The sequence below is a fragment of the Notamacropus eugenii genome, chromosome 2 (assembly GCF_028372415.1).
Source record: "Notamacropus eugenii isolate mMacEug1 chromosome 2, mMacEug1.pri_v2, whole genome shotgun sequence".
In the NCBI taxonomy this organism is placed as follows: domain Eukaryota; kingdom Metazoa; phylum Chordata; class Mammalia; order Diprotodontia; family Macropodidae; genus Notamacropus; species Notamacropus eugenii.
Window position 1 is genome coordinate 162,775,878 of NC_092873.1, and position 116,628 is coordinate 162,892,505.

Here is a 116,628-nt window from a genome sequence, read left to right on the forward strand (position 1 = left end):
AGCTAGGCATTTTATCCACATATAGACAGGCATTGTGCTAGCACTAGAGATACAATTAAGAAAAGGTAGTACCTGCCCTCAAGGAGTTTACAATCCAATGGGGAAGAAGCAGAAAAGGAAACTAAAAGCTTTGGGAAAGGCAATGTGTCTATAAAACTAAAGCACAGTTTCTGGTATTTTATAATTTACACAGTTCTTTCATATATCTCCATATCTTGATATTATTATGACTTACTAGGTAGGTGGGACTGGGAATATGACTCAGTTTTTCCTACATTCATAGTGTATTTAATTCACTGGATCATAGGATCAAAGAGCTAGAGGTGGAAGGGACTTCAAGAAGCCATCTAATCAAAACTTTTTATTTTATAGATGAAGAAACTGAGGTGAAAGGAGGTTACATAACCTGAACAACATCACATAAGTAATATACGTATCAGAAGTGAGATTTGAATCTACATCCTCTGACTGCATGACCAGTGCTCTTTCCCCAAAACTCCTCTTCCTAATTTCATATCTGGCTTCAGATACTTACTGTGTGACCCTGACAAGTCATTTAACTCTGTTTGCCTGAGTTTTCTTATTTATAAAATGAGCTGGAGAAGGAAATGGCAAACCACTCCAGTGTCTTTGCTAAGAAAACACCAAATGGGGTCAGGAAGAGTCAGGCACAACTGAGACAACTGAACAATGACAACACTCTGGCTCCAGCATACTTGTCTAGCCTTATCACATACTATTCCCCTTTAGGTACTCTGTTTTGTAGCCCAGCACTTCTCAGACTGTAGGTCATGACCCCATATGTGGTCACAAAAAATTTGGCAACAGTAAAAGGTTTCTGAATTCACAATAACTAAAATTTAATTCAAAATCAAATGTGTAATGAATCACCTGCTGAAACTTGAAAAGGGGTCTTTAGTGGAAAAAGTTTAAGAAGCCCTCTTCTAGCCAACTGTACTATAATGCATATATGCTACACCCCAAAGCTTAAAATAGACTTCTTCCATTGCCATTTTTGAGTTATCCATTAGAAGTCAAACTCATATGCTACTTTCTCCATGGAATCAACCCTCCCTTCTACCTCCCCAATTCCTCCAGAGTGAAATTACATCTTCTGCCTCAAATTTCTCATAGCACTTCTTCTGGACTTGTCTTTTGGCTCTATGATGGTTTATATTATATCATATATATTTGTATCTATGTGATATTTCCCACTTATTGACTTTTTGCTGTCCTGAACTATATTGTTTTTCTTTGTCTTCAGTCTTTACATCTAATAAGTAATAAATATTTATTAAATTGACCTAAAAATCACCAGGGACAATTGCCTTGAGTCATATGTTTCCCTTCACTGAAGCTTTGCAGGTAGATGTTGAGGAAAAATCCAGGTAAACCCCATATTTCTTTAGAAGACCGTTGTTCTGCCCCTCTTCCCCCAATCTATGTTCAGCTTGAACTGGTGACCCTCCGTTTAACAACCAAATTGTTATGGGATAATTTTCTCAACCACTAATGGATACCACATATAAGACCAAGAGATCTGGCAGTCACCTCTTTTCCAAGCTGAAAAAATGACAGAAACTAGAGAACTTAACAGTTTCCAACATGATAGTTCCTACTTCTTAGGCAGTAGCCAGAATCTCAGAGGAGAGTCTCTAAATCAGGTTCTTAATCTGATTATTGTGTCTTGGACCCCTATGACACTTGGATGAAGATCTTCTCTTAAAAAATATTACCTTTTATCTTATTTTCACCAAGACCTTCTTTTCCCCTCAACCCTCCTTCCCCCATTAAGAAAGCAAGAAAAACAATATGGTATAAATCTGTATGGTTAAATAAAACAAATGCCTGCATTGGTTATGCCCAAAACATCTTTCAATTCCCACCGAATTATTCATTAGATTGTAAGCTCCTATGACTATAGATAGCTTTAATATCTTCCTCTGAAAACTGCCTGTTCATATCCTTTAACCATTTATCAACTGGGGAATGATTTGTATTCTTGTAAATTTGACTCAGTTCTCTATATATTTTAGAAATGAAGCCTTTATCCCAGACACTAGTTGCAAACATTATTTCCCAGTTTTTTGCTTCCCTCCTAATCTTGGTTGCAAAAAATGCTTTAAGTCACTATTGATTAGAGAAATGCAAATCAAAACAACTCTGAGGTACCACATCATATCCATCAGACTGGCTAACATGACAAAACAGGAAGATGATAAATGTTGGAGGAGATATGAGAGAGTTGGAACACTAAGTCATTTTTAGTGGAGCTGTGAGCTGATCCAGTCATTCTGGAGAGCAATTTGGAACTATACCCAAAGGGCTACAAAAATGTACATACCCTCTGACCCAGAAATATTGCTTCTGGGACTGTATACCAAAGAGATCATAAAAATGAGAAAAGGTCCCACAAAAATATTTATAGCAGCTCTCTTTGTAGTGGCCAAGAAGTGGAAATCAAGGGGACGCCTGTCCATTGGGGAATGGCTGAACAAGTTGTGGTATATGAATGTAATGGAATAGTAGGTATATGAATGTAATGGAATACTATTGTGCTATAAGAAATGATGAACAGGAGGACTTCAGAAAGGCCTGGAAGGACTTATATGAACTGATGCTGAGTAAAATGAGCAGAACCAGGAGATCATTGTACACAGTAACAGCCACAATGTGCAAGGACTGTTTCTGGTAGACCTAGTCCTTCACAGCAATGCAAGACGTAAAACATTCCCAAAAGACTCTTTCTTGATGCAAAATGCCATCCACATCCAGAGAAAGAACGATGGAATTTGAACACAGAATGAAGCAGAATATTTTCACTTGTGTTATATTTTATTTTGATTTGTTTTTTTCTCATGGTTTCTCCCATTCATTTTAATTCTTCTATGCAACATGACTAATGTGAAAATGTGGTTAATAAGAAAGTATGTGTAGAACCCATATAAGATTGCATGCCATCTTGGGGAAGAAGGAGGTAGAAAATCTAAAACTTATGGAAGTGATTGCAGAAATCTGAAAACAAATTAACTTTAAAAAAAGATCAAATTAGTTGGAAAAAAAATTATAATTTTCTTAAGGATAGGGACTGCTTTTTGCCTCTTTTTTTTTTTTTTTTTTGGTATCCTCAGCGCTTAGTAGATTGCCAGGCAAATTGTAGACATGTAATCATCATTTATTGATATTGAATCTATCACCTTTCTTTCAAGAGGCTGTTAGACAATTTTATTGGGGCAGCTAGGTGGTGCAGTGGATAGAGCACCAGTGCAGGAGTTAAGAGGACCTGAGTTCAAATGTCACCTCAGACACTTGACACTCACTAGCTGGGTGACCTTGGGCAAGTCACAACCCCAATTGCCTCCTCCTGGGTCATCTCCAGTCATCCTGATGAATATCTGGTCACTGGATTCAGATGGCTCTGGAGGAGAAGTGAGGCTGGTGACCCGCACAGTCCTCCCTCACTCAAAACAAAAGTCAAGTGCAAGTCATGTCATCATTTTTCTGATGGCAGAGTCTTCGGCAAGGAAGGTCGAACACACTGTTAAGACAATTTTATTATGAGTGTTTGGACTCCTCAGAATCACGTTTTTAAACAATTGAAGGGAACGCTAAATTTCACTTATAGGCTAGTGAAAAAAAAGATGTAATATTTTCCCCCATTCAAGTTCACAGACCCTTGAAATCTACCCGTGGACGCCTGGGTGCCTGTTGGTGGATCCAAATTATGTACCTTCTATGTACCTTCACTGCCCAATTGCGGATACCCTAGCTGCCTTTCGTATCTGCTCCCAACAAGCCTGGATACTTTGTATTCGAATACTGGAGTATTTTTCTGCACTCAGAATCCACATTCCTATGGGGAGACTAAAAGAAAGACAAGAGGTGAGCTTTATAAACATGACTCAGTTTCAAGCTCTAGGAAAGAGAGAGAAAGCACCTGACTACATTTCCCAGCAGGCCGATCGGGAGGGCTAACGTAAGAAAGGGGGGGAAGAAGGGGTGTAATTGGACGTGAGGAAGCGTGGGGGTGGAGAAGAGGCGGGGCTCACTGGCTCTTGAAGAGGAAGCTGGCGCGATCTCCCGGGGAGATCCGCAGGCTGTGGAGGGTAGGTTATCTCCTAACTTGTCTCCGAATCCTTTCCTCCACCCGGTTGGGAGGTGCTGGCAGTCATGAGATCCGGCGAGGGGCTGCCTGGAGAGGGCGGTGGGACCCTTCCGGAGCTGGAGCTGCTGAAGCGCCGCGCCGCTGAGTGCATCGACGAGGCCGCTGAGCGCCTGGGGGCCCTGAGCCGAGAGATCTGGAGCGAGCCAGAGCTTGCCTACCGGGAGTACCGGGCCCACGGCGCAATGACCCGCTTCTTCGAGCAGGAGCCGGCAGCCACCTCGTGGACCGTGCAGCCGCACTACAAGCTGGACACGGCCTTCAGGGCAGATTGGGAGGCTCCAGCCTCGGGCTCCGGGGGCCCCGCGCCTCTGCAGCTGGGCTTTCTCTGCGAGTACGACGCGCTGCCTGGCATCGGGCATGCCTGCGGTCACAACCTGATAGCCGAGGTGGGCGCAGCGGCCGCCCTGGGCCTGAAGGGGGCGCTGGAGAGCCACCCTAGCTGTCCGCTGGTGAAGGTGAGACCTGGGCTGGGCACCTGGCCCCGAACACACGCCCCGTGATCTCCCTGGAGAGAGTAGGGGAAGAGCTGGACGCCCACCTCCCTCCTCGCCCCTAGATGGGGGTCTGACGGTTCCCTGCATCCCGGAACTGACTGTGTATTGTTGCCCTTAGACTTGTCTCCGTCAGATATTTCTAAATCTTAGAAGGCAGATCCCGTACCAGATACGTAGATAGAGAGATCTAAGATTTAATTAAGATTCAATTGTTTTGGACAGATTGCACCTGAATACGCCCTGTATCTATACTTGAGGGCTTTGAGCAGATCTGTAACTAGGACTGGGCGCTCCAAGCTTTATCCCAGGGTGGAAAATTTAGAGGGTGTTGGCAGCACTTGCAGCCTTTCAGTAACATAGAAACAGCAAAGCTTAACACCCAGTTAGCCGGAATAATAAGTTTCAATGGGGAACTTTGAGGTGATGGGCTGGGGGTGAGCTGCTAGTGAGAGCTTCTGTCTTTCTATCCTTCAGGTTGGTGGTATCCTTCCTGACTCCCCCGACTGAAGGCTTCATGCCCCTTGACTTAGGCTTGGTTTGTGGGACTCTTTCCCCCTGGAATGAATTCTTAGTTCTGGTTTGTCTTTGGTCCTGAAAACTGTGTCATTTAGTATTTTGAGTAACTGAGGGTGGGGGATAGGGGACTCTAAATGTCTAAAGACATTGTTTTGTGTCTGTATTTGTTTCCTTTGGTAAGGGTGGGGAGTGAGGGGTGGTAGTTCATAACAAGGGCTGTAGAGGGGAGGAAAGTAAAGGAGAATAAACAGACAGGGATGCTGTATTTTGAAAAGAGATCTACAGTGGCTACAAAACCACTCGGGGCAACCCTCTGTGGCGGCTGCTGCTGATCTTTCTGGACATCTCTTATAATATAATACTGGAGAGATTTTTTTTTCCCTTATACTTTATAATCTTCATAGAACTATTGTTTCTGTAAAAATAGGGAAGCATTTTAAATGTGGTTTGGTTCAAGCTTTAAGTTTTTAAAAATTTTTGTTTTCATAAACATTTTAAACTGAAAATTTGTAGTTGGGTTTGAGAAAATTTCATTAAAAGAGTCTGTTATTTTATTTAGCATATGTGAATAATTCTCACTTTAGGATTAAAAATTGAATTCAGCCTTGTTTTACCTAAAGAGAATGTGTGAAAGTATTTTATTTTACTTTTTAAGGCCATTCTCAATTATCTTTTTCCTTTTTCCTCCTCCTTTTTTAAAAAATTATCTTTATCCACTTAGGAAAGGGTTAGCAGTTTCTGAAAGTGGACAAGCCCTTTCTCTTCTCTATTTATCGATATAAGAAAAAAAAACACTAGACTGTCAAACCAAGCAAATGAGAAGTTCTGAGATTAGCAGGAAGCATGTAACAAACATTTATTAAGCTTTTACCATGTGCCAAGTGCTAAATGTTGGGAATACAAAGAATGCAAAAACATTGCCCTTCCTTGCAAGGAGATCCCATTCTAAGAGGGAAGACTATACAAATACTGTGTCTGTACAAGATGTAAATGGAAGATAATCTCTAAGGGAAAACTCTGGGGAGCAGGGTCCTGGTTGACTAGAAAAGGCATCCTACAGAAGATGAGATTTGAAGTCTTTAAAAGGAAGCCAAGGATTCATAAGAGGAGGAAGGAGAAAAGAGTATTCCAGGCATGAGGGATAACCAATACAAATGCATTGGGAAAAGAGAAGGGGGTAGGAGTTCAGGAAGACTATGAGCTCAGTTTTGGATGTGGTTGAGCAGTGGGACCTCAAACCCAGATAATGTTCAAAGGACAGTTGGTAAGGTGGGCCTGGAGTTCAGGAGAAGAGTGTAGGATTTGTAGGTCTGCATAAATGCGATAGTTGAACCCAAGGGAGCTGATGGTCCTTGGAGGGCTAAGAGGTAATAATGATGATTATAAAGAGGAGGCATACAATCCTATTTGCATAATTTATAGGAACCATAATAGTCCTCAAACAGTAATAATTGTCGGTTTTAGAAAAGTTAATGTCATTTTTCTTAACACGGTAATGTCTCTACATGTATTTCAACTTATTCATTGCATTTCCTTTTTGAGGGTAGTAATCTTGTCAATTTTCATCTTTGTATCCCTAGGTACCTAACAAATGTTTGTTGAATTGAATGATTATAAGACTTAAGGAACCCCATTTTTCAATGACATTTTTTCTGACTGTTTAAAATTGTATGTTTTGAAGAAAGTATTAAATATTAAAGTAAAATGTTTATTCTGTAAAGTTCTTTTCTGTTTAATTAGGTGTTTGGTGACCAATAAATCTGCCTGATTGAACTGGTGGAAACGAATTAGTAAGTTTGTGTAATTGGTCATTTCTAACTGTGGTATTTAAAATTGTTTAATGCACTTCTAAAAATAATCTTTCTTGAAACTTCTAAATGAAGTAGCAGCATAAGAGTAGAAGTTATGAGATTTGACTTTTAGTCCCAACATTGCCTTAGCCTTTCTGTGTCATTTTAGGCAAGTCATTCTACTTCCTGGGCCTCTTTTTCTTTCCCTATGAAACGGTACTTGTCACCTACCTCACAGGGTTGTTGTGAGGATTAACTAATAAGTGTAAAGGTCTTTGCAGATAATTTGCTTATTAATGCTAAACTACAAAATGCCTCTGACATATCCTGCCTGCGTGACCCTGGACAAGTCAGTTAACTTGTTATTGCTCTAGGCCAGAGGTGCCAAACTCTATGGCTGCAAAACCAAGTGAGCCCAGTCAGATTAAAATGTAATTAGGAAATGTTTTAACAAAATAAATGAAAATACAACACAACATAGGCTAATCTGCAGTTTTCTAAGTCAATATGCAGCCCTCAGGGATTGATACCACTGCTCTAGGTAGCTTGTCAAGACTATTAAGTTGTCCAGAAGGCACTGACCTGCATTTAGGAAGAGTTTTCCTCATGCAAGAATTCTCTATACCTATGAAATCACAGGTCCAGTCCTTGTCCCTACATATCTAACAAGAAAAAGTTGCAATAAAGACTTTAAGACTACCTGAATTGTAAAGTACCTCAAACAACCATATAGTTTTAGTTCTCTTTTCACCATAAGCATTTCAGACAGAAAATTTCTAATATCTCTCATCAAATATCTCTCAGGTATTGATGTGAGCTCATTTGTATTTCACTGTAAACTGTGAATTTCTAAGTATAAAAGGTCACTCACATTAGCTGTATGTTAGGAGCTGAAGATATAAACATTTAAATAGATTCTGAATGAATGCATACTAGGATCCTGTATGCTATTTGGTGGGTAGATGTTAGGGCTTTTCTGACCCCTGTGTCTTTTCTAGATCACTGTCCTGGGCACTCCCGCAGAAGAAGAGGGAGGTGGCAAAATTGACTTAATTGAAGCTGGAGCTTTTAAAAATCTGGATGTTGTTTTTATGGCTCATCCATCACAAGAAAATGCTGCTTACCTACCTGATGTGGCTGAGCATGAGTAAGTAAGGAAGCCGAGGGAAAGAGATGTTTCTTACTTGAAACTAGAATTTAGAATGTTTTTGGTCGAGCACTTGAATTTTAAAATGTTTATATTACCTCTGTTTTATATTGGTCTCCCCTGGAGAGGCTGTGTGAGTGTGTGTTTACTGTATGTTATACAGAAATGATTTCATTTTTTATATCCTCATCCCCTTACACATACTTTAACAGATCCATTATCTCATTGGTGACGGACATCCCCTCTAGTGATCAGGTCTTGCCTCACCTTATATAGCTTTTATTCATATCCTCCCATTAAATTTGCTGAAAGAGGGCCATCCATTGAGCTGGGAGCCTTTCTGGTTTGTGGCATAGAGTAAAGCATACAGGCTGATTCCTCACATGTGCTAATTGCCCTCCCCTTCTGTTTTGAGCACACATTTCTCTGATATCATTTTTTACTCCAGCTTTTCTTTGAGGCTTCATGTTATTTGTATGAGCCTACTCACACCCACCATGCATCTCTCAATGTGCAGCCTGCTGTGGAATTAAGTAGGTCAAGTATTTAACAAAGGTGCTTTTTAGCTCCTTTTGGTCCCCTTTTGGCCAGCCCCTTTAATTTCTTCTCCAAGGACAGTGACTCATCTTTCCATTTAACTCCAACTTCTTTTTTTATAGTTTTACTTATTCATACAATTCAGTTACTTGAGCAGCATGTCCACTTGATGGTTATTTGATAAGGATCTCATCTTTCAAATCCCAGTAATTAAATTAAAGTGTATGGTCAGTATAAGAACTGGGTTCATAGCATCTCATATACCATTTTCTGCTATCGTCACTGCAATATTGAGCTACATTATACAGTTTGTATTTTATCTTTGTTTCGTGGGTTGTTGTAGCCAGAGTCCATCAAGAAACCAGCCTGTTGGTGGTGAGCCTCTGTATTCAGACAGGTTGGGCCTTTGACAGCAGACTGTGTGTTGTTGGGGCCATATTTAAATGAAACGACCAGAGCTTTTATTTTTCTGGTAGAGCATTTAGGAAGCCAGGATGACCTCCATGCCACAAAGAGTCATCAGAGGAGAGGACTCTATGGAGAGGCTTTATAAATAGGAGGCATTTTATGTCAAAGGAATAGTTCAGCATGTATTTAGCAATGGAAGATTTTCTGAGTCTACATTTAATACTTTCCATTGTGTATTTGACAATGAAATTTGGTTTGCCTTTTATTTTAAACTAAACTTCTTTCATAAGCTTTAAGATGCTAGGGTATAAAACTACTCCATAGGAACTCTGAGACAGAATGTTTTTATTGGTATTGTACCTTTAAAGTACATAATGAGTAGCATATTGGTTTTCCGGAAAACAATCCAGTCTTGTTAAAAACACCTTAAAAATCATTCATTTGAATTTCTCTGTGTAATATTGTAGAAAAGATGAACTCTTTACATAGCATAGTATTGCATATAGGTAGGGAGCTCAGAGGTCATTTAATCCAACTTTGTCATTCTACAGAGAATGGACTTGGCAAGGTCACACAGGTAGTGAATTGGAGAGCTAGATTAAAAAGCATGTCCCTTGACCCCAAATCAGTGCATTTTCCAGTGAAGCAGAATGGTTCTAAGCCATCTAGATTGGAGTGTTCAGAAGTAAAAAGTGAAATTGAAAAAGATTATTCTGGGCAAGTTTCTGTCCAAGAAGATGCGCTAATTCCTATCATTAGTAAGGATTAACCTTGAAAGATTATAATGATTAGCTTTTATTTATTAATGTCATTTTCCTATGTCCTTTGTAATTACAAAATTGGCATTGATGTATTAATAAAAGACTGAGCTTTGGCATTTGATACATTCATATAGGAGAGCTCCTTCCTGGTCTCACTCTGGCATGAGCCCTTCACAAGCTTAAAGATGATTAAATGCTTTTTAATTTTAAATGTTACTGCTGAAATAAGATAATCATTAATATAGTTTTTTCTCAATTTATATTTGTGGTGTTTTTATTAATGGTTTTGAGAGATAATCTGTAGGACTGGTATTAGAATGTTTTACATAGAAGGTTGAGTGTGTGTGTGTGTTTTAAACACCCTTCCAAATAAATGTCTTGACAAGTGTTTTTCAGTTTCGGGGGAGAATAGGGGAGAATAGAGAATTCAGGAGAGAATAGACCTATTCTGTTATTCAGCCAGCATTCATCAAAGGCCTACTGTGTGAACATTGTGCTAGCATTGGAGGAGATAGAAAGAATCAACTATACACAGCCTTACTAGTCACTACTTCATACTACCGTAATAAAATTAGGTACCTAGAGGCTTTTTTGCTAAGAGAATGTTCGGAAACAATCCAGAAATGATACGAAATTTCTAGGGACTCAAACATTTAGTCAGTTTCATTTGTTAAATCTAATACTTTCCAAAAATTTGATACCACTTTTGAAATATCCTGAGATTGTTTACATGGATGCTTAAAGATTTTCAGCTATGTCATCTTTAGGGCATTTTGGAGGAAAATAATGATAAATCAGAATGGGTTAGTTACGTAATTGGACATATTTGGTCAACTGTTTGAAAATAGTTTCCTCTACAAATTTGTAAAAAACAAGCTTAAGTACTTTAGATTATCTACTGAGCATGCAGGCAGCTTAATTACATTTTCTTGCCAAAACCTTTTTTTTCTGATAGTAACTAAGCAACTAATCTTGGAAAGAGAACCATTTGGAAGCGGGATATGTAATTTATAATGTTTCAAGGTATTATTACTAAAAAAAATTTTTTTGTTTTCAATATGCGTAGGTGAAAAAAATTTCATCAAAATATGAGGTAAAGTAGGGTTTTTTTCATAATTATGTTAGTGTTAAAAACAGAAAAGGAGTGAGAAGTTCATGGCAAAGGTTAGTATAAGTTATGAATTTTAGGAGCAATTTTAATTGATTAGATTTATAAAAATACACTCTTAAACATCAGCTGTTGATTGACAACCATTTTAGCATGGAAAATGGAAAGAAAAAATGTTCTTAACAACTAATCTTTTAGAATGCATAAGTGATGTGTTTACTTTTTAAATTTCATTTTTTATTCAGAACTTAAAACACCACAAAGAGGATTCCATATGAAACTATGAGTTTCCATTTGACACAACTTGCATTATAAGAAGTATATTATAAATCCCACATATTACTTTTTAAACTATTCTGCTTGTTTCTGCTTCCTTCTGAACTTCCTTTTGTTCTCTTTGTGCATTAAAAAAAAAATGTTTCAATGGCCCTTTTTATTTTTTGGCATCTCTATTGCTACCTCCTCCCTTCCCCTAATTAACTGAGAAAAAGACAGGAAATCCTTGTAACAAATAAAGGCAACCAAACAAAACAAACTCACATCATGGTGTTGTCTAAGAGCATCTGCCTAAGAACCTCTGCCCATACCCTCTCTCTGGTACCTATGTCAGAGCTCAGTGAGGTGCTTCATCCTGGGTTTTAGTCATTACTTTGATCAGAGTTCTCAAGTGTTTTCATAGTTGTTTTTCTTTATGAGGCTGTTGCTGTGCTTGTATAAATTATTTTCATCTTTTTACTTACTTAACTGCCTCAATTCTTGTGACTCAGGATTCTCTGAAATCATCTCTTTTATCATTTCTTAAGGTGAAAAAAATATCCCTCACATTAAATACCACAATATGTTCAGCCATTCTTCAATCATCCCAGAAGTAATGTAAGGCACCCACTTTAGATTCTAGTTCTTTTCTCTTTCCCAACCCTACTTTGATCCCCCTTCAGTTTCAGTTCTGGGGTCCACTTCACCAACCCTCCATTTTTATAGATTGTTATCACAGAGTGTATGCACTTCTTGATTATACATCACAAATTTGCACCTCCACTTAACATATTTATGGTTCCCTCCATTAACCTGTTCCTGGCCTTCCACAGCGAAAGCTGTATAATTTATGTGTAATATTCTAGATGTTTATAGGAATAGGGATGGGACTTGTGACTTCACTGAGATAAGAAAATCTCAGGCAAGGAAACTCCCTGTATTCTACACTGTAATAGTGTAGGTTGGTATTTCCTCTGTAACTTATATTCATAGAGAATTGCAGTATTTATGCATTTGTTAATTTATTTATTGTTGTTTCCCCAAATAACTGCTTTGGACTTTTTTTTTTACTTCATTACAAATAAAGAAAATAAGTAAGTGGTACTTATTTTCCAGTGTGACTGTGAAATACTATGGAAAAGCTTCTCATGCTGCTGCTTATCCTTGGGAAGGTCTGAATGCATTAGATGCTGCTGTTCTTGCATACAACAATCTGTCAGTTTTAAGACAGCAAATGAAACCTTCTTGGAGAGTACATGGTGAGTATGTGAATACTTTTTTTTATGCAGGGAGTAGTACTTATACTTAGTTGAAATTTAGTAGAATTTTAATAAGAATGATTTTTCCAAATGCTTATTAACTTAAGCACTGGTAAAATGAACTGCTTTTAAGCATGAACTATTTTCAGAAATGCATCCAATGAGAGACTGACATGGTTTGGCTTTAAATATTTTTTTAAAAGATCATTGTTTCTGAGTTCAACTACAGTTTTAGACACTTACTAGCAGTGTAACCCTTGGCAAGTCATTTAACTTCTGTCTATCTCAGGTTCCTTAGCTGTAAAATGGGTATAATAATGGCACCTCTCTCCCAGGGTGGTTGTGAGGATAAAATTCAATATTTGTAAAGTACTTTGCAAACTATAAAGTACTTTGCAAACTATAAAGTGATATGTAAATTCTAGTTATTATTATTAGTAGTAGTAATAGTAGTTTGGATATTATTGTTTCTTTCATATTATTTACCTATTGAATGGCTCAATTTTTACCTGTATACAGTAATGTTAAAGGGAAATAATATATTTGTAAGTCAAGACTTCACTATATAAGTTGCCATCGCAACTTTTTGTTTGCCAGTTATGAGATTCCCTGTCTTAGTTTTCCCAATTTAAAAAATAGATAATAGTTGCTTCCTATGTATCACAGAAGTGTATTGCATGATGGCTCAGGGTGAAAGGGAAGAAAAAGGTGTCAGGTGGAATATTAATTCTGGAGTCAGAGGACCTGGCTTTAAATTCCATTTCTGACTCTTGCTTCCTTTGTGATTTTAGACAAGTCACAACCTCCCTTGACCCATTTCCTCATCTATAAAATGAGATAGTTGAAGTAGATGAACTATAGGTTCATATTCTATGAAGTCCTTCTCTAATCTGAGTTATGATCCTATGTTGTAGAGATCTAGGTCAGTGGAAGAGATGAGCAAAGAGAGGAGATAATAGGTATGTAGTGGTAAAAAGTTAAATTTCTCCTTAAACACCTTCTTTTGGAAGGGCTATATCTTTTCTTTGCCTTAGAGTTTTAGCTGTAATCTGCTAACTTTGGGTCAAAAGCCAAAGAAGTTCAGTGTCCCAGACAGCTCTCTAAATCTGTAAGTTGTGCAGATGTGCACTTGTGGAAGAAGTTGTATGAGAACCTCTTACACTAATGAAATTCTAGAACTGGTCACTAAAGAGTCCTGTCTGTCACTGGAGAAAGCTAAATTTTCAGTTGTGTCTTACTCTTTGTGAGCCCATTTGGGGTTTTCTTGGCAAAGATACTGGAGTGGTTTGCCATTTCCTTCTCCAGCTCATTTTACAGATGAGGAAACTAAGGTAAGCAGGGTTAAGTGGTAAGTTGTCTGAGGCCAGATTTGAACTCAGATCTTCTTGACTTCAGCCCCAGTGCTTTATCCGCTGAACCACGTAGAGAAAGTTTGAAAGAGCAGAAGAAGCCCTTATCCTGGAACCTCTGGCAGAGCTGGGCAAACATGCAAACACTGAAAAGCCTAAAAATCAATTGTTTTGCTCCATACGAAATTTTGTTGTGAGCTACAGAGACTCTGCTTTACGTTTGTGTTTCTGCCAGTGCCAAGTCTAAGTTAAGGCTATGCAAAATTCCATTTGGCCTCCTTGTTAGAAGAAGTAAAAGGGCTGGAGGAACACTTTTTCCCATCTCCCAGTTAGCAGAGGGAATCAGATTTTTCTTGGAAAAGAATGAAATAAAAAAAACCCATCACATGACGGTAGATGGCTAATACATGAACCACGGATAGTACTTAAGGTGAGGCAAAAGAGGAAAATCAAATCTGAAGGAGGCAGAGGGGAACTCTCACCTATGCTAGATTGGAGTGTATCCAAATGTGAGGAGAACAGGGAAGAAACATTGGAGCACTGTATACTAGGCTAGGGAATTTTCCCATAGGGGATAGAGCTAGATCCTTTGAGGAAGCACTGTTAAGATTTTTAGAAGTTTGAGCAATAAGTTGAAGACTCCAGAGATAGAATTAGGGTTTTTTTAGTTTTTTTTTTTCTTTAAATCAGTATGGCTGATTGATATAAGGGGCCTTAGAAGAAGGCTGAGGCAGTTTGGGGAGGGGGAGGAGTGGGTGAACAGATGATTTAGAAGATGGTTTCTGAGAAAAGAATTTGGATTCCTGACCCAGGGAGGTAGAGTGGTCAAAGACAGAGTGAACCTAATAAATGTGGTTGTAGTCTTGCAGAGATTTAAACTGAAAATAGAGAAAGGGAGATAGGAATAACGATTTTTAAGCCCCTAGTTCTTGCTCGGAACTTGCTAGGTGCTAAGGATACAAAGACAAAAATGAAACAGGCCCTGCCCTCGAGAAGCTTAGTCTTTATCAGGGGAGATAGTATGTGAATACATGCAAATGTGTGCAGGGAAAGCAACATATAAATATATGCAACCATCAAAGCATTAGCAAGGGGGGCAGGGAGGGGGGCACTCAGGAAAGGCCTGATGGAGGAAGGACTGAGATTTGAGGGTAACTAGAGATTTTTAGCATTTGAGCTGAGAAGAGAATGTATCCAAGGCCCAGGACACAGTCTGTGCAGAGGCACAGGGGTAACTGGTGGGATGTCATGTGTGCGGAGCAGCAAGAAGGCCAGCATCACTAGATCATAGAGAATGTGAAGAGGAATTGTGAATATTGGCAAAGGGTGTGTGGGAAACAGCTCGTGAAGGGCTTTAAGTTACCATTAGTAGAGGGAAAACTTCCTATCTGTATCCAGTAAGCCACATATCACACAGAATAATAGTTAGAGTATAAGAAAGATCAACAAAGAGGGCCCGAAATTCAAAGGAAACTAAGACATCCAGCAAGAAAGTCTGTGGCCTCAGATGTCTATACAAGTGCCCAGAATCTATGTAATAAGTAAAATGAGCTTATTTAACAGGCAAATCTGACTTTATAAATGGATCACTGAAAACTGGGAGGGCGGGATATTGTCAGAAGAGTAGAATAACTACCACGCTTGGAGTCAGAAGAAATTTACAATCAGTAGTTGTACGTGGTCATAACCAAGTCACTTAGCCTTTATGAGTCTTGGTTCCCTCATCTGTCAAATGGAAAAATCCCCATGGTGCCTTTCCTCATAGAGTTGTGAGACTAAAGTGAGAACTCATTTAAGGTACTTTGCAAACTTTAAATTTCAGCTGTCATTGGATTTAACTGGAATATTCCCATTAAACAGAAAACACTGAGTACAACAACAGTATGGCTGGAGCAGAGGGTTTGAATAATGGGCCAAAGACTGGTAGTATAGCCAGGGGCAAGATTTTGGAGGGTCTCGTATTCCTGACTAAGGAATGTGACCTTTATTCTGTAGGTAAGATTTTTAGCTTGGAATTGACTATAATAAAAATATTTTTGTTTAATTGTTATTGATATCTTTGTTTTTATATCACCTTCATTTCCAAATAGATCCTTTCTCTTGAGAGCATAGCATAATTTTTTTTAAAAAGGCAGGGGTGGGGATGGAGAGCAGTTCAAATAACGAATATCAGTTTTATCTGGGTGATGATGTTCTGCACCCACAATCCCCCACCTCTACAGTGGAGGGAGGGACATCCATTTTCTCTTCTTTTCTTCTGATCAAGCTTGATTTTTCTGATTACACAACATTCAGTTTCATGTTTGTTGTTCTTTCATTTACTTGGAACAGAAATCTTTGTATCCTTAAGTCCTTAGCATAGTGACTGGCACATAGTAAGTGCTTAATAATTGCATGTTGTCTGACTAATTATGGTTATTGAATACATGATATTTCTTTGTCTTGCTAACTTTCAGTGCTTTGGTGATCTTTCCATTATAATGACTTGTTTTTTGTTGTGAAGAGTCTTCTAAGTGATCAGTATCTGCCATTTCACATGGTCTGGTAATCCGAGGTACTAAAATAGTATCTTTTCACATATTCATTAGAGTGCTATTGCTTTTAAAGACTTTAGAGCACAGAACTTGGGACTAGAAAAACTGGATTCATGCGCCAGCTCTGTCATGGAGACATCTGTGACCTTGGACAAGTCCCTCTGCTTCTCTAGGTTTTAGTTTCTTCATTGATACAGTGAAGGGCTTAGACTAGATGACCTAAACTATTTTCCATTTCCAACATTCTGACTGTAGATCTAGTTCCATTGATGTATCTGGTTTTGCTGCCAAAAATACTGATTTAAACATTTCAACTGCAGTAAAATTTTGCTAAATACAGAGTAAATAGTACAAAATTTCCTGGGTCAAGTTGTTTTCACCAACCTCACATATAGACTTGTAATAAATTACATTTAATTATATTGCCAGGGCTCCTTTAGAATTAGAGAGGAAATGATTTTTAAAGTTGAGGGTACCCTGTGTTATATAAACTCTTTCCTATATTTATGGAAATACTTGGACATAATTATACTCAGCTATTGAAGTTCCTTTCTGCTTGGCTGGAAAATATCACAATTAAAGTAACAGTACATATAACAGTATATATAACTTTCTAAATCCTTTGCAGTTGGGGTTCCTGTGTCGCTAGTAACCTTAAATCTTTCTTTTTTTTGATAGAAAAACTTAATGCTCTTGTCACAACTTAAGTCATTGCTTTTAGCAGCTTCTTATTTTGCTTTATTCTAATAACTTGACTTCTTTTTTAGGCATAATTAAACATGGTGGTGTGAAACCTAATATTATTCCCTCATACTCTGAATTAATCTATTATCTGCGTACACCCACAATGAAAGAGCTTCCAATTTTGACAAAAAAAGCAGAAGATTGCTTTAAAGCTGCTGCTTTGGCTACAGGATGCACAGTAAGAAGTATTAAGAGCTAATCCATTTGTTAATCAAAAGTGTTTGGAGGGGAAGAACCTTGATTTGTTTCTTTTTACATTTTAAACAAAAAAAATTTGAAACACAAATGGAGAGAAGAATCGGGTTATCTGATTCCATTAACATAATTATGTAATTATTTTCATTTTGATTTATACTTATGAATTTTTTTCCCTTTTAAATTTCAAAGATTATTATAACTAAGGAATATTTTCTCAGTTAACTGAATAGCTTATATTTCAAAAGGCCTAAAGTCTCTCATATTGGTTGACTCTGGCCTCATTTGCCATGCTTAAAAAAAAAAGTATTGTAAGTGATAGGGAAGACTTCAGTTGTTGGGAGGTACTTTGGGGGCAGTTATATACATCTATGATAGCTACAAAAATTAGTACTATTTATTGGTTTTTATTATCCTTGGCAAACATGTAATATACCTTTTTGAATTGTTGTGTCATAAAATCCTCATTAAAGGAAACAAGTCATTGGCAAAAGCTGATTTTTTTTTTTAAAACCATTTAGGATAAAAAATTATGTATATGGTACATAATAGTAAACATCAGGACCTTGGAATAAAATGAGGGGGCTGCCTTTTTATTGTACTGAAGGGGATTTTATTTCTGACATCAATCAGATCAACCAGTATTTATTGAACACCTATCATATGTTGTACGAGTACTGTGCCAGGTGTTACAGGAATCCTGAATTTGCAGCCTATTTGGGAGAGGAACAAGGTAGATTTCCTTGAACTGTTACATGGATTATAATAAGTGCTAAGAAATAATAGACCCATTAAGTGCTATAGATCTGAGGATGAGTACAGCTCCAGGAGGCCACGATTGTTACTTAATATTTCTTGGAGGATGTTAGGCTTCAAATCTTTGAAGGAAGAATAGGAGTCAGCAGGGCAGAGTAGAGTGGTGAGGGAATTCTGAGCAAGGGAACAGAAAACACAAGCTAAAAGGTTATATTTCTTCTGGTAGATAGACAATAGGAAATAGGGAGGGACAAGTAGGTTAAATTACCTTTCTTGAGAACTGGTAAGAAGAATGAGAGAATTAAGTGGTTTCACCCATAAAGTTGTATGCATGATCTGAACCCTAAGAGGGTTCATGAGGCAGTGTGTGTATATATATATACATATATATATATGTATATATATGTACACATATATGTCTATATATCTATATGCACTAAGATATGTATATATTTTTTGAATGTTCTCAAGGCAGGAGACAAAACCTTAGGTGCCAGTTACATGGTGCAATTAAGATAACTGCTTCCCTTAAAGGCTTACAGTTCAGTGGAAATGGAGGTGCTTTTATAACTTCATTGATTTGAAAAAAATTACCTCAATTCTATTTTTCTCTTTTTTTTCAAATTGTGCTTAATAACCATTTTTTTATTAGGTGGAATTAAAAGGTGGAGTACATGACTACTATAATGTTCTTCCTAACAAGAGCCTCTGGAAAACTTACATAGAAAATGGAAAAAAGCTGGGAATAGAATTTATTTCAGAAGATTCTGTGTCAAGTTGTTCATCAGGTAATTCTAAGGGTGCTTACATTATTTCTTTAGCTATTGACAAAGGTTTCTTTACCTCCTCTCCCTCTCTTTTAGTATGGGCCTGTCATTTAATCTCTGTACTGTGCTACCTTTGAGGAAACTTCTCTACAAATGCAGATGGGCAGCTGTTTTGCAACCCATCTTAACAGCTCAGTTCACTGATTAACTTTTAAAATGTTTCTAAGTGACTTGCTCAGAGTTAAAGGTCCCTCTGGACCCCAGGTTAAAGGACACCTCTGTGCCAGAGGTGGGACCTGAACCCAGGTGTTCCTGACTTTTAAGGCCAGCTCTCTATCCACTTTACCAGAGCTACTTCCTGTATGTTAAGGAATAGAAAGGCATGGAAGGAAATGTTTCCTCTCAGGTATTTGAGAAATTGAAGTTAAGGACAGAGGGAAACAAATAGACCCATGTGGAAATACAGAATGCCAGATGAGTTCATTTTATTTTTAGAAGTAACCATATACTTGACTTTTTAAAAAAATTCAGATATTTACATTGGTGACATTTGATTTAGCTAATTTTCAAGTGACAAGACTGAATTAGATGATCTATCTTCTTTCTCTAATTCCTATGATTGTGAACTACTTAAAAAAGGAAAGGAAAACTCTTAATAAGTTGTTCTTAATCCTATTTATAAACAAGCAGGGTCATTGCCAGGCCAAAGCTCCCTTAGCTGTATAGGGAGTTAGTGATGTTTGTGTTGGTTTGTTGCTAGGGAATAAAGAACACTGAGCACAGGTTTTCAGAAATGTAAAGATACCTTGAAGTTGCTTTTAGGTTTTTCCACTGTAATCAACATGCCATTATTAAGAAGAAAAAGTCTCTTAAAACATAGTGTGACATAAGCCTAAAACTAAATTTAATTTTCATGATTTAGTTATAAAGATACAGTGTTAGGAAACACCTTAAAACCTAAGTGGTAAAGTGACCTTAGCTGTTATCTTTGTGCAGAAGTTATTTGGGTATTTTTTATTTGCTAAGTTATTTTTTTAAATTATTCTTTCTGAGGATCACTTCTTACCCATTTTACTTAGTACCACTTTACATTTATATAGCAACTTTACTTGTAATAACTATGAACATGAATTTGTTAGAATTTTGAACTTTTCCCAAAGTAATTTTTTGTCCATCCCATCTTCTCTCTTTTTGATTAACTTGCCAAAAATTCTCAGGGTAGCTCTTGGGAAAGTGCTAACACTAGAAGAAAAATAAATACAATGCAAAAAATGTGTACAACTCGTTGTCTTCCTCACCTCTCCCCAGTTTTTTATTCTGGAGAGAAAAAAAACTAGATATCATTGGAACCTGATATTTTTATGGTGCTTTATGGCTTAACAATCCAATAAAAACAAAAGCCCTTACTTCAAACAAAGTTTTGCAATAAATCTGGTTTTGTGTCTAGAGGTTTGGCTTCTAGTGACAGGACTTTGTCAATGAAGTTCTTTGTTATATATGGTAAACTATTTTTACTGGTTCCTAACCTACAGTAGTCAGTCTGTATAATAAATTTTGATTATGAGTTATTTGACTAATGGAGAAAGACCTTAGGCTTAGTTTTTTAGATGCCTGTCTCAATCAGCCTTCCATTTATTTTATCCCTATATAACTGGTTTATGGTCATTGGATTAGTTAATAAGAAAAGTGGAACTGGAACCCACTGTCCTTATTCCAAGTACTTGATATCCTTCTCTGCCAAGTTCAAACCTTATCTCACTGAAACTTCTCACTGTAAGCCTTGTGCTTCTTTCCTTAGCCCTTATCCATGTTTATTTTAATCGTCTGAGCTGTCTCTTCCACAAACTTGTCCTTTCCTCCCCATATACTGCTCCTTACCCTTTTTCCTGCCCTAGCCTTCACTCCATTGGAATCCCAACCCCAAAAGCCATGAATAGATGTTTATCCCAGGGGGAGTCCACATTCTTGGTCATTTGGATCATGATGTTCTTGGCATCGCAAATTAGAGCTCTCAATGCATTTTCCCATAGAACATTGGTACTATGTTATTCAATATCTATTTAATCCAATAGATGTTTATTTTAAAACAAGGTGCTGTTTTAGGTATTCAGGGTACAAGGATGAAAGGAAACCTCAAGGAACTTGTATTCTACTGAAGGGATACAACATGTACACATGGAAATACTACATACATACATATATACGTGCATACACACAAGGCAATTTCCATAGAAATCAAGTCCTAGCAGCTAGGGAGCATTAGAAAAAGCTTCATGTAGTAGGTGTAACCTGAACAGTGCTTTAAAAGAAGTTTTGGTCCTGAGAGGTAGAGGTAAAAGAAGATTCCATTTCAGACATAGGGAATGAACTGTATAGAGGAGGCATTAGATCCAGGAGATGAAGTAGCATGTATGAGGAATGGCTATTTGGCCATTTTTACTGGTAGATAGAGTGCAGAATAAAAATGACTGACCCAGAAATATAAGAAGCATCATCTGGTAGCCATGCACTCGTGCCTCACTGTGTTTTGCCTATTAACTATACCTTGCATTGTGTTACAGAAGTGGAATTGACTTTTCTGGCTCTGAGGACCAGCCCTTCAGAACATCTAGGGCAAGCAATAATACATTTCCATCCCATATTTCAGTATACTTTATTCTTCCCACCACTAATTCTTGGACAGTCTGACTTGTCTTTTTGAGAAATGTGCTTTCACCAAAAATGTATTTTCATGTCCGAACTTGGAAAGTGAGTTTTTGATTACAGTTTAATAATTCAAACACTTAACTAAATACATCTCTTATTTTGTATGCTCCAAGGTTCCACTGACTTTGGGAATGTCACTTTTGTGGTTCCTGGAATTCACCCATATTTTTATATTGGTTCTGATGCACTGAATCATACTGAGCAATATACTGCAGCTGCAGGTAAGGGTTTCTGAGGGGAATAGACTTTGGAATGCATCACCTTGGGAGGTGGAGTGAGGGGGGACAATTGACAGCTAGTATCTATATAGCACTTGATAATTTGCATAGTCTTTTATAGATGTTATTTCATTTGCTCCTCACCACAATCCTGGGAGGTGGCTGCTATTATTATCCCCATTTTACAGATGAGGAAACTGAGGCAGGCAGAGTGACTTGCCCAGCATCACACAGCTGGTGAAATGTGAGGCCAGCTTTGAATCAGGTCTTTCTGACTTTCTGGACTACATAGTTGAAAGAAGCAAATTTGCCTTTGTGGTATAATTAAAATTATCCAGAATTATCTCTGTGTGTGTGTGTGTGTGTGTGTGTGTGTGTGTGTGTGTGTGTGTGTGTAAGGGGAACGGGGGAGTGACTGAGTATTAACTGTCAAAATTAATGAAGTATTTTTTCATTGTCAAGTTGGTTTTAGTTTAATTTTCCGTGAGTTTTTAATTTTCCTCGTTTATTCTGCCTATATTTGGATCTGTACATGTTGACCTCCCAGTAAAGTGTAAATTCCTTGAACGTAGATACTGCCCCATTTTTGTTTTTATGTTTCCAGTGCCTGGCACACAGGTGCCAATTCAGTGTTTGTTGGTTGAGTTTTTTTTCTTCTGCCCTCTAGGATCCCAAGAAGCGCAATTCTACACTTTGCGCACTGCTAAGGCTCTGGTGATGACAGCCCTAGATGTGATTTTCAAGCCAGGTTTGCTGGAAAGAGTCAGAGAGGACTTTAGACTTAGTCTTCAAGAAGAGAAGTTTTTGAATGCTACAGTACAAAATCAAGACCTTAGCACAACTTGTGAATCACCTTAAGAATCAGTTCTTCCATTAATGTGAGGTAGGACAGGATTGCTTTTTTTTCCTCTAGGAGCAAATTTCTGGTATTTTGAAATTGTGTGACACAGAGGGAAAATTACTTTACGTAATCTAAAATAAATTTTCACAGATCTGAAGTTCATGAGAGTTTAAATGTACTGGGAATTGATGTAGTTGAAATGTAGTTGTCTCAGCACTTTAACACAATTTTAAAACACAGGTATGTTATGTACACCGCTGCAGATATATATATGTAGTATTGCAAAGGTTAACGTTGAAAAAATAAGGTTTAGAAATCTAATGTTCAATAGAATTAACACACTTTTGGCACTTGTAGGTGCAAGGTAGTAAAGATACACTGTGAACATATTTTTTAAAATATGTGAATAGCTTTTTGTAGGCTTATTTATTAGAGATAGTGGATATACATTAATTCTGTGTGAATATTTTAAAAAGAAGTGAGAGGGAAAGGAGCCAGACAAACTTGTTTGTGCTGGAATTTCATGAATTGTTAGTCTTGGTGATCTAGTGTCATGGTAGTATATGTAATGTGCATAGCCAATATACAATAGTACACAGCCAATGTATTTAGAGGGAAGCCTTCACTCGAAGAATAAATTACATTATTTTACATGTTCTTCAGGCACTAATGATATTCCAGAACACCTCATTCCCTTTCTGACTTGCTCCTGCCACCTTCCTTGCCAAGAAAGTTTGTCTTATGACAAATGAATTACTTGAGCCAAACCCCATGTGGAACTGAAATATGCTGTCTTTCCATGCAGTAACAAATACTACCATGAGCTTCGTGTTCTAGTTTATAGACATGACTGTAACTCATCTCTCTCACCTAATTTGAAATTAGCAGGCAGGATTCCCCATGCTGAAAGCTAATCTCTTTGGAATTTGGTTCCTGTGCCACAGTTCCTTAGTGACCTTCATTCTAAGGGACTGAGGCCAGAATCTTTGGATTTTTCAAACCAGTCTTCAACCTTGTTCTTCCTGGTTGATAGGTAGTCTTTATTTTCATGGTTTGCCATTTTTGAAGACAGAGAAAAGTAAAAATTAAATAATCTATGAGTATCATTTTTAGGCAAGAGTGAGTAGGGAGGGGAAATGGAGGATCTATTTATTTTTGGTGTGCTGATCTTTTATTTTTCCTTTGGCTTTTTGGGTATATAGTATATGCATTTTTTTTCTTTGAAGAGGGAAAATTAAGTACCTTTTTAAGATTAGTTTGAACAGTGACATGACTTGAAGAAGAATCTTATTCCTAATAAATTTAGAGGACATTTCTTACGTGCCCTATTTTATATGCTCTAACGACTTCACGTTACTATGTTTATGTCCTCCCTCTAACAACAGCTTTGTTGCCAAAGCCACAAGTCACTTAGCTTCTTCATCTGTAAAGTGGTAGATGAAAATTACTGTTGTGCCAGAGGATCGAAAAATAATATATATAAAAGAATTTTGCAAATATATTCCCTCTCTTATTAGCCTGTAAGCTCTTTGAAGCCAGGACTGTGAGTTACTCATTTTTGTCTCTATATCACAGGGCCTGTGCATGGGTGTTTGGTAGGTACTTACTGAAAAAAGAAATAGAATCTCAGAATTGGATTTTAAAAGGACTGCAAGTTGTCATCTAGTGCAAGTATACACATGAGAAGGATCCTCCTTTTAATATTCCCAAGGGGTGGTTGTGTAGCATTTTCTTAAAAACTTCTAAGGGAAGGCAGCCCATTCCACTTTTGGACTGCTCTGTTAGGTAGTTTTCCCTAACATCAAGCCTAATTTGGCTTTTTGCAATTCCATCTTTTGTAACTTCCTTCTTTTTAACCCAAGGGACTGAAATAACCTTGGAGATTACAAGGGAAATTATTAGGTTCTGATGACAAATTTTGTGGTTATAGCAATGTAGACTTCTTGGGAAAGAGAAATAGTAGCTTATATATGGAGTACTATCTCTAGGGTGAGTGGGTGAAGAAAAATTCTTAACAGTTAATTTTCATCCTATGTGAGTAACAGTAAAATTGTAGGGGGAAAATTAGGTGAATTAGTGATAAATTTTGAATTACATAATTTAAAAAGAAATTCAGTTTTATTAACTGCCCTCTTCCCCCAATTTCAGAAACTGGGTAATTCCATTTCAGTGAGTAGAATTCCTTTAATTAGCTACACTTAAGTCAATTCAGTAAACATTTATTGCAAGTCTATGTACAAAGTATGACAGGCTGAAACTTTTTCCACAGTAGTTTGTTAGTTAAGCATGATTTTGTACATTATTTTCTTTATTATTTGCTTAATGTTCTTTTTTTCAAGGAATTACATATGTAAACTTTTATTTAGCATGAATTTTGAGTTAGCTTGAATTATTTAGACCTAATATAATTGCAGACTCAAGTTCTTTTTGGAGAAACACAAAAAAATAACAAAGATACGTGGTGGGATTATTGATTGAAAGCAAGTCCTATGGCTCTGTGCGGAACCTGTAATGCAAAGTGTGTTTGTGTTGCTTCAACAATTGGAACTGCTTCTCTCCTCACCCCTTCTTATTTCTGTAGCATTTATTTGTACAAAACAAGATGGATATGAATCATTAATCATTATGGTATTTCCATGTTCCTCAGAATATAACAACGAATTCAAGCCATGGTATTTATATACAATCCACAAAAAGAATGTTAATTTTTGACAATCTTTTTTTGTATTTTAACAATGATAAATCCTTATTGTGTATTTCTACTAATTTTGGAAATTTTAAATAAAATTCTAATGAAATAAAAAAGTGTTAAAGTGTATGAGTTGTTTTAATGTGCTTGACAGGAAAATTTTGTATTTTTAGAATTATTGTCCTGTCTCAATGTATAAACTCTCGATGATAACATTTTTGCACAGGACCATGTGGAAGGGAATTCTTGCAAAAATGTGAATCTATTACCCTACAATAACTAGTCAGTCTACATAAGGCTAACAAAGTAGAATAAAAATCATTAAAGGTTCTCCTACCTTTTGAGGGGGACATAGTTCTCTGGCCTTGGTAGTTAAATGGGTGAGGTATATTCAAAAGTGTATTACTTTTCAGGTAAATATTTATCATACCAGATGCCTTTCTTTTCATTAGGGTGTTGTTCTTTGTAATGGTACTCCAAACAAATGAATACAAAAGGTAAGTACATGTATATATTGTGATAGGAAATGCAGTTTATATCGATTTTAGATTTCAATGGCATATGATGGCTTGTTTCTAAACCATCATTCAGAGAACATGCTTTCAGAAAAGAGAGAAAAAAAATTTAATAATGCTTTTCTTTCACTTTTTTTCATTAACAAATTCTTTCATTTTCAAAGTAAATTATTCTTTCTAATGGCAGTGCATTTTTTAAAAATTTATTTATTTAACTTTTAACATTCATTTTCACAAAATTTTGGGTTCCAAATTTTCTCCCCATTTGTCCCGTCCCCCCACCCCAAAACACCGAGCATTCTGATTGCCCCTATCACCAATCTGCCGTCTCTTCTGTCATCCCTCCCTTCCCTTGTCCCCATCTTTTCTTTTGTCCTGTAGGGCCAGATAACTTTCTATACCCCATTACCTGTATTTCTTATTTCCTAGTAGCAAGAACAGAACTCGACAGTTGTTCCTAAAACTTTGAGTTCCAACTTCTCTTCATCCCTCCCTCCCCACCCATTCCCTTTGGGGAGGCAAGCAATTCAATATAGGCCATATCTGTGTAATTTTGAAATGACTTGCATGATAGTCGTGTTGTGTAAGACTAACTATATTTCCTTCCATCCTATCCTGCCCCCCCCATTGCTTCTATTCTCTCTTTTGATCCTGTCTGTCCCCAAGAGTGTTGACTTCAAATTGCTCCCTCCTCCCATTGCCCTCCCTTCCATCATCCCCCCCCCTCCCACTTATCCCCTTCTCCTCCACTTTCCTGTATTGTAAGATAGGTTTTCATACCAAAATGAGTGTGCATGTTATTCCTTCCTTTAGTCGAATGTGATGAGAGTAAACTTCATGTTTTTCTCTCACTTACCCTCTTTTTCCCTCCACTACAAAGTCTTTTGCCTGCCTCTTTTATGAGAGATAATTTGCTCCATTCCATTTCTCCCTTTCTCCTCCCATATATTTCTCTCTCACTGCTTAATTTCATTTTTTTAAAGATATGATCCCATCCTATTCAATTCACTCTGTGCTCTGTGTGTGTGTGTACGTGTGTGTGCATGCGTGCGTGTATGTAATCCCACCAACTACCCAGATACTAAAGAGTTTCAAGAGTTACAAATATTGTCTTTCCATGTAGGAATGTAAACAGTTCAACTTCAGTAAAGTCCCTTATGACTTCTCTTTGCTGTTTACCTTTTCATGCTTCTCTTGATTCTTGTGTTTGAAAGTCAAATTTTCTTTTCAGCTCTGATCTTTTCATCAAGAATGCTTGAAAGTCCTCTATTTCATTGAAAGACCATTTTTTCCCCTGAAGTATTATACTCAGTTTTGCTGGGTAGGTGATTCTTGGTTTTAGTCCTAGTTTCTTTGATTTCTGGAATATGATATTCCACGCCCTTCGATCCCTTAATGTAGAAGATGCTAGATCTTGTGTTATCCTGATTGTATTTCCACGATACTTGAATTGTTGCTTTCTAGCTGCTTGCAATATTTTCTCCTTGACCTGGGAACTCTGGAATTTGGCCACAATGTCCTAGGAGTTTCTCTTTTTGGATCTCTTTCTGGCAGTGATCAGTGAATTCCTTGAATACTTATTTTGCCCTCTGGTTCTAGAATCTCAGGGCAGTTTTCCTTGATAATTTCATGAAAGATGATGTCTAGGCTCTTTTTTTGATCATGGCTTTCTGGTAGTCCCATAATTTTTAAATTGTCTCTCCTGGATCTGTTTTCCAGGTCAGTTGTTTTTCCAATGAGATATTTCACATTATCTTCCATTTTTCATTCTTTTGGTTTTGTTTTGTGATTTCTTGCTTTCTCATAAAGTCATTAGCCTCCATCTGTTCCATTCTAATTTTGAAAGAACTATTTTCTTCAGTGAGCTTTTGAATCTCCTTTTCCATTTGGCTAATTATGCTTTTGAAAGCATTCTTCTCCTCATTGGCTTTTTGAACCTCTTTTGCCAATTGAGTTAGCCTATTTTTCAAGGTGTTATTTTCTTCAGCATTTTTTTGGGTCTCCTTTAGCAAGGTGTTGACCTGCTTTTCATACTTTTCTTGCATCTCTCTCATTTCTCTTCCCAGTTTTTCCTCCACCTCTCTAACTTGATTTTCAAAATCCTTTTTGAGCTCTTCCATGGCCTGAGCCTATTGAATATTTATTTTGGATGTTGTTCAGGATACAGTAGCCTTGATTTCTATGTCTTTTCCTGTTGGTAAGTATTATTCTTCCTCATCCAAAAGGAAGGGAGAAGATATCTGTTCACCAAGAAAGTAACCTTCTGTGGTCTTATTTTTTTTTTCCCCCTTTTCTGGGTATTTTCCCAGCCAGTTACTTGACTTCTGAGTGTCCTCTCCATACCTACCATGCCACCAGATGGGCCCAGCTAGCACTTGGGGTCTGAGATTCAAATGCTGCTTCCCAGCCTTAGGGTTTTGGTGGGGGCAGGGCTGCTAATCAGTGTGAGATTAAGTTCAGCTGCTCAGGTGGGGCCAGGGCCACCACATGGGGCTCAGTTCCCTCAGGGGGTTTATGCAGAGACCTTCAACAATGGATCCGAGCTCCTGCCTGCTTTGGGAGCCCCTGTCTGCTGCTGCCTCGCTGCCGCCTCCCGAGGGGTCCTGAGTTATGGGGACACCCCGCTCCCCTCTCAGCAAGCCAAAAAGACTCTCTCACTGACCTTTGCGCCTGTGGGGTAGAGGGACCTGTGCGGCCACTGGAGATTCTGTCCCTGAAGCCTGCTCGGATTCGCTCCTCTCGGTGCCTCCTGGCCAAGGCAGGGCTGGGCTCTGCTCCGGGTCTGGGGTGCGATGGACCTTTCACATTGGTCCTTCAGGGCTCTCTGGAACAGAAATCTCCTCCATTCCGTTGTTCTGTGGCTTCTGCTGCTCCAGAACTTGTTGGGAGTTCTTCCCTACAGGTACTCTATGGGCTGTGGGTTCAGAGCTAGCATATGTGTATCCCTCTACTCCGCCATCTTGGCTCCTCCCCCCAGCAGTGAATTTTTAAAGTAACAAGGTGTCATCCCAGTTTGAAGTTAGATTGAAGTCATGGTAATACAAACACACAATGCTAAATTTTTAAACGGAGGTGAGGTAGAAAAATAAAGTTTTAGGGTGACAATTCTTAGTGAGTAACTAGGTTACGAGTAGCTCAAAAAATGCTTCATAAGGGAGATGAAACTGTGTCCATGCTCCTCTGTTGAAAGCTTGTATTCTTATTCTGTTCCCTTTCTCAATCTAAGGATAAAAGCCAAGCTTGTCCTTTGACAGTTCAGTTAATCAACAGCAGCTACTTTCCTTAAAATAAACACAAACTTCAGAAACAACAAAAAACGTGAATGTTATTCTTGTGGGTTACGAAAACTGAGAAGCATTTTTTTTTTGGATGAAGAATGAATTTTATCCTTTTCTACTTTCAGGACTCAGCCAAGAGAGACTATTGAAGCGTTATCGTCTGCCAAATAAAACACAGTAGTTACTGTTATCTAGTCTTTTTGTTTTATGGGCCCAAGTATATAAATGATCTACATTTAATGCATTTTTTGTGATTATATGTATACATATGTGATCCAGGAAGAGATTTAGCATTTTATCAGCACCCTGCCTCTTACTTGATTTCAGGTATACTTAAGTAAAAGTGGAGACTGATTCTTAAGTTTGATTCCAGTGTACTCTGCCTTCAATAACACTTCAGCCTGTGGGCTTGGTAGAACCTGGATATGTGTATCCAAAATAAAAACAACATGAAAAGAAAGTGAAATTTAAGTTCAGGACAAAATCAGGATGGTGACCAATATAACTCTGGAAAGCTATGGGCAGTGCTGCACCAGGAAATTTCTTTTTATATGAAAAGCTACCAGTTGCCTGGCTATAACTGCCACATTCCACATGTAGAGGTAGATACAGATAGAACATTCTATGAATGGAACATTCTTTACTCCTGAAGAAACCAAACAACTAGAGCAAAATCTGGTTCATCTGACGTTCAGTTCACCAAAACATTTTGATAATTGTCATCTGTCCATGTATCTCCAGGTTTAATGATGTGAAGTTAATAGTTAATGTTTATATGGTGCTTACTATGTGTCAGGCGGGCACTAGGTGGCGCAGTGGATAGCTTACTTCATTTATAAATAAAATGAGCTAGAGAAGGAAATAGCAAACCATTCCAGTATCTTTGCCAAGGAAAGCCCAAATAGGGTCACAAATAGACTGAACAGAACTACAAAATGTGCCAGGCACTGTGCTAAACATTTTACAAATATCTCATTTGACCTTCACAACTACACTGGGAGACAGGTGCTATTATTATCCTCTATTTACAGATGAGGAAACTGAGGCAAATAGAGGTTAAATGACTTGCCCAGGGTCACACATATCTGAGGCTAGATTCAAACTCAGGTTTTCCTGACTACCGGTCCAGTGCTGTATCCACTGAGCCACCTAAATGCTAATTCTCAAGTGCTTTCTGAACCCTCAGGGACAAATTAAGTCATGTCCAGAAAAGCTTTTGTCCCAAGTTATATTCTATTATAATTCTTTAAATTTTGGTCATTCTTTAATCACTCCACAATTAAATATCTCAGTCTGGGGGAGTGGGGTAGAGGAAGACCCCACCTTAGTTAAAAATTGTGCTTTAGGGGTATTTAGGTCCCATATCAATGCATTTTAGATTATTTTAAAGTATATAAAAATATTTATTTGAATTAAGCAGTATTAGTAGAAATAAGCAAGGACGTAGAGTTCTAGGGTCCAAGTGAAAATGGATTGCAGAAAAAGAGTTTTAGTAGGACCAGAAATAAGAAATAAACCCACATCACAGTACTATAATTTTTTTCAGACTAATTATGTTAACTATTATCAGATGTCACTGAGTACATGTATTATTATAATAGTATAGTGTACATACAATCAATGCCTGATACATGTGATTTGACTTAATGATTACTTAATATGACATTAATGCCACATATAGGAAGTGAGTGAAAATAGAAGTGAGCTCTGAGTTCTTTTTATCCTATCCACAGCATTGAATGAAATATTTTCCCATCATTTTCTTTTTAGATTATTTATTTTATGTCATTGTTTTTGGAGCACCTACTGTGTAGAGCAGGGAAATTTTGAGAATGACTAACATTTATGAGAAAATAGACCAGTATATTAAGTTAAATAAGATGTATGCAGCTGGGAATATTATCCGGGAGTACTTATCGATGGCATGGGTGTCAATTCGCATGCTCACATAACCACGCTGGCTTTTCCTCCTAATGGCATTTCTCTCAGAACCCAAAGCCAGCTGTACCATCATCCGGTCTTGCTTATCTCCTTGGTCTGACACATAATTTCCTAGATCGTTCACCTCTCCATCACTGTAGCTGCTATCCATCATCATGGCCCTGGGCTGAGGTATACCACAAGTACAGGGAAGCTGTGAACATGGCAAAGAGACCAACAGGAAAAACTAATTCAGTGTGGCTATTGTTAGAGACAGTCCAAAATTAGTACTTCCATAATTAAATAATGTTGCATTTTCATCTACCTTAAAACACACACCACACACACACATACACACAGACACACCATACACACAGACACACACACACACACACACACACACACACACACACACACACACACACACACACACACACACACACACACACACCCCACCCCTTAAAGGATTTGTTACATTATTTAACACCAGATTAGGATAAGGAAAGCCATTGTTGACTCAGAGTCAGGACCCACTAACCATCTGCCAAATGTTTGGTTTAACCATCTTTAATAGGCAGGGTGGCACTCTGAATAAACTAGGTTACTTTTGGAACTGAGCAGTGGCACAGGAAGTGATCTCAAACATGGTGCCTACTACAGCCATGATAATATTCCCCAACCTTTAACATTGCTTTATCAACTGATTCATGAGGGAAAAACATAAGGTGGTAGACAGATATCACCATGCCAATATTGACGGTGACACAGGCCTTGTTGTGAACATCTAGGATGTCCTAGTACAATTTTCCCTTCTACATCATGATTTTCCCCATCGTATGAGTTGGCATAAAAAAATTAAATGAGAATTTTGGGGGCATTTTGTGAAAGCCACAAACACAGGAAGGACAGCAGATGACACAAAGTTTAGAAACTCAGAAATATATAAAATATATTCATGGTATTGTATAATATCAACATGTTTTATCTTTTAGTGCCATCATAATTCAGACATCTCTGGTATGAAGGGAGGGCCAAAAAATTTTGCGAAGATTTTCCAGATCACAGGGGTACCACACCCTTAACCTGAATGTGAAAGGGATAACAGTACTTCCTTTGAAATACTGATGCCATACCCCAAGGGCAGCAATTCCAAATTCTTTGTAATTCTTTTTAATTAAAAAAAAAAATTAGGAGCAAAAATGACACGTAACTATATTTTGTGAAGTATAGTACCCATCATTTCAAGTGCTTGAGAGGACACATTAAAGATTAGGTATAACTCCTACTCTCAAAGAGATTATAATAGGATACAGGAAACAACAAATGTATATCAAAAAATACAACAATTGCAAGAATATAGTAGAGGAGGAGACATGGATTTGTATTACTAAGCAGCTACTTGGGGGCAGGGAACCTGTGGCCCTCTAGGTCCTCAAGTGTGACCCTTTGAATCCCAGCTTCAGAGAACAAATCCCTGTGAATTCTCTTGTTCTGTGAAGTTTGGATTCAGTAAAAGGGCCACATTTGAGAACCCAAAGGGCTACGTGTGGCCTCAAGGCCACAGATTCCCCACTCCTGCATTAGAGAAAGCTTTCTGTAGGAGACAGACTTTGAAATGCAATTTGTAGTAACCAAAGGAGATACATTGGCAGATTGGGCAATCCAGCAGGGGAAAAATGGGAAACGTATGTGTAGATCAAATAAAAACAATGTGTGCAAAGCATTTTGAAACTTTAGAGGGCTACATAGGGTGTCCCAAAGGTCTTTTTGACGTATTAATAGCTTAAAATTTTGATAGTATAAAACTCCACGAAGACCTTTGGGACACCCTTTCTATATATTAACTATTACTCTTTTTACAGATTTTGACTTACCCAGAAAGGATCAAAGGATCCTAAATATGGAGGGGGCCTTAAAGATCACGTAGTCCAATCCCCTACTCCCCCAACATTTTTAGATTAGGAAACAGAGGCCCAGGTTAAGTAACTTGTCCAAAGATACACAGACAGTAAGACACAGAGCCAGGATGTGAAGCTACATTCTTTCATTCTTTCCAGATGCAATGTTTTTTGCACCATGTCATATTGTCCCACTGTACTAAACAGGCCAAAGCAGCAGTCCTCAAACTTTTTGGTCTCAGACTCCCCTTTACACTCCAAAAAATTCTTAAGCATCCCAAAGAACTTATGTTTATGTGGGATATATATATATGTGTGTGTATGTATATCTATGTATATGTATATAATATATACTCACATACATATTTTTACCATGTTAGACACTAAAACTGATATTTTAAAGAATAATCATTTATTTTAAAGTAACAATAATAAATTCATTACATGTTAACATAAATAACTTTTTTATGAAATTATTTTCCAAAACAAAAATAAATTAGTGAGAATGATGGTATTTTAAATATATTTTTGCAAATGTCTTTAATATCCAACTCAATCAACAACTAGATTCTCATATCTATTGCATTCAATCTGTTGTGATAGGTTGTTTTGGTGGAAGTACATGAAGAAAATTCAGCCTCATGCAGATATGTAGTTGGAAAAGGGAGAGTATTTTAGTAGGCAAATAGCATCTTAGTATTATGATGAAAATAGTTACCTTGAAAAGGTTGTTGGGGACCTTGGGGTCCTTAGATCACACTTTGAAAACCACTGGACCAAAGTTTAAGAGAAAATGTGAGATCTGATTGCCAATCACAAGCTCAAAGCTTACACAAAGACATCACCTTGTCTCGAAGTTCCCTCTCCTTCCGCTCCTGTACGGTGGTCAGGTAGTTCACTGCTGCGTACTCCAACACGGAGAGGAACACAAACACAAAACTGACCCACAGGTAGATGTCCACAGCCTTGATGTAGGAGACTCGGGGCATGGAGGCATTAACACCAGTGATGATGGTAGACATAGTGAGGACAGTAGTGATACCTAGAAACATACCATTGTACTTTAAGACTTTATATTTTAACCAAGGAAAGTTTAGTTTGCATTGTCAGAGGTTTCATTAGTTCTTTGCTGCGTCTCATCTGTCTTAAGTTTCTACTCAGTAAAGAATTCCAGGAATTTTGAAACCAGTGAATTTATTTGTGAGAAAGTAGTTGTAGCTGCTGAGCAGAGACATCATGGTGGAAAGAGCTCTGGATTTGGAGTCAGAAGACCTGGGTTTAAATCCTCCTTTGCAATTCTCTACCCATATGACCTTCAGCAAGTCACTCAATAATAGCTAGTGTTTATATAGCATGTTAAGGTTCACAAAGTGCTTTACAAATATTATGTCATTTGATCTCATAACATACCTGAGAGGTAGGTGCTCTTATTTCCCCCTTTTATAGATGAGGAAACCAAGGCTGTGATAGATTGCGATTTTCCTAGGGTTACCCTGTAAGTATCTGAGGTTACATTTGAACTCATGTCTTCCTGATTCTAGAGGTAGTGCTCTATCCACTATGCTGCCCAAACTCTCTGGACTTTATTTATAAAATTAAGAGGCTGGATTAGATGACCTCTAAGGTTCATTCCAACTCTAAACCTATGATTCTAAATTTTAAGGTACTTTATAAATGTAATAATATCCTTTTCTGCAAGGCCTGGACTGCCAGCCTTGTTTGTTCAGTAGCTTCAATCACCTGTGACTTTTCATACCTCCATTTGGGGTTTTCTTGGCAAAGATACTGGAGTGGTTTGCTATTTCCTTCTCCAGCTCATTTTATCGATGAGGAAATTGAAGCAAACAGAGTGAAGTGACTTGCCTAGGGTCACACAGCTAGTAAATATCTAAGACCGGATTTTAATTAAGTCTTCCTGCCTCCAGACCCAGTGCTCTGTCCATTGGGCCACCAAGAAGACAGGAAGTATGGAAAGAAAAGTGCTTGTTATCCACACTAACTCTATAATGACTTCTACTGGACTTCACAAATAGTTATTTCCATAAATATCCCTCCGTCAAAGCAAATGACTCCACAAGCCACATTCCCTGGATGTATGTTCCTGTCAGCTCACAGTTTTGGTATGTAGAATGAAAACATGGACCTAAATAATAGTTGACTTTAAAATTTTGCTGTTCTGTCCTTTAGCACCAAAGATATCATTGTTCTCTTGAATGTTCGTTGTTTGACTCTTTGTTGCTGCTGCTGCTGCCACCTGACCCCCAATCCTTTAACTTGAAGCTGTCACCTCTACTCCAGAGATGGCTTAGGCAGCACTGTGGATCTAGGAATTCAGCCCTAGCTTCTACCAAGGAAGTCATGAGAGCCAGACAGAAAGGAAATGGATTTGTAAACCAGAAATACTGATTTGTTTGTATTGTATCAGTTCAAGCTACAGGCAACAAATCCCCAGTGAAAATTCATCTGGAAGTGAAATTAATTTTAAAATTCATTAAATTAAGATGAGAACATCTGCTTGGCAAATATGGAATCAAGAGGAAGTGGGGTAATCCTTAGAGGTCTCTCTATCAGGATTGTTATTTGTCTTGGTGGTGTGCCCACTACCACCAATGCACCTATGCCTGTACATTTGGGTTTTGGTTTTTTTAGGGTGGATAGTTACAAGGGGTCTTGAAGTATAAATTGTTACTGGATGGCAGGCCAAAGGTCCTATCCCCACCTTCCATGTAAATAGTACTAAGACAGACTCTTTTTTATAATGAGTGGCTATTACATGAATGTAGGTAATAAGATAACATTGTCCCTTACTTAAGAGGATATGAAATGGAGGCATAGAGAGGGTTAATGATTTTTATACAATCATATGATGTATAAAATAAAATCTATAGAATTATAAAGGAAACCAATTATATTGAAATAGTTATCAAAAATCATCAGGTCCCTCGTTCTTTTTCCCTCCAAAGTTTTACTGAATGTACTTTTGTTTTTACATTACATTTACAGATTATCCTCTCTCCCTGAGATATCTATTTTAACAAAATAAAACAATTAAGTAAAACTTATAACATAAAGTACGATATGACTGAAACAACTCAACAGCAACAGCAGTAATATAGTGACCCCATCTAAAAGTGCATATAATATTCCACAGCTGTTTCATCCCCCATTAAAAAATACCAAATCTATTTTCTCTCCTTCCCAGACCACCCATTAGGAAAAAGTTTAGTTTTTTTCCCACTTTTTTTCCCCCTTTTCCTCCCGCCCTATAGATAGCTACCATTAGACATAAAGAAGTACGGGTATGTAAAACTAGTCTATGCACACTTCTATGTATCAGTTTTTTCTCTGGATTCAGATAACATCTTCCTTCTTGGGTCCTCTGTAGTTAATCTGAGTGTTTGTAATAGTCAAAATGACTTATTTCCTCGAAATCATTCTTAAAACAATATTACAGTTACTGTGTACATTTTCTCTTGGGCCTGATCATTTCAGTCTTCATTATTTCACACAAGTCTATCCATGTTTTTCTAAGATCATAGAGCTCTTTATTTCACAATAGTATTCCATCATAATCATATTCCATGACTTGCTCAGCCATTCTCCATTTGATGGGCATCCCCATGATTTCTAGCTCTTTGCCACCTCAAAGAGAGCTCCTACAAACATTTGTTTGGGGAAGCTTTTTAAGGGTTAAAACAATCCTAAAACGATTACTTATATTGTTTAATCTGGATTGTAGTTGAGATATCCTTACCTAAAGGAACTCTGGCAGGCACAGCTCTACGATCAATCCAGAAGGACACCCAGGATAGCATGACCATCAAAGTAGCAGGGAAATAGGTTTGGAGCAAGAAAAAGAAGATGTGACGTCGTAAAGTGAAGTTAATGTACAAGCGGTTGTACCACCCTACATGACAGAGGGAAGAGAAAGAGAGCATACAATATCTTAAACACTTGCCCCCCAGGTACCCCACATAAACATGACTGATGTTTTATTATACCTCTGGAAATAGAAGTGAAGAAGACTCAGGTAGAGAAAGAAATTTTATAATTAACCATGCCACACAGATGAATCCCCAGAATAACACTTAAGATCAAGTGTATCTTTTTCAACCACTGAACCCCATAAGATCCATCTTACTTTCTGAGAAAAAAAGATGCTTTAGTTAAATTGTTGAGCTACATTTAATTGCAAAGTAGACATTTGTAGGTCCATCTGTGATATATGCTTATAAATTCATCTTGTATTCATAATATTAAAGAATATGAAGAAACTAAGGGTGATTAAATACAGTGGGGAAGTGATAGGATGAATGTTACTCTGCAAGGTGGAGGAACCTCTAACTGAGCAGACTGGGAGTTTAAATCCTGCCTCAGATACTTACGAACTGTATATCCCTGGGCAACTCATTTAACCTCTGCCTGCCTCAGGTTCCTCATCTGAAAAATGGGAATAATATATAATAATAGAATTATAATAACCTGCCCCACAGAGTTGTGAGGATCAAATAAAATGTTATGCGTGTATATACATATAGAAAATGTATGTGTATATGTATATAAAATGCACATGTATATATGTATATACAATGTGTGTGTGCATACACATATACATATCACTTTACAAGCCTTAAATCTCAATCTCTGTCTCTGTCTTTTTCTCTCTGTCTCTGTCTGTCTGTCTCTCTCAGAAACTAGGTTTCTCTGTCTTGGGTTCTAAGAGCATCAGCCACTTGTAGACCTTAGCCCACTACGGATCAACACAGAAACTTTGATCTGTTCCATTTCTAACTCTGGCCAGTTCACCCTCCTTAGATGGCTTGAGAGCCTCCTGCTGCTCCTGGGGTGTTCACCATATTGGTAGGAGACCTAGCATAGACACCATTCAGCTTCAGCCCTACTGCAGCTCAGAACTCCTGTGCTCAAGTGATCCATCAGCTTTAGCTTTCTTGGTAGCAGACACTATCAATGTTAGCCAGTACTTTTTGTGGTTTCTCAGTTCTGCCATCCCAAGTTAGTAGAGTGTTTATAGTACCAAAGGCCAAACTGAGACTGCAGTTGATAAAGATCATGACAGTCTACCTGCTAGGCAAAGAAGATGTACAAATTGCCCATCTCTTTAAGATTCTCACCTTTGGCTTCAAAACCCTATAGCTGAGAACTTGGGTTCATAGCCTTTTTGCATCAGAAAGAGACCTTAGGAAGCATCATATATAGACTATTCATTTTGCTTGTGTAGAAACTAAGGGCCATAGAAGTAAAATGATTTGTCCAGGGTCACCCGGTTGACTTCACAGGGACAGAAATTAAATGCACATTTCCTGGATCCTAGCAGTAAGTATTCTTTCCACTGTGCAAGCTTCTCTTTGAGAACCATTAGATTCTTCTTGAATTTGGGTGACATAAAAAGACTGGCTAGCTGTGTAAGCCAAAAACTTTAATTATAATAAAAAGCAAAGCAAAATCTGGCCCACATCCTCAGACCTCCCTCCAACAGTCTTGCCTGTGCTGCTGTAAAAGGCAAGCTTAGTGGTGGTATGAAATTCTTGTATCAGGAACTGAGACAGGGAGATCCTCTCATCTGTCTTTAAGGAATCATTCCCTTTTTTCCAGTAGAGCATGAGGTCATCTTCTGTGTAGGCATCTAAAAAGACAGAAGGAAATCATTAGAGACAGTATACTTTGAGGAATAATGTATGAAGAACTGGGCAAGAGATTTCCGTATTAGCAGCGTCCCCGGATGCAGTTAAGGAAGACTTAAAAATGAGAGATTAAAAATGAGATGAGGGAGACAGCTGAATTTTCTGTAATAAATATTAGAGAGACCTAAGTCTGAATCCTCCCTCAGACACTTAGTTGAGTTACCTTGGGCAAAACATCTGAACTTTCTCAGCCCCAGTTTTTTCATCTGTAAAACAGAGATAATAGTACCTACTTTACAGGATTTTATCCATCTGGGTAAGGGGATAATAGGCCTTACAGGATATAGTAGGGTAAAATTGAAATGATAATAATAAAATGATAGTAATAAAAATGAAATGATATTTGATCCTAGATTCAATAGGGAGTCACTAGAATTTCTTAAATAGGGGAATGATATGAATCTGCACTTAAGGAAAATTATTTTGGGAGCTCTGTGGAGGATGAATTAGACAAAGAAGAGACTTGAGGCAGGGAAACTCATTGGAAAACCATTGCAATAGCCAGACAATGAAGTAGGGTTATAGTACCTTACTAATTGGATACTAATAATTAGTAAGTACTGATAGTAGAACCTACTATGCCTTTGTGAGGATCAAATGAGATCTTATTTGTGAAGTATTTTGCAAACTTTAAAGTACTGTATAAGTATTAGCTATTATTTCTTTCTCACCCAAAGGTAAAAAAAATAAATTAGGGATCAATTTCACCATCAAAAAACTCACTCCTATGTGATAATTTGTTTGCCTTGACTATACTTATTTGTTACAATAATTTTGTTTTTATTTTTTTCAGCTGGGTGGGAAAAGGGGGAAGAAGTCAGGAAAAGAGAAAATAAAATTTGGTTAATTAAAAAGTTTTCATTTAATTTTTAAAAACCTCATCCCTAAGTCCTGCTCCTTTCCCATTTTCTCTGGCTTCTTCAGCTCTGCCCATTTTCCCTGCCCTGTTCACTGCAGTTTGGCACACGTACTTAAGTTCATCTGCTCTCAGTTTAGTTACCCAAATTTAAAGCAGTAAAACAATGCTTTCCTTTTCTTGTCACCACTTTCCTCTTCTTTTTAGTTCAAATTCCCTTCAGACTTTTACCCCAAGATTTATAGTTTTGGTCTCTGACAAATTTCTGATTGAGTCGCAGGTTCACTGCTTTTAGATTCTGGTCCAAACTATAGTCAGTATAATAAGCCTTTTTCCTTATTCTTATGCACAGTATTTCATCTTCCCAATCTATGCCTATTCATTGGCTGTCTACTGTAGGTAAGTAGATAGATGACAGAGAGACATAGTATTTATTAAGTGCCAAGCAACATGCCATGCCAGGAATGCTCGCCCCGCTCCCCACCCCTTACCTCTATTTCTCAGAATTCTTGGCTTTCCTTCAAGGTTCAGTCAAATGCCACATTCTACATGAGACCCTTCCCAAATCTTCCAGTTGCTTGTCCTTCCTAACGACCCCCCCATTACCTCATATTATTTCATCTAAAAAGAAAATATATGTAAAGCACTTTGTGAACCTTGAAGTACTACATAAGTCATATCTGTTATTAATAACTTAGTATATATTTATATGCACACATTCTCCATCATCTTCTCCCCATTCCTAGAATGCGAATACCTTGAGAGCTAGGAATATTTTTGACTTTTTATTCCCAGTGTCTAACAAAGTTGGTTCAGTCGTTTTTCAGTTGTGTCCAATTTTTTGTGACCCCATTTGAGGTTTTCTTGGCAAAGATACAGGAATACTTTGCCATTTCCTTCTCCAGCTCATTTTACAGATGAAGAAACTGAGGCAGCTAGTAAGTATCTGAGACCTAATTAGAATTCAGGTCTCCCTACCTCTAGGCTTGATATTCTATCCATTTCACCACCCAGCTGACCCGATGTTACATTTTATGGTTGAGGAAACTGAAGAAGACAAATTAGATGGCTTTACTAGAATCACACAGTTAGGTGGTATCTGAAGCTGGATTTGAACTCAGTCTTCTTGACTCCAGGCCCAGTCTTCCATCCACTGTGCCACCTAGCTGTCTCTAGAGTTTATAATACCCATTTGCCAACTGACATCAATCCAAAGTCCCTATGGATTTTCATTAGCAATACTTTAAAAATACGTAAGACACCAAATGCATTTCTTAATCTTAGTTCACAAAAGCTGGGTCATCCTTCTTTGGGCATAGTCTTATCGGAAAGGAGGAATTTTGCCATAGGAGCAACGAGAGACTGATTCTTCAATATGAAAAAAGTCTTTTTGGAAACAAAAGACCCATGATTTCCTCATCTTTTTGATCAAACTACTCTATCGGTAAAAACATTTTGAATGTGTACCTCTAAATATATATATATATATATATATATGTCTACTTATATATAGATTACCTACAGATACTATTCTCCTAATATTTACATTGTTGCAAAACACACACATGCAAAAATAGAAATAGAAGAAGGATGAGATAAAATTGAAATGATATTTGATCCTAGATTCAATAAGGAGTCACTGGAGTTTCTTAAGTAGGGGAATGATACCACAAATCTACACTTAAGAAAAATTATTTTGGGAGATCTATGGAGGGGGAATTAGATAAAGAAGAGACTTGAAGCAGGGAAGCTAATTAGAAAACTATTGCAATGGCCAGATGATGAAGGCCAAACTAGGGTGGTGGTTATATGAATGGAGAGGAGGGATGGATATGAGAGATGTGGAAGGAGAACAAGGTTTGGCAACCTATCAGATAAGAGAGAATGAAGGGTCACCATGGAGGATCTAAGAACTGGATGATTAGAAGGATATTTGGACTAGCAGTAGAAGAGTTTGCAAGATGGGTGGTTTTAGGGGAAAGATAATATAATGAAACCTATGTTCCAAAACATAAGCCATCCATACCTGCTCACTCCATGTGACTCACTCTGTCCTGTGTGTGTTCGTCCTTCGTTGCTGAAGAAGACCATGCTATCAGAGAAATGATGATATGACTTGCACTTGACTTTGTTTTGAGTGAGGGAGAGCTGTGCAGGTCATTTCTCCTCTAGAGCCTCACTTCTCCAGAGTCATCTGAATCCAGTGACCAGATATTCATCAGGATGACTGGAGATGACCCAGGATGAGGCAATTGGGGTTAAGTGACTTGCCCAAGGTCACACAGCTAGTGAGTATCAAGTGTCTGAGGTGAGATTTGAACTCAGGTCCTCCTGACTCCTGCACTGGTGCTCTATCCACTGTACCATCTTGCTGCCCAACTCACTCTGTCCTACCCAAAATGAAAAGGAGAAGGCAGGGCTCTTTGTTACTGCTTCCAAGTATAGAACCCATCCTCTGAGGGCTATAGTCACTGGGTGATGGTAAGGTAAGGGGAAGAAGTTGATGTGGAATTTTCCAGAGGAACCAGTGAGATTCCCAACCCAGCTCAGAAGGGTTGAGGGTGGAAGTTGACATATCTAAGTGAGGGGAGAGTAAGGTTTTTAAAAGCAACAGTGGGGTGTGACCAAACTACTCTTTACTCCCTCAGGGTCATACCTCACTCCCCCTTCCCCACTACTACCACCACCATGGAGTGACAGCAGCAGGACCTCCACTTTGGAGACCACTGCACTTGAGGATAGAAAAGGCGTGTTGCAGGAATGTTGGATTTTATTCCTGAAACTCCTCTTGATTTTTAAAGTTATCTTTGAAGTAACTTTTGGGGGCCACGGTCAAATGGTCTATGTTACAATGTCTTACAATAATATCTGTGTTACAATAACATCTAAAGCAATGCAATGCAACAAACATTTACCAAGCAACTACCAGCTGCAGATTTCTGCACTTAGACATTGGGGAAAGGTATAAATATAAATAAAAAGAGAAAAAAGAGAGATTTGGCCCTAGCCATTAAGGAATTTATGATTAAATGAAGGTAGGAGGAAGATAAAACACACAGATAACTGTAATTCAAAAGTAAAAAGAGAATAAGCATTCACATAGTACCTACTGTGTGTCAGATACTGTGCTAAGTGCTTTTTACAAATATGATCTCATTTGACCCTCACAACAATCTTGTAAGGTAGGTGCTGCTATTTTCCTCATTTTATAGTTGAGGAAATGGAGGCACACAAAGGTAAAATCACTTGCCCAGTGCCATGCAGCTAGTAAATGTCTGATGCCCAATTTAAACTCAGAACTTCCTGACTCCAGGTCCAGCACTCCATCCATTTCACCACCAGCTGCCTCTGTGATAACAGAGAATGTATGAATAGCATCTGTTAGTCTGAGTAAGGCAAGTTGAAAGGGGATAAGGGATTGGAATGAAAGCATCTGTCACAGTGTGTAGCACATAGCAGTCACTTAATGTTTGTTGCATTGAATCAGATGGATCAATTTTAAGAGATATGCTTTTAATTTCTGGACCCAATTGTACTCACAACTTTCAATTTCAAGCGAACATGTTTGCGTATCCAGGGGGAAACGGCTGAAATCCATATTGCACATTGCAGTCACAGTGACCCTAGAAATAAAGTGACACAATTGAAGCTCTCAAAGACTATAAAATACACAATGAATATGAAATGATCGGTGAAAAAAAAAAAGTACCTGCTATTTTCCAGTGGGGTGAAACATTTGATCTGCAGTGTAATTAAATATGCTAGGACTTAGGGTGAAGTTGGAACACAAAATGTTTCGGGGATATAGGATTTAGAGGTGGGAGAGACTAGAGAGATCATCTGATTCTACTGCATCATGTTACAGATGAGGAAACTGAGGCCCAGACAACCATTAAGTAGAAGAGCCAGAACTCAAACCCAGGTGCTTGGATGCAGAATCCACAGCTCTTTCCCCTATACCACATTGATGTCAGGGCTAAACCATATACTTCCACTAATTTGTATCAAATGCAAATATTATGCCATTACAAAGATCTCAACATATGGCAATAAATAAGATAAAAGTATATGTGGCTTCTGAAAGAACTGTGTCTTAATAAATGTTTACACTGTCCTCTTTTCTATATTCTCCCTCTTGGCAATCTCATCAGTTCCCATGGTTTCAATTATCCTCTCTATTCAGATGACTCCAAATCATATTCAACCATCATTTTCCTTTGAGTCCCAGTTCCAGTTGCCTGGATATCTCTTCAGCATCTTAAATTCAACATGGACAAAACAGACTTCGTTATCTTTATCTCCAAAATCACCTTTCCTCCTGAATTCCCATTTCTGTTGAAAACTCCACCACTGTTCCAATCATACAAGTTTATAACCTTGGAGTCATTTTTCATTCTTACTTGCTCACTGATGTACAATGAGTTGCCAAGTTTTGTTGATTCTATCTTTATGACATCTTCTGCATCCTGTCTCCTCCTCTCCATTCACACCACAACCACACTAGTTCAAGTCTTCATTGTCTCTTGCCTGGACTATTGCAAATTGATCTCCTTACTTCAAGTCTCTTCCCTCTTGAATTCATTCTCCAAATAGCTACCAAATTTATATTCTTTTTTTCTAAATAATAGTTTTTCATTTACATATAAAGATAGTTTTTGACATTAATTTTTTAATAAGATTTTGAGTTCTAAATTTTTTTTCCTTCTGTCTCTCCCATTCCCCCTCCCCAAGATAGCAAACAATCAGATATAGGTTATACATGTGCAATCATGTAAACATATTTTCACATTAGTCATGTTATGAAAGAAGAAACAGAACAAAAAGGAAAAAACACACCAAAAAACCCCACAAAAAGGTGAAAATAGTCTGCTTTGATCTGCATTCAGACTCCATAGTTCTTTCTGGACATGGATAGCATTTTCCATCATGAGTTTTTTGGAATTGTCTTGCAATATTGCGTTGCTGAGAAGAGCTAAGTTAATCATAGCTGATCGTCATACAACGTTGCTGTTGCTGTTACAGTGTACAGTGTTCTCCTGGTTCGGCTCACTTCACTCAGCATCAGTTCATGTAAGTCTTTCCAGATTTTTCTGAAATCTGCTTCCTCACCATTTTTTTATAGCACAATAATATCCCATTACATTCATATACCACACCAAGCTGATATTCTTAGAACACAGTTTGGACCATGTTAATCCCCTCCTTAGGAGGTTTCATTGGCTCCCTGTGACCTCTAGGATAGGGGTTCTTAACCTTTTTTTGAATATGATGGAACCCTGTGGCATTCTAATGAAGCCTATGGACCCCTTCTCAGAAAAATGTTTTTCAAATGCATAAAATACTCAGGATTACAAAGAAAATTGAAATACAGTTTGAAATACATATGGAAATACACTTATCAAAATAGTAAAATAAAAATAAAACAAGGACACAGACCCCAGGTTAAGAATCCCTGCTTCAAGATAAAATATAGATGACTCTGTTTGGCCTTTAAAGTCCTTTATAATCTTACCCTGATCTATCTTTCCATGCTGATTACTCATTACTCTCACTCATACTTCCTATGTTCTAGCCAAACTACCCTATTTCCCTGTATTTGACATTCCATCTCTCACCTCCATCCCCCTGTGCAGGCTGCCCTCCAAGTTTGGAATATTTTTCTCTCTCTTCCCCCACCTCTTGGAATCCATGGATCCCTTCAAGACTCACCTCTACTCCCATCTTCTGTAGGAGGCATATCTTGATTCTTTCAGTTGTTAGAGAACCACCCCCTCCCTCAAAATCACTTTGTGTTTATTGCATATGTTAGATATTAAACTATGAGCTTCTTGACAGCAGAGACTGTTTTTTGTCTTTCTTTGTATCCCTAGTGCTCGGAACTACGTTTGGCACATAGTAGGCACTTAAATGCTATTTGACTACATAGTTGATGTTTACTTATCTATAAAAACATTGTATCTATCAATAGACTAGAAGCTCCTTAAGGGAAAGGACTGTTTAATTTTTGGCTTTGAATTCCCAGTGTATGACGCAGATCCTACTGGATCTTGGTAGGTTCTTAATAACTGCTCAGTAATTGATTGTTGAACTGAAATTAGAAGACACTTTGAGATTCTATACTGTACTACTCATTTTAGATTTCCCAGTTTTAAAATTCTTCTGTAGGTATTAAGAATTTTATATGCTATGTTTTAGATATGAAATTAATGCTAATTTAAAATTTTGGTCCAGAGGGTGCTACATTTTTTGGACAGGCTGATGATACTTTTTAGTTATACTAATTTCCACTAGAAGGCATAGATAATGCTTTTACTACCAGAGTTTCATGGAGTCTACCAGTAGTGAAAAAAATAAAAAATATTCACTTTATAAATAGGGATGAAATTTTAATAATATAATAAATATAAATAAGTATGGATTTTAAAATTTTTTAATAGTTTGAATTTAGAATAATCCCATTTTACAAAGGAAGGGATCTCTTTGCTTTCAGAACATTGGGGGTGGCAAAGAGATAAGAAAATAAAAACAACAAATGAAGTGTTCTTTCTTAAGAAAATAATATGGAAGAACAATAATGGTAATAAAAATAGCCAATATTTATTAAGCACTTTAAATTTTACAAAGTGTTTTATGTATATTATCTCACATCAACCCTGAGGAAGCAGGCACTCATTATTTACATTTTACCTGTGAAGGAACTAAAAACCACCCCTTCAACCAACATAAACTGAAGAAAATTGATTTCAAAGTACACACAGTGAGAAAATTTTATTTCTGAACATAAAAGCGTTTGGTTTTTCTCTTTTTATTTTGTTTTCTATTCTTGTTTTGTCCTTTTGCCTCCAACCCTCTAGTCTGTGTTCTGTGAAGAAATCAGGAAATTACCTGGGTAATTAATATAAATCAAATAGACCATCAAATTGACCAGGGTCAATCATTTGTAAATTTTGAACATATATGGTATTTCAGGTGGAATTTTCCAGATCTTTCCAGTAATGTATAGATTCAGTTCAATTCAGAGATCCCTAGATTCTGCTGTTTGTATTTCCCTTTCAATTGGAAAACCAGGCAAATGGAGTAGAAAAAAGAGTGGATTATGATGGAAAAGGGCTGAGAGGCTGAGAGAGAGAGAGAGAGAGAGAGAGAGAGAGAGAGAGAGGAAGGGAGAGAGGGAGGGAGAGAGGGAGGGAATGGGAGAGGGAGAGAGAGAGATGCTGTAGAAAGGTGGGCTATTTACTGACTTTGAGATATACCAGGTAAGGTTTCAATATCCACTGGTAGATTCTGAATGGAACTAATTGTAGCATTGTTAATAAGGAAGTGGCTAAAAAAAGAAGACTTTAGAGCAACACTCCTGGGACCAGCTTTGTACATCATCCACATGGGAATTTCCATGGGACTAAGCTTAGAAGAGTATCAGATTCAGAAAATTCCTTCCTGTAGTTACTTTACCCCTTGAAATAAAGTCTTACTTTAGCATAGTATAATAGTAATTTAAATGGAAAGCCTTTTTCATTAATTAATGGACCCATATGATCTGCTTAAATTGCCTGGAATCCTGGGTCACATGTGGTGGGAGGAGCTTGCAGGAAGGGTGGAGTGGAACCAGGAGGAAGTGAGTGAGTGGGGTCAGGTCAGAGGAGATTGAATGCAGGCCAATTGACACAGGCCAAGGGACACATTGTGACAGTTGATAGTGAGAAGGTCCTGGTTGAGGGAGGGAAGGTTTGAAAATGGCTTTGCCCCCTGCTGTGATCATGTTTATTAACTTCTTGGTCACCATGATGGATTTTGCTTTCTGGTTCTGGGATTTGGCTTTCTGGTGTTTAAATAAACGTTTTTCTTCTGCCTTCTATATGGTGAATCTTTTATACTTGGCAATTGAGAACTATGCTGGCATATTCATAGTCATATAGTATGCTATAGTGTGTATGTATATATACATGTATACATACACACACATACATATTGCCTTAGTGATACATTTGACATCACAAACAGGATCTCAAGGTATAAAATCTCTATTTGGAGGCAGAAAGGATTTAGAGGAAGACATTAATATCCCATGATGGGAGGGTTTAGCATATTCTTCACTGGCAAGGGAGTGGGCTAAAAGCACTGGTCCCTGTGAAAACTGGGAAGCAAGGTTACAGGAAGGGGAACCTGGAGATTTGGAAAGGTGTTTGCAAGGAATACCAATAAGAGCAAGGAAGGAGTTGGCAGGGGTTAAGTAGGAGAGGATGAATTTTACTAACAGCTTACCGTGTTATGTGTAGAAACAGAGATGAACTGCTTAAGGAAAAAATTCAGATAGAAAAAGAGTTAGCTAGTTTGCATGGGAATTCTCATCCTTCAGGCTCTACTTTACAAGAGCAGTCTGGGGGCTTCAAGCAGAAGGAAAGTCTGTTCATTTAGCTCAGAAGAAGCAGGAGTCTAACAGAAGAAATGTGCATCTGACCTTTGTAGAGACCCAGCCTGGTTGCCACAGTGACAAAGGAAGTGAAATAATATTAGAAGAAGAAGTTTCTCAGTCAGAAGCATGCCCAATAGTGAGGCAGAAACAGGAGAACCCAGGAGGTAGCTCAATATTTAGGGAAATAATTGAGGATTTTACTCAGCAGGAGGTCACAGAAATTTTGAGTCGGTTCTCCCAAAGGATGGGAGAAACGTTAATATCTCGGATGGTGAGAATCAGTGATAACAGAGGAATAGCTATAGATCCTGTCAACTGCTTGAAATTTATATATATTAGTCAGGATCCTTTTGTACAGCAAACTTTTAGAGATTACAATATGCCAGGCCTAGAGGCCTGAGGGCTACCTGAGTCTTACCTTACCTCTATCGCAGGTCTTCGGCTGGCCAAACCGGATGAACGTATGAGAGAAGAGACTTTCTGGAGTCGAACAAGGGTTAAGCTTTATTCAGGGTCCTGGTTACAAGTGCAGGGGGAATTCTTCCTTAGGAGGGAGAGAGAAAATCTCCCAAGGAGGCAAAGATCTTACAATAAGAGATTGGAAGCAGAAGTGTAAGTGGGGAGAGAGGGGGAGGGGAGAGCGAAGAGAGGGAAAACGGAGCCCTCTGTCCTGTAAGGGCCCCTCCCGAGCTAAGAGAGCCTTCAGGCTTTCCTGATCCTAATTAAGCTCTCTGGCCGCATAGTTTGCACCTGAATACCGTGCCTGTTAGATAACAATAGGTGTGCCCAGATCCGGGACAGTCTCGAGGGCGGGGAGAGCTCTCTCCCATCACGTTTCTCACGGGAAGAGGCGGAAATACACGAGATTGCTCGGTCTCACTCCTCGATTCCCTGCTGTTTTCTGGGGGGCCTCATGAGAACTCTTAAGATTTAGAAGTTCCCACCTTTACCCGCCCGAGACTGTCCACATGGAATTGAGCTTCCATCCCCAGCAACAATATGCAAAGAGGTAACAATAATCTGTTAGCTTTGGCTTGCAGAAGGTTGCAGTAGGCAGTACTCTACTGACTATGTGCCCTAGGGGAGACAGACCCTGGTATTCACTTAGGCACTGTATAAGAAAGTTAAAGGAAGAGATAAGGAAGACTGCCATAATGATGGGAAATGCAGATGCACACTATGATACTCCTTTTGCAGTTTACCATAGGAATATAATGGTGAAGATGACTCCTCCTACTTACAAGCACTTGATTTTGACTCTAATAATTGGGAAAATAGGGCACCCTCTTTCAGAGGTGCTGGACAAGATTTCACAGTTAGATGACTTAGGAGACTGGGGAAAGGACTAAATTACTAGAGAGGGAAGAGTAAATAGCCAGCTGATTCAAAATCAGAATAAATTGACAAGGAGAGAATTGTTTACTGTTCTACTGAGATCAGGGGTAGATTTTAGAAGCATAGATGGTATTCCAACTAATGAACTATACAGAATGTACCAAGAAAAAGGGTTTGATACTAGAAGAAATAGAGAGGAACTGTCCCTACGGGTCCTGCTGAACCCTTGTATCCAAGTTTGTTGTACCTTCAGGGAGAATAGGAAGTTGGTCAAACCCCAGCTCAGATTAGGATTAGCAGTACTGACTGGAGTGATACAATCTAATTACCAAGGAGAAATGATTGTAATATTCCAAAATTTAGGTGATGGACCCATACAGTTTTGTAAAAATGATAGAATGGTTCAAGTGATTATTATTCCTTGTGAAACAAGACCACTTGTGAAAACTTATCCTTCTTCTGAATTGACTAACAGAAGAACTGAAGGACTGGGATCTACTAGAATAAAATCAGGAGCTAAAGTACAAGTTAAAAGGAAGTCAGATAATGTTCCAAAGGCTGTGGAAATTATAGCTCATGGGAAAGATTGGAAACTTAACTGTTTAAACTGTTATATGCAACTTGTTTGTTCAGGAGAGGATGATTACCAAATTGTACCCTTAATTCATATATTCTACCATGAATGAGGCTGTGATAGTGGGTTTATGGATTCCAGAACCACGGCTGACCCTATATCTATCCTGCTTTTGGTTATTGTTTCCTTTTTGTTTGTTTGTTTTTTGGCCTTTCATCTGTTAAACTTGTTTGCTAGATTTGTTTCCTACAGACTTAGTACCCTCCACCTGCAGATGCCTGATTGCAGGATGTCACCTCCTATCCATGATGGTGATGTGTCATCTCTGGACCTGAAGCCGACCAAACTCCAGATGCCAGCTAAAGAACTGATCTCTCTAATGGGACTTCTTGGGGCAGAGACAGCTCTATGTCCAATCGCCTCACCAACCTATGTAATGAATATGAAAGATCTTGGGGCTGAATGTAATAGTAATTTAAATGAAAAGATCTTGCTTATTAATTAATAGACCCATATGATCTGCTTAAGTTGCCTGGAAGCCTGGGCCACATGTGGTAGGAGGAGTTTGCTGAAGAGGTGGAACAGGAAGGGTGGAGTGAAACTGGGAAGAAGTGAGTGGGGTCAGGTCAGAGGGGATAGAATTCAGGCCAACTGATACAGTGTGGAAGTTGATAGTGAGAAGGCCCTGGACGGGAGGTTTGAAAATGGCTTTGGCCCCTCCTGCAATTGTGTTTATTAACTTCTTGGTCACCATGAAGGATTTGGCTTTCTGGTTCTGGGATTTGGCTTTCTGGTATTTAAATAAATGTTTTTCTATGCCTTCTATATTGAGAGTCTTTTATACTTGGCAACTGAGAACTACGCTGGCATATTCATAGTCACCACCAGTGCTATGAATTTTGCCTTGGAGATACATATAGGTATGAACCTGTTTAGAGGTCACCGAATAATTTCATCATCTTGCCTCAGTGATTTGTAGAATCAATGCATTCTAAGTGTTCAATTTATGCAAACAGAAGGTATTCAATATAATGTAACTTCCTAGAAGACAAGGATCTCCTTTTCATTTTGTCTTTGTATAGTCACCTCTCCTATCATCATAGTATTTGGCATGTAGTAGGCCTTAATAAATGCCTGTCAAATTGAACACACTCCCCCCCAAAGCCTCTTGCTCTTGTTTCTAGACATAGTGTTGGGTATTGTGGCAAGGAGCAAAGTATGACTTCTCTATTCATTCTACGGCTACCCCCCAAAAAATTATTTTATATTACAGAATTCTGGAATTACTTTCTGGTTTCTTAGTGTTGCGGATGGCAAAGAGATAAGGAAATAAAGAAATAAAATCAAAAAATTAAGGAAAGTATTATTGTCTCCATGTGCCCCATATTGTTAACATGACAAGTAAATTTTAACATGCAGTGGAAATAGTAAAAATAAAAAAAATACTCAAAGAATAGGAAGTTCTGAAGACTGTTTCTGTATCATGCATAATTAAAGAACTTGAGGCAGGGAACTAAAACAAGATGAGGCATTGAATCTGAGACCTTAAATTTGACCCAACTTTCATATGGAAGTGAGTTTGATGCTGACTTTTTTACCCTTTTGTGGGTTTTCCTCTCTTTGGACAGATCCATGGACATCCTACTATGATGTTGAGAGAAAGGAGAAGAATGGTAGATTAGATCATCTTACAAGAGAAGATCGATATGTTGATGATAAATTATAAAAATTAGTGATTAGGTAACTTCCAGTAGATGTCCAACTTCTTTATATTTCTCCCTTTCCCACAGGAGTCAGAGTAGTTTCACTCAGTACTTTATGACTGTTTAATGCTTCATTTTTTCAGTCAAGTCTGACTCTTTATGATCCCATTTGGGGTTTTCTTGGCAGAGATACTGGAGTGGCTTGCCATTTCTTTTTCCAGATTATCTATAGATGAGGAGCTGAGGCAAACAGGGTTAAATGACTTGCTCAGGGTCACATAGCCAGTAAGTGTCTGAGGCTAGATTTGAATTCAGGAAGATGAATCTTCCTGATTCCAAGCCTAGTGCTTTATCCATTGCACCAAATACTTCAATGGATCTGTAACTTTATAGGCATGAGTACTCCTTAGCCCATGCCCATCTTAACCTGTTCACACCTCACATTCCTGAGCTTGCCTAGTTATAAATCCTCTGTAGGGAACCCAAGTAACACCTTAGAGACTCCCCTATGGTTTTATACTTTGTGAATATTGTGAATTTTTGTGATTATTTTGTAAATAATGGTACGAAATGCCTACTCGGATCACAGGAAGCACTTAAATGCTTGCTGAATGAACAAAAATAATTAATTACTTAGTATTTACCAAGTACTGTGATAAATGTTGGAGATATAAATAGAAAAGCAAAACACCCTATTATGGAGGAGCTCAAACTCTCAAGGAAATAGCATAAAGAAGTGGGTTTAGCTACATAGCAGATGGACAGACCTGGGGGTCCTGAGGGATAAACTGCAGAGCAGGCAACAAGATCTGGGGGGGGGGGCCTTAGGGTACATTGGCAGATCAGAGGACAATGGAGGTGGTCAATCTACTTGCTTACTACTCACTTTTACTACCTAGCTCATATTTTTATTTGAAATAATGTATAGTGCTAACACATATGTTATGATTTAATTTCCACTAAACAATTATTTAATTTAAACATTAAATTTAATTCAATTAAGTGGTTAATTAAAACACTAGTTACTTTCTACACACACACACACACACATACACACATATATTTGTGTGTGTGTGTGTATGTACATACATATATGGATATGTTTAAACTACCTCCATTCTGTAGAGTAAAATTTGCTCACTCCTGATTTGTTACTCAAAGTAAGCAGATTCCACTCCCCCTACCCCATTTTAATTTATCTCTGTCCTCAGTTCCTCATTTTATTAATTTATCCTCAGTGTTATAATTGTCTTAATCTCTGATTCTCTAGAGAATGTGACAAGGGATTGCTGTCAGGGTTTAACATTTTCTGAACATTTGGAGTAAGCAAAAAGGAAAATGGGGCACAGTTCTGGAAATAGGTATAGAAGTCCCAAAATCTGCCATAACTAAAATATCCTGCTGGCAATGCAATGAGCCCTGGGAAAACTCACATGATTTATTTGGGTAGAGAACTAAGCCGCAGAACTTCAAAGACTATAAGATTTCACAGCTCTTTGAAAAGTCTTTCCTATGGGGACACATTTCAAAACTTGGGGATGAAATTCCAATGACTGCATGCATGCAACACTGCCAGATGAACCTGATGTCAGATTGCTTAGGTTTCAAACTGGGGCAAAGACTGAAGTGAATATTTATTAATTGATACAGTGTTCCCTTCTGGGCATAAAGCCAGCTTCAAAATTGCTTGGATCTTATATGGAGTTACATTATGTCCATTACAATAACAATGTAATGTACAGGATTTTATGTACCACTGTCTATTTGACTTTGCCAAGTATGGCAATTTAATCTTTATGATTTATCAATGCTTAAACTAAAACCAAGTCTATAAGTTGAAGTGAGCTATCAACTTTGGAAAACTAAATAGAAAGTACCTTAATAATTTTCAACATTAACATTTCATTCATTTGTTCACATTCCCATCAGAAGAGGCAGTTCTATCTTTGAGCTGAAAGAGGGAGTGTTTGGGGGAAGTATAAGGATATTATCATACAGGTAGGTGGTGCAATAGAATGCTGGGTCTGGTGTCAGGAAGACCTGAATTCAAATACCACCTCAGACACTTACTAGCTGGGTGAGCCTGGGCAGGTGACTGATCCCTGTTTGCCTCAGTTTCCTCATCTGTAAAATGAGCTGGAGAAGGAAATGGCAAATCATTCCAGTATCTTTGCCAAGAAAATCCCAAATGGGGTCACAAAGAGTCATGCACAACTGAAAAATCACTGCATATCAACAGGGATACTAACACATGAAGGCTGAGAATACCAAGAAAGCAGAGAGTCATGTACAAAGGAGGCAGCCTTCACACAGCTGTTCATAATTATTAATCAGTAGTTTTTAAGCACTCATCCTGTGCCCAGCACTGGTGCTAAACAATATGATGAGAGCTGGAAAAGGGACTGATGAGACCATCACAAAGACCAGGGTACCAGGGGCAGGCTGCCTGGAAGGAATTAACAGACTCAAGCATTGCTGAGGTCAAGGTAAAGATTTTCAATGGGCAAGAGTTCTTATGGAACCTGCAACTTTAGAGGGGTACAAGTAAAGTTTATATAGTATATTCTATAGTGAAACATGTGCCAAATATGCTTACTAGGTGATTCAGGGTGGGATTAAGGAGTGGTTAGTATTTAAAGGAACATGTACTTTTGGTATCTACTATGCAGGTATTTTACCCAAAACTCATCAAGAAATAGTCTAAGGGGGGACTACTTGGAGGTGTGATTTTAGACCTGAAACATCACTAAGTCAACTAATGGTCAGGGCTGGCTCAGAAATACTAGGTTGCTCTCATCAATGTCGTGTTAGACAAGATAAATGTAATGGAGTATACGTATGTCTAAGTCTAGGTTGCATATGATTGGTCAGTGAGTAGTAAATGTTGCTATGACCCAGTGCACAGCCCATTCAGTCATTACACAGCTGGTTCAGACTAATAAATTCTATAGGTACAGCTGGCTGTTGTATCAGGAAGGGAGATAACAGTTGTTGCTGGGACAGGCTGTGTCCCTGGGCTGGGGAGAAACTGCCTGAGATAGTGTTTTGAAGCTAAGGAGAAGTGTGATATTAGAAATGGGACCCAAGCACATGCAACAAGCACCCCATCAGCTGGAGACGAAAAGAAACAAAAACAGTCCTTCCCCTCAAAGAGGGGATCTAATGGGGGTAAACAACTTACATACAAACAAATATATAGAGCAAGCTACATAGAAGACAAGTAGGAAATGATTAACAGAGAGGAGGAGCTAGTATTAAGAGAAATTGAAAGAGGCTTCTTACAGAAGGCGGGACTTTAGTTCGGACAATTACTTTCTAGGGTATAAAGGATTAGAATGTACTGTTTTTGCTGGCGATGATGCAGAATGGTACTAGTGAGGTCCTGGAGTGTCGGTGGCAGAATGTGGAGACCTAATCTTCTGATTCTTTGGACTTCATCATCATGATTCAGCTTCCTTCTAATCTCAGAACTTCCTTGAGTTCCTGGGTCCTTCTCACCTTGGAGCATTTCTCCACCATTATGATCTCCCTCTCCCAATGGTGAGTTCCTTCAGTATTAAAGGACTTAAAATACCAAACAGAGAAGTCTATATTTTCTTTTAGAGCAAGAGTCCTTAACCTAGGTCTGTGGCCTTGGTGTTTTCTATTTTTAGGAGTTCAGTGGAAATTCCTGATGATTTGGGGTTGGGGCAAGTGGGGCAGTGTCTCCTGAGGCAGAATTCAAGTATAGAACTCAACTGGGAGAATCTACCTACTAAAGGATTAGCAGGTTTCACCTGGTACTTGATCAGGAAGCAAGACGGTCCCTATATGGGTCAGGATGGATGTTGGCCCCTAGTTATACAGAACCAACTCCTTCGTGAACTGAGACCAAGCACTAGTATAAAGATCTTTGTGGATATGCTTGTATAATGGAGGTTTCACCTAAGAGTGTCACCTAGTTGGTGTGAAAATGGAAGATACTGGGGACCTTTTTCTGTGAGACTGGAAAACTGGTCATTCTGCAATGGCCTACCACAGGGTTGGGAATAGCTTTTTTCCCCATTGACTGAGCTGTTAGTACTGTCTGTGTCTTTAAAACTGCCTGCCCAAGCAAGGTCAGGGTTTTCTTCTACTTTCCCATCTGAGAGTGGAGGATTCCTTCACTCACACCATGTAGTAATGGGGGAGGGTCTGAGGTTCCCCTTTTCCCCTCTCTGGCCTTATTGCCCAGAGAAATAGTTCTGGGATTTGCCCTTTTCCTTTGTCATTTTCTGTTCTGAGTATAAAGAATGGAATTTATGATTTAGTAGAGTTTCGAGCAATGGTGACCTGGGAGCGAAGGACTGAGGAGTGGACATTGATACAGCCAATCCAGCAAGGAAGCTCTGAGGATCAAAGGGTCCAGGATGCTAACCCAGAGGGGCTTTCAAATTGAACTCAGTGGGACTAATGCTACATAGAAACTGAGATAAACTGTGAACTTTAGTCTCTACCCCCGATCCACACAGACCTAGTTAATGTAGAGGGGACTATGTACCCCTAAAGTGTTAGGGTAAATGTGTGCACATTTCTTCTTGCTATATCTTTGAGGTAAATATCCCTTTGTCAAAGCTATTCCAGTGTTAACTGGTTAAATGGAACAGGGGTGCTAGTTACATGGCCCTTGAAATTGGGGAAAATAAAGTTAGTGAGAGCTTGAGTCAATGGTGGAGAAGAGAGACTCCTCAATCATCTCAAAAGATTGGAAGACCCTTTGGAAGAAGTAAAATGTAACCTCAGAGAGCAGGAGCCAGAGCAAAACCACATTATACTTGTCTCAGCACAGACAGTGAGAGGTAGAGTTCAAGAAACCTGGGTAGCACCATTACAAAATTCAGTTAGCAACAGCCTAGGTATTGTGGCTTACTCAGTATGATTGTGGCTTACTCAAGCCAAAACGGCTTTAAAGCTGAACCTCTTACATTTTAATTTTGCTTAGTAAATATATTTTAATCCATATGTGAATAATCCTCTCAGGTCTCATGAAGTTGGGAAAGAGGATCCTTTGGGAATGGGGGCACAAGCCAATCAAATTATGAATTTTAATGTGATTAAATCCTACCTACTTTGACTGGACAGGAACCTTGGTTGAGGCACTGGAAAGGAAAAAGCCCATGCAGAGGGATTAAAATGAGACTCAGGACCTGGAGCTGCAAGTCCCTGCCCACATTGGCCCAAAACAAAATTAAGCTGGAACAATTTGCCTTTGGATCATCACCTGTTAATTTGAACAGAGATAGCATTCTGAGCACTTAGCTATCTTAGTCACTTTCCTTTGATGCTAATATAATGATCGACACAGCTGGGTGTCACAGTGGATAGACTGCTGAGCCTGGAGTCAGGGAGACCTGAGTTCAAATTTGGCCTTAGGCACTTAACTAGCTGTGTGATCCTGAGTCAGTCACTTAGCCTCTGTTTGCCTCAGTTTCTTTAACTGTAAAATGAGGATAATATCAGTAGCTACTTCCCAGGGTTGTGAGCATCAAGTAAGATAATATTTATAAAGTATTTTATACAATATATAAATGTTTATTCTTTTTCCTCTCCTCCCTCTTATGATAGTTACAATTTATACAGTACTTTAAGGTTTGCAAAATGCTTTTACGTAAATGACCTAATTTGATTTTCATAACACTGAGGTTGCTGCTATTCTCCTTTTTTGTTATTGTTCAGTTTGTACAGTCATGCCCAACTCTTTATGACCCCATTTGTTGTTATTGTTGTTTTGGCAAAGATAATGGAGTAGTTTGCCATTTCTTTCTCTAGCTCATTTTATAGATGAAGAAACTGAGGCAAACTAGATTAAGTGATTTGCCTAGATTCACACAGCTAGGAAGTATCTGAGGCTCGATTTGAACTCATCTTCTGGTCTCCAGGTCCAGTACTCTATACACTGTGCCACATAGCTGCCCATTTTACGTTTCTAAAACTGAGAACCAGGGAAGTTAAATGACTTGCCAGGGACCTCAAAGCTAGTCAGTGTTTAAAATAGGTCTCGGACCCAAGTCTTCTTGCTTCCAAGTCCAGTGCTCTATACACTGCACCAAGCTGCTTCTATATGTAAAACAAGTGCTCCTGTGAGTAGGTACACACCCCTTTTACATATAATACAGAGCAGTAATGTTCAATACATATTATCTCACTTAAACTTCTCAACTGGGAAGTAGTCACACTCTTCTTGGAACCACCTACAATGGGAAGAAAGTAAGGGAACATTCCTGTGGAATGAAAATGAGTGTTCCATGGCACAGGTTGAAAATGGAAGTGTGTTTTTAAGGTTCTCCCATTTAAACACCAAGGAAATCCTATGGCCAGGAGTCCCTTGCTCATTTGAATGGGGAATAAGAGATGCAGCTAGGTGGCACAATGGATAGAGCACTAGGTCTGAAGTCAGGAAGATCTGAGTTCAAATCTTCTCTCAGACACTTATTAGCTGTGTGACCTTGGGCAAGTCACTTGGCCCTATTTGCCTCAGTTCCCTCATCCATGAAATGAACTGGAGAAGGAAATGGCAAACCACTCCAGTATCTGCCAATAAAACCCCAAAAGGAGTCACAAAGACTCAGACACAATTGAAATGACTGAAGAGCAAAAGTAGAAAGCCCCAGTCCTTACCCCAAGACAAAGCAGAGCTAAACTAAGAGGATAATGTATGATAGGATCACTGGGATGGCAGTGCATGCCTATAGTCCTTGCTGTCAGGGAGGATAGGTAGGTGGATTGCTTGAGTATAGGACCAAAGGCTGCCTAAAAGGGGCAAACCAGCCTACATTGGCAATTGAGGGGGCCCAGCTTCTATGCTAAGTATTGGGATCAGGCCTGGGAAAGACTGTTGCACTTCCAACCTGATGTAGATGAGAAGATGCAGACTCAAAAAACAAAAGAATTTTTTAAAAGTGTTGGGAAGGATTTAGAGGCCACCAAGTCCAACCCCATCATACAGATCCAGGAACTGAGGCAGAGAGAGAGAGAGGTTAAGGGATTTGCTCTGGATCAAACAGCTGGTAAAGGTAAAGGACAGAATTTGAATCAAGGTATTCTAGTGTGTATAGATCAGAAGGAGGAAAGTTCCAGGGTAATACTAGCATTTATTGCTACAGCACCTACTATATGCCAGGCACTGCATTATATGCTTTACAAATATCATTTCTGTGATCTTCACACAACCTTGAATCCAAGAGAGAGAGAGAGAGAGAGAGAGAGAGAGAGAGAAGTGAAAAGACCTGGTCAGGAATCAAGCTATGTGATTTAATACTGTGATACCAATGAGTGTCTAAATTTAAGAATTTCCTTAATTTTCTGTCTTTGGGTGCATGATGTATATCCTTCTGCCTTGTCCTATGAGGCTGGGCCTCTACCTTCTGAATGTGCTGCAGGTCCGTGACTCCTGCCACCACTGCCCACACTAATTGCCACAGAAGCAGCTATTTCTAAGTGGCAGAGGATAGTAGGTAGGTCAGGGAATTTTTATTTCCATTTTGCAAATGAAGAAACTGAAACTCAAAGAAATTAAACTCATCCCTCTTCCAAACTTTCCTATTTCTATCAAAGGCACCAATATTCTTCCAGTTGCCCTCATTCACAAGGTAAGAGTCATCCTCCACTTCTCAGTCCCATTCATCCCATATATCCAATAAGTTGCTCAGACTTACTGATTCTACTTCCTCAACATCTCTGCTGTCCAACACCACAACCACCTTAATTCCCACCCTCATCACCTCACTTGGACAGTTGCAATAACCTCCCAATTGATCTCCCTGCCTCAAGTCTTTCCCATCTCCAACCTGTCTTCCATGGGCAGATGAAAATAGTTTATTTGTGAAGGCAGCTGAAGAAAGCATCGTGGAGCACTTAAAGCTTGGTCAGACCTTGAAGATGTCAAGGTCATCCACTGCATCCCTGGCCATCACCAGTCATCCTGGACTTTTGTCTCTGTGTTACCATTGGACTTCAATGACTTTGGAAGAGAGAATGAGGCTGACTACTTTGTGCAATTCTGCCTCACTTCAATCTACTTCATGAGTGAGACAAGACCTCACCCCCATGACATCATTGGTCCTCTTTGAAAATGAAAGATGAACAGTAACATAGGATATTCCTAGAACACAGGTCTGACTGTCAATAAATTTCAGTGGCTCCCCATTATCTCTAGGATCAAATGTAAACACCTTCATTTGGCATTTAAACTGCTTTACCACCTGGATGCAAAAGACCTTTCCAGGCTTCTCATTCCTCCCCATTACCCCCACCACACTTCCCTCCATGATCCAAACAGACCAGCCTTCTTACTGTTCTTCATACATGATGTTCCATCTTCCTTCCCTATTCCTTTGCATAGGCTGTTCTCTCTGTACCAGTAATGAAGCCCCTCTTCACCTCTGACTCTTAGAATCTCTAGCTTTCTTCAAAGGTCAGCTCAAATATCACTTCCTACATGGGGCCTTTTTTTGATCCCCAGAATTGCTAGGGTTTCCCCAATTGAAATTACTTTTTACTTACTTTGTAATGTATTATGTGTGTATGTATGTATGTGTCAATGTATGTATGCTTGTACCTGTTGTTTTCCCCAAGTAGGATAAACTCCATGAGAGTAAGGATGATTTCATTTTTGTCTTTCTTTCCCCAGCAGAGTAAACAGGGCCTGGCACATACTCAACACTTACTGACTGTTTAAATCCTTGGTGATTGTCTAAATAGCTCACCCCAGATCACACAGCTAGTAGGTGATAGAACTCGTACTTGAACCCAGATCTCACAGATTATAGGAGGAATCTGAGAAAGGATATAGGATGGGAGCTAGGAGAGATCTTAGAGCACCTTCCTTGCAGGATTGCTGTGAGGATTAAATGAAATAATATTTGTAAAATGTGCTTAGCATAAGTGTCTGGCACATCATAGGCATTATATAAATGTTTGTCCCCTCTTTTTCCCCACCCAGTCCAAGCCCTTCATTTTTACATATGAGAAAACTGAGTCTTAGAGAGGTTGTATTACTTGCCAGCGTCACACATGTACTTTTCAACAGAATTCACAAGTGAACCAAGGTCCTCTCACTCCAAATTCAGCCTTGCCTCCATTGGACCCTGGAAAGAGTCTACCCTCATCAGAATTCTTTTCATTATACTATGCTGCCTTCCTGCAGAAAGTGGGGAGAGTGATTGCTCAAATGGAGCAAAGGATTTTGTAATTTTTTTCATTGAAGAAATAAATATAATTTAAGAAAATAAAATTGGGTATAGAAGTCAAAGTATTAGATTAGAATGCCATCCATATTTCTCTGCTCCCTCAATTATATTTTTTAGGTTGTAAAATTCTTTTACAAAAATCTTTATTCAATACTGCTTTGCTTTCCCTTGAGCTCAAGAAATAAAATTAGCAGTAGGGTTCATTAGTAATCAGAATTGAAAGGTAGAAGTCCTATTCAGAAACTGATGCTTTTTGCTTCCACATTTGGCAATTTACTCTTTTCTTTAGGTTATTTAAATATATGTTTAATATATTATTTTTATTTATTTACTAAGATAATTCATTGTTAATTTAATAATGTATTAATATAATATTATTATACATTTGAATATATATCTATTTAAATAACCTAAGGAGAAGAGTATTTTGTGGGAAGGGCAAGAATGAGCCAGAGGGCATTCTAAATTCAGGTTCCTCACAGCTCAGGCTGAGTCAGAGAAGCCATTAACAGGAACAGGCTTTTACCTGAGGCTGTAGAGCACCTTCCCATCAGGCTGGACCCGAAGCATGACATTGTCTGTGGTGGTGTCATGGATGAAGGACCTCTTGGAATGTACAAAGAACATGTCAGGAACCCAGATCTTTTTTACCAGTCGGCCATCGAATGTCATGCTCAGGTTGTTCGTGCTAGGGAAAGACAGTCTTTCATCCTTCCAATAGTGTCTCAGGTACAGGGTCATGGTAAAGTCCTAAGGGGGAAAAACCAAAAACAACGGTGGGTATCAACACTGGATGCTTTAACCCCACAGAATACACCTCCAGGAGCACGAAAATGAAATAGCAAACACCTTTCTGAGAAGTAAAGTAGTATAATAGAAAGAGCCCTGGAGAGACCTGAGTTTGAATTCTGGCTCTGATAGTGTTACTCTGGCAAGTCACAATCCATCTGGCAGTTTTACCATTTGGAAAATGGGAGTAAATATACTTATCCTATCTACTCACAGGGTTGCTATTGTCGACCTGAAAGTTTGGTTAAAAAGGTAAACAGGCTAAATGGATATTGCTTATTCCCTTAAAACTAGCTGTTACATGGCCATGGAGTCAGAAGGAAATCTCTGACTTATACAAGAATGACCAAACTTCAGTCTGTTTTAGGACAATCCAAGGGTGTCTGTGTCTCTCATGTTTGTGGTCTCTATTTGTGTTTAACTATTCCATGAGAAAGGAATTTTCTTAATAGGTTTTAAATACAATAAGATAAGAGAGTTGACAAAGTTGCAACTGAAATTATGACCCAGGACATCTGTGTTTTCTTTACCATTAACATGATATAACACAGTATATGTCCACAAAATATTAAGATATGGAAAAAGTCCCATTATTCAAGATAGTGTCTCGGGTTAAGCATCTCATAAAGTATACTACATCAGCCCCATCTGGCCTTGTTGACATAAGAAGAGGTATTTTCTGAGTTTACTTCAGAGAACAAAGAGACTGTTAGGTCCAGGTTCTTCTAATTGATTAATTCAAGCTCTGGCCCTTATTAAAGCCCCAAAATGATATTAAATATTATCACTATGAAGAAAGTACTTTGAAAATCTTAGTCATATTTGTGAGTTGTTACCTCCTTAAAAAGACCTTTTCAATTAATCTGATCATTCTGGCTACTTATTATCTTATGTCTCTCTCCCCTTTCTTGACTAAACTCCAGAAAACTACCCACATTAGAGGATTCAACTACTTCTCTCATTCTCTTCTTAAACCTCTTCAGTCAGGCTTCCAGTCTCAGTATTCCCTCCATCATTCTCCAAGACCACCTGCTGGTAGTTCAACACACATAGGAGGGAGCTTGTGGGATTGACGATGGCTTAGCCCTACATCCAGGCTCCTGATCCTGTGCTATCCTTCTTCTGTAGTGGCAGGAACAATGATACTAAGAATCACAGTTTTTAAAGAGTCAACAAATTTTAATTTGACTATTTTTATTCCAATTGTGAAATCCTCCTTGCCCAATGACCAACAGTTGACATATTGCTGGAAGAGCTAACGCATATCAATCTCGATATTCTTGTTACAAATAAGACCAGAAGATGAACTTGGAGCATAGTTTAGAGTGAGGTATGCCAGGAGCATCTATAGATTGTTTCATGGATACCTTTAAGATCACTGGAGAAAGTGAGAAAGGCCTCCAGAATGTTGCATGGATGCTGTGTGGTAAACTTTGGGGGTGCGAGGTACACAGGATGGGAAGGCATGTGTGGGCACTCTGTATCTTTGCTCATCACACATGTCTGTGTGATCTTCCCAGCAAAGCATGATGGGAAATGTCCTGCTCCTGCCATAACAACATAGTGGCGAGCCTTGTAAACATGTCCAAAACTCTAATTATGTCTGCCTGGTACTTTGGAGGAACCCGTAAGGGGCATGAGAGCTACCAGTATGTCCAGTCCACCACTGGTAGGTCCATGAGTTCTCCACATGGTCCAACTGAAGCATCTGTCGAAGGCATTCACCTGCATGCCTATGGCAAACAGGGCTCTTAACAAACCTGGGTGATAGTTGGTCTCCTTGTCTCCTCTATAGTGCATGCAGAGCCCACAAATGGGTTCAGGCATTGCAATGGAAAGAAGCTGACCCTGTGAATCTTTCTCGCAAATCCTTCTCAGCTAGGAAGGCTGAGCTGTTTGTAAAAGCAGGAGAAAGTTGCAGAAAACCACAGCTGAGCCTTAGAAATATGACCTGGATGGGGTTTAATATTCTGTCATGCCATCTTCTTTTCTCCTGCTCTCCTTTATGTGTTGTCTTTCCCCGTTAGAATATATGCTCTTTGAGGGCAGAAACTATCTTCCTTACTTGTATTTGGATCCCAGAACTTAACACAGAGCCTGGTACATAGTAACTGTTTGCTGTATCATAATACATGTAGTCCACTGAAGCTGGAAGCACTTTCACACTGTCCAGAAATGAAGCCAATGACAGATCCTCTGAGTATCCTCTTTTAGATGCCTTGACCTTTTTATAGTTTTTATCCTGGGGCATTGCAAGAGAGTAAATGCACTGTCTTAGAATCAGCCCAGAATATGGGTACCACATGATTCACTCCCTATGAGAGGCATTACTACATCCCCAAAATTTTATTGGTCCATAGCTCTCACTAGCTCTGTTTGAAATGTTTGTTGTTGTTGTTCAGTTATTTCAGTAGTGACTACTCTTTGTGACCCCATTTGGGGTTTTCTTGGCAAAGATACTGGAGTGATTTGCCATTTGCTTCTCCAAATCATTCTACAGATAAGGAGACTGAGCAAACAGGGCTAAGTGACTTACGCAGGGTCACATAGCTAGTAAGTGTCTGAGGCCAGATGTTGAACTCAGGTCTTCCTGACTCCAGACCCAGCATTCTATCCATTGCACCACCCAGCTCCTCCTATTTGAAATGACTCATCAGCAAAAGATTTGGGAGCTGCCTACCTGGCTCCAACTGACCATCTTCCAAAAGGGTGAGGGCCCCAAGGCCAATGAAGGATTGATACCCAAAAGACTATTCTGTCTTTGTTTGTTACTGTCTATATTCCCTGGAGGACAGCTCTATAGGTAGGTCTGGGCCTATGACATAATAGTCTTATATAGGTCATGGTCAAAGCCCAATTTGCATTATATATAGAAATGTTGATATTTGCTGAGTTCATGATTTTTGGGGAAAAAATAAAATTAAAGTAATCATCTTGCTTCTCTGCAACTAACTTATCATGAAACTTGGAACAAATCTTTTTATCTCTCTACAGGCATCTATGGTTGGAAATGCAACATTATAATGAGGGCAGCTAGGTGGTACAGTGCTGGACCTGGAGTCAGAAAGACCTGACCTCAAATACTTACTAGCTGTGTGACCCTGGGCAAGTCACTTAACCCTGCTTGCCTCAATTTCTTCATCTGTAAGGAAATGGAGAAAGAAATGGCAACTCATCCCAGTATCTTTGCCAAGAAAATCCAAAATGGGACCCTAAAAGTCAAACATGACTTAACAGCAACAAAAATAACTACAATGACCAAACTTCCAGAGAAGAGATAGGATAAGGTATCTCCCTACCTTCTTTGTAGGGATGGAGGGCAATGGTCATGAAACTGTGGAATATTTGATTGATTCATTGGTTAGCTGACCTGCCTTTTCTTTTTTGTTGTTACAAAGGATGGTTTTTCAGAGTGGTGGAGAGGAAAAGAATGTATCTGGAAATGGTTGGTTGTTGTCCTTCATTTTTGAAGAGGATCAAAATGACACCACCATGATAAAGTGAAGTTTCAGTGTGTCTGACTGTGGCTGATCAGACCAATACGAGCTTGGAATGCTCTACTACAGGTTGGACACAGATAGTCCATATGAATTTTTAGGGTGGATACTCCAAATTTGTGTATCCTACATTTACTTTGTGCTGTCTCAATTCTGCTTTGCTCATAGATCACAGCACCATTTCTGATGTGGGCATGCCGTGCTGAGTGGTCCTGTGCTAGTGTTTCCCATGTTGCACAGTCAAATCCAAAGTTCTTGAGAAAGGCCTTGAGACTGTCCTTGTACTGTTTCTTCTAGTCACCATGTGATCACCTGTCCCATGTGAGTTCTCTATAAAATAGACTTTTTGGCAAGCATACATTTTGCATTCAAACAATGTGGCCAGACCATTGAAGTTGTGCTCTCTAAAGCACAGTTTGAATGCTTGGCAGTTCAGTTTGAGCAAGAGCTTTAGTGTCTGGTACCTTATCTTCCCAGGTAATCCTCAGAATCTTCCTAAGACAGTTCAAATGGAAGCGATTCAGTTTCCTGGCATGGAGCTGGTAGACTGTCCATGTTTCACAGGCATACAACAATGAAGTCAGTACAACGGCTCTGTAGACCTTCAGTTTGGTAGTCAGTCTAATACCTCTTCTCTCCCAAACTTTTCTTTGGAGCCTCCCAAACACTGAGCTAGCTCTGGAAATGTGTACATAAACCTCATTGTCAATGTGTATATCCTTGTAAATATACTACCAAGGTAAGTGAACTTATCCACAGCATTCAAAACTTCTCCATTTGTTGTAATCAATGGTTCCACGTATGGATGTTGGGGTCGTGGCTGATAGAACACCTGCGTTTTCTTGGTGTTAATTATTAGGCCAAAATTAGCACAGGCAGCCGAGAATTGATCCATAGTCTGTTGCATCTCAGCTTCAGAGGGAGCATTGAGCACACAGTCATCTGCAAAAAGAAAATCATGCACCAACTTCCTCCACTTTGGTCTTGGCTTGTAGCCTTTTGAAATTGAAGAACTTTCCATCAGTACGGTAGTTGACCTTGATGCCACGTTCATCCTCATTGAAAGCTGAATGGTAAATGGATTTAGAAGTTCTTCCATATTTCAGTGTAGGCCCCACATGTAGGCTGTTGTGTCCCCCAGGTGAATTTGGATCTTGAAGACATGCTAAATCCTACACAAACACAGAACATCTGCTGCCCTTGGGAACCTAGCCAGTTCTCCAAGGACAAACATCATATGTGTACTCCATCGTGAGGTTTGGCTACCCTCTCAACGGACAACGTACAGGATAGTTGGCAATTAGCCTCTTTGTTGGCAGTCAAGGGTTTGGAAGGGTTTATTAGGTCTCTGTTCTGAGGAAAACTTTGAAATCTCACCCATGGAGAGGATGCTCTGCCTGGGACCCCTTGCTCCCAATCCAGAGCCTGAAAGCTGTATCCCAGGATTCCCCAGCTGAGAAATCCAGGAGTTGGTGCTTCCCTGGATTGGTGATGTTTTTCCATTTCCTCTTATATCTATATTAGTATTGCTATAATTATATTAGTATTAGGATTTATTAGCTATTGCTGCAGTTGCCCTAAACTGTCTGTGCATTTACCTTTTCTATAAATTAATAAAATATTAAGCTAACTTCTTCTCGAGTGTGTCTTATTGTAGGCATGAATCTAAACCATAAATTTCCTTGATCATACCAAAGCATCTGACAACATGGCTGAAAACATCATGCTAAAAAGCATGGGAGCAAGCACACAGTCTTGTTTCACTCTATAGGTAACTGGGAAGGCACGAGATAAGGGTGATATAAAAACCACAGAAGGCATATAAATTTAAAATTATTTTTAACCCTACATACAGTTCCCTTGAGAATTCTGGTGGTAATAAGTATGGCATAATGTTTGTTGAGACGTCCTGTGAAGCAGACACTTAGGCTATGGAGCACATAAGGAAGCCACTGGGTCAAGAGTGTCCATACTCTAATTCTCTGAAGTATTTTTATCAGAGACCCTGTGGTCAAGCTCTGTGTGGAGGGCAGAATCATTGTTGTGTTTGCTGTTTAATCATTTCAGTCATGTCTGACTCTTCCTGGCTCCATTTGGGGTTTTCCTGACAAAATACTGGATTGGTTTGTCATTTCCTTTTCTAGTTCATTTTACAGATGAGGAAACTGAGGCAAATAGGGTGAAGTGACCTGCTTAGGATCACACAGTTGACGCTGAATTTGAATTTTCCTAGCTTCAGATGTGGTACTCTATCCACTGTGCCAACTAGTTGCCTGATTATGTGAGTGGATGACCTCTAATAGTAATACCTAGCCTTTATATAGCCCTTCAAAGTCTGCAAAGGATATAACGGTATGTGCTGCTATTATAATCCCTTTTATACTTTTAATAATTTTTTAAAAAATTATACTACCAACAGACACACAAAAGAGTAAATCACGGTGCCCTGAAGTTACAGAATTCAGTCATCTCTGACCTTTGATCCTGTGTTCTTTTTGTCTCTGAGTTAATTGAACTGGCATTTTACACTTCAATCCAAGTTTAGCCTAAACCCTTCTCTGCCTGTTGTTTGCTATCTGGCAGGAAATCTCATGTTTCCTGTTGCCTGCATCTCAGCATATTTATTCAGCTAGATGACTTTTGTTCTGCTTCTCTGCGTACTGACAAACAAAGGTATAATAACAACTTTTTACCTGAGGCAAACAGGATGAAATGCTGCTGGGGAGTTTTTAAGGGTAGGGGAAGGTAGGTAAGTGATACCTTGGAGACAAATTCACCTGGGATGTCCCTTATGACATAGCATGGGGTATCATACATTTTAACTAATTATTCTGGAAGTAGGTCCTAACTTCAAGTGTTCCACCCTCAATCAATAAATCGACGAATATTCCAGTTAGGTACTGAAGATACAGAGACAAAGACTGAAACAATCTTGCCTTGAGCATATATTCTATTAGGGGAGACAAGTCTCTGTCTAAATATGAAAAAATTAAACAGGGTAGTTAGAGAAGGAGAGAAACTTGGGAGGGGGTATCAGGAAAGACTTTGTATAAAAGGTGGTAGTTGAGATAGAGGCAGGAGTCGACGGGTCAATGTTTTAACAGCCAATTCTCCAGAAAAACAAACTTGTACTACACAGTCAACAAAACAATAAATCAAGTCCTGATTCATAGTTAATTTCTGATGTGTAATGTTAATATTCACACTGGAAACTTAATCAGCTCATGCAGCTGTTTTCAGCTAGCTTCTGCACATCCCTAGCCAGGAGTGAGGAGTGAATTCCAGGTGCGGAGGAACACCAGTGGAAAGTCGTAGAGCCAGGATGTAGAATTCCATGTGTGAGGAACTCAGAGATAGCCCATTTGGAAGGTTGAATGATGCATAACGAGACTGGAAAAAGACTAGGGCCAAGTTGTGAAGGGCTTTCAAAGCCAAACAAAGGACTTCATATTTGATCCTAGAGTTTACAAAATAGGAGAAAGACATACTCAATATGCAGTTATGGAGAATCTTTCTGGAAGTGATATGGAGGGTGATCAAATGGGAAGAGACTTGAGGCAGGAAGACAAATTAGGAGACTATTTAGGAAAGAGGTGCTGTGGGCCTGAACTAATATGATGGCTGTGTGAATAAAGAGATGAGGTTGGATTCAAGACATTGTGGAAGAAGACGTACCAAGATTAGGAAACTGAATGGATGTATGGGGTAAGGGAGAGTAAGGAATTAAGGATAATACTGAGATTACAAACTGGGGATACAGGAATAATGGTAGACACCCTTGAAAGAATAGGAAAATTAAGCAGAGGGGAGGTTTTGAGGGGAAAGGACTACAAATCAGTGCACTCTAAATTTTGCTTCTTTGGGGCAAAGCACTGATTGCCACACCCTAGTTATGGCTCTGCTGACAAGTCCTTGCCTTTTCTCTAGTACTATTTACAGGGACTTAGCCCTTCTTTTACTTCCCATAGGGTTGACCTCACTATGGAAAGTAGTTCCTACTCAACATGTTCTGCTCCTGCACACAGTCAGATGGATGGGGCAACTGTTTGTCAGCCAGTCAATAAACATTTCTTAAGCACCCACTATCCAGGCACTGGGGATATAAAAAAAGGTAAAAGATAGTCCCCCTTCTCAAGGAGTTCACAGTCTAATGGGGGAAAACAACAGTCAAATAACTATAAACAAAAAAGCAATATGTGGGATAAATTGGAGGTGAAGAGTGAACAGAGGGAAGTCACTAGTATTAAGGGGGATAGGGAAAGTCTTCTTGTGGAAGATAAAATTTTAGGGACTTGAAAGAAGCTTGGGAAGTCAGGAGGCAGAGATGATGAGGTAGAAGAGAAATCCAGTCATGGGGGACAGGAGGAACAGCAAAGCTGTGAGCATGAATGACTGGGGTACCCTCAAAAGTAATAAGCAAGTTAGAAAAAGGGGAGGACTTGGAGGGGAAATATAACGAGTTTAGTTTTGGACATGCTGAGCTGTAGCAGCAAGCAAAGTGGGATTCTTTTTTTTTTTTGGAGTTCAGTTTCCCATGTTCAAGCTAAATTGTGATCATCTGAAGGCTCAAACACTTTTGAACCCTGATAGCTCACAGCTGTGCTGAGTCATGTAGGTTTACTGCCTACTGACTCAGTCTATCAGGAGTCAACTCTTTGTTATATATACTGGGACACTGGTATTTTGTTTTGGAGGTTCGCTTATGAGAAGGATCTTGTGATTACCTAGTTTAGACTCTGAGTGGCTGTATGTTCACGCTCCCCCCACCCCAAACCTCTCTAGATCCAGGGATGTATGTAAAGTAGATAGCAATATTTCTTTGATTCAGGCAGTAGAGCCCTGTCTGTTGGTCTTGATTTCTCTGCTTATATTTTCTCTGTATTTTCTCTGTTTGATGAATGTAATGAAAGAAAGATTGTTGACCCCTTTAACAGCTCTCTTTCCTAGTAAAGCAGATCTGAGAACTTGTGCTAGCAGCCATACTGGGCATGCCAGTGTGGTTGCCTTTACATGAGCTTAAGATGTCTAAGGGTCATCCAGTTCAGGATGTCTAATAGGCAGTTGGAAATGTGAGACTGAAGGGCAGCAGAGCTGTTGGGGCCTGATAATCACATTTGAGAACCCTGAGCACAAAGAAGATAATTGGATCCATAGGAGTTGAGGAGATCACCAAATGAAGTAGTATAGAAGGAGAAGAGAACAGGACCCAGGACACAGAGCCCTGTACATTTAGAGCATTTCCAGGGTCAAACACAGGATCTAGTGAGAAACCAACTAACTGATGAAGTTTTCTGATATCATAATAACATCTGAATAATGAATTGTCAGCTTATGACATTATGCCTTGATTCTTAGATCCAACTTTTTGTTGTCAGAGTGTACTTACCATATCAACTTCTGAGATGCTATCCAGACTTTCAACTTGAACATCTACGCCAACAGGAATTGCGGGGCCTGAAAAGGGGATAACAAAGATGATGATATCAGATATTCTTTTTTTTTTTTTTTAGCAAGTATCCACTCACCCCTTTCACCTCCCCCCAAAAAGAGAGAAACACAAGCAATTTCCTCAGACTTAGGTCTTTATTCCTACCACTTTGCCTTGATGGGCCAAAATGAAATTAGTGTTTGACAGGTAAGAACAGTTAAGGTGAGAACCTAGAAAATCCAGATGAAGGTTATTTCTTTTGCCCAAATTATTTTACTTATTCACATGGTCCTGAATTTCCAGCTTGCACAGACCTGTGTAAGATTGTGATCACAGCAATAGTGTGTCAAGTTTGTAATTAGAGAAAGTAACCTCAAGGTGACCCAAAGAACTTCAAGTAGAGCCTCATCATTCAAAAGTCTTGACTGAGAAATTATTAAAGAGAGCTGCTTTCCAGGGTATCCTACCATGTGCTATATTCCCCTTGTTAATGATGGGGTACTTGGGTGCATATGCTTGGACCCCAGTTCTCAAGTCACATTTCTCTTTAAAAATCACATTTCTTCCTAGCCTTAAAACACTATCCCAGGCAGTTTCTCCCCAGGCCAAAGACACAGCCTGTCCCAGCAACTGTTATCTCCCTTCCTGATACAGCAGCCAGCTGCACCTATGGAATTTATTAGTCTGAACCAGCTGTGTACTAACTGAACTTGCTGTGTACTGGGTCATAATGACATTTATTACTCACTGATCAATCATATGTATCCTAGTCTTAGACACATGTATACTCCCTTACATTTATCTTGTCTAACAAGATATTGATGAGAGCAACCTGGTATTTCTGAGTCAGCCCTGATCATTGGTTGACTTAGTGACGTTTCAGGCCCAAAACCACACCTTTATGTAGCACTCCCCACCCCCATCCCCCAGACTATTCCTCCATGAACTCTGGGTAAAATATCTGCACAGTAAATACCAGAAGTGCATATTCCTTTAAGAACTAACCACTCCTTAACCACTCCCTAATCCCACCCTGAATCATCTAGTTAACATATTTGGCACATGTTTCCTATAGAATATCCTATATAAACTTTACCTATACCCCTCTAAGGTTACAGGTTCCTTAAGAACTCTTGCCAGCTGAAAAGTGTAATAAATCTTTACCTTACCTCAACAACACTTGAGTCTGTGAATTCATTCCAGGCAACCTGCCCTGGTATCCCAGTCTTTGTGGGGGTCTCACACCCACTTCCAGCCCTCATCATTTACTAATTCATTTTGCTCTTTTATTCATTTTACTTCTTTGAGACCAGTTAATGCAATAGAAAATGGATGACATTTGGAGTCAGAAGATCTGGGTTCTAATCTTGGCTCTGCCACTTTATACCTGTGAATTTAGTCAATTACTGAGCATCTCTGGCCTTCAGCTTCTGCATGGTACAATGGACATAGTGTTTTATGTTCTCTAGGAGTCCAGAGTTAGAAGTCTTGTGTTCAAATCCTACCTTTTACACTTAACTTTTCCTTTGTTACCTCGGGCAACTTATTTAACTTACTTGGTTCTCAGTTCCCTTATCTGTAAAAAGTGGTGGAGGTTGGATTTGATCAGGAGTCTTAAATCTTTTTTGCATTCCAGACTCCTTGGATAGTCCGGTGAAACCCTTCTCAGAATAATGTTTTTAAATTCATAAAACAATATACATAGGATTCCAAAAGAAAACTGAAATATAATTGTCAAAATTTTTTTAACATTCACAGATGTCAGGTTAAGAACCCCTGGACTAGATGTCACATCAGTTTCTAAATCTATTATCCTATTTATTGTTGTTACTGCTTTGAGCCTCAATGTCTTCATCTCTAAACTGAGGGAATTTGGCTAGATGACCTCTAACTTCCAGCTCAAATTTGACTTTCCTCTCTAAATTTAGGATCTCAAATCCAATCCAATCCAACCTAGCCATGAGAGGATAGCACTTTCTAGTAAATGACCAAGAGTCCATTAAGTAAACCCACCAGAGACTGTGTGGGTAGGGCCTTATCAACATTTGGACCACTTTCTAGGCAAATTCTTTTCTTAAATTTAAGGTGTTTTCTTTATTACTGAAGAATACAAGATGGAATTGAAATGAAGGGTAATTAATTAACCACTCAACCAACTGGTGAAGTTTGGAGCCATTTCATTTTTCTTTGCTTCTTGAACTATAGAATTTCTAACATATACAGCCAATAAGAATGTATTTACATAAGTTTTCTCCTTACTCAAACCTTAAAGGGTAGCCACAAAGTATAAAAACTCTGAGAAAGCTAACAATTAGAATTCCCAGAGGACAAAGATAGGACTAGAAATTTTCCTCCTTTGAATGAGCAGAGAGACCTGAACTCATTGTTGTTGTTCAGTCATTCAGTTGCGTGTGATTTTTTGTGATCCCATTTGGGATTTTCTTAGCAAAGATACTGGGGTGGTTTGCTATTTTCTTCTCCAGCTCATTTAACAGATGAGGAAACTGAGGTAAACATGTGTAAGCCCAGGGTCACCCAGCTAATAAGTATCTGAGTCTGGATTTGAACTCAGGTCTTTCTGACTCCAGGCCCAGGGCACTATCCACTTCACCACCTACTTGTCCCTGACTTGAACCGGAGAGGCAGACAAAGTAAGATAATCATACCTTGGGTGAAATCATCTGGTGACATGGAGAAGCTATACAGGTGCTGTAACCCAGCTGGCTACAGCCTGACCTGAGAGAGCTTTGCAACCCTGGGCTCTAGTCAATTATTTGCTGTGGGGCTTTACCACCTACACCCCCACTCCCACTCCCACTCCCTATTTAATTAAACCAAGCTGATCAAACTCTGCCCTCAATTATGCATACACAGTTCCTGCTGCAGGCTCCCAGATGAAGAAGGATTTAGTTATAGGATCATGGATTTAGAGCTGAAAAGGACCTCAGAGGCCATCTATTCAAACTCTTTCCTTTATAGATGAGGAAATTGAGGCCCAGGACAGTTAGGTGACTTGTGTAAAGTTAGACAGGTAGTGAGAAGGGAAGAGGGAGAGGGAGATCTGAACTCAAGTCTTTTGAGTGCAAAGCCAGTGCTCTTTCCACAGTACTATGCTATCTGCCCAATAGTCTGGAGGCATTATGGTAAGTCTTCTTCTTCTGCCTTCCACTGGGATATTTTGGATCACAGTTGTCACAGTAGGCGGTGATGCTTTATCATATTTAGAAGTCATTATCAAGAATTAGGATGGATGAAAACTGCACAAATCAACTATACCCAAAGGGCCACAATACTGTACGTACTGTTGGACCCAGCAACGTCACTACTCAGTCTGTATCCCAGAGAAAGGGAAAAGAAACTATCTGTACAAAAATATTTATAGTAGCCTTTTTTTGTGGTGGCAAAATATGGGAAACTGATTGGATGCCAGTCAACTAGGGAATGACTGAACAAGTTGCGGTATATGATTATATTGGAATATTATTGTGCTATAAGATGAGCAGGATGGTTTCAGAAAAACATGGGAAAGCTAGTATGAACTGATGCAAAATGAAGTGAGCAGAACATTGTACACAATAACAGTAATATTATATATGTGAAAGACTCAGTTGCTCTGATCAGTACAATGAGCCAAGACAATTCCAAAGAACCCATGATGCAATTCACCTCCAGAGAGAACTTATGAACTCTAAATGCAGATTGAAGCATAACCTTTTTGAAAAATTTATCGTTATTGTTTTATTTTGTTTGTGTTTTCTTTTGCAACATGGCTAATGTAGAAATATGTTCTGCAAGACCTCACACAAAAATCAAAATCAAATTACTTGCCTTCTCAAGGAGGGGGGGGGGGAAGAATTTGGAACTCAAAAATTTTTTAAATGACTTAAAAAATTTTTTACATGTAATTGGGAAATATGTAACAAAATAAATAAAACTAATTAAAAAATAAAACTGTGCCAATCCGGAGAGTGGTGGAGTGGGCACTGAGCCCCACAATATCTCACCTGATAGTAAATGCCTTATGTGACTAAAATCAGAATGTTTAACACAGGGATGCCACTCAGCAGATACTCATTGAATTCTTGCTTACTTGGCTGACTTACTAAGTCTAACAGCAGAAAACCATAATTTGAGAAAAGAAAACTTCGTGACATAGATTTTTTGTTTGTTTTTTGAAAGCAATTGGGGTGAAGTGACTTCCCTAGGGTCATACAGCTAGTGTCTGAGGCCAGATTTGAACTCAGATCCTGACTCCAGGGTCGGTGCTCTGTCACCACCTAACTGCCCTCCAAAACATAGATTTACTTAGCTTTTCACCAATGGTAGACAGACAAAAGAGAAGCAACAAAGTTACAAACTTCATACCTCCAAAGCCAGGCCTCATGCTGAAGTCATGGTCATCTATTCTCAGAAGCTGCTCAGATTTTGTCAGTGGAGACTTGGTGATGTCTGGACTTCGTTTCAATATTGAGCTATACAGAAAACATAAAGTCTCTCATCCCCTTCTTCTGAACAAATAACAAACATGTTTGTTTTCAATAGTGATGCTGATGAAGGTTTGTTTGTTTGTTTTTTTAATAGTGATATCTGGGTTATAGAGGTTTTTGATTGAAGAAAGAAACCATCCACTCCCTCTCTTTGGCTCCTACCCTTTCGTGGTTTCTAGCCATGCTCTGTTCTCCTTCTGCTTTCTCCCTGGTCACTGTCCTTTGCTCCATGGAGGCTCTGAGAACGTACAGAGTACAAGGGAAGCGAAATATACCTGGGACTTCCTCCTCTGGCTTCTATTATTCACCAAACCTCCCACCCCTTAAAACTGTTTACTCATGGTGATCTTTTGTCTAGGGTGACTGGATTCATTTATCTCTTTCCTGATTCGGGAAGTTATGGAATATAAACCAACAAGATTCTCTTTCATTTAGCTGCAGAGCCCCCCACATGGGAAGATTCTGATAATTTCTGACAGTCTACTTTCTTAGTCTTATTCTCTGTGTGTATACAACCTGCTAGCCACTGCTTCTTCCTTTGAATTCCTTTCTCAATAATGAAATACAGAAAGTCCTGTGTTTGACCACACATATTATTCCTGCTTTCAAGACTAATTGAACAGAAATGTAAATGAACCGCTAAGAATTAGTGAGCTTTGGATTTAACATAAGCTCTCTTGGGTAGGGATGGGAGGATGAGAGATGGGCAAAATCACCATCTGGTCTTAGTTCTCCCAAATGGAAAGTTCAACAATAGCCTGCATGTGCAGACAGCCCTCTAATCACTGGCTTCAGGCATTCTCTTCCAAGGTGGATTAGGCAGAAGGGAGAGGCAGCCTTACTCCAGTAACTGTTGAAATGATAACAGTTTCACCCACCTTTGGGCCAGAGCATCTAAACTCAAATCACCACCCCTTTTCTGTCTCCCCTGCCCACCTCCAAGAATAATGTCTCCCTTTTCCTGAGACTTCTCTAACACAAGAAGGAGGTAACTATTCCTTTGAATAACAGTCCCTCTTTTGTCAGTGGATCAAAAACAAACTGAAGATTTCCTTCCCATCCAGAAAATTCCATTTCAGCTACTTTAAATCCTTGTGTTGGGGGTTGGGGAGGTAGTGATCGTGGTGGTACATTACACTTTTTTTAAAAGACCAATTGCTCCTTCCTTCTGCCCTTACTTTCCTTCTTTCCACCTATCCTTTCTCCTTCCTTATGTTTCCTTCCATCCATTTCTTCTGTCCTTTCCCTTGTCTCCTCATGTCCTTCCCTTCCTTTCCTTCTTTTCCTTTCATTACTTGCCTTCTTTCCCTCTACCTTTCTTTCTCCCTACTTCTCTTCTGTCCTCTCTCTTTTCCTTTTTCTCCTCTCCCCATTGGCTTTCTCTTCCTTTCTCCCTCCTCCCTTTCTCATGCCAACAAAGGTAAATACTTCATCCATGAGATAGTTCTTATTCAGAGAGTCTGGGAGATCCCCTTTGAATCAAATCATAATTTTTGTAGCATGAAAATTCATACACCCCCAATTCTTTGAACTTGCTTCTTTTTGCACTTTGGTTCAAAAGAGATCGAAGACACAGAAAGTCACATATTGATTCTAGAGACTTCGACATTGTGAGAATCTGTGTGGTCAGTTTCATGGAGTTGTCTGACCCAATCTACAAGAGCCAAAATCCCAATTTATGTACACCATGGGAGATGGTTTCATTTCATTGCTTCTTACCCTAAAATTCAGTTTATAGGATAGTGTTCTCAGAAATTATTAGTCACTTGACCCATCTTCACATCAGGCTCCTATTGTTTTCTAATTTTAATTCAACTCCAATCCATCTCCTTTATCTAATAATGTATTCTTGATATGGACTATACCCTTAATGATAATCAGAACAATCAACTTTAGGTCATAATCACAGAATTTCAAAGTTCTAAGGGACATTATTGACCATCTACTCCAAATCATACACTCAAAGAATCCCAACTTTAACATACTATGATAGGACCAGGGTTCCCTTGATTCTCCATTTGTACCCAAATGAAGGACTTTACATTTATTCCTATTGAATTTCATCTTATTAAATTCAGCCCAATCGCTAGCTTGTCAAGATCTTTTTGGATCCTGATTCTGTCATTCACTTTTTCTTCTTTTAGTCTTCCCTAAAAGGAAACACAATTCTTCTTGTTTCTTAATTGACCCTTGCTTGTTTGATGAAGGTTTCTGACCACCTCCGAAGAGCCTGGGCACCTTCAACTTGGTAGATTTCAGAAGACCCCTTGAGTCACCATCCCTGGCCCTTCTGACCAGAGTCCTTTCCATGTGGAGACCAAGGAAGGTCATTAAGCCAAGTGCCATGGTATTCTTGTTGTACATCTTTGTTGTAACAGGGCAAAGTAAACTTCCTTTTTTTAACATATTCAATGATTTTTAAGTACCACATCTAAATTATAACATCCAACCTGAACTAACAGGGTGCAGACATTAGGCCCACTCTTAACATATAGTCATCAAGCGATGGTACAACCTCTGGGATCCACCACCACTTAAGGAAGCACATTCCATTTTTGGAAAGCTCTAGTTGTTAATGAAATTTTTCCTGACATCAAGTCTAAATTTGTCTCTTGGAAATTCCCCCTATCTCCTTCATTGCCCCTGATTCTGCCCAGTGAGGTCAAACAGAATAAGACTAACCCTCCTTCTATATGACAGTCCTTCAGATAATTGACTATTGTCCCCTCCTGTCCCCACCACATCCTGAATGTTCTCTTCTCAAAGGTATTCATGACCAGTTCCTTTAAGCAATCCTCATGCAGCATGGACTCATGGCCCTTTCTCACCCTAGTGGTCCTCCTCTGGACGCTCTGCAGTTTATCAAAACCTTTTTAAAACTGTAGTGCCCGGAACTGGACACAATACTTCTGATGAGGTCTGATGAGGGCATAGTAAAATGAGACTATCACCTCCCTGTGCCTGGAAGTGATGCCCCTTTTTGTATCCTACCTTCTACAGGAAGCCTTCTCTGACTCCTCCTAATGCTAGCGTCTTTTCTCTATTAATCATTTTTATTTATTTCCTATATGTTCGTTTGTATGTTGTCCCCCTTTCCCCCTCAGGCAGATTGTAAGCTGCCTGAGGACAATGACTACCTTTTGATTCTTTCTGTATCCCTAGTGCCTGGCACATAGTAGGCACACAATAAATACTGATTGATTGATTATAGGCCAATGTGGTCTAGGCCACTACTGCCTCATCTTTAGCTTGTATTCCACTAAAACCCCTGTCCCCCTCAAGGCAGTTAGGTGGTATAGTGGACAGAGTACTGGACTTTGAGTCAGCAATGAGTTCAAATCCAGCCTCAAACACTTACTAACTGTGTGACCCTGAATAATCACTTAACTGCTCTTTGCTTTAATTCATCTGTAAAATGGGGACACACTAAAGAAAGAAATGGCAAACCATTCCAGTATCTTTGCCAAGAAAATTCCATGGACAAGACCATTGGGTCATGAAGAGTCAGACATGACTGAACTACAAAACCCCCAGATCCTTTTCAGAACTTCCATCTACTCATACTTCTACCATATTATATTTGTGAAGTTGAATTTTTTGTACTCAGTTGAAGGAATTTACATTTATTCCTGTTGAATTCCTATTAGATTCAACCTAATCTCTAGTTTAAGATCCTTTTGGATCTGGCCTCTGTTATTTACTATATTAGCAATCACTGCCAGCCTTGTGTCATCTACAAATTTGATGAGTATGTTATCCATGTCTATATCCAAGTCATCGATAACAAAGTGTTTTTACAGCATAGGGCCAAGCACAGATCCCTTGGATACTCCACAAGAAAACCTCCTGCCACGTCTGCATTAGACAATTCAAAACCATTCTTTGAGCCAAGGATCTAACCAGTTCTAAATCTGTCTGTATCAACATCTAATCCACAAGAATATTATCTATCTTCTCCACAAGAATAGTATAAGATTCTTTGTCAAAAGCTTTTCTAAAATCTAAGTACACTATATCCATGGCACTCCCTCCATCTACTAGTTTAACAGTCCTATCAACAAAATAAATGTATATAACAGTATTTGCTATATATGTATGTTACATGTACTTGTCCCCCCATCAAAATACAAGTTGAGATCATTTTATCCTTTGTACTTGAGCCCCAGCACCTAGCACAATACCTGGCACATAGTAGGTACTCAATAAATGCTTGACTGATTAATAAATGTTGGATGAATAACCATACCTTCCTTGTTTGTGTGTCTCTTCATGTACTTCTCTCCTTTGTCTTTGAGGTCTGCTGTAAAAACAAAAATAAATTTTTAAAGGAAGAAATATGACTCAATCAATCAATAAGAATTCATTAGGCATCTACTATGTGTAAAGTACTCTCCAAGGCATTGGGAATGCAAATGCAAAAGTGATCCAATCCCTGCCCTCAAAGAGCTTACAATCTATCCTGAAGAGACAACATGTATGTAAATGGATACATACAAAAAGATACAAGGATTTGGAAGGGAAGCACTAGTATTTGAGGGGATCATGTAGAAGGTGAGTCTTGGAGTAAACTTGAGATTCTAAGAGCTGGAGGTGAGAAGTTAGTACATATTAGGTAAGAGAGACAACCAAGACAAAGGTATGGAGATGGGAGATGAGGTGCTGCAAGTATGAGTAACAGTAAGAAGACCAGTTTGACTTGTGGGAAAGGAGGTAATGTGTAAAAAACTGGAAAGGTAGGTTAAGGATGGGGTGTGAAGGGTTTTAAATAACAGAGGAGTTTATATTTAATCCTGGAAGTAATAGGGAGCCACTACATTTTACCAAGTTAAAAGTTGACATTGCCAAACCCACATTTTAGGAAAAAATCACTTTGGCAGCAGTGTAAGGAATGAGTTGGAGTGAAGAGAGACCTTAGCTAGAAGCACTAATTAGTAGGTTATTGCAAAAGTCCAGACAAGAGTTGATGAGACCCTGAACTAGGGCAGAGGCTATGTGAGTGGAGAGAAGGGGACAACTGGAAGAGATCCTATATAGATAGATGACTCATCTGCTATGTGGAGTGAATAAGAGTGAAAAGTCTAAGATGACTCTAAGTTAGGGAGGCTCAGAAGAGGGTTGGAAATATTGGTAAGAGGACCGAGGGGATGCTGAGGACAAACTTATTCTACTTCACAAAAGTATGTACTTCTGTAAATGTTTATGCACACCTGTGAGTTCTCTGTATTGCCTTCAGTATCTATGGTATAAAATAAAGGCTGTCTTCTACCTGATAGGTATTTATTACCTTGAATGCTTATATGGAGCTGGGGCCCCCTGTGGTACACATGGTGAAGCCTAGATCTTGTATTCTATTGGAAAATGTGAAGCTTACTGCTAGGAGGGCAGCAATTATAATCTTATAACTTCTAAAAGGAATAAAATGGTGAAAAAAGTGAATACAGAAGGGGACCTTTGGGAAGGCAGTTAAGACTAATTAATGGAAAAGACAGAAACCTTATAGGAATGTCCATGGAAACTTTTTCTAACCCAACGATCTCATTTCTTCCTCAAGCTTTTCCAGAAGAGAAGTGTATTTTTGTCATATCAGTGAGTACATGGGTGTAGGGGATTTCTAATATAGAAACTTTCTCTGCTATAGGAATTAATTGTCCATTCCCACTAAGTCCTAGAGAATTGCGTGAGACTCTGAGGGTCTCGTTCCAGATAGATTAACCAATATGGGTCACAGGTGAAACTTGAACCCACATCTTTGCAATTCCAAGGTCATCTCTCTATCCACTTTGTTTCTTAGAATAGGATCTTAGAGAAAATGTGATAGTTTGTAATTCTTCCTCCTTACAGGCACCACTATGCGAAGAAAATACTTAATTTGTAGCTAAGGTCAAGACAGAGGAGGGATCTCTACAGTTTAGTTTCAGACACTCATGTGAAGGTGGGAAATGAGCACAATTTGACTCATCAAATGAGATGGAATATTCAATCAATTAGTACTTAATGTTTGCTGATTAATTGATTGTTGTCATCATTTGGAGCAACAGGATGCATCTTGTTAGGAAGTGCTGAATCCAATTGTGTTCATTTCCCACAATTACCTAAGGTGGAGGCATTTATGAAATGCTTACTGTGTGCCATGTGCTGTATTGGATAATGGGATACAAAGAAAAAAAATGAAACAGTTCTTGCCTTCAAGAATCTGATATTCTATCAGTGTGTGTGTGTGTGTGTGTGTGTGTGTGTGTGTGTGTGTGTGTGTGTGTGTGTGTGTGTGTGTGTAACACCTACCTTCCAGGATGTGAGGATCAAATGAGAAAAATTTGTAAAATGCTTAGCTCAATGACTGGCACATAGTGGGTACTTAATAAATGCTTGTTTCTCCCTTCCTTCCTTCCTTCCTAACCTCTCTCACTCCTTCCTTCCTTTCCCCCCCATATTGGCTGTTTGAAACCTTCTCTTCTCTCCTCAAATCTCCAGTGACACTACTCCCCTGAACTTTCATCTGATAACTTTCATACTTTATCCAAAAAATTGAGGTTGTCCAATGGATAACTGTCTGTTCTCCTTTCCTCATCTCTCCATTCCCTGACATTGTCCCCCATCTTTTCCTCTCTTACTTCAGTCTCTGAAGAGGCTGCACTTCTCCCCACCAAGACTAACTCCTATGTGTACCCCTGATTCCATTCCTTCTATCTACATCAGGCTGCCCCATAATTATCCCCTGTTTTTCTCTAATATTTAATCTCTTCCTGCTACCTACAAACACACCCAAGTGAGTTCCTTCCATCCTCCAAAAATTCTTACAAGATTCTACCATCTCTACTAACTACCGTCCTATATTTTTCCTTTTTTTCAGCCAAACTCCTTGAAAAATCCACTTATGTGGATTTCAGTGGCTCCCCTTCCTCTCTTTACATTCTCTTCTTAAACCCCTGAAATCTGGTTTCTAACATCCTCACTCAACGGAAACTGCTCTTCCCCAAAGTTACCAACTCTCTTCTTAAGACCAAATCTAATGGCTTCTTCTCAATTTTCATCCTCTCTGACCTTTCCATTGTATTTGACTCTTAAATTCCTTCTAGCCCAGGATAATCTCTCTCTTCTGGGTTTTTGGCACACAGCTCCTCTCTGGTTCTCCTTCTACCTGTATGACTTCTCCATCTCAGTCTCCTTTGATGATTCATCATCCACATCATGACATGATCACTAATGGTAGGTTCTGCCTAGGTCTCCTCTTCTCTTTTCATTTTTTCCATTTCAGGAGGTGAGGTTTGTAAACTGTGCTAGAAAGAGGTTTAAACTATAGAACTTCCCAATCAAGGGAAATCAGAGTTTGTTTGCTTGGTTTTCCGAAACTATTCAATAGCCGTCTCCCAAAATGGATCTTCTGAATTAGTTCCTTTACTGAATTAGCAAGTAACCAGACCTACCACCACACAAATACTGCTTTAATGAACTCAGCAGCCTCCTCCTAATCCATCTTGTTTTATTTTTAGGGAGGATAGCTCTGGCCTTATATAAGTAAGCTCAAGCTATAAGCTAGCCAAGGGGGAATATATCAGGAAAGTAGGTTCTCTAGATTGAGGTCAAAGTAGGATGAAAGATGTTCTGAAGTTGAAAAAGGATTTGAAAGCCCAGAGTAGATGTAAATAAGGAATGCGGGGTCCCACTCAGAATTGAATAAGAGCCTACAAAGTGCTTAAGATTAAGATTATGATATAAACTTTTAGACCAGACCTACATTCGAACATAATTCTTGTTTTTAAACAGTAACTCCTAGATACAATCAGACATTCACCTAATTCTCTGAAAATCAATTCCAAGAGAAACTTACTCTAACTGGGGCAAAGAAGAAACTCTATAATAATAAAGATGGGATTTAAATGGGTCTATTGTTGTTGTTTTTAAAAAGTTGTTACAATTTTACCAAAAATATAGAATGCTTCAAGAATTTGGGTATGACCCTTGAGTGGGGGCTGTACTAAATTGTGTATCATTTCAATTTTAGTATATGTGTTGCCAAATTGAGTCCAGTCTACTGTTTTGTTGAAAGCTACTATGTCTCCTTTCCTTTTTTGCCAATTAAATGCTTCCTCTCTAGACCTTTTCTCCACAGCATGTTAAGAAAATGCCAGCTCTGAGATGCTATTAGGTTTCACCAGATCTAAGAAAGGCCTGAAAGCAGGAAAATGAAGATATTAAAGCAGTGTGAGACTTGAAAGAAGAGAGCTGCTTGCCCTTCTTCCCCCGCTGTACAAACCTTTTACATGAAAGTAATTAGATGCCAGTAGAACTTTTCAGTATATAATAGGTATCCTCCTCTACTGAGCAGTTAGGCCTGGAGTCAGAAATGAGTTCAAATATGGCCTCAGACATTTACTAGCTATGTGACCCAGAGCAAGTCACTTAACTCTATTTGCCTCTGTTTCCTCCTTTGTAAAACGAGCTGAATAAGGGATACAACAAACTACTCCAACATCTTTGCCAAGAAAACCCCACATGGGGTCATGAAGTCAGACATGACCAAAAAAAACCAAACAAACAACCAAACAACAAATCCCCCCCCACTATTGAATCACACATTACTTCAGTTCATCGTCTGGGAAAAATCTGTCTCTAGCCCTCCTTCAGTGCCTACACTAGTCCTAGATCAGACAGAAACCATAAATCAAATAGTAAAGCATTTAAGTGAGACAAAATAGCACAATAAACAGTGGGGAGGGAAGAATCACACAGTAGAATAATTCTCAGTCCCCATACACAGAGGAGCATAAACTCCACCAAGACCAGCAGCCAACTGGGCATGGTGGCTCACTGTAATGCTAATCAGAGAGTTAAAGATCTTCCCCACCCATTAATGGGCCTACCCATGAAGGAAAGCTTGACTGGGGAGGCCCACACCTTTTGTTAATTTCTAATGCACTGGTTCTTATTCTCATGTGATACAAACTTTCCGACCAGACCAAACCCATTCTCATGGGTTGTGATGCCCTCTGGCTCTGAAAAGTGTATAAATACTGAGGTAAGGTTTTACTTTGGGGCTTACTCATTGGAAGCATTTGTTTGGCCAGAGGAGACTCTGGGCAGCTGCGAAGGAGCCCACGGCTTTGAAAACCCAGATGTTGGTGCGTCTCTCTCTGGTAACTATGTATGTATGGTCAGACAGTTGGATCTGTCTGTGATCTGTGATGTATGTATTGCTTACAGTCATAGCTGGAAGCCCTGTCTGTTGCTCTTTGTTTCTCTGTATTTTCTCTGAAGTTCAGGGTGCTGACTTTTTCCCCTGAACTAAGTGAATGATATATGTACTTGATTTAAGTGATTGCTAACCCCTCAAAAGTTGCCTTTCCTTTTAGAAAAGCAGAACAAAGAACCTGTGGTAGTAGGCCCTCCTGTGTATGTTGGAGTATGTGCTTTTACAGTCACTTGTAATCCACCCATTACCTGGAGAGGTGGAAGCTTGAGTTCACTAGTTCTGAGCTGTCATGGCCTAAGCCAATCCAGGGCCTGAACTAAGTGTGGCATTAATTCGAGTCTACCAGGTTGCCTAAGGAAGAGCAAATCAACCCAAGCTGGAAACCAAACTGGTAACAACCCCAGTACTTATCAGATCAGAGTGGAGCTGGGCTCTGAGTAGTCTCTACACTTCCAGCATGGGTGAGACAGTCATTTAAGGAGAAGAAGAATCACACATTGATGAATCAAGGGAACAAGACATGAAAAACTTTTGGGTCTAAGGTGAGGGAGGGTCTCAGTACCAGTGGCATCTTTTTTCTATCATCAGGGGAAAACTCCTGCTTGATTTCCACTCCTATCCTTTAGATGTGTGGCACTGTCCAGGAACTTCTGGGCCATCACCACTCTCTGTCCATCGTCGTCATCCACTGCCTCTGGAGCCACTGAACACTAGTTCTTTGCACTGCTGCTGCTCTCTGGCTTCTTAGCTGCCATCTGGTAAAGCTCTTCTCTTTGCTGCTGCTTCTGGAAGTATCATTGCTGCCATAGAGTGGGGCCGCCCCGGCTCCATGACCTGGGGCTTGTCAACCTGTTTTCAGCTCTGTCTTTAATACACCTCATCTGTCTCCTTAGCTGGCCCACAAACAGGTCGCTCAGGAAACTTACGAGTTTTTTTTCCTCATCTCACTCAAAACAAGGGCCCAAGTCCCTACTCCTCTATGAGTCAAGGAGAACAAAATCCTTTCAAGTCAAGATGCCAGCTCGGTGAACTACTTCTGCTGAGTCTTTCAGAAGCTGGGTAATGCATGTGAAGACACACATGCATGTACGCACACCTGTTTTAATATTTGAGTAGCTTCCATTATTATCACTTCTAACACTAAGCAGCTGAAATGAAAACAAATACAGTTATCCCTTTCACATTGCAGGGGTTAGGGGTGCAGGCCACCATAATCTGGAAAATCTGCATAAAATTTTCGGCCCTCCCTTCGTACCAGAGAAGAAGCCTGAATTTGTTTCTTTTTCTTTTATGGAGTATTTACAATACCTTATTGTAATATTTGGGTTAAGTAGTTGGTCATAGGCTCTGCTAGTCTTCAAATGTCATCTGCAGCTGCTGCAAAACTCCCCCCAAATTCCCATGTAATTTCTTATGCCCACCTGTGATATATTGAAACCTTGATGGGGAAAGTCATGATATGGAAGGGATAGCTGTACTATTCATTTAGTACTAGAGGATCAGAAGATCAAGGCAGCTAGGTGGTACAGTGACCTGGAATCAGGAAAACCCAAGTTCAAATCCTGCCAGAGATATTTACCAGATGTGTGACTCTGGGCCAGTCATTTAACATCTGCCTACCTCAGTTTCCTCAAATGTAAGGTAAGGACAAATACAGTGCCTACCTTCCAGAGTTGTTGCCAGGATCAAATGGCATAATATCTGTACAATGCCTGGCACATATGTAATGCTTATTCCTTTCCTTCCCTTTCAATGGAACTGACCTCAATTCTCACTACATACAAAGAAAATAATCTGGAGAGCACTCTGTGTCTCTTCAATTCCCATCCTCTCTCCTTGTAGCTAGCTAGCTAGCACCTGGCTATGAAAATTTTCTTAAAGCCATGATGAGCCTGAAGAATTCACTAGAAACAATGAAGGGGAGAGGCAAAAACTGGTGGTTTCTGTCAGTACTCACAATAACAACCATAACCCCTTGACTTATTTTTTTTATTAATTTATTTGTTTTCAGTTTTCTACAATCATTTCCATAAGTATTAGATTTTCCCCTTGACATTTTTTGAGAGTGATTTAAGGTATCTCTAATTTTGTGAGTCCTGGTGTTTTCTCTGTGTTGGTAGGTTGAAAAAACAAAAAAGGAAGCCTTTTCTTATTGTAAATATTTTCAACCTTCTGCTTCAGGTTAGCGTGCAGAGGAGAGAAAGAAAACTAGAACAGATTGTTCTGAACTCTAAGTTTAGAAGTTCAAATTTGGATTTTAGATGAATATCTTTTCTTACTTTATCCAATTATTTTCAAAGTCATCTCAATACTCAGTTTGTGAGTTAACATATAATAACTTGTGTGGCAATGGGTAAGAGTAACTGAGTCTCCTTGTTTTTAAACTTTATGAACTCAAGGGGCTCTCATTTCAATTGCTGAAGTGAGTGGCCCAATTCAGTACCCCACATCTCAGAAATCTCCTGGCTAGCAACTGTTTTCAATAATCCTCTGATGACATTTACTTCTAGGTCTTCTTATTTCAAAAGTGGCTAACATTTGGTTATCCTAATTACGAAAAAATGTCATTATGCCATAAGACCTTCTTCCAAAGAAGTCACTTTGGGTTGACTAATTTAGTTCTCTGATGACTAAGATGTTTGATGGCCTGGCTAGGATGCTATGTGATACATGAAATAATGCTGAGTTACAGACAAATCTGCAGCTAGGAGAAGCACTGGACACGGTCTTGAACTTGCAATCAGGAAGATTCATCTTCATGAGTTCAAATCTGGCCTCAGACACTTAAAAGCTGTATACCCTGGCAAGTCATTTAACCCTTTTTGCCTCAATTTCTTCATCTATAAAATGAGCTTGAGAAGGAAGTGGCAAACCTTTCCAGTGTCTTTGCCAAGAAAACCTTAAATGGGGTCATGAAGGTTCAGACATGACTGAAATGACTCAACAGGTAAATTTGTTCAGAGAAAATGAAAGGCTGAAGCAGTTACTAAGCCCAAAAATATTAGAAAAACAATTTTCAGAGAAACCTTCCAGACCAACAGTAGCAACATGTGTTACATGTAGTTTATGAGAGAGAAGTAACATGGTTTAGTAGCAAGATAGGGCTGGAATCCTTTAGCCAGTATGCTGCTTGATGGCAGAGACTGTCTCTTGCCTTTCTGTTTCCCAGCACATAGCATCATGCCTGGAACATAGTAGGTGCTCATAAATTCTAGATGACTAATTTGGAATCAAGGGGATTCCTCCTTAGGCATTTACTAGTTGTATGACTGTAGGCAAGTTACTTAACCTCCCTGGACCTCAGTTTTCTTATCTGTGAAATGACTTCTAAGCTCTAAATCTATGATATTTTAATCTACAATTCTATGATTTGGGAAGCCTAAAGTGATGATGTCCACCATTGGATATCGTAGAGGAAAATATGATGGATTTTAAATCACAAGAAGAGGGTTCAAATCCCAGCATTGTCACTTACTCTCTGAGTAATCTTGAGGAAGTCATTTAACCTCATCTAAGGAAAGAGGGAAAGAATGGTTTCCAGCTTTAGATCCTATGATATGATTTTCATTGAGAATTGGGGAAAGTCTTTGTTAGTGATGAGAGATTGTATTAACTTGTGAAGAGTCAGATCCATAGCTCTTAGGACACATCATCACTGAATTAGATCACCTCTTAGCCTCCATTTTTCAAATAGTGCCTTAAAATTTACAAAGCATTTTCATTACAACTCCACTAGGTTTCTAATGAAAGTACCATTATCTTCATTTTCCAGATGATGAAATTGAGGCTCGCTGAGCCACAGTGACAACTCTAAGCACCAACACCCTTGACTGCAAATCCAACATTCTTTTCATTACTTCAGAACATACAACCTATTTCTTGTCTCCAGAACAGCAGAGACCAGCAGTAGACCCCACAAAACATTTAGGAAGGAAAATAAACTAATTGAGATCATGACTATCTATCTTTCTACCTCTATATCTTCATCAGAGGTACAATCAGCTAGGGCTACACACAACCCAAAATAGAGGGGAGGGAAAAATTTGGATTACCACATCCAAATTTATCTACATATCCCAGAGCCTTACATGGCTGCTCATTTCCCTGTTCTTTCAAATTGTGCAAAGATGGTCTGTTTTGACCAAGGTACACCAGAACTGAAAAAATGCAAAGCTGACCCAAATACCTGTTCCTTTCCTAAATCAGATGAGAGCGAAATCTCTGGCCATCTCTGGTAGTTGTCCCCTTTTATGCTTCTCCACCAAAGCTTTACTAATGCTTGGCTTGTCATAATATTGCATCCTGGTAGGAATCAAATCACTTAATTTCTTTATCTTTCTGTTTTTATATTTTATAGCGGTTGATAACTATGTTGGCTGACATTATAGCAACCCCATACAATAATCCAATCCTATTTTGCAAGACTTTTAGCATTTCATATGAAAAGTGGAATATGAGAACAAAGATGATTATAATATCATAACCCCCAAATCCAGAATATATGTGTAGCTTGTTACATTAATGTCCAGGGGGCTTTGCTATTAGAAAAGACACATGGCAATCAAAGTAATTCTCTATTTGCTCCATCCCCTACACCATCCCTATCATTTACATCAAAAATTCATTTATCAGGATGGATTGGTGAAGCAAACATTTTGGGTTTAAAAAAGCAGTATACTATTTTTAATTGTGTAGTCATTTCAGTCCTGTCCAGTTTTTCATGACCTCGTCTTGGTGTTTTCTTGGCAGAGATACTAGAGTGTTTTGCCATTTCCTTCTCCAGGCCAATTTACAGATGAGGAAACTGAGGCAAACAGGATTGTAGGACTTTCCCAGGGTCACACATTTGAGGCCAGATTTGAATTCAGATCTTCCTGACTCCAGGCTGCCACCCTATCCACTGGGGCACCAGTTACATCATTTTTAAGTACAATTATATAGTGGCAGACAGCAACACAATTGTTAACTTAAGTGTTACAAACATGGTAAAACATTATATCCACCACTATGAGTTTATATTAAAGAAAGTAAAGAATCAAGAAAACAGAGACAAAGTGATATGACAGTATGCCTGAGTTTTCAGATAAATATATAGTCATTTTCTTTTCTTATGCTCTTGTTTAAATATAGGAATACCTGCACTTGTCAATAGAAGGAAAATAAAATGTTGATTTTTTTTAAAAAGAAATTATCCTCCTGAGTTATATTTTCTTCAACATTCATTTGCTCACTCATTCATTATTCAACAAATATAGAAGAACCATCTATTATATGCTTGGTAATATTCTAGGCACTGAAGAAAATACAGAGATCAATAAGAAAAAGCCCCTGTCTTCAAGGACCTTGTATTCCAACAGGGGAGTTAAGACATGTCCAGTTAGCATGAATAACGAATCCACTGAAGAGGTTGCATTATTCAGTTTCATATTGCATATTTTCACTGGGCTGGAACCATATACAAATAACTATATAAAAATAAAATCTAAGCCTATGAGACAAGTAAGAAAGACTAAGAATTCAAATCAAAGAGACATTGTTTGGGGCTCATAAGATTTAAAGCTGGACGGGATTTTAGGGGCTCATGTAATCTAACCCTTTTAAATAAGAACAGGAGACCCAGAGAAGTTGTGTTCTGTGCAAGATCACACATGTGATCTTGCCACCCAAGCCAGGCTTTGAGCCCAAGTCCTCTGACTCCATATCTAGAACCCTCTCCAAATTTCATGGTGATGCTTCCATCTGCTCACTGTCCGTAATTCTCCCCTCTGGAACAAAGCTGAATAAGTCTAATACCATTTTCACCTGTTCATATGCTTAAAGACATCTATCATGTTTCAATTCTTCCCCGTCTTCTTTTCTCCATTACATTCTGGGCTACTGCCACTCATCTTGACTTTTTTCTTGCCAATGGACTTCAGTGACTCTAGAAGAGAGAGTGAGGCGACAACTTTGCGCAGTTCTGCCTCACTTAAATCCAGTTGACATACAAGTCAAGATATTACCCTCGTGATATCATTAATCCTTTTCAAGGAGTACCCCAAGTTCTTCCAGGAGAATTTCATACACAGTAACAGCCACAGTGTGTGAGGATTGTTTTTGATAGACTTAGTTCCTCACAGCAATGCAAGGACCTAAAACATTTCCAAAGGACTCGATGCAAAATGCTATCCACATCCAGAGAAAGAACTATGAAGTTGGAACACAGAATGAAGCAGACTATTATCTCTTTTTGTTTGATTTTGTTTAGTTTTACTCATTTTAATTTCTTATTAATTTTAATTCCCATTCATTTTAATTCTTATATGCAACATGACTAAGGAGAAAAGGTGTTTAATAAGAATGTATGTGTAGAGACCATATCATATTGCATGCTATCTTGGGGAGGAAGGGGAAGAAAATTTAAAACTTATGGAAGTGATTGATAAAAACTGATAACAAATAAATAAATTTGGAGAGAGAAAAAAGAAGTACCCCAGTTCTTTCAACCAGTTTTCCAGCATGATAGTCAAACCTTTCATCATTCTCATTACCCTTTTTTAGACAAGCTTCAGTTTCTTAATATCACCACTAAAATGTGTTCTTCAGTCCTTTAACAGTCATTTAATCAGTTAATAAATATTTATTAAGTACCTACTGTATGCCAGGCCCTGACATACTAAATTCTAGGGAAAGGCAAAAGATAGTCTCCACTCTCAAGCAGTTCAAAGAGGGAGATGACAGACAAGCAACTATGTAGAAACAAGCTACAGATAGGATAAACTGGAAATAACTCACATAGAGAAGGCACTACAATTAAGGGGAATCCTTGGGGAAGTCTTCCTGTAGAATATGAGATTTTAGCTGAGACTTAAAGGAAGCTTCCAACACCAAAGAGAGATGACACTTTAGTGCCACGACAAGGATAAGGCACAGCATCAGACTACAACTCCCTCATTCTGGAGACTACAGTTCTTTTAACACAGAAGGGACCCACCATCTTGGCCACCATTACCACCCACCTCTGATCAAATGCCACCAATGGTCAGATAACCCAAGAATAAAAATGTTATCCACCTGCTTGCCTTCCAGCCTGACCTCCTGGAACCACCATTCAGGAGAATAACCCTTGTGGAAATGAAACCTGATAATTTTGGTGCTGTGATCCCTGTCTCTTCATCAACCACAGTTACTGATAAACAGGAAAAGAAAGTTCTTGCTCTCAAAGTCCTTGGCATTGTCAAATGGCTCAACTTCATTAGTGGATATTGATTTATCATTAGAAATGACATTAAAGAAGATGCATTACCTTTTGAAAGATGCTTTTGAAAGACCACTGGACCTTTCCTTCTGACTCATGGCTGAAACCTCCTGTATGCTAGGTGTCACAATGGATAGAGCTCTAAGTCTAGAATCAGAAAGACTCATCTTCAAGGGTTAAAGTCTGGTCTCAGACACATACTAGCTCTGTGTCCCTGGGCAAGTCACTTAACCCTGTTTGCCTCAGTTTCCTCCTCTGTAAAATGGGCTGGAAAAGGAAATGGCAAACCACTCCAGTATCTTTGCAAGAAAAATCCAAATGGGGTCACAGTCAGACATCACTGAATGACAACAAAATTAGAATGTGAATTCCTTGAGCATAGTGACTGTCTTACTTTTTTACTTGTATCTTCATTGCATAGCACATGGTAAAATCTTAAAAAATGCTTTTTCATTTATTCATTACCATAGCCTAAGATTAAATTAGCTTTTTGTCTTTGTCACTTCCATATGGGGGCAGCCTGATGATGCAGGAGTCATCAGTTTTATAAGAGGGGGAGGAGGAAGTTCTCTGTATCTGATTGGTTTCCCATCTCTGATGTCTTAGAAAAACACCAAGGATTAGAAACTGAAGCTGCTACTTTATAAGCACAGAATATGTGAATTTTCTGAACATGAAAGATTCCAGAAAAGGAAGTGATATTAACTAAGATGGGGTAGGACACAGCAGGGATATGCTGTTAAAAGTTTACCAAGCATCAACAAATACATATGCATATTTTAAATAATATATATAAATAACATTATAATATAGAATAATAATATAATAATCTACATTATTAAATCTTAAATTATTATATATTAAATTAAGTCTAGATAATCAGCACTAAGAGATAAATATTCATACTGAAAATTTAACAATCCTCTGATCTGGTTTTAATTGGCTCCTGCACAAGAGGCATTAGACAGCCCCTGAACCCCCCAAAAATAACAAAACCGCTAGGGGGTTTTTAGACTATCACTACATCAAAAAAAAAAGCTTTTGTAAGCTTTACATTGAAGACTTGTATCTTTCTTAGCATCCCTAAATGTGCACCACCCTATTTAGTGCCAACATAGAGAAATGGACAAGCCAAAATGCATTCCCTTCATATGTTCCTATGTAAATGAGTTGAGTAGCAAGGTTCACTTCTAATCCTGGCTCTGCCCCTAACTTTTCTGGATGACCTTTTTAACTCATCTACTCACTCTCAGTCTCAGTCTCCTCACCTAATAAAGAGATGAAGCTAGACAAACTCTTAAACATCTCCTATCTCTAAAGTGTTCTGCCTCCATTATGGAAGCAAATGGTTGCCTTTCCATTCAGTTTCAGCTATAGTTAGGGATGGAATGGCTGCTCTGCCAGCATTCTGAGAAATCTGCAGCTGATAACCCACTGTGATATTTTTTTCAATTAATGTTTTTCCTGCCTCTTAATATCATATGCCTAGATACAATATTTCACTTCCACTAATAAATTTCAATTCTCAGTTCCCAGAAGCTAAGAATCCCTTTGAAACAAATAGAAATAACCTTTTGGAATGGTGTGATTATTATCCAACTTGTTAGATAGAGCCTGTTTGACCTGAGAGAGACCACACAGGTTTAAACTGGACAGTTTTTAGGAGTCCTTCTGTACTGGATTCACAGTCCTGCAAATGGCTAGCTAGGTAAGTGATTTGAAAAAAAAATCCATGTCCTTGGTTGTTCTGGTTTTCTTTATCAATCAACAGACATTTGTTAAGTGTCTACTATGTGCCAGGCATTATGTTAAGCACTAAGGATACAAAAAGAGACAAAAGACAGTCCCTACTGCCAAGGAACATCTAATGAGAGAGACAAAATGCAAACAAATATATTCAAAGCAAGGTATATGGAGGATAACAGAGGGAAGACCCTGGAATTAAGAGGGGTTAGGGAAGGCTTCCCGTAGGAAGTGGGATTTTAATTGTGTAGGTGATAAGACATAAGGATCCCTGTGCTATTGGAGAAGGGCTTGAATCTTTTAAAGAAGAAAATCATTAAGGTCGAAAATGTTTCAAGTCTAACACTACCTTCATTTTTAGGAATGGCATAGTAGAAAGAGAATATTAAACTGTGTTACCCTGAGCAAGTCACAAGCTCTGTGAGCCTCAACTTCAGTATCTATAAAATGAGTAAAAGAATACCTGTCCTACCTGTTTCATAGCGTTGTTGGGAGGAAAGTGCTCTGTAGGTCTTAGAGAAATGCCTAAATATGATTTGTTACTGTTTTATGATGTGAAAGCCAAGCACTTAGAGGTTAAAGGATTTCCTTAGAAGCAAGGCTAGCAAGGGAGCCAAGGTTTTAGGCAGTAAGTGTTGTGCCCATGGGCACCAGAGGTTTGTGGGTACAGAGCAAGGGCTGGGCCCAGGGAAACTGAGAAGGCCAAGAAAATTTAGGAAGTCAGAGTAGGCAAAGAAAGAGAACCAGGTGAGCAGGCTTGACTCAAGGTGTGAGCAAATAGCATTGGTCAGCACAAGCAGCAGCTCAAAAACCAGGCAGACACATGGTTACCAGAACCCCAAGTACTAGATGGCAGAGCAAAGTTGGTGGTTAAATATCCAGGAAAACAGTCAGGACCCAGATCCCCCTCCCATCAGAAGTGAGGGAGGGCAGGGCCATCAAAACAGGTGCAAGGTGTGAGTTACAAAATTTCAAAACCAGTTCAGCCTTTTGCCTCAACTTTTATTAACTTCAGGTCAGGTGAGAATGACCTCTTTAATGTAGCAAGCCAGAAGCCAATTAAAATAATTTGACTAGACAGAAGAGTGAAGGGGGAGAGTGGGCATCAAGAATTGCAGTTCCTTACATGGGTCTTTTAACCATAATAGCACCAGTCATGCTCAGATCAGGTCTATATAATTTTTTTTTTTATAAATTCATAACTGAAACAGAACACTAAATATTTTCTCCACTCACATGCTATTGTGCTGTGTCATTGTGGCATAGTGGTAACCTCAAAGGCTACGACAATGGGAAGCTTGCTCTTATAAGGCCCACAAATCTGGAAAAACTTAGGTATGGGCCTAGTGATAATCTGTATGTCTTTTATCTAGGATTAGCGTAGGCAGTATGCTGTAATGGAGAGAAATACTAGACTTGAAATCATGAGACCTTTGTTCAGATCCTAGCTTAGATGCTTCCTGTCTGCGTGACACTGAGCTAGTCACGCAGCCTCAGTGTCTCATATATCAAATATAATACTTATTCTATCTTGTAGGCCTATTGAAAAATAAGAGCTTTACAAATATTAAAGTGCATATATTTTGATATTAGGAAAACTACAAACATAATAGAGCATATTTACCATTAAAAAATCATATGATTATATCAATAGATAGAAAGTTTTCAGCACAATATAATACCGATTTCTATTCAGAATGTTTAAAAGCAGAGGGATAATAAAGATTAATAAAGAGTATTTATCTTCATTATTAGACTGTAATCCTGGTAAATACTATCTATTGTCCACTTTAAACTATGAGCTCCTTGAAAGCAGCGACTTTTATTAAACTTTCCTTGTATTGTCAGCTCACTCTTAGCATAATGCCTGGCACATGCTTGATAGACGCTTATTGACTTAAAGCCAAGAGCGTGCATTATCTATAATGGAGAAATGCCGTGGGTCTTTCCAGTAAGATCAAATGAAAGCAAGGATGTTCATCATTACTACTCTAATTTGATAGAGTTCTAAAAATGTTAGCCTTAGCAATAAGACAAGAAAAGAGAATTTAAGGGAATAGCAAAGGCAGTGAGAAAACAAAACTATCTGCTATACATAAGGGAAGAGTTCTTGACCAAACAAAAAATACCAAGGATCATGGGTGATAAAATGAACGATTTTGTTTACTTAAAATTGAAAAGGTTTTGCACAGAAATAATGCAGTTAGAATAATGCAGGAGGGATATAATTAATCAGGGAAAAAATTGAAACAAATTTCTCTAATAAAAGTCTAACATCCAAGAGATGCAGGGCATAGATACAAATATATAAGACAAGAACCATTCTCCAACAGATAAATGATGAAAAGATGTGACTAGGCAGCTCTCAAGGAAAGAAATCTAAGCTATTAACAATCAAATGAAAAAAATGTTCCAAGTCACTAGTAATAGAACAAAATGCAAATAAAACAACTCTGAGATCTCATCTCATGTCCATTAGGTTAGCGAAGATAAGAAAAAGGAAAAATGATGATTGTTAGGGATTGTAGAAGGAAAAGTGTAGAAGTGAGAATGAGAATAATTTATATAATAATAACAACACTATAGAGAAAAATAACTTTGAAAGACTTTAGAACTCTGATCAACCAAATGATAAACCAGGTGTCTGCAGACAGCAAATAGTAAGCAAACCAAAACAGCAAACAGGAATCAGGGAAGTTATACAAGTTAGAATGTAAAAGAATCTGTTATATTCTATACAAATTAAAATATACAAAATTGAATTCACTCTTTAACTGAAAGCAAGATATATCTCAGCTTCAACTCAAAGACAAAGAGCACTTTGTCCCAAAAGAGATTCATTCTAGCAATCTGCAGTCTAAAATGTTGAGTAATTCCAGAGATATGATGGAGTCAGCTTCTCTCTGGAGTGTCTTCTATCTCCCATAAAGAGTTCTACCACCAACTCAGTAAGTCCCTCACTGGGACACACATAGTTACACTCAGCTTTCTCATTGCCAATCCAGAGTCACATCTCCTCCTGTAAATCATCAGTGCACAAAATGCCCCAGGACTTAGGTAGAAGTCCAGTTATACTCCTATAAAGAAATATTTGTTTGCCAAGTACATAATAATAAGACAGAACATTTTTTAAAAATGCTGTATGTGTGAGTTGTGACTTTAAGCTCATCTGATAAAAGGGGAACCCCAAGTGGTAAGTTTTTTTTCTGTTCCAACAACTTATGAAGATTATGGAATGAAAGAGGGGCAAGTCTATGAAACGTGCTCTGTTTTCATAGTAATGGTGGAACATTCTTATGGAGACACATGCTCTGACCTCTTTCCAAAGGGCAGGCAAGATCAAAGAGATTCTTAGTTGATGGTAAAGACAAGGTCTAATTGGGCTATACATGCATTCATGTAATTTTCATGTAATTAAATGGTACTCAAGATTAGGGGTTCCTGGCTGATTTGTTGGCTCTGGTGAAAGGAGGGGCTGTCCCAAAGAAGACTGATTATTGAGCCAGAAGAATTCACCTATTCAGTAAACTTAAAAAGAGAAATAATTTCTGTTCTTATTCTAAGCTAAGTTGGACCCAGGACAGTCTCGTGCTAGTTTATGTTCAATACTCTAATGGTAATTTAAATGGGAATTTCTTTTTCATTCATTAGTAGGCTCAAGTGACCTGCCTAGGTCACATGGAAGTCTCAGTCACACGGAGCCTATGGTGAGAGGAGTTCACTGAATGGTTCACTGAGTGGTGGAACAGGAAGATGTGGAGCTAGAACAGAGGTGAGAAGAAATTAGTGAGAAAACAGAACCAAAGGATGCAGGCAAGCCCACAGCTGGCTGTGAGTGTGAGAAGAGCATTTTGTTTAAGGGAGCCTGTTTGTGATTTGTTTAAGGAACTGGTTTGTGGGAAGCCTTGGGGATAGTGTTGTTCTCTGCATTGTTAATGCATGTGCGGATTTTTATTACTATGATGGATTTGGCTTTCTGATGTCTGAATAACTGCTTTGGTTTTGTCTTCCATGTGGAGAGTCTGTGGTATTTCTTGATTCAGAATTGTGCTGGGATATTCATGGCTGTCATAGGTGCTGTGAATATCACGTTGGTGCTTCAAATATTGAAACAAAATGAGACACCTATAAGTGATTCGATAATTAAAAAATGGAGATCTATTTGGCCATGTCAGGAGAAAGATGTTCAACAAGAATAGGTATTGAGGACTCCTTGAGTTGATTCAGCTAAGCAAAGCTTCCTTACTTAAGCTGCCCATTATTGTTCAGCAGCCAAGTATTTGAGAGATCCTGAAACTCCTTGTAGCTTCTTTGTATTCAGGCAATCAACAAATGACATCAGCAACCTGAGCCTTTAGTCCTTTGAGCCCATCAAGTTTGTTCAGCATGATGATCAGTACCTTTTAAGGGAAAATTAACTTAATGAGCATGGAGGCTTGGGGTTAGGATATTCTCACAACTCTCATTCATTTTCCTCTTCTTTTGAGGGTTTTGGGACTTTGTGAGCTCTCCTTTGGACTAGCAAGAGAGTGAGGGAGAAATTTCCCCCATTCTTTCTCTTCCTCCCTTACAGCAGATGAAAGGATACCTAGGAATTTGAGATCCAGGCTCAGTCAGTATGCACTGCCATTTTTGAGTAGTTAACGCAAGGCTCTGCATTTAATACTTCAACAAATGTGATCTGCACCAGTGAAGGGAAGACCCACACTGATGAGATCATGAATCAGTTAAAGTATGAACTTCTTTGAGGGTATTACTGTTGAAGATAAAAGAAGTATTTTAAGTGATCTTTTAGTTAAGAAAAGATGGTTCCTAAAGCATGATCAATCCTATTTTAAACAAATGGAATTAATGGATCCATAAGAAATTTGGATAATCTGCCAACAAGCTGACAGGGGTGGCTTCGCTATAGAATCATGGTCCAATTAGAGGAATCATGGAATTATAATTAGAGTTGACCTTAGACTTTAAATCTCATCTAGTGATATCACTAGGTTTAAGTATCACCTACTCTAGTCCCCATTTTACAGATGAGGAAACTGAGACCCAGAGGTATGAAATAATTTTCCCAAAGTCATACAGATAATAAGTAATGAAAAAAAAGCATTTGACTTTGTCAGGAAGGGGCAGCTAGGTGGCACAGTGAATAGTGCCAGACCTGGAGTCAGGAACTCTTCCTGACTTCAGATTTGGCCTCTGACATTAGCTTTGAGACCCTGGGCAAATCACTTAACCCTGTTTGCCTCTGTTTCCTCCTCTATAAAATGAGCTAGGAAAGGAAATGGCAGACCACTCCAGTATCTTTGCCAAGAAAACCTCAAAAGAGGTCACCAAGAGTAGGACACAACCAAAATAACTCAACAACAATAGGAAACCCGAGCTTCAGTTTTGACATTGCCATTAACTCTCTATGTGATTTTGAACAACTTACTTGACTTCTCTGGGTTTCAGTTTTCCTATCTGTAAAATGAAGGACTGGCATAGACTATGTCTAAGGTTCCTTTTAGTGTTAATGTTTTATGATTCTAAGCTAGCTTTTCAGGCATGGTTAATGGAGTCAAATAACACATCTTGCCCTTTTCTACTCAATTGTGATTTTTTTCTTTTCTTTGTATTATATAAAAGTTGTCCTTAGTAAAGTGAAAGAAAAGCTGTGGTAGGTTTTACAATGCTGGAGTAGCACTCTTTGCTTTCTGAGGACCAGTTTTGCTAAGTATGGAACCACTAAGTGATGAATTCTTTGGCCATAGCAACCCAGTAAAATAATTCGTTATTAAAAGAACTAACCATAAATACTCAGGTCACAATAAAGAGTAAGGAGTTGGGTGGATAGTAGGAGCGGAATGACTTGTGCATTTTTGCATCCTTTTTGTGTATATCACCAGGGATTTGTATATTAAACCCTGTAGAATTAGCTTTAAGGCATATGCTACTAGGTTTTTATTCCTTGAGATAAAAAATGGAACTAATTTATATTCCACCAGTTGGCCTGGGATTTATGGAAGTTAGTCTCACCTTGAAATACCTTAAATGAATATTTTGGCAGTCTTTGTAAGGCTGAGTAGGAGTAATAACATGAGATGTACCAGTTACTTTCTGTTTTTCTAGTGAGTTGTAACAGATGACCATAGAGTGGCATCCATTCCCAATGCTGCCACTAATTGCCTGTGACTGAACCTCATGGCTTTTTCTCAATCCTTATTCTTGACTTTTCTGTTGCCCCTGACACTCTTTGACACCTGCTTCTCCTGGATACTTTTTCCCCTCTCTGTTTTCTTCTGCTTCTCTTCCTACCTGTCTAAATACTCCTACTCATCCTATGACCATAGGTATTAAAGAACTAGGACTTAGAAAAAAATAGACTGGGCCTTAAAGAATTTAAAGCTTTAGAAAAGAAATGCTGGGTTTTTTCCATAGAAAACAGAAAGTATGACTCACATCTCTTGTATGTCTTTAGATTATGATACTTGCAGGTGTAAAGTATAGTCTCATTTTAATATTGGAGTGTGCATATCTATGTGAGGAAGGTTGAGAAAAAATGAAGGGAGCCTATGGAGATCATTTTAACCTTAAGGGAAGGGCATGTTCTTCCTGAGTTCAAATGCAGCCCTAGATACTTACTAGCTGTGTGACCCTAGGCAAGTCACTTAGCCCTGTTTGCCTCAGTTCCTCATCTGTAACTTTGCCAAGAAAACCCCAAATGAGGTCACACAAAGAGTCAGACATGACTGAAATGACTCAACAACAACAACACTGTTTTAGATAATCTAGAAATCTGGTACAGTAGAAAGAGTGCTGCATTGCAAAGTAGAAGATCTGAGCTTAAAACCTGATTTTGCCACTGATTGTGTGACTTTGGGCGAATCGCTTAATCCCTCTGGGTCTCAATTTCCCCATCTTTAAAATGAAGGCAGTAGACCAGGATGGTAAGATTTCTTCCAAATAGCTTTGGGAGCCTATGATCTCAACAATGTCTATACAGACCCCATCTAACAACGGGGGGAAAAGCTATGACTAAATTTCTCTTCCTCTTCTTTATTAACTCCTTGAGAAATTGGTGTCAGTTATTCAATGAAAATTCTCTCGAAAGTTATCAATAATTTCTTAATCACCAAATCTCATGGCCTTTTCTCAATCCCAATCCTTGATTTCACTGCAATTGCCGGCACTATCCATTACCTATTTCTCCTGGATACTCTTTCCTCTCTTGGTTTTCACACCACTATTCTCTCCTGCTTCTCCTCCTACCTGTCTGACCACAGATCTTTTACTTACTCAATCTCTTTTGCTAATTCTTGTCCCCAAAGACTCTTCTGGCTCTCTTATCTCTCTATACTATCTCACTTGGTAACCTTATCAGTTCCCAATGATCATTTCCATACAGATGATCTGATCCCCAGATTTATATATTCACCCCTAACCTCTCTCTTGAGTTCCAGTTTCTGTTTTAAAAAAAAAAAATATTTTTCCCAGTTACATGTAAAGACATTTTTTAGCATTCATTTAAAAAGAAATTTGTGTTCCAAATTTTCACCCTCTGTCCCTCACCTCTCCCATCACTGAGATGATAAGCAATTTGATATAGGTTATACATGTGCAACCATGCAAACATATTTTCCTATTAGTCATGTTATGAAAGAAGACACAGACTAAAAGGAAAAAAGAACACATGAAAAAAAGGTGAAAATGGTGTACTTCCATAGCATTCAGAATCCATAAATTTTTTCTCTAGATGTGGATAGTACTTTCCATCATGAGTCTTTTGGAATTGTCTTGGATCATTGCAGTGCTGAGAATCGATGTCACTCACAGTTGATCAGAGTACAATATTGCTGTTACTGTGTACAATGTTCTCTTGGTTCTGTTCACTTCACTTTGCATCAGTTCATGTAAGTCTTTCTGGGTTTATCTGAAATCAGCCTGCTCATCATTTCTTATAACACAATAATATTCCGTTACACAACTTGTTCAGTCATTCCCCAATTGATGGCCAACCCTTCAATTTCCAATTCTTTGCCACTACAAAAAGAGCTGCTATAAATACTTTTGTACAAATAGGTCCTTTTCCCCCTCCTTTGTTTAGATCTCTTTGGGATATAGACCTAATAGTGGTATTGCTAGATCAAAGGATATGCACAGTTTTCCTGCTCTTTGGGCATAGTTCCAAATTGCTCTCCAGAATAGTTGGATCAATTCACACTGAGTTCCAAATTACCAGCCACATATTAGACAACTCAAACTGGATGTCCCATACACACCTCAAGTTCAACATATCCAAAATTGAACCTTATTATCTTTCCTCCCTTACTATCTTCCTTCTTCCTAATTTCCCTTTTACTGTCCAGAGTACTCAATAACTTCTCAGTCACTGAGATTTATGATCTAGGTGTTATCTTCAACTCCCCTGTTGTCTTCACATTACAAATCCAATCTATTGCCAAGTCCTGAAAACTCTAGCTTCCCATTATCTCTCTTATATGTTCCCTTTGCTCCACTCACACAGTCACCATCCTACTGAAAGCTTTCATTACCTCGTGCCTGTTCTACTGCAATAAGCTTTTTGGATGGTCTCTCTGTGTCAAGTCCTTCCTTAAAGCTCAGGTCTGAGTATGTTACTCCCCTTACTCTATAAACTCCAGTAATTCCCCATTCCCTCCAGGATGAAATATAACCCCCCCCATTTGACTTTAAAGCCCCTTCTGTGCCTTTCCAGTCTTCTTATGCTTTAGTCCCTTCCTTTTATTCTGCACTGTAGCAATAATGACCCTGTTCCTCCATCTCCCAACTCCTTGCCCATTCACTGGATGTCTCTCCTTCAAGACTAAATTTAAATTTTACTTTCTCTTTTTCCATTCTCCTCCATGACTCCATCAACCACCCCCATGGAGTTGACCTCCCTTAGAGGATTTCCAATACTGCTAATTCCTTCTCTCTCTCTCTCTCTCTCTCTCTCTCTCTCTCTCTCTCTCTCTCTCTCACACACACACACACACACACACACACACACACACACACACACGAACGCACGCACACACAGAGTTGCATGTTGTCTCCCACATTAGAATGTGAGCTGGAGGCTGGGACTTTTTTTTATTTTAATTTTCTTTATATCCCCAATAAATGCTTGTTGATTAATAAAGCCAAATGTAGAGGATAGAGCACTAGAAATGACAGCAAAACCCAACTCTCCCACAAACTAGATGTGTGACCCTAGACAGGTCTCCATATCATCTGTTTTTAAATTAGTGGGAGTGGGGAGGAGTAGACAGAATGATTCCTATGTCTCAGGTTCTTTTCAGCTCCAGTGTCCCTAATCTGTTCCTTGTTCCCTCCCCTCCCCCCCCTTACATTTTGTTTATTGAGAAAAGAATTCAGGTAAAAGCATTTTAATTCCAACAAAAATAAGTTGACATAATTCTTCTTGCAGATATTTCAGGTGACATCATTTGTCTTGCAGATATATCCTAGTGTCTAAGGTGAGATGGAAGAGGCTGTGTCACTGGGAAGGAAGGAATCTGGGCCCCTTTTTCAGCCTGACTAGCTAACCTGCAGGGCTTGGTAGGGTGGGACATACAAACTAGCACGTATTCTTTTTGGCAATTGTCTTCAGAGTTCATCTGCAGTTAATTAAATTATCTTTCCTTTCCCATTAGCAAGCACTAGGGCTGATGTCATTGATCCCTCTGGCTCTCCATCTAACTTCAAAAAGATGCTTTTGCTTCCATTTCCAAAGTCCCCCAAAAGAGATCCAGGACAAAAGGTATAAATCCAGTCCTGACTGCCACCAGCTCCCTAAATGACAGATGCTTCAATGCAACAAACATTTAAGTACCTTCCATGTCCCTGTTCCAGATAAGTCACCTTTCCTCCCAGGTCTTATGAGGACTAGAGGTCCACCTCCAAGTTCTTTCAGCTCTAACGCTCAGTAATTCTATCTGGATGTGAGATCCTCTCCTTGTTACTAAGGGGTTCAACCAGTCATCTCGAGATTAGCAGATGTGCTCCAATTCTGGTTTTCAGACAACAAAAGAAATGTACTTGGTTCAAAGAAGAAAAAACGTAACATGCCAGTCCCCTTCACCCAAGGTGTCCTGCTAAGACATTTAAGAATGAACTGTCACAGTATTGCCAAAGAGAATTGAAAATCAAACATAACTTTAACCATCATATAAAGACATAAACCAAAGCACAAGAGAGCAAGGAAAGGGAATCCTTCCACCTATCCTCCTACAAAGGCTTTCAATACCACCATGTACTTTGTAATGGTACAGGGTAGCAAGAAATAAGTGCTATATTTTTCTAAATTCTGAGACTCAAAATGTGTACTCACCTGCCTTTCTTAGCCACTTCCTGTATTTCTCTTCCTTGCCAGTGGACTCTGCCTTCAGTGGCCAACACCCATCCCCACCACAAAAAGAAGAGGCCAGATTTCATTTTGGAGATAATATTCGGGGGTTCCAGAGCCCACCAGAGCTTTTCTTCGGAAAAACAGGCAAAAGAAAAAGTATATTCTTTTTCTCTCAAGATGTTATTGGTCTGTTCATTATCAGAAGGGTGTTTACTCATGCAAAAAAAAAAAAATCCTCCCAGAGTATGTAATCTGGAGAGCGGGAGAAAGCAATTTCCACTAAACCTATAAATCCCCCTACGTCAGATGTCAGGGATTTTCTGAACAGGGCCAGTGGGGGTAGGAGGTTGTAGGAGGGAGCAGAGGAGAGGGAGAGTTGAATTTCTGTGTTCCTATCAAACCATTATTTTGGTTGAAACAAGCTGGTGATTAAATTGGTTTAAAGTCCAATATTGGAAATATGCTAGGAAAAGGCAAGTATTCACAGTCTTGTGATCAAAGGGAATTCTAAATAGACCAAAGCAATCTCCAAGATTCCTTGATGCCAGTTGTTTAGGAGTAACAGTACCATTCAGAAATGTTCATTGAATCAAAAATAAGTAAATCTTTTAGACGCTAGCATGTTGCCTTTTTCCAGAAGGTTGTCTTTTAGTTGTTCCCTCCCTCTATCAAGTAGTTTAACTATCCTTGACAATTTTATAATTGATTATCAATTGAAATGTCACTACCTTCAATCTATTTTAAACAAGGGGTATGATTGATAGGGCAGAGTTCTCACCATCAGCCGGAACAACATCAGCTTTTGAAAAAGAAATGGCAGTGGGTTGTATGACTTGGTTGAAGTGACAACTTTATGTTGCTAATAAGATACAACTTCTGTGATTCAAAACTTACCTGTCTCTCTCTCAAAAAGGAGGAATTCCCCCAATGATTGTCAGAATTCTAATAGAGCTAAGAAGGCAAGGTGTGAAGGCATATCTTCATGAAAAAGCATGAATATACCTCCAAATTCCAGCAGAAGTTAGAGAACAGGTTTTATAGCATCATAAGTAAGAGTGGACCAATGGAGGACAAGACCTTTGTCCCCCCAATTCATATGGAATTATGCCCCGCCTCCTTAGTCAATAGAATATAAACTTCCACAGAGGAAAGGTCTATTCCATTTCTTTTTCCTTTGTATCACTAGCCCCTAACACAGTACCTGGCATGAAGTAGGTACTTTCCCAATGCTTATTGAATGATGAAATTTGCGTTAACAAGGGATTAGAGAATTAAAAACTAGTGAGTTGAAAACTAAAAAAAAAACTTATGAGGTCATCAAGTTTCCTTCACAGCCTGTCCTCTTCCTGCCTTTCCAGTCTCCTTGCATCTTATTCCCCTCTATAGTCTACCATGCACTGGCCTCCTTTCTACTACTTTCACAAGATACTCCATTTCCGAACTCTGTGCTGTTTCACTGGCTGCCCAGCTGCCTGTGCCTCCTTGTCACCACTGCATGGCTTCCTTATGAGGAAATTATCTTCAACAAGAAGCCTTTTCCATTTCTCTCTAATGTTAGTGCCTTTGTTCTGAGATGATCTCTAATTTATCCTGAGTTTATCTGGTTTGCACATAGTTCTTTATGTGTTGTCTCCCCTGTCAGATTGTGAGCTACAGGATGACAGGAACTGATTTTTGCCTTTCTTTGTATCCCTAGCATGCCTGGCACATAGTAGGCACTTAATAGACACTTGTTGATTTGATTAGTCCTGAGGCTTTTAACATTAGTTTCATGGAGCCCTTTGGCAGTTATGTGAAGTCTATGAAACCTTTCTCAGAACTTTTCACTGCTCTGTGAACCCTGGTCCAGTCCAACCCTTTAACTGAGGTCCAAAGAAGTTAATAGACTTGCCCAAAGCCACTTCTCTAGTAAGTAGCATAACTAGAATCTGAACCCAGGTCCTCTGACTCCCAGCTCCAATTCTCTTTCCACTGCACTAGGCTGCAGTGGTAGTACTGAAGACAAACTTTTAAAAGTTTAATGAGACTTTAAATGGGCTAAACTCTCCAATTAAATGAAATATTCACAGAATGAATTTGAAAGTTTAAAAATAATCTAATTTACTTACTGAAAACACAGTTAATGAAGATTTGAGCCTATTCAAAGTAAAAAGTTAAAATTTGCCATGCTCCTGCCGACTCACAAAGAATAGGCATTACTCTAATAATACCTAACAAAGCATTTAAGGAGACAAATAACATTACACTAAAAAGTTCTATACAAAATTAAATCATTCCAACATATGAGCCCAATAATATTGAAGTAAAATTCAAAAGTATTGCAAAAAGCAATAACTTAAAAAAAACAACAAAGCAAAGCCTAGTAATGGGTATGACCAGGATATATCCAACAAAAATATGAAGAAAAATTACATAGACCTTACAAGTACTAAAATATCAAATCCCTCGCCCCCAGAAAGTGAGAGAATTCAGATGAAACAGGGTTTCTGGCATTCTAATCCCTTTTCATTGAGGCTGCAGATTGGCACAAATACTCAGATAACTTCAACTTCTAATGTCCAATAAAACTTTGCCTTTGAGCATTTTGGTCCTTCCATCAAGGTCTGTGGACAGGTTATTATAGAGAATTTTGCATATACTTTGAGCCCCAAGAATTTCTGCAAGTCCTACTGCAATGCAATTTTACCTTCATCTCCTATCAGTTTGAGGTGTTCCAAGAGCATCACTTTCTTTCTTTTTTCTTTCATCACTGTCTTTCAAACTGGCACTTCTAGTTTGACAAAACCTCTGTCACTATAAGTGAACAAAGACAACTCAAGCATTTGGATATCTTAGGCAGAAACCTTAAAGAAAATTAAACTGCCATCAATGTACACAACCACTCTTAAGTTTGACAGCTCTTTTAAAAAAATAACTAATATAGGGGGCGGAGCCAAGATGGCGGAGTAGAAAGGCGCACATACACATAGCTCCGAACCCACAACACATAGAACGGCTACAAGGAAGTAACTCACGGTGAATTCTGCACCCAGAGGCCACGGAACATTGGAGCGAGGGAGATTTCTGTTCCGGAGAGACCTGCAAACCTCTCGCGGGGGGTCCTTCACGCTGCGGACTGGGCACCGGGACTGGGAGCTGAGTGCAGCCCTGCCGTGGCCGCAGCACCTAGAGGAAAAGATCCGAGTGGGCTTCAGGGACGGGATCTCCAGCAGCCACGGGGGTCCCTCCACCCACAGGTGACAGGGGTTGGTGAGAGAGTCTCTTTGGCGGGTCGAGAGGGGAGTGGGGTGCCCCCATAATTCAGGCCCCCCTGGGAGGTAGAAGCTGAGAGGCGGCTGCAGACCTGGGCTCCCCAAGCGGGCGGGAGCCTAGATCCATTGTGGAAGGTCTGTGCATAAACCCCCTGAGGGAACTGAGCTTGAGAGGCGACCCTGCCCCGACCTGACCACCTGAACTTAATTCTCACACTGAATAGCAGCCCTGCCCCCACCAAAAGCCCTAAGGCTGGAAGCAGCATTTGAATCTCAGACCCCAAACGCTGGCTGGGAGGATCAGGAGGCGAGGTGGGTGTGAGAAGAATATTCAGAGGTCAAGTCACTGGCTGGGAAAATGCCCAGAAAAGGGAAAAGAAATAAGACAATAGAAGGTTACTTTCTTGGAGAACAGACATTTCCTCCCTTCCTTTCTGATGAGGAAGAACAATGCTTACCATCAGGCAAAGACACAGAAATCAAGGCTTCTGTGTCCCAGCCCACCCAGTGGGCTCAGGCCATGGAAGAGCTCAAAAAGAATTTTGAAAATCAAGTTAGAGAGGTGGAGGAAAAACTGGGAAGAGAAATGAGAGGGATGAAAGAAAAGCATGAAAAGCAGATCAGCTCCCTGCTAAAGGAGACCCAAAAAAATGTTGAAGAAATTAACACCTTGAAAAATAGGCTAACTCAATTGGCAAAAGAGGTTCAAAAAGCCAATGAGGAGAAGAATGCTTTCAAAAGCAGAATTAGCCAAATGGAAAAGGAAATTCAAAAGCTCACTGAAGAAAATAGTTCTTTCAAAATTAAAATGGCACAGATGAAGGCTAATGACTTTCTGAGAAAGCAAGATATCACAGAACAAAGAGAGAAGAATGGAAAAATGGAAGACAATGTGAAATATCTCATTGGAAAAAATAACTAATATATTCTAAGCTGCTATGCCAAAGGAAAGATTCCATCTATCTCAAAATATTTATAGAAGTATTTTTTGCAATAATCAAGAATTGGAAACAAATTAAATACCTGTTAATTAGGGAAGAGAGGGGATGGCTAAATAAATTGTGGTATATGAAGGTAACTGAATATTATAACATTATAGGAAATAATGAATATAGAAAACTGTAATTCATGAATTGGTTTGAAATGATATAAGCAGAACTAGAAAAATACACTCCAATGATGTGCTGAAACCAGCTCAAACAGGTTCAGGGAGAGCCAACTAGGAAATTTTCACTTTGGAAATCTGAAAATTCTACAAATCAGGACTTGAAATTTTGTTTTATTGGTTGTTTAAACTTAAGAAAGTGATGGTAAAAATGTTAATATTGAAGATTAAACATTAAAGTGCTATAAAGAAGTATGTATGTATCTTTATATATAAATATGTATTATATAATAACATAACTACATATCATATACCAAACATTATATCTTATATTATGTATTATACATTATATTAATAATATGTGTACATATCTTTATATGTATAAATATGTGTACTTTGTGTGTATACACACACATACACATCCCAGAGAGCCAGTTGTTAAATATTTACCAGTATACCCTTGATATACCCAAAGAACACAGTAGTGTAAATGGAAAGAAAAATCAAAACTAATGCTTTGAAATTATAATGACCCAGGTGGACCCTAAAAGAGAGCTAAGAAGACAGTTCTTCTCCCTTTCTTTTCATTTCTTTGTAGGGATTGGGGAGGGTAGAGCTTTGATTGCATGTGTCAGAATGTTGCTGAATTGCTTCTTTACTTCTCCCATTTTCTTCCTTTTTAAGAGGATTGACTCTCTGATGAGAGAGGGGGAGTAGGAAAGAAAGAGTGGGAAATATAAGAGATTAAAAAAACACACCAACAAAAAAATTAAATATTATTAGAAGAAAAATAGAGTTTGTAAATTATCAAGTACTATAGAGCTCAATTTTATGTCCCTCTGGACAACCCCATGTTTCTCAAAGGACCCAATGGAGGTATTTGTGTTGTCTAGACTTATTTCTCCCCACTCATCTCTCCCAACTCAAATCTTCTGAACTATAAACTTTATTTATAGATCTAATTTGATCACTAGAATAGATTCCAGACCAGGAGTTGAAGAAAAGCTGAAGGGAATGAGGAACAAGAGAAGGAATATAAACAGTTGTGTATTATAGCATTCTTATGGGAATAATAACAGAAAGAACAAGTCTGGGAGCCAAGATGGCAGAGTAGAAGCATGGAACTACTCAAGCTCCCCCCCAAAGCCTTTAAAATGCCTGTAAAAATGACTCAACAAATTCTAGAGCAGCAGAAGCCACAAAATGACAAAGTGAAACAGATTTGCAGCCCAAGACAGCCTGGAAAGCTGACAGGAAGGGTCTATCATACTGGGCTTGGAGTGGGGTAGAGACCAGCCCAGCATGGGCCATGCCTACACTGATGGGAGTGTAGCAGGCTTCAGGGCACTGAATCATGGGCAGCTTCTGCAGTTTCCAGATTTCTCAACCCACAAACACCAAAGACAGCTTCAAAGGTCAATGAGAAAGCTCTTTCACCTGAGTGAGAGGGGAGTGTGGTCAGGACCCAGCCCCAGGGTGGCAGTAGCCACTGCTGCATTAGCAGCCACTTCTGGAGCTCTTGGCCTACAGACCCTGGGGGAATTGAACTGCTGATCTAGGTCTCAGTCCTGAGTGGTGGTCCTGGGGTGAGGAGGAATGCTAGAGTGGCAGAGCTGATGGTGGCTATAGAGAAGGAATCCTACTCTAAGTTCCAGAGCAGAAAAGAGTGTTTGTGGTTGCTCACAGACTAGAGTGCAGGCCAGAAGAGGAGTAAACACCTCTCCCTTGACTATGCCACTTTGGAGGAACTGAGAACTTACAGGTCTCTAGAGATATCTCAGAGAACATCTGCACAAAACCTCTGAATCTTGGGGTAGTATACCCTCCACTTGACAAAGAACTCAAAAGTCAAGTCATTGGCTGGGAAAATGCCCCCAAAAGAGGAATATATGAATATACAAGGTTACTTTCTTGGTGAAAAGGTATTTTCTTCCATCCTTTCAGATGAGGAAGAGCAAAGGATACAATCAGAGGAAGACCAAAGCATGCAGCCAGAAGAAGACAGAAAGGTCGAGGCTCCTATATCCAAGACTCTAAAAAATACATGAAATGGTCTCAGATCATGGACGAGCTCAAAAAAGATTTTGAAAGTCAAGTAAGAGAGGTGGAAGAAAAATTGGGAAGAGAAATGAGAGTGATGCAAGAAAATCATGAAAAACAAGTCAACAACTTGCTAAAGGGGACCCAAAAATGCTGAAGAAAATAACACCTTTAAAAATAGACTAACCTAAATGGCAAAAGGGGAAAGGAATGGCTTAAAAAGCAGAATTGGTCAAATGGAAAAGGAGGTTCAAAAACTCATTGAAGAAAATAGTTCTTTAAAAATTAGAATGTAGCAGATGGAAGCTAATGACTTTATGAAAAATCAAGAAATTATAAAACAAAATCAAAAGAATGAAAAAAATATAGAAGACAATGTGAAATATCTCATTGGAAAAAGCAATTGACCTGAAAAATAGAGTCAGGAGAGATAATTTAAAAATTATTGGTCTACCTGAAAACTATGATAAAAAAGGAGCCTATACATCTTCAAGAAATTATCAAGGAAAACTGCCCTGATATTCTAGAACCAGAGGATATAATGGAAATGGAAAGAATTCACAGATCACCTCCTCAAAGAGACCCCAAAAGGAAAACTCTTAGGAATGTTGTGGCCAAATTCCAGAATTCTTAGGTCAAGGAGAAAATATTACAGCAGCCAGAAATAAACAATTCAAGTATTGTGAAAATACAACCAGGATAACACAGAATTTAGCAACTTCTACACTGAGATGGAAATACTTAGAATATGACATTCCAGAGGTCAAAGGAGATAGGATTAAAACCAGGAATCACCTACCCAGCAAAACTGAGTATAATATTTCAGGGGAAAAAATGGAATGTGAATAAAATTGAGAACCTCCAAGCCTTCTCGTTGAAAAGACCAAAGCTGAATAGAAAATTTGACTTTCAAATATAAGATTCAGGAGAAATATGAAATAGTAAACAGGAAAGAGAAGCCATAAGGGACTTATTAAAGTTTAACTATTTACATTCCTACATAGAAAGATGATATTTGTAACTCATGAGACCTTTTTCAGTATTAGGGGAGCTAGAGGGAAAAATATAGATATACATACATATAAATATATATACATACATACGTATACACATACACCCATGTACATATACATACCTATACATATATAATATGCACATACATATATACCCATACACAACTGTGTATGTGTATGTATATATATACACACACAGACAAAGAGCTCAGGATGAGTTGAATATGAAGGGAGAATACCTAAAAAATAAAATTTACTGTTGAGTGGAATAAACTAGAAGTAAGAGAAAAGGAGAGGTAGAATGTAGCAAATCATCTCACATAAAAGAGGCAGGAAAGACCTTTTACAATAGAGGGGAAGGGGGTAGATGAAAGGGAATAAGTGAGCCTTACTCTGGGATTTGGTTTAAGGAGGGAATAACACACACTCAATTGAATATGGAAATCTACCCTGCAGGAAGGCAGTGGGGAAGGGGATAGAAGAGGGAAGATAATAGAAGAGACAGCAGATTGGGGAAAGGAATAATCAGAGGCAAACACTATTGTGGGAGGACAGGTCAAGGGAGAGAATGGAATAAATGGAGGGCAAGATAGAACAGAGGGAAATGTGGTTAGTCTTTCACAACATGACTGTTATGGAAGTGTTTTGCATGGCTACGCATGTATGACCTATATTGAATTGCTTGCTTTCTCAATGATGACGGGTGGGAAGGGAGGAAGGGAGAGAATATGGAACTCAAAGCTTTGATAATGAATGTCAAAAATTGTTTTTGCCTGCAACTGGGAAATAAGATGTACAGGCAATATTTTGCCCTACAGGAAAGTAGAGGGGAGGGAGATGAAAGAAGGGTGGAGTAATAGAAGGGAGGACAGACTTGAAGGAAGGGGTGGGGAGAAAATTTTGAATTGAAATTCTCATGGAAGTGAATGTTGAAAATTGAAAAATAAATTATATATAAAAAATAAAGTAAGAGAAAGAAAAAAAGAACAAGTCCCCATTTATTTTCTTCACAAGATTGGAGTAGGAGAGATCAGTGATTGAATGAACCTTTCACATGAGTTTGATTCTACAAAAATTTGATTTTAAGAACTCTTTGAGGGCATGGGTTTTTTGTTCTAGTAGGAAATAGGTATAACATTTGGCCATGGGCACAGTTAGAACCAGGTTGATGAAGTCAGATATTTGTGTAAGTCCTTATATCCGCCTTTACTGTGGTGAGATCATATCTTGGTATTGAAGGGGAAGAGGGTAGGGGAGTGACCAGAGAAATGTTGGCTTGACCACAAATACTGGGAGTTGTGGTAGGTAAAATGGAATTGAACTACCTTTAAGTCACAGTGGAAGACTGGGTTATTATGCAGTGTCAGATTTTTGACCATCAAGATGACAAAGGGAAGAAACTGAATAATTTCCAGGATAAGAAAAGCATTATAATCCTCAGGCTGGGTCAATTTGTGTTTTCTAAACTCTTTTTAAAAGTCATTTCCCTCTTGAATTCTTACCAAATTGTAGACATTTGCAGAATTTGACTTAATGACTAGAGCCTAAGAATTGCAGAATATCAGGAATTCACAGAAGCAGAGAGTAACAATTGGGCATCATGATGTTCTAGTGATTGTCTGGTCTGGAGAGGTCATCCCTAGATTGTATCCATGACAACTAATGTCTTATTGCAAAAAAATTTGCAATACTATTTCCAGGAAATTCTCAGATGCACCCTGGTTCTCCCAGGGCTCAGGCTTCTAGCTACTGGCATAAAAAGGTGAATTATTAGAGGAAAAGGTTATTTAAGGTGCTATAGAGGTATTAGGGTCTCTTCCTTAACTATGGCTGTGGGCATCTGGGCAAGGATGGTCCACTCAGCCCACAGGACAGGCACAAAACTTCTTCAGGGAACAAGTTTTGATGGGACCCTCTCAAACTGTAAAACTTTGCTGAGATCTAAGCCAAATGACTAGAAACAGCAAAGATGCGCAGGAAAGACTGGAACAGAGCCTCTGGGGGCCACAGTTAAATCTCAGTCCAAGTACACTGCCAAATGGTACAACACTGGCAAACTTGGTCTCAGCCTTGCCTTCCAGGTGAGAAGATTAAGATTGATTCTGTATCATTTTCTTATTGACCCTGTTTACAATGAATTGCCTTTGTCCTGTTATTGCTGAAGTCAGAGATCTTTGTCTCTGAACTTGGTTCAGAATTCAGCTGGTCTTTAATGAGTTAAGTTTAGAAATCCAGCTCTCCTGTTAATCACTGGTATGTTCTTGCCCTTAAGGAATTTAGTTGACCTTGTGTGATGCATGTGACACAGAGAAATGGGTTCTAGTATCTTTACAGCAAGCCATTCTTCAAGTATGTCTGGTCTGCTGTACGTAGAGGGCTGCTCTGTTATCTTCTGACCTTACACCTGGACTTTAATAATGAGTGTCGTGAAGGAAAAAGGGAGGTTGTTGATAGCCCCCATTACCAAACTTTCAAACAATCATGTTTTTCCATACACCTCAGCTTTGTAAGCAATCATGTTGCCTCAATCCCGTAATGTCATTGACCATATTCTCTTTTTTGTTCTGTACTACCCAAAACCTATAAAGGTGAATTGTCCTTTTGGTGGGGGTCTTTGGCATAAATGGGGGCAAGTCGTTGACCCATTTATTGACAGATTTCCACTAATAAATACTATTTTGCTTGGAGTACTGCCTCAGTTTACCCTTTTGTTAAATTTCACTAGCCATAAGACTGGATCATTGAGGGAGGCCTATTCCATGACAGGTTTCTACATAGAACCCTGAAGATATTGGCACAATCTATTACCATCCCTTTTGCCATGGGTACCTTTGGTACATGGTCACCCCTATGTCACCAGGACTCAGCAAGAGATGGTAAGGCATATCTTATAGGGTCAGCAAATGGGCAATCAAGTGTTACAAGCAGGAAATCACCTTGATCTAGACTGCCCAGAGTTCCTAGAGATATGGATTCCTAAGCAACTGGATCCAAAAAGTCAGGGGGCAGCGTAAATGTCCTGGAGGACTTCTCCAGTCACTCTCACTCCAGTTAAATGAGAGTGACATGACCATTTCCTCTGGGCCTTAGTGTTCTCACACTCCTACAGGGACCATACCTTAGGGCAGGACATTCTCATTCAGGACTTGGGCATTCATTTCTCTCTCCAAGAAGCAGAAGCTGAAACATTGGTAACCAATGCTCAAAATTGTGGAGGCAGCACAGTCTAAGAAACTTTCAGGATATGTTTATGCCCATAGACACCCACACTACAGAGGCCAGCAGATTTGACTACTGGCTGCCTCTGGCTGGAGCAAAGGAACACTGAGCCTAGGCCTTTTCCTAAGACGTCTATAGGGCAGGTGAGCAAATATCATTGCATAGAAACCAAAGCAGGAGAACCAAAAAGAAAGGTCAGCTGTAACTTTGGAACAAGCACAGATTTGTCTCAGAGTTAAACTCAGTGATATCCAATCTTAACAAGGCCTATTTGCTCCCTGCTGTAAAGAGCAGCCCATCCCTGTCCCCTCCACTGTATGCTCCATCATGTCACCTTCTCTTTCCTGCCATTGCCCTTACCACCAGCTATGCTTATGCCCTCTTTTCGCTTCAGAACATGGGTGTAACATGACTTGGGGCAAGAGGCTATCCACAGAGTCAAGATAACTCCCAGAGAGAGCAGGACAGGACTAAGTAGCAGGTTCTGGGTTGGTGTAAGCATCTTCAATCTGAAGCTGGAGCTCAGGTTTGTTAGCTATCCAGACAAATTCATAAGCCAGTATTTGTTAAAAATCCTTCGTGTCTTGTTATTTTCTGTAAATATTGTTAGGATCATAGAGGCAACTAGATGGCTCAGTGGACAGAGAGCTGGGCCTGGAGTCAAGAAAATCCAAGTTCAAATCTGGCCTCAGACACTTACTAGCTGTGTGAACCTGGACAAGTTATTTGCCTCAGTTCCCTCATCTGTCAGATGGGGATATTCACAGCCCCAATCTCCTAGGATCATTGTGAGAATCAAATAAGATAGTAATTGTAAAGTGCTTATCATAGTGCCTGCCATATAGTAAGCACTATGTAAATCTCAGCTGTAGCTAGGTAACCCAGAGGACAGAGTGCTGGGAGTCAGGAAGACTTCTCTTCCTGTGTTCAAATCTGCTCTCAGACACTTACTAGCTGTATGACCCTGGGCATGTCGCTTAACCCTGTTTGTCTCAGTCCTCTATAAAATGATCTGGAGAAGGAAATGGCAAACCACTGTAGTATCATTGCCAAGAAACGCCTAAATGGGGGCCAGAGTCAAGATGCCAAAGTGAAAGCAGGAAATCACCTGAGCTTTCCCCTAAACCTCTTCCAATAACTCTAAAAAGTGAATCTGAACAAATTCTAGGGTGGCAGAATCCACAAAGAGACAGAGTGTGGCAAATTTCCAGCCCAAGACAACCCGGAAGGTCAACAGGAAGGGTCTGTTGCACTGGGCTGGGACAGGAGTGCAAGCACAGTCTAGCATGCAAGCTGCACCAGGGCAGACCTGACCATAGCAAAGCCAGAGCAGATGCCAGGGGACTGAATCACTGGCAGCAGTGGTGATTTCCAGACCTCTCAGTGCAGGAAAGGGGTTTCTGTCAGAACTGGGTGAGAGAGAAGTGCAGTCCTGCACAGGGCCTATGGCAGCAGCAGCGGCTGTTCCTAGGGCTATCAGCTCATAGACTGAATGTTTGAAAGTCACCTACTTAAACTTCTAGAAGCCAAGATAGAAGAGTAAGCAGTAAGTCACTTTCACCCTCCCTTATAGACTTTGGGGAAAAAACCCCTGAGAATATTGCCCCAGGAAAAATCCTGAAATAGTGGAGGCAGCAGAAAGACCAGGTACAACAGTCTTTTGCTAGGGAGGCTAGGGGCATTAACGAGAAAGTTCCCTCTTGCTGTGGCTGAAGAGGACCAGTAGAGGATGGGAGGCATCCCAGTAAGCCAGCAGCAAGCCCCACTTCAGTGGACCAGCGGGAGATCCCAAGCCCCAGGGTGAAGGAGCAGGCAAATACCACCACGAGGCACACACCAGCCTCCACCACCAGCACCAGCTCAGCACCAGGTAAGCTACCAGAACATTACAACATCCACCTGAAAGCACCTGAGACCCTAGCATAGAAAACCAGTAATCAGGCCCCTAGCCCCCAGCACAAGAAGTTAGGGACAGTACCGTCTGGGTCCCAGAAACAGAGATCAAATTTAAAAGGCAAAAAAAGGGAAACAACACAAGCAATAAGAAGCAGATAAAAACAGAGACCATAGAGAAATATTTTGATCATAGGGAAGATCAAAACACAAATTCAGGAGAGGACAACATGGTCAATATACCCACACCTGAAACCTCAAAGGGGAATATGAACTGGTCTCAAATTCAAAAAACCTTTTTGGAAAATCTCAAGAAGTCTTCTAAAAGTCAAATTAGAGAGATAGAAGACAAATTCAATAATTCCTTTAAAAATACAATTGACAAATTGGGTAAAAAAGTACACTGAACAAAATAACTCCTGAAAAAGTAGAATTGGTCAAATGGAAAAGGAGGTACAAAAGCTAACTGTAGAAAACAATTCATTAAAAATTAGAATTGGGCAAGTGGAAGCTAATGATTCTATGAGATATCAAGAAGCCATCAAATAAAATCTGAAGGATGAAAAAATAGAAGTAAACTGTAAATGGGGTCACAAAGTGTCAGACATGATTGGACAACAGCAACAACAAATGTTGGCCATTATTATTCATAGAATTTTGAGCTGGAAGAGACTGTAGAAGTCATCTGATCCAGCCTCCTCCTCTTCCATATGAAATGCAGGCTCAGACAGTTGAAATGACCTCTCCAA

General features: G+C 39.0%; 2 protein-coding genes across 2 annotated transcripts; one reads left to right on the forward strand and one right to left on the reverse strand.

Moving 5' to 3' along the window:
- Positions 1-3,108: 3,108 nt before the first annotated feature.
- PM20D2 (peptidase M20 domain containing 2) lies at positions 3,109-22,866 on the forward strand. The gene is made up of 7 exons (XM_072642807.1): positions 3,109-4,620; positions 7,964-8,112; positions 12,298-12,440; positions 17,091-17,245; positions 18,671-18,806; positions 21,605-21,712; positions 22,377-22,866. The coding sequence occupies exons 1-7, from the start codon at positions 4,171-4,173 to the stop codon at positions 22,565-22,567; spliced, it is 1,332 nt and encodes a 443-aa protein (XP_072498908.1). The 5' UTR covers positions 3,109-4,170; the 3' UTR covers positions 22,568-22,866.
- Positions 22,867-30,420: 7,554 nt separating this feature from the next.
- Positions 30,421-79,134, reverse strand: GABRR1 (gamma-aminobutyric acid type A receptor subunit rho1). Its single transcript, XM_072642808.1, has 9 exons — positions 79,087-79,134; positions 74,719-74,825; positions 70,312-70,379; positions 61,166-61,389; positions 42,949-43,031; positions 38,354-38,494; positions 36,605-36,757; positions 33,696-33,892; positions 30,421-31,166 (listed from the first exon to the last, which is right to left on the reverse strand). Exons 2-9 carry the CDS (start codon positions 74,735-74,737, stop codon positions 30,876-30,878), a joined length of 1,176 nt encoding a protein of 391 aa, XP_072498909.1. The 5' UTR covers positions 74,738-74,825; positions 79,087-79,134; the 3' UTR covers positions 30,421-30,875.
- Between the last annotated feature and the right edge of the window lie 37,494 nt (positions 79,135-116,628).

Excerpts from the sequence above, each read along its gene's own strand:
- PM20D2 (XM_072642807.1), top strand. The coding sequence starts at position 4,171 with ATGAGATCCGGCGAGGGGCTGCCTGGAGAGGGCGGTGGGACCCTTCCG. Across the intron at positions 12,441-17,090 it reads ACCTTCTTGGAGAGTACATG|GCATAATTAAACATGGTGGT; the intron begins GTGAGTATGTGA and ends CTTCTTTTTTAG. Across the intron at positions 21,713-22,376 it reads GCAATATACTGCAGCTGCAG|GATCCCAAGAAGCGCAATTC; the intron begins GTAAGGGTTTCT and ends TCTGCCCTCTAG.
- GABRR1 (XM_072642808.1), bottom strand. Across the intron at positions 43,032-61,165 it reads AAGGTGCTCTACAGCCTCAG|GGTCACTGTGACTGCAATGT; the intron begins GTAAAAGCCTGT and ends CTTTATTTCTAG. Across the intron at positions 31,167-33,695 it reads AGAGGGAACTTCGAGACAAG|CTTCCCTGTACTTGTGGTAT; the intron begins GTGATGTCTTTG and ends CCATGTTCACAG.